This window comes from Canis aureus, chromosome 37 (assembly GCF_053574225.1).
Source record: "Canis aureus isolate CA01 chromosome 37, VMU_Caureus_v.1.0, whole genome shotgun sequence".
NCBI classification, from domain to species: Eukaryota; Metazoa; Chordata; class Mammalia; order Carnivora; family Canidae; genus Canis; species Canis aureus.
In genome coordinates, this window is record NC_135647.1 from 13,276,328 (window position 1) to 13,398,223 (window position 121,896).

General features: G+C 40.1%; 1 protein-coding gene, 1 long non-coding RNA gene and 2 pseudogenes across 10 annotated transcripts; 2 read left to right on the top strand and 2 right to left on the bottom strand.

Moving 5' to 3' along the window:
• Nucleotides 1-19,600: 19,600 nt before the first annotated feature.
• RNF182 (ring finger protein 182) lies at nucleotides 19,601-82,865 on the bottom strand. 6 transcript variants are annotated; one of them, XM_077886480.1, is made up of 3 exons: nucleotides 82,708-82,865; nucleotides 81,875-81,973; nucleotides 19,601-22,176 (listed from the first exon to the last, which is right to left on the bottom strand). In XM_077886480.1, exon 3 carries the CDS (start codon nucleotides 21,965-21,967, stop codon nucleotides 21,224-21,226), a length of 744 nt encoding a protein of 247 aa, XP_077742606.1. In that variant the 5' UTR covers nucleotides 21,968-22,176; nucleotides 81,875-81,973; nucleotides 82,708-82,865; the 3' UTR covers nucleotides 19,601-21,223. The 6 variants fall into 6 exon arrangements, with proteins under 6 accessions (XP_077742606.1, XP_077742603.1, XP_077742604.1 ...); XM_077886477.1 differs by having other exon boundaries at nucleotides 81,783-81,973; XM_077886478.1 differs by having other exon boundaries at nucleotides 81,783-81,973; nucleotides 82,748-82,852.
• On the top strand, nucleotides 39,074-39,688 carry LOC144306475 (rRNA-processing protein FCF1 homolog pseudogene; annotated as a pseudogene).
• Nucleotides 47,206-47,743, bottom strand: LOC144306402 (large ribosomal subunit protein eL21 pseudogene; annotated as a pseudogene).
• On the top strand, nucleotides 82,500-112,477 carry LOC144306854 (uncharacterized). Of its 4 annotated transcripts, XR_013373915.1 has the most exons (5): nucleotides 82,654-82,796; nucleotides 83,695-83,943; nucleotides 86,525-86,639; nucleotides 99,602-99,840; nucleotides 110,508-112,477. It is a non-coding gene; the product is annotated as an uncharacterized LOC144306854 (long non-coding RNA). The 4 variants fall into 4 exon arrangements; XR_013373916.1 differs by lacking the exons at nucleotides 99,602-99,840; nucleotides 110,508-112,477 and adding an exon at nucleotides 94,634-95,214 and having other exon boundaries at nucleotides 82,500-82,796; XR_013373917.1 differs by lacking the exons at nucleotides 86,525-86,639; nucleotides 99,602-99,840; nucleotides 110,508-112,477 and adding an exon at nucleotides 94,634-95,214 and having other exon boundaries at nucleotides 82,504-82,796.
• The last annotated feature ends 9,419 nt before the right edge of the window (nucleotides 112,478-121,896 follow it).

Here is a 121,896-nt window from a genome sequence, read left to right on the forward strand (position 1 = left end):
TACGGAATATTTATTTTTCATGCTTCCCAAGAACTCCTATGAGCAAATGACAAGATAAACCTCAGAGCACTGTTTTATTCACCATCCCACACTCATGTTAATATACTTAAAATGAATAAACCCTAATTCTAACATTTCTGTACCTCTTTTGAATAAGCCAGCCTCTATACATGCTACACATGGCAATCTCTGGGGTCCCTGGGTCCCCACCCCAGAGGTTTTGATCACAGGCATACCTTGGAGATATTGCAGATTTGGTTCCAGATCACCACCCCCACCACCAATAAAACTAATTTCACAATAAAGTGATTCAAATGACTCATTTGCTTTCCCAGTGCATATTAAAGTTGTTTACACTCCACTGTAGACTATTAAGTGTTCAATAACAATATGCTAAATGTGGAGGCCGAGAAAAATTAAGGCCATTCCACCTCAAGTTTAGCATTAGCACAAGTACAGCCATCTTAGGCCCCTGTGAATAAGAGCTGAACTTTACAGGAAAAATTGCAGAATGTCCTCAGCAGGGAATCCCATATCAGAAAGACAACAGAGCTCAGAATTGCCCTTAGCAGAGAATCCCACATCAGAAAGACAACAGAGCTCACACCCGTGGCAGAAAGTCCCATATTAGAATGAGAACAGAGCTCAATGCCCTTGAAAACCCCATATCAGAATGTAAACAGAACTTGAGAAATTCCTCCACCCCTTCTGAAAATCCCCTAGACCAGCCCATAAAAAACCCAGCTGTAACCCACTTCAGGGTCCAAGTCCCTGCTCCGCTGTGTCGGGTATACTTGGACCCAAGCTCGAGCTTCTAATAAACCCTCGTGTGCTTGCATCGGTGTCTGCTCCTTGGTGGTTTCTCGGATTCGCAGTCTTGGGCACAACACTAAAAAATGCTAACCATCATCTGAGCTTTCAGTGAGGTGCAACCTTTCTGCAGGTGGAGGGTCTTGCCTCTATGTTGCTGGCTGCTGACTGTGGTCAGGGTGTGGTTGCTGAAGGTGGGGATTACTGCTCTGTAATCCTGGGTAATTTCACTATCAACTTCTCCATCACAACAATGTGGATAATAATACTTATTTGGGGGGATTGTTAGAAGAATTAAAAATGAATGATGTGAATAAATTACTGAGCACAGTACCCGATTTATGGCAGTAATAAGTAGTTTTTCTCCTTAAGATTAACAAATAAAATTGTGATGCATTTTATGGCAGTGAAAATTAGTTACTGTCCTGGATGATCTTACAAATGAACACCAAGCAGATTGCTCAGATCCCGGGAGTGGGCTGAGCGTCTTAACACCATCCTCCGCCCTGTGCCCTAGTCTTCCCTCTCCTCCTCCTCCATCCCACTGACTACCCTGTGAAACAGCCTAAAATCCTGCTGCTTTCTCCCAAGCATGCTTGGAATTTTGAAAAGCCACAATTGCATGTTTATACCCAAAATATAGCCCTTCAGCCAACAACTTGGTATGCTGGACTCTCAATATTTCTTTTTAACCGATATCATTATCTCAATGTGTCAGATAACATCATCAAAGTGATGAATGAAAATGGTTTTTTTTCTTTCTTCTTTTTTTAAAGTATTTTGCAGGGACATCTGGGTGGCTTAGTGGTTGAGCGTCTGCCTTCAGCTCAGGGCATGATTCTGGAGTCCCAGGATTGAGTCCCACATCAGGCTCCCTGCATGGAGCCTGCTTCTCCCTCTGCCTGTGTCTCTGCCTCTCTTTCCATGTCTCTCATGAATAAATAAATAAAATCTTTTTTAAAAAAGGTATTTTAAAATAGAGGGAAAGATGCCATATTACAAAGCCACAATCTTTTAAACTACCTTGCTCATGGATGAATCTTCTCTTGACTTCAGAAGATAGGACTCTATTCTCAAGGTCTATTGTTACTTGTTCTGCATATCATGGATTACAAAAACAACATTATATGATCACCATTTTCAAAACTACTTATTTTCTCAAATCCTTTCTTTTATGTATGTCAGGAGAGAGAAATGCAGAGTCTACATATACAAGCAAGAAGGAACTACATTCATGTAGGCTATCAGGTGGTTTTGCTGAACAGACCACATTTTGTGCCTCAAGTAAATGTTTAGTGTGCCTACCAAATACTAGACGTGCTGAAGATAAAGCAGTGGATAAGACATACTCTCTATTCACAAGACACTTGTAAAATATTTTTGAAGAATAAAGACATAAAAAGATAATTCATGGGGCATCTGGGTGGCACAGTCAGTTGAACCTCCAACTCTTGGTTTCAGCTCAGGTTGTGATCTGAGTGTCATGGGATTGAGCCCCACAGGGGTGGTGTGGGGGTTGCTGAAATTGAAATTCTCTTTCCCTTTTTCTCTGTACTTTCTGTTTATGCTATCTCAAATAAATAAATCTTTTTTAAAAAGATAATTTATAATACAAGATGGTAAACAATTTAATCACCTGGAGAGATAATACCTATAAGAATTCCAGGTGAGGGCAGCCTCGATGGCTCAGCGGTTCAGCGCCGCCTTCAGCCTAGGGCGTGGTCCTAGAGACCCGGGATTGAGTCCCACATCGGGCTCTGCATGGAGCCTGGTTCTCCCTCTGCCTGTGTCTCTGCCTCCCTCTCTCTCTCTCTCTCTCTCTCTCTCTCTCTCCCTCTCTTGAATAAATAAATAAAATCTTTTAAAAAAGAGAGAGAGAGAAAAGAATTCCATGTGAAAGAGAGATCAAGCTGTTTGGTATAGTAAGGAGATCATCAGGGCAGGGAACAGTGCTTGATCTGGACATTAAAGGATGGATGGTCTGGCAACCCACAGGTTGGCTCCAATGTCATTCACCTGTTCCTCATTGCTTTTAGATCTCTGATTGTGTTTGTATAGAAATGTGCCCATTCTGAAAAATAAGTCATGTCTTATGGTAATCCTGCTGTCTTTGCAGTTGATGGATCTAGGGATGGGTTTAGGGTACAGTTTCACTCAAATTCTTGGAAATACTGTTTTGCTGTTTGCCCCACTTACTTATTTGCTTGTATCCCTGTCCTACAAAGATATGAGTCTGAAAGCTGAATCAGCCTTCTAGTGAACATTATAGAGGGCATCACCAAGACAATGAAGGTAGTAGAATACAAGGATGATCAAGTCTGGGTCACTGGTGATGTTGCAGAGCTATTCTGTCAACCCTGGGACTGCTCACCTCCAAATTTTCTGTTATGTGAAATAACTATGCCTTTATTACTTAAAATACTTTAGTTGGCTATTCCATTACTGATACAGGTGGCTCAGGAATTCCAAGAAGAACAGCAAGAGTTATTAGCATGTTTGGGGATGATGAATGGATGAATTTGACTAGGTAAACTAGAGGGCTTGATAAAAGCAATAAACACTGAAATCGAGTGAGAAAAAGCATGAAATTTAGAACCAGATAGATCTGCGATCCAATCCTGGTTTGGTCATTGAAGATCTATGTGACCATACCAAGTTCTCCCACTTTGCATCTGTAAAATGGACATACTTAAGTATACCTTGTAGTAAGTGTTACTGTGTTAAATACATAAATAACAGGTACTCTATAAATGATAACATCATTATTATTAGAAAAAAAATCGAAAAGTTAGATTGAAGCCAAAATATGGAGGGCTTTGACTAAAGGAAACCCTTTACTAATAATGGGGAGTTCTGGAAAGTTTGCATCTTGCAGATGTTATACATAAATACATAAAAGTATATATTTATTTTAAGTATTAATTTTAGCCAGATAAATATGTTTTCACACTGATGGCCTATTTACCTCAGTTCCCAATATGCAATACAAGATGTCCAGCTTTCAATAGAACTGCCAAAATTCACATGCAGAGAAAGAGATATTTGAATAACTATCTATTAAATAAATTTAATCAATAATGAATAACCTTCCAAACAACAGAAAGCACCAGGCTTATATGGTTTTCTGGATATTTTACCAAACATTTTAAAAAGAAATTATACCAAATATCCACAACCCCTTCCAGAAAATATAAGCAGAAGGCATTTTTATTCCCTTATTTCTATGAGGTTGGCATTGTTCTAATACCCAATCCAGATGAAAGGCATTACAAGAAAGAAAAACTATAGACCAATATCTCTCATCAACATAGATACAAAAATCCTCAACAAAATATTAGTAAACCAAATCCAATGATGTATAAAAATTATATACCACAACCAAGTGGCATTTATTGCAAGTATACAAGGTTGGTTCAACAACCTTGAAAAATCAATCAATGTAATCCACCACATCAACAAGCTAAAGAAGAAAAAACATATGATCATATCAATTGATTTTGAAAACGCATTTGACAAAATCCAATACCCATTCATGACAAAAACTCAGCAAAGTAGGAAAAAGAAGAATTACCTCAAGTTGATGGGGAACATCTACAAAACTCTCCATACTTAATGTTGAAAGACTGAATGCCTTCTCCCAGAATTGGAGAACCATAAATATAGTCAACTCATCTTTGACAAAGGAGCAAAGGCAATTCAATAGAGAAAGTCTCAAAAAATAGTTCTGGAATAATTAGATGACCATCTACAAAAAAAAAAAAAAAAAAAAAAAAAGATCCTACCTAGAGACCTTAAACTGTTCACAAAAGTTAACTCAAAATGGATCACAGGCCTTAATGTAAAACACTAAATTATAACATTTCTTGAAGAAAACAAAGAAGAAAAATATGGGTGATCTTGGATTTGGTGGTGAATTTTTAGATATGACACCACAATCCATGAAAGAAATCATTGATAAACTGTACTTTGTTAAAGTTAAAAACTCCTCTAAAAAAGACACTGTTAAGAAAATAAAGAGACAACCCATAATCTGGGAGAAAATATTTGCAAAACACATGTCTGATAAAGGGCATGTATACAAAATATACAAAGCAGTTCAAACCTGTGCAGTTCAAGTCTGTATTATTCAAGGGCAACTGTGATATTATTGTATTATAAATACCTGAAACAGCCTCCCTGAAGGAGGTGGTGGAGAGAAAGGTGGTGACATAAGACACTTAGGAAACAGAATCAGTAAGAATAAAGCAAAAGGGGGCACCTGGGTGGTTTAGTTGGTTAAGCTGCCGACTCTTGATTTCTGTTCAGGTCATGATCTTAGAGTCTAAATTCTTAGACAGAGCCCCACGTCAGACTCCCTCTGCTTGAGGATTTCCCCCCTCTCTCTCTGCCCCTCTCCCTGCTTTGCTCACTCATTCTCTCTCTCTCTCTCTCAAATAAATAAATAAATGTTTTAGAAAAGGAAAGAATAAAGCAAAAGGTACTGTGTAAAAGCAAGGTACGTGGTTAATTGATAAAGTTGTATCCCATGGGGATATGGATTAACAATTCTGATACTGATATACATGTCTCTCCATGGTCTTCCACACAAATGCCCGTAACCCCAAGTCTAATCATGAGGAAAAGGTCAGACAAATCCCAGTTGAAGGACATTGTACAAAATAGCTAAAACTCTTAGAACTCTCAAGGTCTCCTTAACACTACAAATGACCCACACACACCAATCCCCTCCACCAACTAAAATCTGCATATAGCTTTTGACTTCCCCAAAACTTAACTACTAACAGCCTACTGGTGTCCATAAGTCCTACCAATAATATAAACAGCCAATTAACACATATTTTGAAGATTTTATTTACCTCTTTATTTAAGAAAGAGAGAGCATGAGCTGGTGGAGGGGCAGAGGGAGAGGGAGAGGGAAAGAGAATCTCAAGCAGATTCCCTGCTGAGTGCAGAGACTGACTTGGGGCTTGAACTCACCACCCTGAAATCATGACATGAGCCGAAATCCAAAAGTCATACCCTTAACTGACTGACCTACCCAGGTGCCGCAACACATATTTTTACACTGTATTCTTACAATAAAGTAAGCTGGAGGAAAAAAATGTTAAGAAAACGGTAAGGAGGAGGGAAGCTTGCATGGCTTAGGCAGTAGAGTGTGCAACTCTTGATTTTCTTCACTTAATGCTGTTTGGAAGCACAGCAATAGGCCTCTCTCAGAGTCTCCATCCCAAATCAACAAAAAGCTAGGGTCTAAGAACCGGAAGTCAGCCAGTCATAGAGAAATAAGGTTGGGAGTTGAAATGCACAATTTAAAGTATTAACATAATCAACAGAAATATCACAAAAAGCATAACCAAGAAAACTGGAGAGAGATTAAATGAAACATAATGTGAGTTAACTACTTGCCCTCTCAGAGAAGGCAATCAAGCACTATGTAAGGTAGTGCTTACCTTATACTTAAAAGGGAATACTTCTAGAGAGTAGACCTGAGTTTGGAAAGAGAGAACTTTTATTTTTCACATAGTAGCTGCCTGCAGTTAGCTGCTAGATGGGGATAATGGAGTTGCTGTGACAACTGGCTGAAATAATGTGCTGAAGGCAGTTCACCCAGAGTGTGGCATGTGGTGCGTGCTCAGTAAATCCCAGACATGACTGTCATTGTAGGGTTTCCAGAAATGTATGCTACAGGAGGAGGTAATGGGGCCCCAGATTCCATAGGGCCCTTAATTCACAAGCACAAAGTAACTTAAAAAGTGCAGGAAACAACTTTATGGCTCAACAGAGTACATCACTTCACTTTTAGTACTCTATATAAGGTAGAGCACGTTATAATTCTACAACCCAATGTGAAGCAAGAGTTGGCTGGGGTCAGCATCAATGTCAGATACTTTTACAGACAACAGACTCCAGTCTCACATTTACCTGCATGATTGAAAACAAATGATGCCTGACAAATGCTTAATTATGTCTGGATTTTATATTAGAACAATGTCAGCATCATGCAAAATAGATTTTGATGAATAACTTGGCCACGGTGAACCTTTTAAAAGAAAAATACTGGCTTTGATGATCTGAGATTTTCAGATTATGAGGTCATTAATCATGGCAAGTGTTATGTCTCATTTCTGCCAGAGAGTTATTTTATACCCTTAGGGCTTAGGGCTATAGCATGTTTATTAGACTGAAGTTAAAAAAGAAAATGATTTCTGCTCAGAGCTATTCAAATTTTATTAAAAATAATTTCTAAACCAGCAATCATTTTTCCTTCTCTTTATTAAATACAAGAAAGAGTAGGCTTAAAAAAAACCCTGCCAGGCTGTCCTGCACATTTTCCGTGTTCTAATATAGAGACAGCAACACCCACTGATAAAGAATCTTTCTCTTTGGTGAGATTGCTAGCGAAGATGTGTGTGTCTTTTGTGATTCTGAACTCCAAGTGAACCCACACAAGCTTCAGGTGGAATCATTCCATGGCACTGCGTGTGTTTTTGAACTGTTTTAACCCTCATGGTGTTGCGTATACACTTCGACCACATTGTAAGAGAAAGTTCTAAAGTTTCTAGAACCCATGGGAGCTCATTTGGAATCACCCCAGCTAATAAATACAGTTGGTGGGGGAACACAGGGCTAGCTGAGGACAAAGCACTAGCTTGGGGCAGCACATTGACAAGTCCTTGAAACAGGCAGAGGGACATTCCTCTCTGGATTCAACTGCCTCAATGTTCATACTCTGCTAAGGGCAGAAGGCAATCTTAGCTCAACCCCCAGGATCCTGTAAGTCTACTTTAGCATATAAAAATTCCTTTAGAAATGTCCTTTATCTCTAAACCCCCAAGATACATGCTGACAATCATCCTCCAAGCACATGGCCCACCAATATACATTTGAAGGGTCTCATGACTCAGGTTTTATTAGATGGTAATAAGTGACCTTTTCCCAACAATAGCCACCAGCCTCAAGGTCCCTGAAAACTTGCTTCCAAAATTCCTTATAGAGTGCGCTATCCTCAAACCCCTCCCAACTCGCAGGGATATAATCAACCACCCCTCACAGCTCTGGGGCAGCAGCTCTTCCAGCCCATGGGTCCTGTCCCTGGGCTTTAATAAAACCACCATTTTGCACCAAAGACATCTCAAGAATTCTTTCTTGGTCGTAGTCTCTGGACCTCACCTATATTCCAAAACTTCATCACAATGAGCATACATTTTACCGGAAGTTGCCCTTAATCCTGCAATAGGACCAAGTGGCAGAGGCAACAGGGAGAAGAATGAATGTCAGAAAGAAGCAAGTTTAACAGAAGCTTGGAATGGCTCAAGAATTAGAGGTACCAGCTACCTCTAGGATGGGGGTACAGCATGGTTGAGCATTGGCAAAGAGGAAATTACCCTCCTGGATCCTCTTGTCTCTTCCTGTGGCCCACTAAAAGCCAGAAGAAGCTCACTTTTTCGAAGGATTGCATCAGAGAGGGCCTGTCCTGAGGCCTCCCCACTGAGGGCAGCAGTGGGGAGTCCTACTGAAAACAGAAGTATTAAATGACAGGTTCTATATTGAAAAGGGAGTCTGACACCCTCCTCCCCTAGCTTAGCTTCCAAATCACCGGCAGCCAGGATGGTTCTCTGAGGAGAAAACTCATTAACGTAAAAGACCCTCAGGGAGTAACAACTGAATGTCAGCCAGTAAAACAAGAGGACCTTCCCCTGAGGCCTGTCAGTTGACAAAAGCCCAGCCATGCAGACAGATTTCCAACTGCCTTATGGAGCTCCTCCACTAAACCGAAAAGACAGACAAGGATCAGATAGTTGAGAGGTGGTTCTCCATGAAAGACAGAGCCCAGAATAAACTGACGAAATCAACTTGAAAGAAACAGACAATGCAGGGAGTAAAGGAATACATAGAAACTCTAGAATTAAGATTCTCACTAAAGTAAGAGAAGATCCTGTGCTCATGAAGTGAGAAGAGAATATTATTTAAAAAAAAAAAAAACATTCGGAGAACAAGAAAGCACTCTACGAAATTTAAAATGATGGCAGATACTATAAAATTAAGCAGAAAAGTTGATAGATAAAATTGAGGACAATTCTCAGAAACCGGATCAAAAAGGGAAAGAGATGAGAAACAGGAGAGAAAGAATAAGAAAATCAGAAGATCTGCCAAGATCCCACAGGAGTTCTAGAAACCAGAAGACATAAAATGCAGGGGATGATATTATATTAAAAACCATTCAAAAAATAAATAAAAAAAATAAAAAATAAAAACCATTCAAGAGCATTTCTAGAACCAAAGAAATGAATTTCCATATGGAAAGGGCCTACTGAACACCCAGCATAATATACGGAAAGAAGCTGTGTAACAGTCGTTCACTGTGAAATTTCAGAACAATGTGGACTAAAAGAAGATCCTAACAGTTTCCACAACAGAAATAAAGATCACAAAGACTCAAAGATTAGAATGCTATAGAACTTCTCCACAGCAAACTGGGGATTGCAAAGAGCAGAAGCAATGAGGGAGAATGGGTTGTTTCTTTCTTTCTTTCTTTTTTTTAACTTAAATTCAAGTTAGTTAACATATAGTGTAGTATTGGTTTCAAGAGTAGAATTCAATGATTCATCACTTATATAACACCCAGCGCTCATCCCAACAGGTGTTGTCCTTCATGCCCATCCCCCAACTAGTCCATCCTCCATTCACCTCCCCTCCAGCAACCCTCTTAACTATAGAGTTTGTTCTCTTAACTATAGTCTCTTGTGGTTTGCCTCTCTCTTTCTGTTTTTATCTTACTTTATTTTGAGAGAAAAATGATTTCCAAACAAGTTGTGAATTAAGCCTATGGCTAGAATAAAGATATTTTCAAACACACAAGGTCTTGAGATTTTTACCTCTTAAGCCTCTTTTTTTCCTCCTGCAAGCTGCTGGAGAATGTGCTCCCCCACCCCCCAAAATAAATAAACCAAGAAAAAGATGGCATGCAATTCAGAAAGAGAGAATTCCCTGGATGAAAGAAAGTCCCTGTAGGCCAGCTGGGCAGAAAACAACCCATCCAGATTGCATGGAAACAATGAAGGGCTCCAGGAGGGCAAATTGGCAGATTACCCGCCATGTTTGATGGGAAGGAAAGGTCTTTCCTGAGTCAGAGACTCTCCGGATGATTCAGTTGTAAGTTCAGAGAAATTGACGTAAATTTTTAAATGAAGCAACTAACTCAAGGAAAATTGAAATAAGAAAATTAAAATAAGAAAGAAAATGGTGGTGGTTGACAGGGTCTGAGGGGTGGAGGAAACAGGGAGTTGGTGTTCAATGGGCATAAAGTTCCTCTCTTATGAGGATGAATTCATACAGGATGAATAAGTGCTAGACATGGGGCCCATAGCTTACAGTTCAGTATCGTTATGAATAGATTCACCTCCATTCAAGTATGGAGGTGACTGACATGCTGGTTACCTGGAGTGTGGGGATGGTTTTCACAGGTATAGCCACATCTCCAACCTCATCAAATTGCATACATTAAATATGTCCCAGGGTTTTTGTATATCATTTATACTGCAAGAAAAGCTGTTTAAAAAATGTATTCACAATACTAGAACTTCAGCTATAATACTACAGTCATTCACAATCTAAGCACTGAATATTTATTTTACCAAGACTTGTGATAGAACTACACTGAGATGTAAAGAGTGAAAGAGTGTGTGTGTGTGTGTTTAGTGTGTGGTGGAAGGCAGACAATAAAAATGGAAATCCTCACTTTCCACAACAGAAAATAATGAGTAAAATTGAAAAAAATAAGGGATTATTATATAAGCACAATTTTCAGAAATATGCAAGTAAAGATTTAAGACAGATTTTAGAGATTGCACATTGAGGACCAGGACAGATAGGTCAGGGGCACCTGTTTCTCATTATATGACCTTATACATTTAGCTTTTGATAGCATGAACATGTTTACCTTCAATAAAAATGTTACTTTTTAAAAAAGTTATCAGTCCTTTCGAGATAACAGTTTCATTACAGTTATAGTGGTAAAAGCCAATTGTGCACAATTTGATGTGAGCTACAGGATGATGGGTGGTGAGGACGTTGGGGATAGGGCAGGGGGAAGAGAACCAATCATGGGAGTTGAGGCCCAGGCACTGCAGGACCGGGGCACCAGAAGAGCATCTCCCTGGATGTGAGAATGAGTCCAGATACTGAGGATGTCAGACTATAGAGCATCCTTCTACACCATACCTCAAAAACTATTGGAACTTCCAGGTAAGGGTGGAAATGAGGGTGGTGCATATTTACAAAGACTGTCTCCATGGCCTATCTTCTTCTTTTTTTTTTTTTCAGAATTTATTTGAGAGAGAGAGTGCATAAGCAGGGAAAGGGGCAGGGGAAGAGGGAGAAGCAGGCTTCCCACTGAGCAGAGATCCTGATGCAGGGCTCGATCCCAGGACCCTGGGATCATGACCTGAGCTGAATGAAGGCAGACACCTAACCGACTGAGCCACCCACGCACCCCTCCATGGCCTATCTTTAATCAGGCTCCTCTGAGCCATCTGTTCAATTCTGCCTCACTTGGGATTTCCTCTCATCCCAATGAGGAATGGAGTCTTTGTAGAATCCATTTTGAGCAAGAGAAATCACCTACCCTTGGTGTCTTTTTTTTTTTTTTTTAAGATTTTACTCATTTATTAATGAGAGACATAGAGAGAGAGAGGCAGAGACACAGGCAGAGGGAGAAGCAGGCTCCACACAGGGAGCCCAACGTGGGACTCGATCCTGGGTCTCCAGGATCACGCCCTGGGCTCAAGGCGGCGCTAAACCAGTGAGCCACCGGGGCTGCCCTACCCTTGGTGTCTGACCAGCCTTAATATCTTATTACTCTGGTCTACCTTCAGCAAGAATTATTTTGAGTGGGCCCAACAAGAATCCCCCTTACCCCTGAAGTCTCCTCTTAGTAATTTTCTATCGTCTGACCACCATCCTACTCCTTGGATATAAATCCCCTCTTGTCTTCGTGTAGCCAGGGTTGAGTCCAATGTCTTCCCCCCAGTACAAGACCCCATTCAGTGGGTCCTTCACCCACCTCGTGGCTTCCCTTGCTTTACCATGCTTGAATACATGTCATTTTTTTTCCTTAACAGAAAAATATTTTTTCCTAAAGAATAAGGAAAGAAAAGATCAATGTGAGAGCTTGCAGATCCTGATGATTTATCACACATAAAGAGGTATGGACCTCTTACCTTAATACCCTCTTCCTTTTCCTAAGAATCACAGCTACCTGCTTCTGTGTGATAAAGCTCTCAGTATTTGTTTTATGGATAAGTTGGCCATACTCACTCCACTGGTTTGATCTTTCTTCTCCAGAACAAAGAAGGATGTTGAATGATTCTGATGATCATCTCATATCTTCATTACAAATTTTTGCAGCGAGATATAACTTCTAGGAACAAAATAATCTCTGTCCAGCTACATATTTTGTTGTCCATATGGAAAAAATAAGTTGACCAGTATTGACTATTGGAAAGTGGAGGATAAAAAGCAAACTCGGGGGGATCCCTGGGTGGCTCAGCAGTTTGGTGCCTGCCTTTGGCCCAGGGTGCAATCCTGGAGTCCCGGGATTGGGTCCCACGTTGGGCTCCCGGCATGGAGCCTGCTTCTCCCTCTGCCTGTGTCTCTGCTTCTCTCTCTCTATCATGAATGAATAAATAAATAAATATTTAAAAAAATCTATATAAAAAAAAAAAGCAAACTCGGATCTCAAACATCTTGCTTGGAACTTGGCTCCAGCACTTGTCATGTGACTCCTTCAATCGCTTTTCAGGGTGTAGGCTTTACTGTCTGTAAAATAAGGCGGTTGGACTATGATGTCTAAAATCTTCCCAGCCCTAACATTCAACGATCAAAAATTTAAATCTGGTACATGTCTTTCAAAATTTGGAACATTGGGTTCCATTCTTTGAGAATTAACTGTGGAAGTTTCATAGACTCAAAAAATAGCCAGTGGTTCATAATTCTGCTGGAGACTTCCTTCTGCACATATTTAGATATTTTCCCAGTGTAATGTAAAGACTGATGCTGACACAGGGCATAGAGCCATAGTTTCAATGTGTCATCCCATAAAACTCTGATAAGAATATAAATTGCTTAATTTGGAAACAAGTGGTATTATCAACATTTTACTGTCTCTGCTACTGGAAGCCTGTTCCTTTCCTCCTTTGCATTTTGGCATTCTACTTGGATGTACTGCCAAATTGTGACTTTCTTCTCGACTGTCTTTTTAATTCACACACTGGTTCAGTGATTTACATCTGCAGTCAGATTCCATATGACTGTTTTATCAATTCTCTAGTGAAAATTTCATAAAATGTGCCCCCACAGAACACTAATTCCATGAAATATTAATAGATGTTTGAGAAAAAGTTTGATGGTTTCTTAAGTTAGAGAAAACATTGGACTAAACCACTAAATAGGTTTCTTTAACTATCTTACAGGCCTTCAGTGAGGATCTTTGAGAGGAAGCCAGAGTTTGCACAGTTACTGAAACATACTCAGCCATGAAGCCCTCTCTTCTTGAGCCATCTACTTGGACATGTTCCATGTCATGTATTTTGGAATGACCTGCTTTAATATGATACTCCTTCCAGATACTGTGATTGTCTTTATATTTTTTTCACTGAAGCATGACATGCATGGACTCTGTCAAAGAGTCAAGGAATATTTGTATTCTATGCATAATAGGTAGTCAATGCTATGGGTTAAATAATGAATCTAGGGGATCCCTGGGTGGCGCAGCGGTTTGGCGCCTGCCTTTGGCCCAGGGCGCGATCCTGGAGACCCGGGATCGAATCCCACGTCGGGCTCCCGGTGCATGGAGCCTGCTTCTCCCTCTGCCTGTGTCTCTGCCTCTCTCTCTCTCTCTCTGTGGCTATCATAAATAAATAAAAATTAAAAAAAAAATAATGAATCTAAGTGTTTGATCAAAAAACCTGACAAAGTTCAAGTTCCCACTTGGAACAGAAAGGTATAGGTAAGGAAGAGGACTAAGTAATGGCAGTGTGGTCCTCCTCCTTGGCTCCAAGAACAGAAGTTAGTATTTTTGGCCTTCTGGTGCCATTTTACTCTACCCTCCACTCCAACACCAGAAAAACCCACAAAATTACAGTACATTTTGCTCCTTTTCAACTGGTGGTTAGAGTTTCTCAAATTATAGGCTGGAAATAGTTCTATAATATTAAAAGCTGTAACCAAAGATAAAACTTGTAATAACAACAAATTTAACCATAGAAATACATCATTCTAGCTGGAACATCTTGAAAAAAACCACACTAAATGGAAGCAGTGTCAACAACCTGTCCATCGTGTAGCTTGGGATGTTCTCAGTTGCTTATTAATGGTGAATGCTATAAAGGAGGAAATAATTACCCCCAAGACAAGCAGCTGAATCCATTATTCTAGTAGTCAGATACGTAGTTTGTTAGAGGTCACAAAAATATTTTGAAATGGTTCCTAAATGGATAATTACCAATAGGCAAAAGACTAATGTGGTACTCCTTTACAAATCTGTTTCGTAAAATGTGAAGACTTGGGATGTGTAGTGTGTGTGTCCACAAGCACATGCGCACATGAGGAGGTGTGAAGGAGGGGGACAATGAGGAGCACTAGGTTCTTCCATAAGTGGCATTAAAGAAATCAAAGAAAATAAGAAAGAAGGAAGAGTGCAGGAGGTTTTGGCTCAGGACATAACAAAAACAGATGTTCATTTGTTGACTCGAGATGTTAATTTAGCATAAAAATAACATTTCATAGCTAAAGTGTCCTCTTAATCCAATTAAAATTCCATGTTAGGAGAGAAGTTTTCTTATCTATAGATATGGAACAATAAAAAGCTTAATTTATTCTAAAGTATAGAGAAGGAATTTGAGATGAAGCCAGCTCTCAGAATTACCTTACTGTATAGTCCAGTACACATTTATTAGCCAGGGTAATTTATGACTGGCTCAAGCAAATTGGAATTGTATTGGCAAGGATTAAGGGGAGATGTTAAGTTTAGAATCATGCAGCATACATTTTAAGAATAATGCTTATTAAAAACTTTACAAATATATCTAAAGACTACAGAATTTATTATGTGAGCTGACATAATAAAGAAGCTCTGCACACATCCCACTTACTACTCAAGGGACTGGAAAATCTAAAAATGGGAGGGTGCATACAGAAAAGTTCTAGACTATTATCACAACTAGGAAAATACAGTGAGCTTTATGGAGAATCCACTGCCTGGAAAGGATTTTAAGAAGGGTGAAGATGGTCAGATAATAAACAAGTGGTTATTGTGGTGAAACAGGAGGACTCTGAAGATAAACTGAGGAGTGCACTAATTGCTAGAAAAACAAGAGAATAGAGCTATCTGAAGTGAAGTGCTCAAGAAGATCTGACAAAGACTGAGGCAAAGGAATTTGGAGGCTTGAGGGAAATGATAAATAGTCCCAACATGACTAGAAATAACGAGAGTTGATTAAGTAACTTAAGCCAGAGAGTCATAATGTGTTTCTGGTGGATAAATATCCAAGTAGTATTTCAAAGGTTTGAGGCTCATCAAGTACATTATTTACAAGTTTCACAAAATGTTACTTCACAGAAGATTTGGGTTTCTTTTTTCTCCGAGATTATAGAAAGTATCTCAGGAGAGGGGCACCTGGGTGGCTCAGTCAGTTAAGCATCCAAATCTTCGTCTTGGCTCAGTTCATGATCTCAGAGTTGTGAGAGCCAACCCCAACTTTGGGCTCTGCACTCAGAGAGGAGTCTGCTTGAGACTCTTTCTCCCTCCCTCACCCTCTCACTCTACTCCTCCCCTTGCTCATGCTCTCTTTCTCAAGTACACAAAATCTTCAAAAATTTTTTAAATGAAAGTATCTCAAGACTGATTAAAGATTGTTATCCATTTCAGTTTATTCATTCAATAACTGAATGACTCTAATGATGCATTACAACCCTAAGATTCACTGAAGCTTTAGACAGGTATAGGCTCCTATGAGTCTATGTCCTCCACAGCATTCCTGCCAACACGTAACTGGACCACCCTCTCTTGAAATCCTCCAGGGAAAGAGAAGTTAGTTCTCACAGAATAACACATTCCAAATCTTTGGGAAATGAAATAACCAATTCAAGCAAGGATCATCACTGGATGCTAAGGACCTGCTAAGGACCATCAGGTAGAAATTATCAAGGAAGATGACATTTGCATGGTGCCCAAATATCCCCCCACAGATGACTGGGGAAATGAGATGCCTGGGTGTCACCACCTTAATTGAGTGATGAAACAGCACTTCGTATTGTGGAGCGGACTTTCAATCATGCCCCCCATGTGATGCAATACCAAGTATGCAGCACCATTTAGAAAAATTCTTGCCCCAAATCTGAATGCAATCAAAATCGTCTAATTTTGGGATACTTGGGTGGCTCAGTGGTTGAGAGTCTGCTTCAGCTCAGGTCATGATCCTGGAGTCCTGGGATCAAGTCTCATATCAGGCTACCAGTGGGGAGCCTGCTTCCCCCTCTGCCTATGTCTCTGTCTCACTGTTTCTCATGAGTAAATAAAATCTTCAAAAAAAAAAAATCCTCTAACTTCCAGTTTACAGGAAATACAAGTGATAGAAGAAGAAATTCTATTTCCTCACCACCATGAGGAAAAAAAACATCCAGAATGTGAGATATTGTTCAAGATAACAGGCCTTCTTTCTTCAAGCAGTCAATGTCACAGGGAAAACAGAGCAGGGGAACTGTTCCAGAATAAAAGAGAACAAAATACATAATAACCAAATGCAACACATGAATCTTGATTAGCACCTGCCTTGTGTTTTGTGCTTCAAGCTATAAAAGATATTTGGGAATAGAAAAATTTATTGAGACTGCATATTAAATAATTAGAAAGTTTTTCAATTGTCTTAGATATAATAATGATATTTTAGTCAAATTAGAGGAAGTCTCTTATTTTTGGGGGGAGAGAAAAAACAAATATGGCAAAAGGTTAAGTGCTGACTCTAAGTGGTGAGCGTACCAGTGACAATTACACAATTCTCTGAACTATTTCTTCACGAGAAAAGCTTGATAAGCCTTTTTTTCAATAAAGTAATCTTCATCTGCTTCCACTTGTATTCATCTAATCATCCTAATTCCACCTGCTTCCTCTTGGCCTTTGTGAGCACACATCCTCCAGTGTTTGTTGTTCTCTTTCCTGGGGCTCTGGCTATACCAATGCAGTCCCTTTGCTGGCTCCTCTACTGATCAAAGTTAGAACTTCACAGAGCTCAACCTTGACCCTCTCCTCTCTCCTGCTCTTCACTTCTCTACTTCCTTGGCTTCTGTTTGCTGCTAGAACACCAAAGACTCTCAAATGTATGTCTTCTGGCTAGACTGCTGATCTGAGGTAAATGGATCTGAATGCTGGTGGGAAAAAGAAAAACAATAACAAGAAAAAAAAAAGCTTTCTTACCTAAAGCACTGAATTTCATGGGAAAACGAAGATCTGAAATGACCTACTAAGTCAGAGCATGTTCTCCTCTTATAAAATCCCCACAGTCTCAGTTTGAAGGGAAAATGTTAATGTGGTGCAAATCTAATAAACTCCTGCCCAATTAAAAATGCTTGTAGAAAAAAGATGCTTGTAGAGTGATTGTTCCAAGTAATTGAAGGTTTTTGTTAAATCAAGTTTCGACCACTTCTAAAAATACATTACCACATAGCTCTACATCGTATACACAATGTGCAGGGCATAATTTATGATTTTTTTTTATTCCTAAATTTAAAGCACCTTCATGTCAAAAACCATAAATATCTGTATACTGAGTGTACTTGAGATTTGGGTTATACCAAAAATTTACATGACATAAGCAACTGAGTTGAATCTGTATTGCCTCCAGACTCACTTGGAATTTACAAATTTAACATCCGACTATCCACCTATTTCTTTTAAAAAAAAATCTCTTTCACACAAAAGTAAACCTGTCAGGGTAGACCCAATACTAAGCATCTAGTTCCCTACAGAAGAGTGAGACTTCATAAATCATTTGAGGCCGAGAAGTAAACATCTAATGGGCAGAGATGTGGAAAATACATCCAACTCAAGCTTCAAGAGCCAATGCTGCAACTTTTTAAGAGATCTTACCTGTCACCAAGCCTCCTATTGGTTTTAAAGAAAGCTCTGGAATAATATGTGGTTTTCTGTGGTGTTTCTAAGGAATTAAGGCAAGTATCTGCTTTTTGCCAAGAAGAGTGAAAAACAGAACAAGCCTCAAAAAAAAGTAGAAACACAGAGAACTGTAGTTGGCCCTCATTACACTCAGGTTAACTCTTTTTCACACCTGAACTCCAGAACTCACAGAGGTGGCTCTTATACTGTGGTATCAGTTTCTCTATCAATACAGGGTTCCTTTGGCATCTGTGTCTACCTGGATGACATATTAGAGCATTTCTTCTAAGCCAGGGTGTCTGTTTACAACCAGGCACATGCTCATCACTTGTGGGTCTCTCGGCAGGGAAGCATGACTCCTCTAAGTTATGACTAGTGCAGGTAATGCCTTTCCTTAACCAGATTCTTTGCTCATTTATGTGAAGATTTCAGAAGTGAATGAAAACCATTACTCTTGATTAATGTGTGGTACCAATTCACTAATTATCATCAATATGTAACCAGTACATACTTCTAAGTGATTTCTGCTTTGCCTCACAACGGTCATATTTAAAGATCAGGTAATTATAAAAATTTGCCCAGATCACAGAAGGTTAGTGATTCCCCAACTAAGATGGACACTGTTTTGCTGAATGGCTAGGCAGATTCTAGAAAATAAATCAAACAAATTTAAACCAAAAAAAAATGTATTTATCAAGATAAAGACAATGGTTTTTTTTCATCTTCCCAAATTCCCTCCCCTGTTTTGTTTTTTTAAGTGTAAAGCCTTTCAGAGGTGGCACCAGTTAGATCAGAAAGTTCTGAAATCTTCATCCATGTGAAAGAGGTACTTCATTGGTGTTTCTGAAAGCTCAGGTTTCCAATTAGCTAATATTAACAGAAGTCCAAAGAAATAACTGAATCTTAACCAATGAGTCAGAGAAATCAAACTTCTGGTATCGAAACAATAACAATTTAATGGACAAAATATTATCACAGTGAATAAAATAGTGAATGAAGCATTGTCCTGTTTTCATTCAACAGCATTAAGAGTTTTTTGTTGTCTTACATTTAAAACTCTTTAAAAACAAATTAATTTACTGGCAACTAAAAAAAAAAAAATCACAATTTACAAAGAAACACAAATTTAGCACTGCAGACATTATACAAATAAGCAAAATACACAGTACCCACACCCAGAGCTTTCTAGAAACCTCATCATATAACTCACCAATTTATTTGATGTTACATGTCAGACAAAATGAACATTTTGTAAAAACCTTATAAATATATAAATCCAAATCACAAAACACCTCCTAAACATTTTGTTTACTCTAAGTACAATGGATTTTTGGAAACTGCATTCACAATGCTATCTAACCTAGATTTTATGAAATTATAAATGTCTTTATCTATAACTTGGGGCTTAAATTCATTGGACCACACCCCACATATGCTTTCTCATCATACTCACCATGGGTGTATATATTCTCAAAGTCAGTAGTTACGCGATTAAAATCAAACTACTAATCTAAAAATAAGTGTCAATTCTTCCTGAATAAGGAAATCCAACTGGTCCACTGCAACCATGTCACACAACAAATGTTTCATCACAAACAAGTGGAAGTCATCTTAGTATTGCCCTTTCCTAAGAGTAATAAATATTTTAATGTTAATCGTCAGTAATGGGTCTTAGAAACTGAAACGCTTTTTTTTTTTTGGCCCAGTTTCTGTGGACATTCTATTCCCTCAAACCTAAAATCTGCTAAACAATTTCTTCTCATAAATATATACATTCAACTTCCCCTGCATCACGAAAAGAAGTTCATTAACTCAAGTCACATAGTTTATGCTTTTATTTGAAATAAATTATGTAAGAACATGAATCCATTCTAAAATGGACTTTAAAGCAAGAGGCACAGCAACACATCACGTTGCTCTCTGCACCTGCATTTTACTGCCCTGGAGGGTCCTCTCCAGCAGGCATTGGCGCTGTGTGTCTCTTGCCCATCTCTCTCTCTGGCTTACTGCAACCTCGTTTTGCACATAAGCCTAAACCATTGTGTTTTGGTCCAACTCAGTACAGTACAGCAAAAATACTTCAAACGGCGAGCCAGAACATCCCAATAATTGTTTCTGGGTTTCCACGGCCACAATTCACCCCAAACTGTTATAGGATTAGGTTAAACAAGTCCATCATAGAATCTGAAATACAGTGGGGGAAAGAATCCTCGTGTGCTTCCAACAACTAACTGAAGTGGAACCGCATTCAGGGTAAGGCGTGGGACTCGTTGAACAATGTGGTTAACAAAACTCAGTTGAAATGTTTCAGGGCAAGACTCAAGATTTATTTCCGTGAACAGTAACTGCTCTGTGAGAATTTCAGAGAAGATGGAGGAGAGAGGAAAATAAATATGGAGAAGATGGCTTCAAAGACAGGTGGCCATATTCTATCATGACATTTGCTTCCATGCAAATTCCACTCTCTAGTAATGTGGCAAAATGGGTATTTAATGGAAACCACACAAGGGCAGGAGGCGGTTTCCTCTTGGTGAAGGAGTATGTGCAGAGGGAAGAAGCACCTCACTGGAGCAGCAGACCACAGACAGTGGCATTAACTTGAGAACACATGAAGAGGACTCCAGGAAATATCAACAATGGAGGGGTGTGGGAGGGCTGTGAGGGGGTTGTGGAAGGGGGATGCGGGAGGGGTGGGAGGAGGATATGGGAGGAGTGTGAAGAAGAATTGTGTGGGAGGGGGATGCGGGAGGGGTGTTGGAAGGGGATATAGGAGGGGGCGTGGGGTGGGGGAAGTCACACTTTTCAAGTGGATGTGTCTTGGAACAGCTTTCCTCTCGTGTCCACCATCCATCATAGATTCCCGAGGATTAAGAGAGGAGTTAGTTCATCCCTGACGTTCCACAAAGCCCCAACTACTGCCTAACACACTGCACCTCTGGTGCTTGTCTAGCAGGGCTGAGTGAAATCCCACCCTTTCTGTGGGAAGACTCACAAGAAGATCTTTATGAAGGCTTACCTTAAACATTTTTGTGTCTCTAACACCTAAGTAGAAATGAACATTTTGATGTCCAGCACACAGGAAAACCAACTGAGTCAAAATTTTTATAGAAAACAGACCACAAACATTTGGCCAGTGGCTTGTTAACATCACAGACACTAATCAGAGAGAATATAAAATAAATAAACGATAAATTACCTAACTTTAAAGATGGCAATGTGTGTCAAATTTCTTAGTCTGCATATTGATTAAGAAGAAGGTGCCATACAGTCTAGAAATTCATGACAAACGCACTGGCAAAAACCATACACCATGAGAATAACAAGGCTCGAAGGGACGAGGCTGACAAAGACAACCCCAAGGGTGACCTTCTTAGACACCAGTAAGTAGATGCCTAAAGGTAAGGAGCTGAAGTAGAGCAAACCTAGCAGCCAAACCAACACGCGGATAGACGTCTGAAAGAGCAGGGATGTGCAATTCCACACAGTCCAGTTGTGTGACACAGTGGTAACAGAGTCGAAGCTTGCGGGCCTGTAAAATTCTACCACAGGAGTGGAGCTCAGAGATGGGGAGCTCTCTCGCTGTACCTCCATGATGGTTATGACCAGGCAGTTGGAGGAAGCATGTGAAGGACTTACGAGAGATGCCAGCCTCTTGGGAGTCAACAGCAGCTCAGTAGGGTTCTCTGGCAGGCACTTCTTGCCTCTGCCTCCACAAGTCAAGTTTACCAGGATGTTGTTGTCGTCCGGCAGGCTGCTGACTTCATCATCTGGCAGGCATGTCTCGAACCTGCAGAAAGGACAGACGATGACGCCTTGTGGGGAGTCCCCAAAGTCTATGATCTTGTAGAGGCATTTGGCACAAACCCGATGACAACACTCCAGCACTTTGGGTTTCCTCTGCTTCAGGTTGTACCGATTATAACAGATCTTACACTCGAGCTCGTCAGAGACCTGAGCCTCTGCTGTGTCTTCTGGAGGCTGACTGGCCATCTTGAACCGTGCGTACTACCTCCAGCTAGAGGCCACTCGCTGACAACAGTGTCGATTAAGGCGTCCCTCTGAACATCACCTCATCCGAATCAGGCGGTGATGCAAAAAGGCAGGGCATGTAGCAACAGAAACCAGGAATCTTCCAGGCATTTTCAGCTTCTACATTCACTCTGTCGCAAACACACATTTACAAAGGCCACATGAGAGGTCTGCAAAGGAAAAAAGAGATTCTAATATAGTGAACAGTTCACTGCAGAGCACTTCATGGAATGTTCTGAGCTTCAGTGGGTAGAAGCAATAGGTTTCAAGGTTAGAGCCCCAAAACAGGAAAGTGCTTAGCTTTCTCAGGCTATACATACAATAGTACAGGAGGAATGAAGACTCCTATCGGTGTAAACACATTCTCACACACCATCAAGGAGTATGATGAGATAAGGAGATTTTTCTCTATGAAACCTGTAGAAGTTCTGGCCTCTTTGAAAACAGAACGGGACACGTATTGGAAGTAGATAAATTTGTAATCAAATTCTACTCAATATAGGCTGATTATTTCAGATTATCAATAGTGTAAATGCCAGTTATCTAAATACCCTTACTAGTGCCTAGGGATACACAAAAGAAGGAAAATCTCAAGGATAAATTCCCTCAAGGAAGAATGAAGCCAATGATACCTGACAGCAAGTCTCTCAATGAAGAGAAGTAAACACACACAACACGTGCATAGTAACATTCCCAAGCATGAAGAATTGTGTGCAGGTGGCTATCAGGAAGAAGTACTCCATGTTCACCCACTCGCCAACTTCACATCATGTAAACTCTTTCTGTAGTGAACAGAAAGCATAAGACAGCCCACAGGACTTCCTGCTGGCCCTCAGGTGCTTGTCACTGGCTTTAGCCAAAAAGGTCAGGGTTGATTCCATGTGTATGGTCAGTTCCCAATTATTAGCACCAATGAAGGGGGCAGCAGTATGGGATATCTTCATAACATCTGTATATGGCTTTGACATAGGTGACTTTTTTAGTAATAGATTTGTCTTAAATGATGTTTTGCTTGGGGAAATGTCAACATGTATTTGAGTTTCTTTTTTTTTTTTTAAGATTGTATTTATTTATTCATGAGAGATACAGAGAGAGAAGCAGAGACACAGGCAGAGGGAGAAGCAGGCTTCCTGTAGGGAGCCCGTTGTGGGACTCAATCCCAGGACCCCAGGATCATGCCCTGAGCTGAAGGTAGATGCTCAACCACTGAGCCACTCAGGTGTCCCTGTATTTGAATTTCTGAGCACCCCCACACACACTGTAGTAAGGCTGCCACAATAGTTCTAAGAGGTAGAGAACAGCTATGCTGGAATTAACTTTGCTATGGGTCATCCTGCTTAACAGGAAAGAGGTGGTGGGTGGCTCAACTTGAATTTATTTGAAATTATGAGTAGTTGGCTGTGAATACATAATACCTTCCTTTTTGTCACTTCAGCTAATTTTTTAATTGACTTCATGTAATATAAGAATGCATAATAGGTATCAACTGCAAGACATTCTTGATGGGAAAAGGAGGTCAATCAATAAATAGAATCTCTCTTGTCAACAAAAACACGTAGATAGGATTTAAAAAAAAAGTTTATTGTATTTGAATGTATGTATTTCAGAACTACTATCATAAGCCGATTTCTGTATATTCACTCTTACACACATACAGACACAGACACCAACTCTTCTATGCCTTTCCCTTCTATGTGCCCTTAATTTTTCTTTACTCCTGAACCTGTTCATGAAACATGTGCCCATATGGTCACAAGATGTAACTGTATCTTGCCCACAATTCTACAAAGCTGGCTTCTTATTCTCCTGGTGGATGAACATCTATCCAGGAGGGGAGTCACCATTCCCAGTCCTTGCCATCCTTAGACAATGGGCTCTGGCCCTGGGCAGGTTATTGCAGGTCCACTTCTTGGACAGCTCCCACTCATCAGGCCTCCTGGCTGCCACATGCAGACCAAAAAGACCCATCTAAATGGAACATGTTCTGTACTCTTTGCAGCTACCCTCCCACTCAGTCTTAATTTCTTCAGGTGTACTGAAACTGACAGGAAGAGAAGAATTGACAGCAGTGATTCCCTCTACTGCCATCGAGAGGACTGATGTATATGAAGGTGTTTGGAAAAGGAAGAGACGGTATGTAAACAGACAGACATAAAGACACCCGGAAAAGAGAGTAAAATATTCAGTGAAGATAAAGAAGCAAAATTATATCTGAAGGCATAGAAAGCTAGAATATGCATCTAAAAACACCAACAAATGGCTTATGTGTATGTGAAAATTCAACATCTGATGATCAGCTCATCATATTAGTACTTTCTGTACCCGATTTCCAGCCATCAGAAGAGGAGCGGGAATATTCTACACTGGGCCAGCCACAATTTCTAGTTTATAGTTCTTTGAACAAAAAATCACTTGTTTGACAATATTGAGCTATTACTTGAAACAAAGCTTTCCTTTTTCTCAGAAACACACTTTCAGACTTTTGAATATGTTAAGATAATGTATAATACATTATAATAAGGTCCATATTCGTAAAACTTCACATAACATGCAAAGAAAATACTGGATGTTCACATATCCAATCAAAAAGACACCTACTTTGGGGTGTCAGGGTGGCTCAGTTAGTTAAGCATCTGAGTCTATTTCTGCTCAGGTTATGATCTCGGGGTCATGGGATGGAGTTCTGAGTCGGGCTACAGGCCCAGCAGGCAGCCTGCTGGAAATTCTCTCTTCCTCTCCATGCCCTTTCCCCCCCACGCTCTCTTCATGCCCCCCTCCATGCTCTCTTTCTCTCTCTCTAAAATAAGTAAATAAGTCTTAAAAAAAAAAAAAAAAGATACCTACTTTAATTCTAAGACTAACTCTAAAAAACCAGCTCCACTAGCTTGAAATACTTCAAGTCCTGCCACTGAGAAAGGCACTTCGGGGCAGGACTGGCTGACAGCCTTGAGCTCTGGTGCATCCCTGGAAATGCAGCCAGCACAAGTGTTTCTTCCTAGAAATGTCATAAAGCAGCATGGTGATTGTTCCTCTTGGGAAGGCGGGGTACCAACTGCTCGAGTTCTTAAAAAATAAATACTTCATCTGTCTGTCACTCAAAGGTCCCTCAAAGGACTTGATTAATAACCTAAAATATATAACTTCATAGGGTTGCCACGAGTCAGAGTTATTCGGTTCTCTGAAAGCTAGGCGTTCCCATCCTGCCTTTGCTCTGGACAAAAGCGCTGGACAATGATTCTGATGCAGAGTAAGGAAGCAAGACCCAAAAGAGGACATACTCTATGATTCAATTTCTGGAAAATTCAAAAAACAGGCAAAACTAAGGTGTGTGGATACAAGTTTAGGTGGTGAAACTATGATGAAAAGCTAAGGAGTTATTCACATATAAGCTGGGATCGCTGCTGCCTTTGATGGGGTGGAGCAAGCAGTCTGGGGAAGACACATGCTGATGGGCTGGGGCTGATGGGCTGGGGCTGATGGGCTGGGGCTGATGGGCTGAAGGGCTGACAGCGCTCTGCTTCCTGACCTGGATGGTACTCAGGAGTGTTTGGTGTGTGATACACCATTGGGCAATACGGTTTTCTGTGTTACCTATCACAGTAAAAAATTTTAAACGTGTTATCTATCACAGTTAAAAACAAAAAGAGAAGGGAAAGTGAGGGTTGAGGAGAGAAGGGGAGGGGAGGGAAAGGAAAAGACATCTCTGGCTAAATATTTTAGGCATTTTTTATAGCACAGATTTTTCTGTCAATAGGTATTTTGGATCAGCTTATCATCTTTTCCTCTATGGTCTGTAATTGCATTTATTTTTTTCACAAAATAGAAATGTCAATTATTTATCACCTAAATATCCAAGCACTACTGTAAGTCAATATTAAGATGGATAAAATCTCTAAGATGAGTGCATCTGGTGCATTCATTGATGAGAGCAACCGTCTCAGCAGGCACAGGGGAAAGAATCTGGCACATTCAAATTGCCTCAAAAATAAATGCATGGGATTACCTGAGATGACGGATGTGCTTACTAATGTTACTGTGGTAAACATTTTGCAATATATATGGGTATCATATAATGTTGTCCACCTTCAACTTACACAGTGTTGTGAGTCAATAATGTTTCAGTAAAGCTGAGGAAAAATACAAAAGGGTTTCTTTTCTTAGAAAAATACATATTCACATATATGAAGTAGATATTCCTTATTAATCTTAATAGACATCAATCCTTCTGTAAATCATCCGGGGGAAGGCTACGTGCATAAATAATCACCTATTATAAATCTTGATGATATTGGACAAATGTTTACTTTCCCTGCATGGGACTTACTGTTCGATTCAAAGCCACTTGCTCTACTACTTAATTCCTTTGATATTAAAGATGCAAACATGGTCCTATATTTGAAGCAAAGCCCATCATTGGACATCTGTTGTTTCTAGGATCTTTTTTCCTCCTTTAGACTGAATTGGTCTGCCTTCTGCCACCACTTCTCTGGGGAAGCGCTCCCCACTCACTCAAGTCCTGTGATCATGCTTGCACTGTCACCCGCAGTACCTCCCTTCTCTCCAAAGGTGTGACTTTGTGACCCAGGTCTGGCCCATCGTGCTACTCCACTATTGCCCTGCTCACAGGGGGTAGCCAGGGTGGGCAAGGGACCCGGACCAGAGTCAGTGCTCTTCCCTAGGACTTTTTTAGGTGAAGCCAGGGGGAGAAGGAACACAGCAGGGGCCAAGGGAGGGAGCAATGACCAGAAAAAAGATGTTTCAAGGAAGTGTCTTGCCCTCAAGAGGGAGAACACAAGAGAATAAAGCTAAAAATAAAAAGAGAAACACAGGAAAGCAGAAAGCAGAGATACAGACAGAGGCAAAAGACAGACACCTGATGACAACTCCACTGACCTGAATGATGGCTCCCATGAGCCAATAAATTCCTTTTTTCACTTATGTTAATTTTTTCGTTGGATTTCTGCTTCTTACTTACAGCCGAAAGAGCCCTGAACACAATTACCATGCTGTATTTGATTTGAGAATTTATGTTTTCAGATCTAGGTGCCTCCTTAGTTATACAGAAATTGTAAATAATAAGATTAAATAAACATACTTATAAAATTCATTTACATGTGTATGTACATGCACATATACATGTTTAAATTTAATAAATATGCAAACATCATAAATATCATTGTTTATTACTAGCATGTGTGTGTTCTTTTTTATTTTGTTAATTTCCCCTCTTCACCTCCCCATAACCAGCCTCAGTGCTGCCCTCTTCCCCCCAGTAACACATATTAACTACCTGGTATGTTTCTTCCCTATATATTTCCATGTACACATATTTCTCCACTTACATATAATTACACAGATATAAGCACAATTTTTCCATTGTGTTCTGACTCCTATGTAATACCCACTTTTCTGCATCTTGCTTTTCCCATCCAATAATGGCTCAAGAAAAGCTCTCAATTCAACTAGTAAGAGCCTTAAACTCAATTTAATAAATACATATTTCACCATTTGGATATACTGTAAGACAGCCAACCATTCCTCTCCTAGCAAACACTCATTTACCCCCATTCCTCCCAAAACAAACATTACGGCACGACACAACCTTGCGATACACACCCTTACATATGGGTGTTTTTATTTCTGTAGGAGACAAGGAGTGGAACTCCTGAGTCAGATCCTACCCCTGACATATGCTGCCAGAGTGCTCTCCAACAGGAGTGTAACACAGACTTTGACCAGGAGTTACAGAAGGACTTTTTTCCCCCAACAGCAATAGATGTTCACGGACTATATATTTGCCCATCTGAGGAATGTCAGACCATGATTTGGGTTTGACTACCTTTTATGTGTCAGCCTTCTGCATCTGCTCCTCTCTGAACTCCACCTTCTTCTTTTTTTGCTTATTTTTCTACTGGATTGCTGGGCTTTTCTGGTCAATTTGTAAACGTTCATTGTTACAAGACATATCAAACTCTGTCCTCCGTATTGCACACACTCCCTCAAATTTTAGCATTTACTGGCTTTGCTTAGTATCTTTTGAAAAGCAGAATGTCTTACTCTTTGGACAGTCATAGGCTTATCCTTTCTCTTGTAGCTTCTAGATCGCCAATCTGAATTAATACTGTTCCTAATATTATGTGTGCGGTTATTTTCTTATAAAGTTTGTCTTGCTTTATTTTTAACTTGTTTTCAGTTTTACATACAGTATAAGATACAATCCTAATTTTATTTTCTTCCAAATTTGGACATTTATCTTTGGCAAGGAAATAACCCATTTCTTCTAGTTTTTCAAGTTCGTTGCCATAGCGTTGAATACAGTTATCTCTGTTGTCTGTTTTTTTTTTTTTTTTTTTTTTTTTTTTTTTTTTTTAATTTTTATTTATTTATGATAGGCACACAGTGAGAGAGAGGCAGAGACACAGGCAGAGGGAGAAGCAGGCTCCATGCACCGGAAGCCTGACGTGGGATTTGATCCTGGGTCTCCAGGACCACGCCCTGGGCCAAAGGCAGGCGCTAAACCGCTGCGCCACCCAGGGATCCCTCTGTTGTCTGTTTTGATTCATTCCTGCCTCTCTGATTACATGTTTGCTCTCATAATTTTTTTTTTACTATTTCTTAATCAAATACATAAATCTTTGTATCTATTTTGTTGTTTCAAAGAACTATTGTATGTATTTGTCCTTTACATTATTATTAACTTCGGCTTTTATCTTTATTATTTCTTCTTTCTAATTTATGTTAGTTTTGTCATTCTCTTTTTCTCACTTCATAATAAGAGTACACTTTGTCTTTATTCTTAAATAATGAAAACATCTAAAGGCTGTAAAATTTCCACTAGCTACAGCTTTCACTGTATTCCACGGCTTTTGCAATAAATTGTGCTCCTTTGATTGATTTCTAGATTGACTTTTGTTTTTTCCTTTGATGCTAAGGTTGTAAAGAATGTTTTTAAGTTTCCAAATAGTAAAGGTTCTTTTTGCTATCTTCTATTATTTATTTCTAATATTACTGGGTTATGATCAGAGAACAGGATCTATAAAAATCCCTTCTCCTTTCAATTTGCTAAGGTCTCCTTTGTAGTCAAATATATGATCAAGTTTTGTAAGTGATCCAGAAAACAAACATTCTGTATTGAAGGAATGTAAGGAGTCACATATCCATTGAATCCAATTTTTTTTATTTATTCAATTTCTACATCTTAGGGTTCTATAGATTAACACAGGTTGAGACAAGCAAGAGATGTTTATTAAAGTATCTCATAACTATATTTGCATTTCTAATACTTTTGCTTTACAGATTTAGTGGCTATGTTATTCTGTATATACAAGTTTGTTTACCTCCCTCATTAACTACGCCTTTTAAAAGTATTATATAATGCCTTTCTTCTGACTCTGCCTTTGCCTGGGATCTTTGTCCATCTTTTTGCATTCACCTTCTATCACTGTTTCAAGTGTTTTTTTATAAACACCAGATAACTGGGTTTTGCTTATTAACTCAGTCTAGTATCAAATGTTTCATGGGGAAAAAAATTGGTTCATTTTTATTTAATGTTAAGACTGTTACATTTTAACTTATTCTTTCCTTCCCACTTGAGTTAACTGATTAATTTAGAAAAATTCCCTCTGCTATCATCTCCCCTCACCTTGTGGTGTTTATGATGAAGTTTTTGTTTAGGTGCTTTTTGTTTGATACTCTTTCTTGGGTATCAAGAAAGAGGTTAGAAAATGGGGGATGGAATCTCTGATTCTAACAGAGCAGCAAATTTCTTATACCCTGACAGGGAGATAACAGCTTGAGTATGTATGTGGCTTTTGGGCTGCTGATTTTTTTGTCTCCATGGTCTACAGAAGTTACTCTACCTGTGTCATTCATGAAAAATCTGGGGTTGGTCTGATACTTCGTAATGGCAGATAACTTGTTCTCTCTGCCTGGAAGCTTCTAAGATTTTGCTTTTTATTCTTAGGAGTAAAGCACTTTCCCAGTATCTACTGGGATGTCTTTTTTCATAAATCTTGGCTGGAGCTTGATGAGCCATTTGAATTTATAGACTCAAGTCCTGACTTTTAAGCTCAGAAAATTTGCTTCTGATATTTATCTAATTATTGCCTTTCCTCCATCAATTCCTTTTCTCTTTTTGGCTTTCCTGTTACTCACATGTTATGTTTCCTAGATCCCTTTTCTCTTGATTTCCATCCCTTTACATTTCTGGCTCTGTGCTTTTAGATTCTTCCACTTGACTGACCAGGCTACTAATCAAGTCTCAGGAATGATCATCACCTCCTTTAATTCATTTTACTGAAAACACTTGATTGGAAAATCATGCATTTCATCTCTAGGAAGTCATTTTATCTTGCATTTTTTTTTTTATTTATTTATGATAGTCACAGAGAGAGAAAGAGAGAGAGGCAGAGACACAGGCAGAGGGAGAAGCAGGCTCCATGCACTGGAAGCCCGATGTGGGATTTGATCCCGGGTCTCCAGGATCACGCCCTGGGCCAAAGGCAGGCGCCAAACCGCTGCGCCACCCAGGGATCCCTTATCTTGCATTTAAATCCCCTTGTGTGCTCTTAACTATTTTTTGTCAGGTTGTCATCTGTCTCCAGCTACTGCTGTATTGCATTAATCCTGTGTCCTATCTGTCCTCGTGAACTATCCTCTCTTTGGCTGTGATGGCATTATTTCTGTCACATCACTGGGGTTCAGGTCTGACTGTTGGAGGATGCATGTGGCATCCAGGGCCCTGCCAAGGCACCAGGAGGAAGGACTTTATGCTCCAGTCTCCTTATACTCTCCCAGCCTCCCAAACAGGGAAGACTCAGCTCAAGTGTTCATTTTCTCCTTGGTCTCTTATGGGAAACGCGCGCGCGCGCACACACACACACGCACACACACACAGAGAGAGTCACACACATACAATGGGGTGAGCGACATTTTCAATCTTCCTCCCAGGAGTCCCTCGACCCCTGTAGATCAAGCTCTATATAGTAACCCATGTATTCTGATCCTCTCCTATGACCCATCGATGCCCGCCTTTATTACCAGCCCAGCCCAGTCCAAGAAGAAAGCCCCCACCTGTTGTCTTTCACCCTTAACTTCCACACAGTTCAGGGTTTCACCTGCACTGAGTGCTCGGGCTGGCTCCAGGAATGGTCTGGGTCAGGAGAGGCAGGGTAGAATGGAAAATAGCATGAGAGTGAGCCATTTTACCTTGCGATCTCCCCAGAATCCTCACCAACTGTAATTCCTGGATTTCTTTTTCAAATACTTATCCAGATGGGAAATGTGGGAATTTGTGACAAAAGCTTAACTAGGGGGAGGAAGATGGCAGTCCTCATCATGTTTGGTGACTATTATGTAAAGATACTATCAAACTGATATTTATCTCTAAGTTCATAACTATTTTTGAAATTCACTTTTTAAAAAAATTCTCCTTTCTGCATATTCTTTTGTTTTCTTTCTTCTATACCTCTAGGAACACATGAACTGGACACCCAAGAGTGCCAGAATCATTTTACTTTTTTTCTTGGCTATCTTGCCTAAATAAGACCTGTCAAGTTCTACTTTTTATATCAGAGAGTTGTACTAGCTAGCACATATCAGTTATACCAAAAAGCCACTAGATAAGAATTCTTCATATTTTTCTATTTTTTAATATTTTTCTATTTCAAAAAAATTCATATATACTTTTAGAAACTTAGACGGTTCGTGGTCTTCACTATTTGGGTCTTAGGCTATTTTGGGTCTTCTTATCCAGTTTTTCATGATATAACTCTATTTAAATTTTAAATTTATTAGTAAACCATTTTACCTAACTATCCTTTGCCCTTCCTGCATCATGTGTAGTAGATTGTTTGCACACAAATAGGACTATAATAATTCTCCAAAGCCCTTTGCAGTGGGACTTTTCCTTTATCCCATCAACAGGTAGAAGAATCTGCTTCCCCACCCCTGAGATCTAGGCTGGCCTTGTGACTTGCTTTGACTAACAAAATAAGGTTGTCCCCTTGGAACCGTGGCATGGCTATGTGAAGAAGCCCAGGGTAGTCTCCCTGAAGCCGACAAACCCAGACAAAAGCCAGCACCAATATCAACATCACTCATGTGAATGAGACCATCACAGAATAACCAGTCTCTTGGGGATACCTGGGTAGCTCAGGGGTTGAGTGTCTGCCTTCAGCTCAGGTCATCATCCTGGGGTCCTGGTATTGAGTCCTGCATTGGGCTTCCCGCAGGGAGCCTGCTTCTCCCTCTGCCTCTGTCTCTGCCTCTCTGTGTTTCTCATGAATAAATAAATAAAATCTTAAAAAAAAAAAAAAGAACAACCAGTCTCTGTTGAACTACCAGTGATTATAGCCATTTGAATGAATGATACCAAGACAAATCAGCCAAAGAATCATCCCTACTTAACCCAGTAGAATATACTGAATCCTGAGCAAGTAAAATGGCTGTTATATTAGCCACCATGTTTTGAAGTAGTTTGCTTTACAATAGATAACCAACATACCATGCTAAACTAGCCCTTTCTCACCTAATCCAAAACTAATCTCGGTCCAAAGAAATTATTTTCTTCATTTATCATGGCCATCATTTCTACCTAGAAGACTTGGACTTTCTTACTTACTCTGAAGCTGCCTAACCCTACAGTTCTTGCAATTCTTGTTTGTGTTAAAAAATTCTTGGTCATAAAACAGTTCACATATTTTTTCTATATATAAACTCATAATTTTTATTATCATAGCTTCTGTTAATAGAATCTAAGAAGCTCAAAAATTTTTAGAAATATTACATAACCTTCATAACAGTGAAGGGCAATTATATATTCCCACTTAATAGATGGAAAAAAAGCTTATCTTCTATGGGCATTTACACAAGATGCCATAAGTCAGGACAAAGGGAACTCAAAAAACAAGCTTCACTGTGATCCTATTTTTTACCCATCCAAGGCTCTGTCCTATATATCACTCTGCTGTCTGTATGAGTTAATTTTCTACATCTCTGGGAGTTCAGGTTCTTCCAAAGTGTTTCTCACACAGGTTTCATTTAACCTGAATCATGCTCCCAGAGTCCATCAACCATTTTAATTTGGCACCAATAGGACAGGTTATATTTTTTCCCCCTTATGAAATAGCAACACCTGCCAAGTTTCAACTCCCATTTCCTGGATCCTCCTCCCACTCTGGAAAATAAACATTATTAACATTGCTTTCTACATGATGAGTCAAGATATTTTAAAGGGCTCTCTAAAAACAACAAAAAAAGATATAGACTAAAGGACCATTATTTCCATGATCCATGGTTTCTGTTTTTAGAACTGGTGCTAACAATTTGCTTCTGTCTTTAATTTTTTTTTTTATTTTTGCAAATGGACTGTCACTCTTCAAACACTGAAACGTTGTCATTTAATGAGCACTGCTTTTTATGACAGCCTACATTGTTTAATAATTCTATCCCCCAACATATAGGAGAGATTTGGGCACTAGAGCATCATACTTCTTTGTGAATGATCAAGGCAGAACATTGGTTTTGGAGCTTTATTTAAGATTTATTTATTTGTTTGAGAGAGAGCAGAGAGGGAGACAAACAGACTCCTCGCTGAGTACACGCCTGACATGTGGCTTGATCTCAGGACTCTGCGAGTCAAGAGTTGGATACTTAACCGACTGAGTCACTCAGGCACCTCAAGAACATTGGTTTTTAAACTTAGCTACTGATATATGATATACACTTGCCATCTCTCTAATGACAAGTCTCTCATTCACAAAAACCAAATCTTAGCGTCTGTAGTACTTGAATCTCAAATTAAGCTGAAACCATACATGTGGCATCTTACCCTCAAGAAAGTCCAGTTTTTTCATCTAGATATTTGTAATTTGGCTTCCAGTTAAAGTATGAGAAAGTCTCATTACCATCAATAATTACTAATCACCAATATTATGCTGGTCTCAGCCCCAGTTATAGTTCTCCCTTGGGAAACATTAGCAATATTTGAACTTTCTTTTATAGCACAATAGTCTCAGAGTTCAGGTTTTTGCCATTACGGCTTTTCTTTAAAAACAATCTTTCATATTATAATAGAAGGCTATAACTTAGAAAGTCCTAAAAGAATAGGCTCAACAGATGGCAAGCACTCATTTTCAAAGGATTGACAGCTGACTTTAAATGAATTTAAGCTGCAACATCAATAACCTTTAATGGTTGTTTGGCAGCATACTGAGAATTCCAGAAAGATTCAAAGACTCAAAGATTAAAACTCTTATTTTACCCCTTCTCCAAAGCCAAGCAAATTAATTTGATAGGGAATCATAATCTATTAGAATACAACCAAATTAATGATCTAGAATTCCAGGCCATTAATTTTGGAGAAGCCGCCATTTATACACATGGAGACATTAATGATGCATCCTTTGATGCTAACAATCTTACGATGCTACAATGAATGTCCAACAACAGGAGGAAAAGATAGGTACTCCTCACCCTATGCATGCTAGGAGCATGACCGTCACTTTCAGGCAGTCCAAAATGGAAACACAGGGATCTGGAATCAGGAGACCTAGATTTGTGGGCTGGCTCTATAAAGTGACTGGTTATGTGATCTTGAGCTAAGAGACCAAGAACACTGCCTCACAAGGTTGTCGTAAGGATTCAATGAAATCATACAGGCATAAATATTTTGCATAAACAAGCACTATATGGATGCTATTTGGAATGTAGAAGTAACATATCCATTGATATTTTTAAAGTACTTCAGCATTCTCAATTGGTAGTACATCTAAGATTCCACATTGAACACAGTACCAAAAGCTACCCAGGTTTTCTATCTATAGATAGAGCGCATTGCAAGTCAAGTATAACATACCAATTTTGCAATAACATAGTAACCTCTACTACCTGATGAGTTGAAAGAGAAATTTCTTTCTTTCTTTTTTTTTTTTTTTTAATTTATGATAGCCAGAGAGAGAGAGAGAGAGGCAGAGGGAGAAGCAGGCCCCATGCACCGGAAGCCCGATGTGGGATTCGATCCCGGGTCTCTAGGATCGCGCCCTGGGCCAAAGGCAGGCGCCAAACCGCTGCGCCACCCAGGGATCCCGAAAGAGAAATTTCATTATGTTTTTCTTATTTATCCTATCTATACGGGGTATTAACAAATAATGAATAAATCTTATAAATTCAAATTGTTTGCTTTGTACCTTCCTCTATACTTAGAAGTAGCAAAGCTATGATTTAAGATCAAGAGTTATTAGGAATACAGGCTGAAAATTACATTCTTAAAAGTGACTGAATCCTTTCCCATTATAACCAATCTCTTCGCTATTAATGCCTTCCTCCATAATTTCCCTTGACCAAGGCTTTATAAAATTCTCTAACCATGTCAAGAAAGAATAAAATGTCTAAAAAAATTAAAATAGGTGGCTTTGTATCATTTCTGTAATTTCAAACTTAGGTGGAAGTAGTTTAATTATTGTGCTGCCAATTTCACCAAATGAAACTAATATTACACACACATACATGCAAATATTCCCTTCTTCCAAACTAACATAGCCACTTTTCTTTTAGAACACAGAATATACCTACAGATAAAAAATTATGCAGTTATACTCTTGAAACCATTCTGAAAGTCAAAGACTTCCAATATATTTCTATCAGTATATTAGTAATTAATAGAAAAGTTGTATCGATTGCTATGGAAACTCACTCACAAGAGCAACAGTTGGATTTAATTTGGGATAGACTCCATGAAGTAGCTCTCTTTTGACTCTATCTCTTTCATTTAATCTTTGAACAAGTATTTTCCTAATGCCTATTTTGTGTCAGGCTAGATGGTAGATGCTAGGGATGCAAAGACAAATAAGGCAAGATTTCTTTTTTTTTTTTTTAAAGTTTATTTATTCATGAGAGACACACACAGAGAGAGAGAGAGAGAGACGCAGAGACACAGGCAGAGGGAGAAGCAGGCTCCATGCAAGGAGCCTGACGTGGGACTCGATCCCGGGACTCCAGGATCATGCCCTGGGCTGAAGGCAGGTGCTAAACCACTGAGCCATCCAGGGATCCCTGAAAGCAGAAGCTGATTACAAAGGTAAGTGGATCCTTTTCTGCCCTCATCTTGTTTCACCTCTCAATAGCTTTCTACCCAGAGACCAACCCCCCCTTTCTCCTGAAACCCTCTCTTCTCATTGCTTCAGCGCTGTAACACGGTTCCAGCTCTCTTCCTGACCACTCTTTCTCAGTGTTCTCTCCCAGCTCCCCTTCTATCAAATCTCTAAATGCTGGAGCATCCTAGTACTTGGCCTTGAGCCACACTGTTCCTTCTCTGTTTGCAATCTTTCCCTTGGATTGTCTCATCTACTCCAACAGCTTTAAATACCAACTGACACCTCCCCCAGTTTTGTATTTACAGCTTATACCTTTCTTCTGAGTTCCAGACTGTCTATTGAAAAGCACTATTTGTATTCTTATAAATATTTCAAATTTGGGACTCCTGGGAGGCTCAGTCAGTTAAGCATCCAACTCTCGATTTCAGCGTCGGTCCTGACCTCACTTGTGAGATTGAACCCCACATGGGGCTCCATGCTCAGCAGGGAATCTGCTTGGCTTTATAATTTTTCCTCTGCCTTTCCTACCCTTCCCCCCACTTTTACGCTCTTTCTTTCTTTCTAAAATAAATAAATAAATCTTTTAAAATATTTCAAACTTATTGTAAGTCTAAGACCAGTCTTAGTCTTCACCTCTAATTCTCACTCAACAGTTTCCCCATCATTACAAACAATACCACCATTCTCCCAATTTTTCAGGCTAACAGTGACTTCAGCTGAGAGTTATCTTTGATTCCACACTGTCTTATCTTCACACCCAATCCATTACCAAGTCAAGTCAATTCTGCTTCCAAAGTATGCCTCTAATCTACCTTCATCTGACCTTCATCCTTGTCCACTATAAAACTGCCTCCTAAGTAATCTTCCTGCTTCCAAGTGTTTCCTACTACCAACTGTTTTCTTTGCAATAGCCAAAAGTGAACTTTTAAAATATAAATTAGATTATATCTATTGCCTGCTCGATAGTTTTCTTTTAAGTACAGATTGAAATCCAAACGCCATATAGCAAGGCAGTATGGAGTTTAGAATACAGTCCCTCCTTGAACCCCAGTCCACACTGCCTTCTATCACATGCAGCTTTGTTAAATTCTATGAACACTCCAAGCTCTTTCCTGCTTAGGATGGGGAATGTCCTTGCCACACTCATTCTCTCTCACAGACCTCAACTTCAGGATAGTCTTCAAGGGGCACCTTCCTAATTACCTCATTTTTAAAATTCCTTTCCATTTATTTTCTATTATAACATCATTTTCTATCTTTGACAGTCTTCCACAAGCCCAATTTGACTAATTAATTAGTCAGCTCTCAACCTCCACTACTAGAATGTAATTTCTAAGAATAGAAGAGCCTTCGACACATTGTTTACCGCTGAAGCACAAGCACCTATCAGAAGCCAGCACAGAGTAACTACCTGCCTAATAGATAAATATATTAAATTGTCTCCAAGATTCCTCCTCTCTCCATCAATTTATGATAGTGCACTGTACCTGGCTAAGTGTGGTGCAGTCAGCACTTTGTCTTGATATTCTTAAATGCTATACATTTTTTATCTAAATTTTTAAATTTTAAATCTAATACCCCATAATTTCCATATAGAAATATAGAATCTGATCAGCTGAACTTCTCAAAAATCTATAACTATAAATAAAATATGTATGTCAAAATATTCATAAATCATAGCAACTAGGAAGCCTTAATATATGTTGAACAAATGAATGAATCTCTTTATCTTTACCACTGAAAATCAGTTTTCATACATATTTGTCTACCAGTTTCAGGTGTGGACTCATCAAAGACATGGATTCATAAAATCTGTAGGACACAATTCCTCTGGGATTGTTTCTCTGTAAATGTCCAGACATCAACCTGAGAAGGTATATGTTGTCTTTAATTTTCTCTTAACACACCCTTATATACTAAGCAAAACAGTCATCACTACTATATCTAAATACAGCTTTCTCAAAATTATTATAGACATAAGAAAAGCTAAAAATATTATTTTTAGCACAAAATTATTTTTGTACTATTACTCTAAAATAAAAACAAAGTGACAAAAATATTTTTCCTTTTCATCTCTCCCCGAAGTGTTTTGCTCACTTCCCATAATTCTAAAGAATATATCATCTCTTCTCCAGCATTAATAAAAATATTCACAGCACCTCCTGAAAGGGAATATATTTACAGTTACCAAAGTCCAACTGTGCTCTGACTCAGCAAAATGAGAACAATCTAATTCATGAAATGCTTCAGTTAATAATGAGCAAAAAGATTTATGAAGGGAAAAGAATCACTTTCCAAATCCTACCACATTTACTATATGTCTTAATCCAAGATTGGCAAGGAGAAACAGAACTATAGTTAGACTTTATTGTATTTATTTGCCCTAAAAGGCTTTTCTCAAAAGGCCTTTCAGATTCAATCTTAATGAATGTGTCACTCTGCAAAACAGCTACATAATGTAGCATTACTGATTGACATATACTCCATGGTGAAGATTAGGATAAAGTGAAAAGCTACAATGTTTTTCCGATGAGATAAAAGTGATATTTGTACAGGAAAAGAAGCACATTGTTAGGGAAGATAGTTTTATATTTATTACATATTAAGTTTAAGGGATTGTGTTGTGTGACAGACCCATTAAACACTCATGCCCTTAAAAAGCAAAGCCAGAAGAGCACTGCTTTCTTTCTTATCAGCTCAGAAAATAACTGGCTTACAGAAGCTTTTAAGTTATGAAAAAAAATTCCTCTTAATTTTATGGTTGAGAGAAAAATGTAGCTCAGCTGCTGGTCTCTTTAGATGGTCAGAATTAGTCTGGAAAATCTTCATGAAAAGGAGGGAAACATGCAGTGGGACAAGTATGTTAAATACAGAAGTCATAGATGTGTCTAAAGCAAAGGACAGCCAGCAGAGCCTGGGCCAACACAGACAGGATGTAGTGGAAGATTAAAACAGATAGCTATTAACAAAAGGAATGCAGTGTGAAGTGCAGAAGCAAAAGAAAGCAAGGATGTATGTAATCATGAAGTGAAGGCTTAATCTCAGGAGAGGCTTAAAAAGGAGGATAGATTAAAACCTCTAAAGAGAAAGAAAAGAAAGATCCCAGTGCACTCAAGGAAAGAGAAGTCTCCCAACATCCTTCCTGCTTCTTTTTCCAATATAACACACAGCTGGACCCGCCTTACCACATCCTGGTTGATACTAACTTTATCAACTTTTCCATTAAGGCCAAACTCAACTTAAGCACAAAGATGGACTGTCTGTATACCAAGTGTATCCCCTATATAACTGGTTTGTGATGGCTGAAACTGAGCAATTGGGGCAGAAATATCGAATGCCTCTAAGGATTGCCAAGGATCCAAGATTTGAATGATGACCATGTACACACAAAGAAAGCAGATGAGTGCTTAGTATAGAGAATAACTCAGCACAAGTGTTACACTGTAGCCACAGCTAACAGGGACCCTAAATGAAGGATGTGAAGATCCCTGGAGTTCCCATCATGAACATTTCTAACCACAGCTACAACACTGAGTGGATGCCAGAGGATCATGGAGGCCCCTGTTCTAATTCTTTTTTTTGCTTTTAATTTTTATTTATTTATGATAGTCACACAGAGAGAGAGAGAGAGAGAGGCAGAGACATAGGCAGAGGGAGAAGCAGGCTCCATGCACCAGGAGCCCGATGTGGGATTCGATCCCGGGTCTCCAGGATGGCGCCCTGGGCCAAAGGCAAGCGCTAAACTGCTGCGCCACCCAGGGATCCCCCCTGTTCTAATTCTTAATAGAGTTTCTCTGCCTTCCTTTACCAACTTTTTCTACTGCCAGATCATATAGCTATATGAGTTATAGAATGAATTATTATTCCACTTACTCATCTGCTCTGTTATGAGCTGAGTATGGTTAAATACACTCACTTTCTGATGTTGTTTTGAAATTGATATTTCACATCATCTTATAATTTGTTTCAGGGTGCCTGGGTGGTTCAGTGGTTGAGTGTCTGCCTTCGGCTCAGGTCACAATCCTGGGGTCCTAGGATCGAGTCCTGCAACAGGCTCCCCAGAGGGAGCCTGCTTCTCCCTCTGCCTATGTCTCTGCCTCTCTCTGTGTGTCTCTCGTCAAAAAATAATTAAAATCTTAAAAAAAAAAAATTAAAAATAAAATAAAAATTTTTAATCTTTTTATAAATCAAATGATTGCTCACAAATAAAATAAAATAAAATTAAAATAAATAGCATAAAGAGCTTATCAAATTCAACACCCAAAAAAACAAATAATCCAGTTAAGAAATGCAAAGACAGGAATAGACACTTTTCCAAAAAAGGCATCCGGATAGCTAATAGACGCATGAAAAGATGCTCAACATCACTCATTAGGGAAATACAAATCAAAACCATGATGAGATACCACTTCACACTTATCAGAATGGCCAAAATTAACAACACAAGAAACAACAGGTGTTGGCAAGGATACGGAGAAAGGCCCCCAAGAAAGGGAACCCTCTTACACCTGTGATGGAAATGCAAACTGGTACAGTCACTCTGGAGAACAGCATGGAGGTTCCTCAAAATGTGAAAATAGAACCCCCCATGATCCAGCAACTGCGCTACTAGGTATTTACCCAAAGGATACAAAAATACTAATTCAAAGGGGCACATGCACCCTAGTATTTGTAGCAGCATTATCAACAATAGCCAAACTATGGAAAGAGCCCAAATGTCCATCAAATCATGAATGGATGGACACACACACACACACACACACGGCCAACACAATGGAATATTACTCAGCCATCAAAAAGAAAGAAATCTTGCCATTTGCGGTAATGTAGATGGAGCTAGAGTGTATAATGCTAAGTGAAATAAGTCAGTCAGAGAGAGACAAATACTGTATGATCTCACTCACATGTAGAATTTAAGAAAGAAAACAGGAACATACAGGAAAGGGGGAAAAGGAGAGAGGGAAACAAATCATAAAAGATTCTTAGTTACAGAGAACAAATGGAGGGTTGATGGATGGAGGTGAGTGGGGGATGGGCTAGGTGGGTGATAGACATTAAGGAGGGCACCTGTTGTGATAAGCACTGGGTATTGTATGTAAATGATGAATCTACTTAATTCTACTCCAAAAACCAATACTGGGCTATATGTTAAAAAAAAAAAAAAAAAAAAAAAACTAAAATTTAAATTAAATAAAAATATAATAAGCTCATCTTCAAAATCTTTCACGGATTAGCCAGCACCCAGGCGGGCTCCATGATGACATGAATACATTTAAAAGGTACCTCTCTTCCCTTGGATTTTATTTTTATTTGCTAGAAAAAGTCAAAGTTGAAACATCTGATATTCCACAATAAATATGGAAATAGAAACATCAGAGCTCAGAATGAGACAGAGTTATACAAGTCATCCGCATACGAGGAGTAACTGAAATCCTGAAAATAAGACTGGCAAATCATGAGCTTCCCAGGGAAGTTAGAGCAACTTAGAGAGAGAAAAATGCTTAGGATACATAAAAAAGACCTGGGAACATTGTTAACATGCTGGGAAAACAGAAGAGAAAAAAAGAATCAAAAGGTGAGAAGGAAACAAAGGTTATCCATAAATCCAAGGAAAGAAAGGGTAAAGGGAAGTGTCAAAGTAGCCAGCAGACTGATGGGACAAACAAGAAGAGGAGATCACACATAACCATAAATGTCCCAGAAGACAGACTACAATGGGCCTGGGTAAAAGTTTGGCTGTAGCAGAGAGAAAATACAGACAATGAATTTGAAGAGCTAAAGTAACCAAGAAAAGAACTGAGGAAGGAAATTATCAGAACCAGTTGAGCTAAGTGAAATATACATGATAAATCAGGAGAGAGCTTTTTGGAATGTACCAAAATTTGAGCTCTTCAAATATGCCCGTTTTTCCCTACTTGGCACTAATGAAAAAACATATGGTATTAAATCAAATTTCACATTGTAGGCTAATGAAATAAAGTTGCATTTTGAACTTTCAAATGTCAATTTGGCTCAACAGTGACCCAGCCATGCTAAAAAATAAATACATAAACAAGTATATTAACCCAGATAAAAATATGTAAAATTACAAGAAAGAATCTAATTTTTTAGTTTAAGAAACATTAAATATTTTCCTTACCTAATAAAGCTGTAAAACTGTAGCATCATGGATTTTACAGCTGCAGAAAGAGACCTTTGCTTTACTTGATAATCACTACAAGTGAGGCACACACATGCACAGACAAGGCTCTTGCTGCATTGCCAAAGCCTGTGGGCACACGCAGACAAGATATTTTCCCACTGCCTTTCTGAAGCGAGCATGGCCCACCAAGTACACTCTCCAGCTGTCTTGCTCATGCCAGAAGTCATGGGCAATCCACAAAGGAGACATCTGGGCACCTGGCCCTGGTGACCAAGAAGGCTGGTGTTCCAGAGCTCCACAGGGATGTAATGATCAGAGAAATAGCTCTTGGCAGGCCACCATCTCTAGGGCACCACTACACAGACAACAGAGGGAAACACAACCCTAATCTTCCTGAGGTTTTTTTTTTTTTAAAAAAAAGGCCTATTTACTTAGCCTGTAGCTTCAGCCTGAAGGGCAGGCTAGGCCACACATCTAGTAGCTAAGCACACCCAGGGAACATAGCAGGGAGACACCACCCTTTGCACAACCCTTTGGCCTTGCTACAGCCATGATTATAGCCCCCACAAGACTATATATACTTGATACTTTAAGAGCTGCTGCCTGAGGGTCTGGCTTCCAAACAGCCTGTAACTAGGTGTTAAACAAGATTCTTCCCCTTGGATCACTGACAGGTCTTGGCACATCTGAAGCAATGAGGCCCATTAGGAAGTTTTGACAGTCACAAAGGCTTGAAAGACAACCAGGAGCTAAGGCAGGTTTGAACAAGAAGGATCACACCTACAGAAGGCCATGCCTTCAAGACTGAGAGAGGTAGATGTTCCACCTAATACACAGAAACAATACACTCTCTCAAGACTGAGAGAGGTAGATGTTCCACCTAATACACAGAAACAAACAAACACAGAGAGTCAAGCAAAATAAAGAAATAGAAAAACATGTTCCAAACTAAAGAACAAGACAAAACCTCAGAAAAATCCCTTAATGATACAAAGACAAGAATTTTATCTGATAATTCAAAATGATGGTTAGAAAGATGCTCACTGAACTTGGGAGGAGAATGGATGAACACAATAAGAACTTCAACAAGAAGACAGAAAACAAAAAAAGTACCAAACAGAAGTCATAGAGATGAAGAATACAGTAACTGAATGGAGAAATACACTAGAGGGGTTCAACAGCAGTCTGGATGAAGCAGAAAGATGTATCCATAAGCTGGAGAATAAAGCAATGGAACTCATCCAGATAGAGCATCAAAAAGAAAAAAGAATTTCTAAAAATGAAGATAACTTGGGACACTTGTGTGGCTCAGTGGTTGAATGTCTGCTTTCAGCCCAGGGCATGATCCTGGGCACCTGGGATCAAGTCCTGCATCAGGCTCTAGGCAGAGAGCCTGCTTCTCCCTCTGCCTAAGTCTCTGCCTCTTTCTCTGTGTCTCTCATGAATAAATAAATAAAATCTTTTTTTAAAAAAATTAAGATAACTTAAGAGATATCTGCAACAACAGGTGGAATAAGTCATATATTGGGGTCCCAGAAAAAAAGAACTGAAAAAGGAGCACTTATTTCAAGAAATAATGACTGAAAATTTCCCTAACCTAGGGAAGGAAACAGACCTCCAGATCCAAGAAGCCCAAAGAGTTCCAAATAAGGCGAATCCAAAGACAGCCATACCAAGACACAGGAGAATTAAAATGTCAGAAGTTAAAGACAGTATCTTAAAAGCCTCAAAAGAAAAAAAAAGTTGTTATGTACAAGGAAAACCCCATAAGGCTATCAGATTTCTCCACAGAAACTATGCAGGCCAGAAGAGGGTGGCATGACATATTCAAAGTGCTGAAATACATTTCCAACCATGAAAACACTACACAGCGAGGCTCTCATTCAAATCTGAAGGAGAGATGAAGAATTTTCCAGACAATCAAGAACTAGAGGAGTTCATCACTACTAACCCAGCTTTACAAGAAATATCAAAGGGATTTCTTCATGCTGAAAAGAAATGACACTGATAACAAGGGAACATACAAAGGTAAAAGTCTCACCACAAAAAGTAAATATATAATAAAGGTAGCATATTAATCCCTTATAAAGTTACCATACAAGTTAAAAGACAAAAGTAGTATAATTAACCAAAACTACAATAATTAGCTAAGGTGTAAAAAATGACATCAAAAGCACCAAACATGGTGCAGGGAGTAAAAATATAGAGTTTGAGAATGTGTTCAAATTTCAGTTGTTATCAACTCAAAACAGACTGTTATATACATAGGAAGTTATAAGTGAACTTTCTTATAAACCACAAAGCAAAAACTTATAGTAAATACACAAAAGGAAAAAATAGGAAAGAAAATGAAACATAAAACTAAAGGAAGTCATCAAACCACAAGGGAAGAAGAACAGAGAGAAACTACAAAACAGCCGGAAAACAGTGAACAAAATGGAAGTATTATTTTAAATGAAAACAGATTAAATTCTCCAACCAAAAAACATGGAATGGTTAAATGAGTAATAAAACTAGATCCATCTATATTCTGCCTACAAGAGACTCACTTCAGAAGTAAGGACACAGACTGAAAGTGATGGCATAAAAAAAAAAAAAAAATACCCCATGCAAAGGGAAATGAAATGAAACCTGGTATACACACACTCATAAAGACAAAATAAACTTTAAAACAAAGACTATAATAAAATGCAAAGAAGGGCACTACATTATGATAAAAGAGTCAATCCAGCAAGAAGACATAACATTTATAAATATATATGCACCCAACTTAGGAGCACAAAATATAAAATATATAAAGCAAATATTATTTTTTTATAAAGCAAATATTAAAAGGTAATACAGTAACATTAGAAAATTTAAACACCATACGAACTCACATCAGTGGATAGATCATCCAGACATAAAATCAATAAGGAAACCATGGTTTTAAATGACATTAGGCCAGATGGACTTAATAGATATATACAGCACATTCATCCAAAAGCAGAAGAATACATATTCTTCTCAAGTGTACATGGAATATTCTCTGGGATAGATCACATGGTTGGCCACATAACAAGTCTCAATAAATTCAAGAAGACTGAAATCAGATCAAGTATCATTTCTGATCACAATGGTATGAACCTAGAAATCAATTACAAGAAGAAAACTGGAAAAACTATAAATATGTGGAGATTAAACAACTGGTCATAGAACAACTACTAGGTCATAGAAGAAATCAAAGAAGAAATAAAAAAATATCTAGAGACTAACATAAAAGAAATACAATACACCAAAATAGATAAGATGCAGCAAAAGTGGTTATCAGAGGGGAAGTTCATAGCAATACGGCCCACCTCAAGAAATAACAGAAATCTCAAACAATTTACTTTTACACCTTAAAAATACCTTTAAAAAGAAGAAATAAAGCCCAAAGTTAGTAAAAAGAAGAAAAAAATATAAAGAAATAGATCAGAACAGAAATAAATTAAGACAAAGAAATAAAAAAGATCAATGAAGCTAGGAGCTGATTCTTTGAAAAGATTAACAAAATTAACAAGCCTTTAGCTACACTCACCAAGAAGAGGGTTCATATAAATAAAATGAGAAATGAAAAAGATGTTACAACTGATACCACAGAAATACAAAGGATTTGTGAACAATTACATACCAGCAAATTGAACAATCTAGAAGAAATAGATAAATCCCTAGATTTTACAATCTTCCAAGACTAACTCATAAAGAAATAGAAAATCTGAATAGACAGATTACTAGTAAGGAGATTGAATCAGTAATCAAAAAACTCCAAAGATAAAAGTCCAAGGCCAGATGGCTTCACTAGTGAATTCCACCAAATACTCAAAGATTTAATACCTATCTGTCTCAAACTCTCCCAAAAAAAATTATGAGAGAAACCTTCCAAACTCATTTTATGAAGTCAGCATACCAAAACCACACAAGGACATCACACATGCACACAAACACAACACACACAAAATTATAGCCCAATATCCCTAATGAACATACGTGCAAAAATCCTCAACAAAATACTAGCAAACTGAACTCAGTAATACATTAATAGGACCATACACCATACTCAAGTGGGATTTACTCCAGCAATGCCAGGATAGTTCAACATCTGCAAATCAATTAATGTGATAGACCGCATTAACAAAATTAAAGATAAATATCACATAATCATCTCAATAGATAGAAAAAGCACTTGACAAAACTGAACATCAATTTACCATAAAAACTCTCAACAAAGCGGGCATAGAAGGAATATACCTAAGGCCATATATGACCAAATCAGAGCTAATATCACATTCAACAGTGAAAACCTGAAGGCTTTTCCTCTAAGATTATGAACAAGACAAACATACCCACTATCCCCACTGTTACTCACCATGGTGTTAGAAATCCTAGCCACACCAATTAGGCAAGAAAAAGAAATTAAAGGCATGAAAATTGTAAAGAAAGGAGTAAAACTGTTACTATTTGTAGATGACATACTATATATAGAAAACTCTACAGACTCCATCAAAAAAACTGTTTGGATAAATGAATTCAGTAAACTTCCAAGATACAAAATTGTTATACAAATATGTGTTGTATTGTTTGTATGCACTAATAATAAGCTATCAGAAAAAGAAATTTAAAAATCCCATTTACAATCATATCAAAAAGAATTAAGAGCCCATAAATAAAATATGCTTATATGGACAATTTATGACAAAGACAAGAATATACAAATATATAAAGGACAGTTTCCAATAAATGATGTTGGGAAAACCAGACAGCTACATGCAAAATAATGAAACTGGGCCATTACGTTATACCATATATACAAAAAAAAAAAAAAAATCAACTCAAAATGGACTAAAGACTTGAAGGAAAGACCTGAAACCATAAAATTCCTAGAATAAAACCTAGGCAGCAAGCTCCTTGACATTGGTCTTATGATGCTTTTTTGTTTGTTTTTTGTTTTTTAAGAGAAACACTTTTACAATCCTGAGGTCTTTTATTTTCTTTCCAGTTATCATGCCATGAATTCATAGGGAATGGGTTCCAGCAGTTCAGGCTCCTTTCCATTGGTTCTCACAAAGTGTGCTTCTCTGGGTGGGGCAGGCTGGCACTTCAGTTGGACCCAAGTACCTTTCTCTTTGGCTTCCTCTTTTTCTGATCATTTTCCTTCACATGCTTCAGTAAGCTATCTCGGCTCTTTGAGTGTTTAATATCCTCAATGCGGACATTAATTCTCTTGGCAAGAATCTTCCCCTTAACTTGTTTGTTTACAACAATGCCAACAGCATGCTGAGTAACATGGTAGACTCTTCCAGTTTTGCCATGGTAACATTTGTGGGGCATTCCTTTTTGAATAGTGCCCATTCCCTTGATGTCCACAATATCACCTTTCTTATAGATTCGCATGTATGTGGCCAAAGGAACAACTCCATGTTTTCTAAAAGGCCTAGAGAACATATAGCGGGTACCTCACCTCTTTCCCTTTGTGTTGGTCATTTTGGCGAATTACTGGAAGATGGAGGTTCCCTTATGATGTTTTTTTGAAGATCTGACTCCAAAGGCAAGCAGGGTGCCTGGGTGGCTCAGTCAGTTGGACATCTGCCTTTGGCTCAGGTCACGATCCCAGGGTCCTGGGATTGAGCCCCACATCGGGCTCCCTGCTCGGCAGGGGACCCTGCTTCTCCCTCTCCCACTGCCTGCCATTCCCCCTGCTTGTGCTCTCTCTGTTAAATAAATAAATAAAATCTTTTACAAAAGAAGAGAAAAAGGCAAGCAAACATAAGACTATATCAAACTAAAAAGATCTGATAGTGAAGGAAACCATCAATAAGATGAAAGAAAGGACCACCTACTGAATGAGGGAAGATATTTGCAAATCATGTATCTAATAAGGGGTAAATATCCAAAGTACATTTAAAAAAACTCATATGACCCTATTACAAAAACAAAACAAAAAAGCCCAAAGAATCCAATTTAAAAATGGGCAGAAGATCTGGATACACATTTTTCCAAAAAAAGACATAGATGGATAACAAGCACATGAAAAGATGCACAATATCACCAATCATGGAAATGCAATGAGATACCACCTCACACCAGACAAAATGGCAAGTATCATAAAGACAAGAAATACCAATTGTTGGTGAGGATGTAGAGAAAATGTAATCCTTGTTCACTGTTGGTGGGAACGTAAATTGGTGCAGCCACTATGGAAAACAGTATGGAGGCTCTTCAAAAAATTAAAAACAGAGCTACCATATGATCCAGCAATTCCACTATCTACTTGCATCTATATGAAAAAAATGAAAACACTAATTCAAAAAGATACATGCAGCCCTATGTTCCCTGTAGCATTATATACAATAGCCAAGATGTGGAAACAATCTCTGTGCCTATCTGTGGATGAATGAATAAAGATGTCACACACACACACACACACACACACACACACACACACTGGAATACTACTGAGCCATAAAAAAGAATGAAATGTGACAACATGGATGTACCTCGAGGTACACAACTACACTAAGTGAAATAAGACAAATGCCACATGATTTCACTTATGTTGAACTCTATAAAATAAATAAAACAAAACCCAGACTCAGAGATACAGAGATAGGTGGCTGCCTGAGAGGAAAGCTGTTGAGGATGGGGATGAAATGGCTAAAGGGGATTAAGCAGTACAAACCTTCAGTTATAAAATCAACAAGTCATGGGGATGTAATGTGCATCCTGGGAATACAGTCGATAACACTGTATTAACTTTGTAAGGTGACAGGTGGTAAGAGGACTCATCATAGTAACCATTTTTGCAATGTACACAAATGTCAAATCACTATGTTGTACACCTGAAACTAACATACTACTTACTGTATGTTAATTATACCTTAATTAAAAAAAAAAAACTACAACAGACATTCTGCTATGGAGCTAACGGTGCCTCTGAAGTTTCACATGGCTGCAGTGTGACACTAACAGCCACACGGCCTATGTCTAGGAAGACTGAAATATCAAATACGTTTAATATCCATAATTTCATGATGATTCTTAAACCAAACTGATTAGCTTTGGAGGATGCTAAGAAACCAACTCCTTATTCTGAAAGTAGATAATAAACAAAGGGAAAGACTCGAGCATTTATCCTGCCTTTCCTCTACAAATAGTTCCTTAGAGTAAATCAATAATGGATGAAGTAAAATTCTTCACTACAGAAGCACTTCAATTAATAAACAAAGAATGACAGAATTACTATATTATTTTGCAACCCCGAATGAAACAACCGGTGTAGGTCAGGAGTTGGCAAACAACGGCTAGCGAGCCAAATCTACGATGGCAAATACAGTTTTACAGGAACACAACCATGCCCATCACTTACGTATTCCCCAAAGCTGCTGGCCCACCACGATGACAGAGACCACATGGTCTGCAAAAGCTGAAAACATGCACTACCCAGCCCCTTACGGAGAAAGTCTGCTAATCCGTGATCTTGACAATAATTATCAACAGTTGCTAAAACCATTAGGCAAGAAGCAGATGACAATGTTTATAATGCAGGCATCAGGCTGACAACAGCTGTGCTCACTGTTCAAACTTCACCTCACAAAGGTGGGGGACAAGGTATTATGTGCCCCTGATGCCATGCATTAGAAAGCACATACACCACCTCTGAAGTCCTGCCAAAAAATTAAAAATATGATCAAGCCTCTGTTTCTAATTACCAGTTTACAGGAAATATAGCAAATAGAAAAACAAATTAAACGACACCATGGGGAAACAATTAGTAAAAATTCACACTGTGAGAAATTCTACAGGCAAAGGATCTGGTTTCTTCAATAAATAAACTGTAAGGAAAAGTAAAAGGTGAACCTATAGATTAAAAAGTCCTAAGGGAGGGCACCTGGGTGGCTCAGTCGGTTAAGCGTCTACCTTCAGCTCAGGTCATGACCCCCAAGGTTCTGGGATTGAGTCCTGCTAAACAAGGGGTCTGCTTCCCCCTCTATCCCCACCCCCTGCTTGTGTTTTCTCTCTCTCCCTCCCTCTCTCTTTCTCTCAAATAAATAATATCTTTAAAAAAATTTTTTTAATAAAAAACATGTCCTAAGAGATTTGAACCCACAACTATACGGTTAATCAATCTCTAAAAAAGCCGGAAAGACTATCCAATGGAAAAAAAGACGGTCTCTTCAAAAATCAGTGTTGGGAAAACTGGACAGCAACATGCAAAAGAATGAAACTGGAACATTTTCTTACACCATACCAAAAATAAATTCAAAATGGGTTAAAGACCCTAACTGTGAGACATGGAACCATAAAAATCCTAAAGGAAAACATAGGCAGTAACCTCTTTGACATTAGCTGTAACAAATTTCTACATATGTGTCCTGAGGGAAGGGAAACAAAAGCAAAAATTAACTACTAGGACTTCAAGATAAAAAGCCTCTGCACAGCAAAGGAAACAACAAAATGACAAGGCAACCTATGGAATGGGAGAAGATATTACCAAATGACATATGGATATGTTAGTATCCAAAACATATAAAGAACTTAATAAAATTCAACACCCCAAAAAACAAGTAGTCCAACTAAAAAATGAGAAGAATGAATGGATATTTTTCCAAAGGAGACATATAAGTGACCAACAGACTCATGAAAAGATGTTCAATATCACTCATCATCGGGAAAATGCAATCAGAACCACAATGAAGGGACACCTGGGTGGCTCAGTAGTTAAGCACTTGCCTTCAGCTCAGGGTGTGATCCTGGGGTCCTGGGATCGAGTCCCACATCGGGCCCCCTGTATGGAGTCTGCTTCTCCCTCTGCCTGTGTGTCTCTGCCTCTCTTTCTCTATGTCTCTCATGAATAAATAGATAAAATCTTTAAAAAAAAAAAAAAAGAACCACAATGAAATATCACCTTATGACCGTCAGAATGACTAAAATCAACAATGCAAGAAACAGCAGGTGTTGGTAAGGCTGTGGAGAAAGGGGAACCCTCTTGCACTGGTGGTGGGAATGCAAACTGGTGCAGCCATTCTGGAAAACAGTACGGAAGTTCCTCCAAAAGTTAAAAATAAAACTACCCTAGTATCCTGCAATTGTAATAGTTAGGAAATTTACCAAAGAATACAAAAATACTAATTCAAAGGGCTACACACACCCTGAGGTTTACAGCAGCATTATCTGCAATAGCCAAACTCTGGAAATAGTCCAAGTGTCCATCAACTTATGAATGGATAGGATCCCTGGGTGGCACAGCGGTTTGGCGCCTGCCTTTGGCCCAGGGCGCGATCCTGGAGACCTGGGATCGAATCCCACGTTGGGCTCCCGGTGCATGGAGCCTGCTTCTCCCTCTGCCTATGTCTCTGCCTCTCTTTCTCTCTCTCTCTCTCTCTATCATAAATAAATAAAAAAAATTTTTAAAAAACTTATGAATGGATAAAGGAGATGTGATGTATAAATACAATGGAATATTAATCAGCCATGAAAAAGAATGAAATCTTGCCATTTGCAATGACATGGATGGAGCTTAGCATAATGCTAAGTAAAATAAGTCCATCAGAGAAAGACAAATACTATATGATTTCACTTGTATGTAAATTTAAGAAGGAAAACAAACAAGCAAAGGGGAAAAAAAGAGAGAGGCAAACCAAGAAACAGATTCTGAACTATAGAGAACAAACTGATGGTCACCAGAGGGAAGGCAGATGGGGATGGGGGAAACGGGTGATAGGGATTAAGGAGGGCACTGGTCGTGATGGGGATTAAGGAGGGCATGGTGTTGTATGGAACTGCTGAATCACTATATTGTACACCTGAGACTAATATTACATTATATGTTAACCAACTAGAATTTAAATAAAAACTTTTTAAAAAGTCCTAAGAGATTTATCAACTAAATCATGTATAGTCCTTATTTGGATTCTGATTCTATCATAACCAACCGGACAACAAATTTATGAGACAATGGAAAATCTGAGTACTAATCCAATATTTGATAGCAGTAAGGAATTACTGTGCTATTTCCTGGTGTGTTAATAGTGTTGTGATTGGACTTTTTAAACAGCCCAGTCTCTTTACTGTTTTAAAGACACATACTGAATGTATCCACAGATGAAATAATATGACATCTGGGCTTTGTGTAGAACAATCCAGTGGGGAGGGGGGAGAGATAAATGAAGCAAGATTGGCCATATGTTGATCATTGTTAAGGCTGAGTAATTAGTAAAAAGGGATTAATTCTGCCATTTTTTCTACTTTTGAATATGTTTAAACTTTTTCATAATAAAAAGATAAGAATTAATACAACTAAGAAAGCTTTCTGTCTTTACTTCCAACATACGCATTCATGGATATTTTGTTTCTTGCCCTGTCCATCCACCATGTCTATCTGTTCACCCCAAATATTTATTGAATACTTACTACATATGGTCCCTATGCTAGGCGCTGGCAATGACCTTCCCTTCCAGTGATCTACAATGTAGAGGTGGAGCCCAATGAGTAACTCAGCTATTATACAACTGAGGATAAATGCTGCAAGAGAAGGACCCAAAGTATGCGAAGGGAACAATGCAAAGGAAGTAGAGCTACACGTTTCTGCATTCCTCATTCCTACCCCCTTAATGTTATCTTGTGGTGGTAGTCTATCCTGATTTTCTACTTTCCTCTTCTAAGGACTAGTTTACCTTTCTCTGAGTGGTCCTGACTTACCCCATCTTAAAACCCAGGGTTTCCCATTGCCTATTCCATTACTCCATGAAAGTGAAAGACTGGATTCCACCTCCGTCCTGTCTCCCATAAGCCCCTTACATCTGTAGGGATGGACTCTCATAAGCCCACACTCCCATCTCTGCTCTCTGCTGTCCTAATTCCGTCATGCTCACTGGTCATTAACAACCACACACACTCACACTCAGTGCAGTGCTAACCTCTCTCTTCACATCTTCACTAGTAACTCACCTGCCCACTGTGTGACTCAAAGGCATCAAGAGTCCCCCAAGGTTTCCATGTCCAGGGATCCCCTCACCAGAATAAAAGGGACGCCAGAAAGGCAGAGGAAAAGTGGGACCAAATCAAACTGAGAAGCTTCCGCAAAGCAGAGGAAACAATTAACAGAGTGAAAGACAACCTGCAATATGGGAGACAATGTTGGTAAACCATGTGTCTGATGAGGAGTTAATACACAAAATGTATTAGGAACTCCTACTACTCAATAGCAAAAAACTTACAAGCTGACTAAAATATAGGCTAAGGATTTAGATAAGCACATTCCCAAAGAAGACATACAAACAGCCAACAGGTATATGAAAAAGTGTTCAGTTTTGCCCATTAAGGAAAAAGGCAAATCAAAACCATAATGAGATACCACTTCACACCTGTCATGTTAACTAGTATCAAAAATCCGAAAATACTAATAAGGCAAATGGCAATAAGGATGTGAAGAAATTGGAATCCCTGCACACTGTGGGTAGGAATGCAAAATGGTGTGGCCATAATGAAAAACATGCAGGCTCCTCAGAAAATTAAAATTAGAACTACCTGGGTGGCATCATCAGTTAAGTGTCTGACTCTTGGTTTCAGCTCAGGTCATCATCTCAGGGTTGTGAAATCGAGCCCTGCTTGGGGGTCCACACTCACTGCAGTCTACTTGGGATTCTCTCTCCCTTTCCCTCTGCCCCTCCTGCTCCTGCGTGCTCTCTCTCTCTCTCTCTCTCTCTCTAAAAGAAATAAATAAATCTTAAAAAAAAAAAAAACAGAACTACCATATTATCCAGCAATCCTATTTCTGGGAATTCATCCAGAATTGAAATCGAGATCTTGAAGAGATATGAGCACCCTATGTTCACTGCAATACCACTCACAGTAGCCAAGATGTGGAAACAGCCTAAATGTCTATTGACAGATGAATGGATAAAGAAGTGGCAGAGAGAGAGAGAGAGAGAGAGAGAGAGGAATACTACTCAGCCACCCCCAAAAAAGGAAATTCTACCATTTTCAACAACATAGATGAATCTTCGGGACATTATACTGAGTAAAGTAAACCACGTTATATTAAGTGAAACAAACTAATCACAGAAAGGCAAGTGCTACAGGATTCCACTTAAATGAATGTCTAAAGTAGACAAATTCATAGAATCAGAGTGGAATAGCAGGGAGAGGGAAATGAAGACTTACTAATCAACAGGCATATGTTAGAAAGCAAGACGAGTGAGCTTCGGAGATCGGCTGTACAACACTGAACCTTTAGCCAACAAAATGGCATTGAACACTTAAAAATTTGTAAGGGAGGTACAAGTCCTGTTTAGTGTTCTTACTACAATCCTTATAGTGGGTTATTTTAGCCCAAAAATAGCAGTGGGAAAACTGTTAAAATGAAATTCACCCACAGCAATGATAGAGGTTAAACAACACGGGAGGAAAAAAAACCCAACTTATTGTTTAATACCCCAAACAGCATAAATTAAAATGTTTGGACACAAGGAAGAGGAGTGGTCTTAGTTCAATCTTTGAAATTTTTAAAACATTGTAATGGACGTATTTAGGCAAAAAAAAAAAAAAAAGTTTAAAAGTTTGGTTTTTTAGATCTGTGTTAGCTGTTTTGTTGTCATATCGCTGTTTATTTTTGCTGAAAGTGTAATGGAGGTGGGGCGGGTCACTGGAAAGAGACTTAGCAGATTCAGGCAGGAGTGTCTGACACAGAGAGCTCTGCTAAATCACCTGATGGGGCTGCGGAGACACTGCTGAGTCACTGTCACCTCCACCTACAGGCAATTTCACCTCTTTTGGTTATTTTCTAAGAGAATGCAGTAGTGACACTGTGGCAGTTTGACACTGGATAAAGACATTCTGTGATGATGATATCTTAGGGTAAATCCCCAAATTGGGCCACAGTAATTTTCGGTTAAGCCAATCCCAGCTTTCCCTAATGAGCAAGCTCTGGGATCTTGAGTCAATCACTTGGGGAGATCACCTAACCTTTCTGGGTCATAGCTTTTTCATGGGAGAAATTAAGATTCTGGGCTTGATGGCTACAGACCTTCCTGTTTCGGCACTACTGAGATCTGTGATCAGGAGCAGCTTTTCCATGTGTATTGGGATGTTAGCAGTAATTCCAATGACAACTGAGAGCATTTATATCCTCCAAAAGCAAAGGACTAGTAACACTCTTACTTTCTCACTCAATGTTTATCAAGACTTGCTAAATTTTCTTCTTAGGATTTGGTACAGACAGTAAACAGCTTATCAATGCTAACTGTTACTAATGTAAGTTATTCCTAAGAAAAGCAAGTTGCTATATAAGAACACTAAAATACACATTGGTAAGCATATATGACAATGTGTTGGCAACTTGAAGTCAAATGACTCTGGGTCTGAATACCAACTCCAGCAATCATGAACTTAGATGACCTTGATCATGTTACTTAAAACATCTGAGTCTGTGACTCATGATTCAATATGAAGATAGTATCGACCTCACAGGGTTATTAGAAGGATAAAGTAAAAATAACAGATGTCATGTGCCTGGCTAAACAAACATTAGTTCCTTCTCCCCTAGCTAGTCCTGGACATTAAATTCTAGATATTCTTGATTTCTACCTCTTTTTTTGGTTTCACTTTACATGTCCACACATAAAATACCCTCGTTTTCTGTGTTATTGACAAAGACTCTTTTTTTTCACCAAGCTTTGTCCAGGCTCCTCTGAACCTTCTCCTCAATCAGGCTTCAACCTTGGTCTATGAAAACTGTAACTTTGAGCACAAATTATTTCATTCCCCACCCTAAGAGACTTCCACAATCACGAGCATAGTTTCTATCAGCCCAAAGCCATGTTCCTAGTAGGAGGAACTCAGGTCTCCCAATCATCTATCCAAGAAAGTTCACTGCTGCTGATGAATTTACTGTTTGTTCTAGTCCTAAGGCTGATGACAGGCCACTAAGGATAGGCTCCCTTCTCTTAGAGCACTTACCTTAAAAAGCTTGCAATTGTAAATCCCTGTACTGCCCCGTTGGGTTGTTAATCTTCTACCATCTGAAACATCTCCTTAAGGACCTGGAAGCCACCTCTTTGAAATGCAAACATCTGGGGAGGTGGCTCTCCGGTTCCCCTGGTTTCTACAGGAGGGTAAGAGCCTAACTGGGTTGGGTGCCTTGCTCAAATTTGCAAAACTACTTCCTGTCCTAAAGATAGGAGAAATCTGTTTCTCCTCCAGATAATTGCCAGATTGCCTAACCATACAACCTCTCTTAAAGACTTTTTGGTACCTTTCCTTTTGTGCACCCCAAGATGGAAAAGGCCTCTCCCCTTTTGTTTCAGTGGTGTCGAGCTCAGTTTACACTGAAGTCTCTCTCTCCTACTGCAGCAGTACTAAAAGCTGTCCTTGCCATTTTTAACAGGTGTCTGGTACAAAATTTTTCTTTGATGGGGTTTACTTAGCCAGTGTTTATGGAATACTTCTCATGTACCAGGTACCGTATATCCAACAATGAGCACAAGGCTGTCACCTTTCTCAGAGAGCTCACAACCTACCAGCTGGGACAGAAATATATGCCAAATATAGCAGTTTCCGGGCAGCAGGAGAAGCAGTGCACACTTCTACTGCCACCTTCATATTCATTTATCTCATAATTTAGTTCCTACAGAACGTTCTGCTTCTGTGTCTCCATCAAAGAAGCATGAACTTGTTTTTTGAAGGAAAGTTAGAATAACTCTAAGAATTTCAGAAAAAAAGAGAACAAGATTTTCATATATTCTGGAAAGTCACTGATTTATCTCTTTTTTAGTCTCCAGTGTACTATACACATCCATAAACTTAACATCTTGAACAACAAAAACAAAATTTATTTTAAAATGTTATCACCTCAACTTTTGAGCTTCTATTAATTCAAAATCAATGGCTACCAAAAACACATCCTTAAGATCATTATAGTTCATCATTATATTGGTTATTTACTACAGGAGTATAAGGAAAAACAGCACCTAACATATTTAGGTTATTAATTTAGAGTTAATAATTAAAGCTTATCCAGCATATATCAGAGTAACACTGGTATATCAGAGTATGTAAATGCAATTTCTGTGGATCTAGTAAGTTTTTTGAAAACTTTAATGTTTTTAGAGCAACTTAAGGTTCAGAGTGAAATTGAGAGGAGGGTACAGAGATTTCCCATATACATAGACCCCACATTATCAACATCCCCCACCAGAGTGGTATATTTGACACAATTAATGAATCTTATCTAATAATTTTTGAAAGCTATTATCAAGACTGATTTTTACTTTGATAATGTAAAGTATTGAATCCCAAAGAAACCAGCATTACAAATTAAGCATTCTAGGTCATTTCACTAAAAAACTAAAAAATAATAATTTGACAATGAGTTAAGCTAGATGTTTGTGTTTTTCTAACAATAAATTCAAATAAAGTTGGTCTTAATATTCCATAAATTACAAATAAAGATCAACACTAAAAGCCATCATCAAAATTTTATAAAATTGCCTTATATATTTGATTTTACTCTAATAATGAAGAAATTCACCAGTTCAAGAGAAAGTATTCCAAAGACCAATAGTATAATAACACTGCAAGTCAGTTTATCCTTTTATGCAAAAACAGTTTAGTCTCTTAGCTATTGATCAATATTGAATAGAGGTTCCATAGCTCAAATTTTGCAAGATAGTTTAAAAAATTTTTCTGCCTGGTCTTAGTATCTTGAAGAGACAGCCTTGGATGATTCTAAGAAAAGACCCTCATCTAGAGAAAAACAATTGCAATGATCATGTTTTTGTCAACTTAGGTTAAATAAAGTAATGATGCTAAAGAGTGCTTTTGGAGATCCACTTCCATAAAGAAGGAAGTCATTTATATCAGACCAACCCTCCATGAAGAAAAGCTAAGCAAAATTCACAAAAGCAAAAAAAGTTCAAGTTTTCTGACAGCAACCAAAGCAACCAGGGCTTGATAGAGACCCTGGAGGGAAGAGAAATGAACTGAGCTGACATTCTCTGCCATTTTTGATCAAGGCATTTGCCAATTTCTTTGCGCACTTGGGGGGCCAGGAGGCCAGAAAGAAAGCAACACCTCAAAAAGTCTGGCTTACTGAGTTATGCTCAGAAATAAAAGTTCAGGTTTACCAAAGCAGGTGGGACTGGAGGAGCCAAGATTCCCCAAAAAGGGGAAGTGCAAAGAACCAAGACCAATATTCTATACAACATTTCCCTTCAAGTTTCCAAAACCATATAATATGAGAAGCCAGAAAACCAAAGAGAAAGTGGCACACATAAAGTTAAAATACCAGCAGAGTTACTGGCAGATTTGTAGGGCACAGGAAAAAAGAAGTAGAGCTCAGGGTCACTAAAGAGGAAGGCCCCAGTAACACCTCAGGCTTGTAGCTGGGATCTCTAAAATGCCAGGAATAAAGGAAAGCCAAGAGGAAGATATCTCTCAAAGGGAACAAACCCCAATGAGATTTTTTCAAACTCTGACTAAATAAAAATAGGCTACCCCTACCCTGTCTTCCAGGAGAAAAATAACACCATCCAGGGCTTCCACAATCTTTTCAGATACACTGTCTCACTTTCTAAAACCTGGGCTCAGAGGGAATAAGAGAAAGTGGTAATTCAAATACTGAAGGTATCAGATATGGACATTAACAGAACTATGATTGATATGTTCAAGAAAATAGATGACAAGTGAAGAATTTCACTAGAGAATTATAATCCCTTTTAAACGGGAAAAAGAAAGGATCAAATAAAGATTATAAATCTCAAAGATACAATAACTAGAACAGACTCACTTCAGCATGATGGAGTGAGGAGGCTGATAAAGCCTCTCCCCACAAGGCAACTACAAAACTGCTCAAAACTGTCAAAAATGATAGTTTCAACACTTCAGAAATTCCAGCATACAACAAACTGAGAAGCATTCATCCATGAAAACAAGTGACTTTAGGTGAAATTCCCATACATACTGTAGTATTCTTGCCTGGGGCTGCTCCCCTCACCCTGTATCCTTCAGCATGGTAGTCCAACCAGGGCATACCCACCTATGAGAAACAGCTTCACTGCTACTGTCAAGGAGGTTCACTTGATACGAAAGTGCTGTTTAAAGTGTCATCTCAGGGGCACCTGGGTGGGTCAGTGGATTAAGCATCTGTCTTCTGCTCAGGTTATGATCCTGGAGTCCCAGGATTGAGCCCCACATCAGGCTCCCTGCTCAGTTGGGAGTCTGCTTCTCCCTCTACCTTCCCCCACCCACTTCCTGTTCTCTCACCCACTCTCTCTCTTTCTCTCAAATAAATAAATAAATAAATAAAATCTTTTTTAAAAAATGAAGTGGGGGCAGCCCCAATGGCCCAGCGGTTTGGCGTCGCCTTCAGCCCGGGGTATGATCCTGGAGACCTGGGATTGAGTCCCATGTCAGGCTCCCTGCATGGAGCCTGCTTCTCTCTCTGCCTGTGTCTCTGCCTCTCTCTCTGTGTGTCTGTCATGAATAAAAAAAATAAAATCTTTTTTTAAAAAATGAAGTGGTCATTTTAGTCACAAGGTAGCAGGGAGACAACAGCTTCACAGCCTAAGATAACAATTCTGTTTGGAGCCAGTCATAAACTGACAGATGAGCCAGATACGGTATTCAAGAAGTTAAGACAGCCAAAGAAGACTTGAAAAACTCTCCACATGGCCTCAGTTGACCAGAGGCTGAGCACACCCATAGTAGAGACTAGAGCTTAACACACAAACATATTAATGACAAAAGAGCCTGAATACACGCACAGAGTGCCCAGTGAAAATAGAAACTAAGGCAAACTTGAAAGCAGTCTGAACTTTGAATGGACTCCCCAACCCACATCCAGATTTATCTGTAGAGAGTGGAAGCCATGCTGACTTGAGATATTTGACCATAACCTCTGACTAATCTTTAGCTGTAACTTCAGCTATGCAGACACAGGAAAGATCCCTAGGAAGCCAGGTTTAAAAAAAAATAAAAGATGAGGGGCACCTGAGTGGCTCAGTCAGTTGAGCATCTGCCTTCAGCTTAGGTCATGATCTCAGGGTCCTGGGATCAAGCCCTGAGTCAGGCTCTGTACACAATGGGGAATCTGCTTCTCCCTCTCCCTCTGCCTCTTCCCCAACCTCCGTTTGTGCTCTCTTGCTTACTTACTCTCTTCTCTCAAATAAAATCTTTAAAAATAAATGAATGCATAAATAAATAATAAATAATAAAAGATGAGAAAAAGAACTGAACAGAGACATCAGCTGCATGTTATGGGGAGACAGATGTCACAATTTAGGCCAGTTACATTACTAAACACAAACAAAATAAAACAACCACCATCACCACCACCCTCACCACAACTGCTATAATGTTTTTCAAAATATCTGAAATTCAACAAAAAAAGTTAAGATATGCAAAGAAACAAGAGAGTGTGACCTATAGTCAGAAAAAAAAAGCAATAAAAACTATCTCTGAGTGACCCCAAGTGTTACATATAGCAGAGACCTCATGCTGCTATTATGATTATATTTATACAACTTTTTCTTAAAAGCTCAAAGAATTAAAGAAAAGTCTGACAACAGTGGTAAACAAATAGAGGTTATCAAAAAGAGATATTATTTTAGGGGAGCCAGAGTGGCTCAGTTGGTTAAGCATCCTGGGATGAAGTCCCACATCAGGATCCCTGTTCATCAGGAAGCCTGCTTCTCCCTCTCCTGCTCCCCCTGCTTGTGCTCTCTCTCTCTCTGAATCTCTCTGTCAAATAAATAAATGAAATATTTTTTAAAAAGAGAGAAAGATTATTTCAAAAGAATTAAATAGAAACTAGGAGTTCAAAATTGCAGTAACTGAAATGAAAAATTCAGCAGAGTGACTCAATAGTACATTTGAGGTGGTAAAAACAAAATCAGTAATATTAAGATAAAGAGATAATATCCAACCTGAAGAACAGAGAAAAATGTTCAACAACAAATAGAGCCTGAGAGACATGTGGGACAACATAAATATATCAATATATGTATAATGGGGGAATCAAATGGTAAAGAACAGAAAAAAATGTTGGAAGCTACACTGGCCCAAATATTTTCCAAATTTGATGTAAAAAACTAGACCACAAATCTAAAAGCTCAGTGAATTCTAACAAAGGTAAGTACAGAAATCCACACGAGGACACATCTCAAACTGTTGAAGACCAACAGAATGATAAAATCTTGAAAGCAACAAGAGAAAAAACATTCATCATATACAAAGGAACAATGAGATTAACAATTAACTTCTCAAAAGAGATAATAGAGGCCAGAAGTCAGTGGATGACATATTCAAAGTCTTGAAAAGAAAAAAACTCTCAACCAACTGAACAAAACAAAAAATGAAGATGAAAGGGACACTTAGGTGACTCTGTCAGAGGAACATGCTTCTCTTGATCTTGGGGTCATGAGTTTGAGTGCAGAGATTATTTAAGGAAATAAATAAAACCTGTATATCTTTTTAAATGAAAATGAACATATTCCCAGAAAAAGATTGAAAGAATTTGTTCCTAGCAGAGACCTGTCTTATAAGAAATACTAAAGGAAATCCTTCAAGCTGGAAGAGAATGACATCAGACGTGGGCTTGAAATGGCAAGAAAAAATGAAAAGTGTTCCAAATTCTAAGCATGTAGGTAAATACAAATGTATCATAAATATATTTTTCTCAGGCACCCAGGTGATACAGTTGGTTAAGCATCTGACTCTTGGTTTCAGCTCAGGTCATGATCTCAGGATTGTGAGACTGAGCCCTGCATCTAGCTCCATGCTCTGCAGAGAGTCTGGTTAAGGCTCTCTCTCCCTCTGCCCCTCCCCCTACACTCATGCACTCTTTCTTGCTCTCTCTCTGAAATATCTTTTAAAAATCTTTTTCTCATTTTTTCTCTTATCTTCTTTAAAATACACAAAATTTATAAAGTAATAATTATAAAATTTCTAGATTTGAAATATTTAGAGGTACAGTTGTTTAGTTCTTAATATATGCAGACATAACACTTATGGCAATAAGAACTCTAAGGAAGGGAGAAGAAAAGGAGAACCATTAGGAACAAAGTTTCTATATTATACTGGAATTAAGTTACTATTAATCTGAAGTATACTGCTATAAATTAAGACATGTTTGCAATCCCACTAAAATAATAACAACAGAAAAAAAAGCAAGCATAATTTAAAAGTCCACAGAAAAAACAGCTGACTAAAAAGTAGTTAATGCAAAAGGAAGTCAAAGAGAAAGAGATATGAAATAGGAGATATATCAAACACCAATAGCAGAATGGCAGGCATAAAACCATATTAATAATTACATTAAAGGGATACCTGGGTGGCTGAGTGGTTGAGTGTCTCCCTTTGCCTCAGGTCCTGATCCTGGAGTCCCAGGACTGAGTCTCGCATCGGGCTCCCCATGGGGAGCCTGCTTCTTCCTCTGCCTGTGTGTCTGCCTCTCTCTTTGCATCTCTCACAAATACATTTTTTAAAATTAACAATTACATTAAATATAAATGGACTAAATATCTCAATCAAAAAGTAGAGACTGACCAAATGGAAAAGCACAACTGAATTAGGTGCTATCTACAAGAAACACACCTAACATACAAATAGACTGGAAGTCAAAGTAGAGAAAGATATATCATGTTAACAGCAAACATAAGTAGGCTAAAATGGATATAATATCAAATAAAACAAACGTTAATGCAAGAAATATTGCTAGAGTCAAAGAGACACATTTCATAATAATAAACCTATTAATACATCAGGAAGACATAACAATTATAATTTATATACAACTAATAATAGAACCCCAAAACTCAGAAAGCGCAATCTGACCGTCATTACAGGAAAAACAGACAATTCAACAATAACAATTGGAGATTTCAAAAACACACCATCACTAATTGATGGAACATCTGGTCCTAAAATCAACAATGATAGCCAACACGTAAATAAAACTATCAACTAACTTAAGCTAACTGATATTAGTAGAAAACTCTATTCAATGACTACAGAATACACATTCTTTTCAAGCACACATGGAACATTCTCCAGGATAAAACACATGCTAGGAAAAAACAAGTCTCAAGAAATTAAAAATTATAATCAACAAAATATAGGTATCACAATGGAACTTTGAGATCCACGACAAAAATAAATAAGGAAAAATCCCAAATATTTGGAAATTAAATAATACACCTAGATCAAAAAATGAAAAGAGAACTATAATAATATTTTGAGGGGCATCTGTGTGGCTCAGTCGATTAAGCATCTGTCTTTGGCTCAGGTCATGATCTCAGGGTCCTGGGATTGAGCCCCATGTCCGGCTCCCTGCTCAGCAGGGAGTCTGCTTCTCCCTCTCCCTCTAACCCCTCTCGTGCTCTGTCAAATAAATAAATAAAATCTTTAAAAAATAGATATAAATAAAAATATGTTGAGCTAAATGAAAATGAAAGCACAACATACCAAACTGGATGGGATGTACTGAAAGCAAAGCTTAGACTTATAGCTACAAATGTCTATATCACATTAGAAGAAAGGTCTTATTAACCTAAGCTTCCACTTCAAGAAACTTGATAAAAATAAACTGCCCAAAGCAAATGGAAGGAAGGAAATAATAAAGATTAGAAAGAAAATTAATGAACCAGAAAACAATAGTGAAAACCATTGAAACTAAATGTTGGTTGTAAAGAAGAAATAAACAAAATTGATAAACCAACTAAGATAGTCAAACTATTTCTAGCAAAACAGAAGACATAAATTACCAAATTATCAAAATAAATAGAGGAAATTACTACTGATGCTACAGAAATTAAAAGGCTTATAAGGAATATTACAAACAACTACATATTCATAGACCTATACAAGGAAAAAAAAATTGAATTGGTAAATTAAAATCCTCCCACAAAGAAAAGCCCAAGCCCAAATGCCTTCACTGGTGAACTCTATCAAAAATTTAAAAACAAAACAAAGTCTACTCTTCACAAACTCATTCAGAAAATAAAGAAGAGAATACTTTCTAACTGTGAGGCCAGTATTGCCTTGATTCCAAGGCCAAATAAGGATATCACAAGAAAACTATAGTTCAATATACCTTATTAATACAGACACAAAAATCCTCTTAAAAAGTTCTAGTGGGCTAAATTCAACAATACAGCAAAATACAGCTAAGACAAATGAGATTTAATCTTGAAAGCAAAGTTCACTTAAAATTCAAATCTGGGGTGCCTAAATGGCTCAGTCACCTTTGGCTTAAGTCATGATCCCAGGGTCCTGGGATGGAGGTTCCGTGTTGGGCTTCCTTCTCAGTGGGGAACCTGCTTCTCCCTCTCCCTGCTTGTGCACATGCTCTCTCTCAAATTACTAAAATCTTTAAATAAATAAGTAAATAATAAAATTCAAAATCCAATAATGTAATGAACTATATTTGTAAACACAATATTAATAAGAAGGAAATTAATAAATATTAATAAAGGGGAAAACATGATTACCTCACTACATGCAGAAAATTATTTAATAAAAATCAAATGTTCATTTATATTTTTTTAAAACTCTAAGTATAGAAAAGGTCTTCCTCTATCTAACAAAAGGGCATCTATTAAAAAACTACAGTTAACACCATACATAATGTTGAAAGACTGAATGCTTTCACCCCTAAGTTCAAGAACAAAGCAAGGATGTCTGTTTTTGCCACGAAAGAGGCAAGATTGTCCCATTTTACTACAATATTGTAGTAGAAGTTCTGGGCACTGTAATAAGGAGAAAGAAAGAAGTGAAAGTAAAAAAAAAAAAGAGGAAAGAAAGGCATTCTGATTTGAAAGGAAAAAAAACAGAACTTTTTAATTTGTTGATTATATGGTCCTATATGTAGAAACAATTCCTGGAACTAATAAATGAATTTGGCAAGACTGCAACACACAAGAACAAACACAAGAGTCAATTATATTTCTTCCTATCAACTATAAACCAGCTAATATGCTACACACTAGCAACAAACAATCCAAAAATGAAATAAAACAACTTCATTCATAAGAGCATTAAAAGGAATAAAACACTTAGGAAGAATATTAACAAAAGGAGTGCAAGACATACACACTGAAAACCACACAACAGTACCAAAGAAAATTAAAGATCTAAGTAAATGGAGACATTCCATATTCACTAATTGAAAGACTCATTGTTGTTAAGATGGAATTTCACCCCAAATTGAGCTATAGATTCAAAAACAATCTCTAACAACAATAGTGTTGTTGAAATTGGCAAAGTTAAAATGTATGTGGGAGTGCAGAGGACTTCAAATAAGCAAAACAATTTTGTTAAAAAAGAAAAAGGAAGTTGGAAGATGACTTATTTTACTTTAAAATTTGATGTAACTCCACAGCATGATACAGGGTGAGGACGGATGATAGACAGCACAGAATTAAAAGTGCAGAAAGAAACCCTTCCATCTACTATCAGTTGACCTTTGACAAGGATGCTAATTCAATGGGGCAATTATAGTCTTTTCAGAAAATGGTGCTGGTAAAAGATTTGACATCTACATGCAAAAAAAGACAGATAAACAGACCTTTACCTCACACCAAATGCAAAGAATTAATTCAAAATGGATCATAGGGATGCCTGGGTGGCTCAGTGGTTGAGCCTCTGTCTTTGGCTCAGGTTTTGATCCCAGAGTCCCGGGATCAGGTCCCACATCAGGCTCCCTGCATGGAGCCTGCTTCTCCCTCTGCCTGTGTCTCTGCCTCTCTTTCTGTGTCTCTCATGAATAAATAAATAAAATCGTTTTAAACAAAAAAAAAAGGATCATAAGCCTAACTGTAATAAGAATGCAAATCTTCTGGAAGAAAATAGAGAAAATCACTGTATCTCATAAAAACCTAGTAAACCTCAGATTAGGCAAAATTTCGTTGGTACAAACAAAAGCATGCCATACAGGGCAATGCTACTAAACTGAACTTCATCAAAATTAAAATGTTTTTTGTACTTCAAAAGAATGCGTCATAAAGAAAATGACAACACTAGTCATAGAGTTGGGGGAAATATTTGCAAATCACAGATCTGATAAAAGGCCTGTATCTAGAATATACAAAATACTCTTACAAATCAATAAGAAGACAACCCATTTTTTAAAATGGGCAAGAGAACTGAATAGACATTTTACCAAACAAAACTTACAAGTGGCTAATAAGCCCATAAAAAGGTGCTCAACATCATTAATCATTAGGAAGATGCAAATTAAATCACAAATTAAACTCAACACATCCACTATAATGACCGTAATCAATAACTATTGACAATGATATGAAGAAACTGAAGCCATCATACACTGCTGGTGGGAATATAAAATGTTAGAGCCTCTTTGGAAAACAGTTCAGTAGTTTCCTAAAAAGTTAAACATACACAAATACCATGTGACCCAGGAATTCCACACTACCTCTTTTACCCAAGAGAAATTAAGGCATAGGTTTCCACAAAGACTTAAATGAATTGTCATAGCAGCATTATTCAGAGTAACCAATAACTGGAAACAACCCAAGTTTTCATTAACTGATGAATGGATAAACAGAACAAAGTATATCCATACAATATAAATCTACTCAGTAATAAGAAGGAATAAAATACCAATCAATGCATATTTCAATATAGACAAGACTTGTACGTTTCAAAAACATGCTAAGTGAAAGAAGATACAAAGACTACATTTGTATGATTCAATTTATATTAAATGCATAGAAAAGGCAAAGTTATAGAATAGTGGTTACCCCACAGCAAAGAAAACACTCACCAAAGCTTAAAGGGAGCCTACAGAATGGAAGAAGATACTTGCAAATGACATATCAGCTAAAGGGTTAGTATTCACTACCTGCAAAGAATTTATCAAACTCAACACCCAAAAAACAAATAACCTAGTTAAGAAATGGGCAGAAAACATGAAGACACTCTTTCCAAAAAAAGATATTGATATGGCTAACGGACACATGAAACAATGCTCAACATCACTCATCACTAGGAAATGCAAATCAAAACCAGGATGAGATACCATCTTAGACCTGTCAGGATAGCTAAAATTGACAACCTAAGAAACAAAAAGTGTTGGCAAGGATAGGAGAAAGGAGAACCCTCTTACACGGGTGGTGGCAATGCAAACTGGTGCACCACTCTGGAAAACAGTATGGAAGTTCCTCAAAATGTAAAAATAGAACTACCCTATGATCCAGCAATTGCACTATCAGGTATTTACCTAAAGGATACAAAAATACTAATTCAAAGGGGCACATGCACCCTAATATTTGTAGCAGCATTATCAACAATAGCCACACTATGGAAAGAGCCCAAATGTCCACCAATTGATGAATGGATAAAGAAGATGTGGGGTGTGTGTGTGTATATATATTTAAATATATAGGAATATTGTGTATATATATAAATATATATAGGAATATATATATATAGAAATATTACTCAGCCATCAAAAAGAATGTAACTTTGCCATTTACAATGACGTGGATCGAGCTAGAGGGTATATAATACTAAGTGAAATAAGTCAGTCAGAGAAAGACAAATATATGATCTCACTTGTGTGTGGAATTTAAGAAGGAAAACAGAGGAACATATGGGAAGGGGGAAAAGAAAAACACAGGAAACAAACCATAAACTCTTAACAGAGAACAAACTGAGTTGATGGAGGGAGATAGGTAGGGGGATGGACTAGATAGGGTGATGGGCATTAAGGAGGACACTTGTTATGATGAGCACTGCATGTTGTATGAAAGTGAAAAAAAAGAAATAGTAAACAAATAGATATCAACTGCCCAAAACAATGTATTGTGTGGTGTACTTATGTGTGAAATTAAAAGAAATGACAGTAACAGTAGAGTAGCGGCTTTTACAGAGTTAAAGTGTTCTTAGAATCCTGTATGGTGAAGGAAGTTAAGTGATGAGTAAATTACTAAGTGAGGATGGATGATTCTATAGACAAACTATTAAGACTAACAAGTCAATGTAGCAAAATCCTTGGAACCTGGGTCAATACACCAAGATCTACTGTATTTTGCAAACACAGGCAACATGAAATTAAGATTTAAAACTTTAAAGACATCATTTGCAACAACAACAAAAAGAATCCTGATGAAAGATGTGCAAGAATGGTACAGAGAGAACTTGAAAACACTACTTGAAAACTTTGAGGAATTAAAGACAACCTAATCATACAGAGAGCTATACTGTGTTCATGGATTGGAAGACCCAACTCTGTTAAAATGTCAACTCTCTCAAATTGATCTACAGATTCAAATGCAATTCCAATCAAAATCTCAGCCAGTGTTTTTGTGAATATTGATCAGGTGATTCTAGAAACTATATGTAAATGCTAAACACCAAGAAAAGGCCAAAACAAAATTGAGAAAGAAAATCGAAAGACTTAACATTATCTGGTATTAGGACTACAACAATTTAAGATATTTTAGGGGAACCTGGATGGCTCAGTCTGCCTTTGGCTCAGGTCATGATCCCAGGGTCCTGGGATCAAGTCTGGAGTCGGGCTCCCTGCTCAATGGGGAGCCTGCTTCTCCTTCTCCTCCCCGCTTATGTTCTATCTCTGCCTCTCTCTCAAATAAATAAAATCTTAAAAAAAATTTAAGGTACTTTATTAGACAAGTAGCCCAATAGGACGGAATACAGAAAGTCTCCAGAAACAGATTCACAAGTTTTAAAATAGGCAAAACTGATCAATAGTGATAGAATTCAGACTAGTGATCACCTTGTGGGTGAGAGTTAACAGCTGAAAGCATGAAACAAATGGATTCTAGGATAATGATAATATTTTATGTTTTAATGTGAGCAGTGGTTACAAAGGTGGATTACTTTCAGAAAATGCAAAGAGCTACCATCCTGCAACTTGTGCACTTTTCTGGATGCACATTAATCTTCAATGACAAAGTTTAATTAAAAATAAAAATGGGGCAGCCCTGGTGGCCTAGCGATTTAGCGCCGCCTTCAGCCCGGGGTGTAATCCTGGAGACCCGGGATCCAGTCCCACATCTGGCTCCCTGCATGGAGCCTGCTTCTCCCTCTGCTTGTGTCTCTGCCTCTCTCTCTCTCTCTGTCTCTCATGAATAAATAAATAAAATCTTAAAAAAAAATTTTTTTTAAATAATAAATAAATAAATAAATAAATAAATAAATAAATAAATAAATAAATAAAAATAAAAATAAAAATAAAAATGATCCTGGGGTGCCTGGTGGCTCAGTAGGTTAAGCATCCAATGCCTGATATCACCTCAGGTATCACTCTCAGGGTGGTGAGTTCAAGTGCCACACTGGGCTTCCAACATGAACCCTACTTGCGTACTTACTGACTAATCCACCGACCGACCGACCGACCAACCAACCAAATAAATAAACAAATAAATAAGTAAAAATGCTGCTGCCTTGTATCTTTACACAATACAGGTAAAGAATGCTGTGATTTTGAAAAAGTCTATATAGTTGGGACACCTGAGTGGGTCAGCAGTTGAGCATCTGTCTTTGGCTCAGGGCATGATCCTGGGGTTCGGGAATCAAGTCCTGCATTGGGCTGCCTGTGAGGAGGCTGCTTGTCCCTCTGCCTATGTCTCTGCCTCTCTGTCTCTCATGAATAAATAAATTTAAAAATCTTAAAAAAAATAAAATAAAAGTTTACAGGCAGCCCCCAGAGAGATTTTCTAGAACTCAAATCTGATGATTCACTCCCCTCTGGAAAGAGATTAAGGTCTTCCTAATCTGGCCTTGCTGGGGCCATCCTTCATTCAGCATTGATAATAATTATTCCCAAATCTTGTTCGGATGCCTCCGCTATGTGCTTCCATGGGCATCACACGCCCTTCACATCACAGTCTAGTGGAACGACTGGTCATTACCCTATCAGCAAAGTGTTTGCTTCGGGGTCATGAGTGCCTGGCACAGTGCCTTGTACATGCTGGATATTCATTAAGTGCTACAGAAAAACTTAAGTAGTAAAGTCAACAGAATCCTTGATGCATTTACCTAAGAAATTTGTCCTTTCTACAACACAAGAGTTTTACATGGGCTGTCTAAATTTTCTCCTTTTTTAAGCTGATTTAGTCTGGCAGAAAAACCTATCATCTATAGACCAATCGACCATGACCTAGAGGTTAATAATCAAACCATTTAAATTTACTGCAGAACAAAGAATAATTGAATCTCAGGCCAGATATAAATTAGACCTCTAAAATGCTTTAAGCTCTTCCTAATTATGTGTCCCACTGTCTGAATAAAATTGTTTAAAGGTTTCAGACTCTTCCATCATTGTCTATAAAGACAGGAGGAGAGAAAACATGTAATCCGTTATGTTGCTAGTTGCATACCAACACTACATAAATCAGTATCATGGTTCATTTCGAATGCCCCATTAGAGTAAGTGAGGTCGGTCTTAAATAAATCACGGTTATAGGTCTGATTTTTTCTAATTAAATGCTCTAAGACATCTTTTATGTATACTCAGATGTAAATACACAGAGTAACTTTCCTACTCATAAATTACCATGGTTTAGAGATCATAACAATCTCAATGGTTTCAGTGACAACATATGGTTATAACTAACATGGCATCATTTTTGACTGCCAAACGTTCCCAGATTCCTTGTGAAAATACTTCCACTCACTAATATGTAGCTTGTCGCATTTCCACTATCAGAGTAAGAGGAAGGACTAGCAATTCTAATCTGAATATCTGAATAAAGCCCTTGCTATTAACGACTTCACACATCTTTTTCCTGTTAACTGTAATAATTTCCTAGGCCATGATGCATTCCTCGATCTTCTAGGCATAATATCAGAAAAACACTGAATGGACAGTTACACCAACATATATGGACTACATCTTATTCATTGTTTCTCATAAACCTTATCTAGCTACTCAAGTACCATGTCAACTGAGTGCCCATATGCTGCCAGTCTCTCGAATAAACACTGAGAATACAACTTTAAGGAGGGGAAAAAAAATTGCCTCTTCCCTCATGTTGCTTACAGTTCACGGAGGGCAGTATCAACCGAATGAGCACATAAATAAATGTAAAATTACAACTGTAATAAGTACACCACATTTCACCCTGGATTACTGCAATAGGTTCCTAATAATTCTTCCTGCCACCATTCTTGCTCACCCATGACCCAACCTCTATGTACAAGAATATTTCTGAAATGTAAACCAAATTATTCCCATTTCCCCAACTGCCACCTCCACAAAAAGCTCTACAACTGCTTCCCATGGCACAAAGAAGAAAACCCACCCAGTCCTTGCCACGAATTATAAAACCTTGAGCAATCTGGCCACTCCTTCCCTCTGTGACATCGTCTCATACCATTCTCCTGCCTTCTCTCTGCCTCAGGGCCTTTGCACTTGTTCCTTCTGCCTGAAATTGCTCTGCTCCTGATAAAGGCTCCCCTTGTCACTCAAATCACAGCTTAAATGTTATCTCGCCTCCAAATCTAAGGTAGCATCCACTCACTTGCCTTACATATCTGTGTTGTATTTGTCCCTGCTAGTTTTCTTTTTTATTTGGATTTCTGTTTGTGTGTGTGTGTATGTGTGTGTGTGTGTGTGTGTGCACTCACACGTGCATGAGCAGAAGGGAACCTTGTCTGTTAATTTTCCCAGAGCTTAGAGCTCTGCTGGCCCACTGTGGCCGCTCAATAAATATTTGTTGAATGAGTACAAGTGTCTGATCTGGTCAAGAATGTAATGGAAATTTTCACTAAGCAAGTAACAACTGAATTGAGATCTGACAAATGAGCAGGAGTTACTAAGTGAAGACAGAAGGAAAGAACATCCACACAGAAGGAGTGGCCAATGCAAAGGCCCAGGGGCAGAAGAAAGCACTGCACAAATGAGGATTAAAAGAAGTCCTATGAGGCACCTAGCTGGCTTAGTCAGTGGAGCATGCAACTTGGTCTCTGGGTTGTTAGTTTGAGCCCCACACTGGGTGTAGAGATTGCTTAAAAATTAAATCTTAAAAAAAAAAAGAGAGAGAGAAGCCTCATAAGTTCAGAGTACAAAAAGATAAGGAAGATGTTAGAACTATTAGCTGTATAAAGAATACAAAGGCAAATATTACACAATGAAATTAATATGCCCATCAAGTTTGAGCAAAAACAAAAGCCAAATTTAAAAAAAAAAGAATTACTGAAGAATTATTCCATAATAATAAAATCAAATAAGGTATAAAAAAACAAGATAAAAATGTATCCAATTAGTAATAATTTTAGAAAAGGAGCTACTATAACATAGTTAACCTAAATCCCACAATTTAATCATATCTGTTCTTATTTCTCTGTCCTGATTTCACTAAATTGCTGTCTTAAAAAAAATCTACTACATGAAAAATGTCTTATAATGCACATCAACTGATGAAAATTTACTTGTAGATTTAGTTTAATAAGAAATCCTTATTTTATTAAGATATTACTGCCACTATATGTCTGACATCTTAATATGTTATACTATTAAATTTTTTTAAGTAGACTCACAATGTAGTTTTATAATTACATATTGGATTCACAACTTTATATTGGAACACAACTATAGAGGCCTTGAGAAAAGAAAAAGGTAAAATGCCAGAATTCTTTTTTTTAAAGAAATGATTTAAAGTGATCTTCAAGTAATTAGTCTTCATCTCTTAAGGGGAAAAGGCAGAAAGATGGGAGGTCATGTGATGGAGGGAAGAGATGCCAAAGAGCATCAGGCTACCTTTAAGTGCTTTTTATCCATCATCCATGTGGTGTACCTTAAGTGCATCTGTCTGTCCATCACGTGTCCTCTTACCACAACCCACCACACCCCCTGCCCAGTTCAGATCCCCCCAGCTCCTGGTACAGTTCCTGGCACCTGTGCCATTTCTCCAAATGAATACATTCTCTTCTAAAACCAAAAGTTCATGGGCTAAGTACAAGATTCCCAGCTTCAGAACTAGGCGTATAGGAGTTTTAACAGAAAGAGCTGATTATCTGGCTCCTTAAATTTAATTTCATACCACCACCATCGACCAGTAGGAAGAACTTCCTACCTTATTCCAACAAATGTATTTGTTCCCCAAATTCTCCAAATTATTCCATCTCGGCCCTCTCTTCAGAGGTAGAGTTAAATCTAAGCACTTCCCACCAATAGACTGGTACCAGTTGTAAGATACTAAATGCAAAGCCAGGATCCAGCACAGATCTGACTACTAGAAGTCCAGGTTCTTTATGTCCCTACAATGGAGGCACCATGAACTAGTGAGTCAGACCGCACATTTTTTAGCTCCTAAGAGCTGACTTAATGATCTTCGATACGTCTATCCTCTTTCTCAGAGACATGGATACAAGCTCAAAAAGAAAACGTTCATAAGTGACAAAGATGCATCAGATACAACAAATAGCAGAATTGTTTAAATCCCAGGGAATGCGGAAGTGTTTTGTAGTTTCTATAGTCCTGTCAACTTGTCACTGATTAAGAGACCATGAAAATCTTTGCTAAAGCACCACTTGGCAACCCCTCTCCCCCAAAATACACTTAGTTTAAAAAAAAAAAAACATAAATCAGAAAATGGTTAGACTGACTTGATTTTGCAGCCTCCAGCTGTTGGGATGCTTTATCATTATCATTAGTATTTGAATATCTACAAGCAAACTGTTAATTCAAGCTTATAGAGCAGGGGACTTCTCATGTTTTCCTTTTTATTTCTTCACCCTACAATTGCAATAAGAAATTCTAATTCATATTAACATTAGCAAGGGCTCAAAAATTATCTCCAAATAGTTTATATTCATTTTTACAAAGCCTTTGAGAAGAGAAGGGGACTATATAGTACATTTTTTTTTAAGACTTCAACAAAACAATTAAAATAGAAAGGTATTATTAACAGCTCTCTACCCATTTGAAAAAGTTTCTGCCATGGAAGTGTTGATGTTTCAGTGATTACAGAGGTCTCAAGTTTCACCAAGTCAGTAATTCTGATCTGTTCACTAGAATAGAGGATGGCATTTTCTGTGCTTTTCTCTGGGATCACTTAATAAGCTACAGAGACAACCACTTGACCACATTAAGCAGACAGAGACTTGACTATGAAAATCTAAAACTTTCCTATAATATTCCAGGGTTTTCCTAAGACGGGTCCCCTCTACCAGAAACTTGAATGAATAAGATTATTTTATTCATTTAAGAAGTGTTTATTGAGCATTTACTATGTTCCAGACATATTCTCAAGGTTAAAACTTCCGTAGCAAAAAATTAAAAAGTAAAAAAAAAATTTTTTTAATTAAAAAAAAAAAAAAAGAGCCACTGTCTTTATGGAATTTTACACAACGGAAGAGTAAGACAAACATATATACTTTTTTGTTTACATGATGTGCCAGGTGGTAATAGTAATATAGAAAAGAACAGATAAGGGGCGAGAAAGTCCTAGAAACAGATCACAATTTTGTATAGAGTGCTTAGGGAAGGCCACTCTGATAACATCAGCATACAGACCTGAAAGAAACAATAGGGTTAGTCACACTACTATTTGGAGAACAAGCAGTCCCAGCAAAACGGACATTTGTGCTAAGGTTTGGCAACCAGACCGGACTTGGTATGCTCAAAGAACAAGGCATCTAACTTCATCCAGACCTCCAGCATCCTAAGACAAGGACGTCTCCTTATGTGATGGAGAACATATTGCTCTGACCCTTGGAGGAGTCCACCCTGAGGTATGGGATGGGCACAGAGTTCTTTTTCATTTCATATAATAAAACAAAATAAATTCAGGAAATAGAATATAACTCCACTTAATTTTGTTTTAAACTCTAAAAGTTAATTTAGATTGAGAGAAAGTATTCACCTCTCCTTCTACCCCAAAACCCCACCTGGTGTCTGCAGCAGTAAGCATAAGCAAGGATATATTTTTCTTGGTTTTCTCCTGAAAACTCCCCCTTCCTCTAATGGACCACACCCACCATTCTGAACCTGCCCCACCTGGCCATCCTCAATGGCCTCCCTTCCCAAAGCACACATCAGCAAAAAGCATCTTTACGGCAGCAGGAAACAGTCTTTGCCCATAATTAGCAAAGCAATCCTGGTCAACTTCAGCTTGTGATTTAGTCACACAAATCATATATTTAAATTTACCACCTCTATGCAACCTAGATAAGCTATTTATTAGCATCTTATGGCTGCTGGGAAACAAGAGTGAGGAAACAAGAGTTACTCTGAAAATCAAGAGAGATTGCTTGTATAGTATATGTTATAGATTATTATAGATTACCTGGCACCAAGTAAGTGCTCAATAACTGGTAGCTATTACAATATTTATTAAAAGAACCTACAGAACTCTGCTTCATTACTTGCTTTTATGGACACTTGTCTCTTAATCTTTTCACGTAGCTTAAATAAGAAAAGATCAATGAGGGGGTGCCTGGGTGGCTCAGTCAGTTAAGCATCTGCCTTAAGCTCAGGTCATGATCCTGGGGTCCTGGGATCGAGTCCCACATCAGGTCCCCACTCAGTGATGCGTCTGCTTCTCCCTTTCCCTCTGCTCCCGCTTATGCTCACGCGATCGCTCACATGCACTCTCTGTCAAATAAATAAATATAATCTTAAAAATTAAAAAGAGAGAGAGAGAGAGAGAAAGAGAGAAGAAAAGACCACTGATGGGCACCTAGGTGGCTCAGTCAGTTAAGTGTCTGCCTTCAGCTCAGGTCATGATCCCAGGGTCCTGGTACCAAGAGCCCTCCATCAGGCTCTCTGCTCAGTGGGGAATCTGCTTCTCACTCTGCCCCTCCACCTGCTTATGCTCTCTCCCCCCCACCTCACTCTCAAATAAATAAATAAAACCTTTAAAAAGAAAGACCACTCAAGTTAAAATGCTTAATCACTCTTAATCATTTTACACGGAGTAGTGGAGGAGAAAAGGAGGTAAAACACTGAAATTATTGTAAGAACAAATGTAAACGATTTTCAGAGATCCATTTTTTTGCTCCTTGACTAGAATAATCAAAAGCTTATCATAATTGCTAGTATAAAATTAAGCTAGATACTATCTTTTAAGTTTTTAAATTCTAGTGAGTTAACATACAGTATAATATTAGTTCCAGGAGTATAATTTAGTGATTGAACACTTGACATACAACACCCAGTCCTCATACAATAAGCTAGCTACTATTTTTTATGCTTTTTATATATAACCTTTGAAACACGAATATCAGAAATCCATATTAGTTGAAACAGAATTGTGGTATATGATTTTTAATGTTGTATTTTAAATAACTAAAAGCTTAGATTAATTTTATAGGGCCCTAATGATACATTAAACTTGAATCAGTTTCCTAAGGCCCTAAAATTGATTTTTTAAAAGCCCTCACTACTGACTTTGGAATTAGAATAAACTGTAGTAATTTTATATCACATAAAAAATCTTTTAAGTATTCAATTAAGAAAAGCATACTTGTGGGACGTCTGGATGGCTCAGCAGTTGAGCATCTGCCTTTGGCTCAGGGCATGATCTCCAGATCCAGAATCGAGTCCCACATCAGGCTCCTTGCATGGAGCCTGCTTCTTCCTCTGCCTGTGTCTCTACTTCTCTCTCTCTCCGTGTCTCTCATGAATAAATAAAATCTTAAAAAAAAAAAAAAAAGCATACTTGTACCTACCTTATTTTTAGAAATGAGTTAAGACTTAACTCTTGTTATTCAGAAGCTTACAGTCTAGCACAAGAAAACAGATATGTTTTTTTTTCAACACAACATGCCAAATTGGTTTTTTTAAAAGCATACACAAAATTCTCTTGGAAGAGAGTTAAAAAAAAGGAGTATCATTTAGCCCTTAGGGCAAGAAGTTAGCTAAGGACAGGTGAGCCCAGATTAAGGATAGCCCACAAAAGGCAATGCAAAATAGACAAACATTCAAAAGACATATTTACATGTATATAGCAAGCTAACACCATCAAAAAGATGTATTCTTTTTAATATTGAATACAAATAATAAGTGAAAGGACAAATATCTTCAGAAAGTAGCTTTTTTTGTAAATCAATCTGTTCTAGTTCTTGTTTTTTTTTTTAAGATTTATTTTTAAGTCATCTCTCCACCCAATATGGGGCCAGAACTCACAACTCCGAGATCAAGAATCACATGCCCTACCAACTGAGCCAGTCAGGCACTCCCTAGTCTCTATATACAGAAAAGAACACTGGTGCATGTCACAATATGCTATGAAGAAATGCTTGTTTTATGATTTTGGGCTTTGTTTCTTATCATTAAAATGAGAAAAAAAAGCCCACATGCCATTAACAATGAGTGCCATTATTTCCACACTTTCAACAAACATACACACATACACATCAGTGACATGAAAAAAAGCAAAGCTTCCTGCATTCCTTCACATAAAAAACACTAGGATCCTGGTATGTTTTGTAGACCTTTAGGTCAATACAACAGAGAACGATCACACCAGTTTTCTCCATCTTCAATTGGAGCTCACCAAAGTACCCACCCCATACGGTTCCCGGGAGGTTTAAATAAGCTACTAGTTGTGCCATACATAGAACAAAACTGGCTCGTACGAAGCACTAGAGAGGGTTTGATTGATTGACAAAAAAAAAGATAAAACTGCAATCATACTACACAAGGTCTGAAGAAACCATATGTAACAAGAGGAAATGCCAGAGAAGAACACACACAAACCTTTTATTGTAGATTTACAATTCAAGAGTTTGAGTAAGCATCTGTTCTTCAATATAATTATGCCTGACATGTCACAGGGCGATGAAATTGTGTAAAATGCTACATCTCCATTCAATGACAATGGTTATAAGAAAGGGACGAAGGTTCGGGGCACCTGGGTGGCTCAGTGGTGGAGCACCTGCCTTTGGCTCAGGTCATGATCCCGGGGGCCTGGGGTTGAGTCCCACATGGGGCTCCCCGTGGGGTGCCTGCTTCTCCCTCTGCCTATGTCTCTGCCTCTCTCTGTGTGTCTCTCATGAAAAATAAAAGAAAGGGAAGGAGGACTGATCCTTAGAAACACAGTTTTTCATGTAAATACAACCAATATATTAGTTCCATTACTGTCTTGATTATCTAACTGGTCTACCCTGACCAATTAGATTACGTAATACACCCAGGCAGCAAGCAAACCTTTGCGCTCATACCTTAATTTGTGGTTTATAATATTCAGAGTGCACTTAGCCACAGTTCAAGGGAGTCATTTTTAGGTTAGTCAGGAGAAAAAGTGGGGGTAAGTGACCAGGAACAGCCCTCTGAAAAGCATGGAAACAGCCCTCTGGTGACCGCTTCCGGAGTTTGGACCATAAAGTGATTAAGACATTATTAAGGTCATCAGAGTCTTTTTCCTTCCTATCCTTGGGACCATGTAGCCCTACAGCCTTTCAGCATGTACTAAACTCCCTTTTTAACATCTTTTAACTCACTGAAGACTCCACCTCATGGTTCTTTGGTTTTCACTTCAACTTATTACAAGGTAGAGAAGCAGGGGATCTAATGTAAGACACTTGTACAATTCATCACCCTACAGGATCCGAAATTTTCCTAATCACCTTACAACTCTGTAAACGTCCAAAATGTGAGATTATAACATGCGCTATTTTTTTTTTAATGCACACCACTATAAACAAAGTTTCAGATATTCTTCTGGTTGAATAACAAATTAACCAAATCATATTTTTTTAAAGCCCTGGGGATATAAAATTATTTAAGAAGATTAAGGAATTAACTTTCCCCATAAGAAAAGAGAAGGCTAAAAACCAGGCCAATGGAGAATACTTGGATTTCACATATAACGATTTATAGATAAGAGAAATAATCCTGATAGTTGGAAACAAATAATTCCTCACCCTAAGATCTCAGATGAGACTTTGATCAAGCAATACAGAATATACAGAAGGAAACACCTGATACACATTTGTTGCCTGATATCCAAAACTGAATCGTTACCAATAACTGACAGGTAAGGAAATCAATCATTAACTTTGAATTGTATTTATAACACTCCCATCAAGTGCCAGACAGTATAAATGTACATATTTTCCCCAACCACTTGTGATTTATAAAATGGTGAAGACATCTTATCTTCATATTCACTGGGAGCACAAAAAATGAAACATATGCCCAAACATTTCTCAATCTCCATCAGTCATTATTAATAATCCATGTCACAAGAAAACCACTTCCTGTGACCAGTGCCATGCTCTCTCCTATGCCTTGTGTCAGTGCCATCATTATGATCAACAGCCACCCACCCTGCACAGCAGGTCACTTAACCTTCTATTTATGCCATTTTTCCTCGAGGTCTCAGGGGCCATATTACTCTCTCCCTAGCCACAAATTTGAGCCTACATGTTTTGAAAATGGAGAAATCATTAAAAAAAAAACTATCATCCTTCACAAATGTACTTTTATAAATGCCACAACACATTGTACTCGATGCCAAATTACCAACCAGGCAGCATGTTAGCACAGGGCAACTAGAAACTGCAAGAGAACGCTGACCCAGAAACCACCAATAAAGGCTTCAGTGGCCTTATGCTGCCAGGCAGGCTCAGATGGTTACAAAACAACCGACTTTCAATGGCACAAATATAAATGTTAATCCTAACTTAACCGAGAACCTTTCGTGGCTTGTTTCACAATCGTGGACCGGCTTGATTACGTGAAGTTGCAGAATTTTCCAGGGACAATAATGGCTGTGATTACAATTATCAGACCATTTTTTACAATTTATCCCCAAAACTAGGACCAGTGTTCCCTTATAAAATTAAGAGTTTTAAGCCTAGAATTGCAGAAGACTCACACTACTGTGAAAAATCGAGAGTGACAATTTAGGATTTTTTACACCTGAGGATGTGCTGTGCTGGTCTCTACTTCCACCAGGTGGCTAATCAAAATCAAGGCCATAAAGCACACTCTTCCTTTGCACTTCCTAAGATACTGGGGAAATGAGTTATTTTTTTTTCTTTTATTATCTTGGTATGCACATACCTCCAAAAGCCAGCAACATATATGAACATGCCAAATGATTGTTCTTTACTGCACTGATAAAAGCTCCATTTCATGCTTGAGAGCTTGTGTAAATAAATCACTACAAACCGATGCCTGCAGTCCATGACTGTGTATTCCTGATGTTTACTGACTTTATTTCTTGGCAGAAAAAGAGACAGCTTTAAAAATGCCACACTCTATTGAACGTTGTGCCTTTAGCAAAGGCAACACATGAGTCCTTATCGTGCTGAATTAACACTGGACAACTCCACTCTTCAGAAATACAAAATTCCACAATGTAAATGTTTGGGCTAGAACCCATAGGGAGGGTTCCATCTGGCTGAAGAGCAGGTCCAGAGTCCTTGCACCTAATACTGGATTTGCTAACAAATATTTGAATAAAGCTGTATTCTTGATACCTCCGAGCACAAAAATAATTATTTCTACTACAAGACATGAAACTACATTCTGTGCCTATTTAGTATGCCTAGGCTTCAATATTCTGATTGCCTTTCATGCTTAAATGAGAAAATATTTATTTTCTCTCCTGGTTACCTTCTCAAAGCAGATCTACTTCATTTTAATCAATGTACCATTCATTACCACCATCAAAGAGTATTTAACAGTGCATCTGTGAATGGCTGTACAGGTAAAATCAGTTTAGAAACAAACCCAATTGTGAAATAATCCGCAAAATGTTGTTGCAACTTAATTCTTTGGTTCTCAGTACAATCTTCTCATGAAGTAGCATTACTTAAAATTGCCGGCAAATACAAACTGACTTAGAAACCTAAAATCAGCCGGCTAACAGGTGTTGAAATCCCAAAAGAGAGAGGAGGTATATTAGATAATCACTTCATGCCTGGCACCTTAAGTAGCTTTAATAGCCATAATTCTAATCAACTTAACTCCAATTCAAAATGATCCGTGCCATTGGTTTTTTTTTTTTCCACGAACTACCTTTTAGCAAACATCATTTCTTGCATTCCATGTAATGTTGTCTGACTGACCTATTCCAACTTGCGTATTATTTTACTAAATCGAGAATACAATTAGTGGAATCATTTTCCAGTTACCAACCGACCTCTCTCCCCAATTAAAGTAACACTGATGTACTATTTCCTTCCGGATTGATAAACCTCTGCTTCTGAAAGTGAATACTGCCGTCTTTCACATTATCACACCCAAGATGGTATATCTAAGTAGTAAGAGAGTCTCGACAATCGCTATCTTTAATTCATTCTTTGTGTCTGCAACAAACTAAGTATCACGAAAGGAGAGCAAGGCGTGGGGCCCGTTGAGAAAAGGAGCGATGGACCCCAACTTGAGCACATCCCCACCCAGGGCCCACACGCCCTTGGCAACAGCATCCGAACACAGGTGCAAACACCGCCCGGCTACCTGCCTCCAGAGGGGCTCTGGACCACGTCCTCACACACAACAACGCCGGGCATGCTGCAGCTCCTTAAAGCACGAGCAAATACCTCCCAGAAGCAAGCGGCAGCAAGGACACCCGCGCCGAGCACCTACCCCCCACGGTCCTGCGGCTGCACCGACTCGGCTCGTTGCCTGGGTGGGAAACGCGGGCTCCCCTCCCCGTCCCCTTACAGGTGTAACTGCACCTTCCACAAAGGTGGCCGTGCTCGAAATCCAAGTGAACTTCGGGAGCACCCGAAGGCTTCGGGTCGTGGGCACCGAAGTATGGGCTCACTTTCCAGAAACTGCAAAAAAAAAAAAAAAAGAAAAAAGAAATGTGTGGCTTCTTGCCCCTGCGAGCCTCCCCCTGCCGCCCCGTCCTCAAACAGGACCAGCGGGGAGGCAGGCGCGTCCGAAGGGCGGCAAACGCCGCGGTCCCCGGGGGCACAGTCCCCGCGGCCGGCCGGGCGGAGGGAGCCCCGGGCCCCGCGCAGCGCCCGGGATGCTCGGCGGCCGTCGGGGAGCGGGAGGCGCGGGGAGGCCCCGGGGCGTCGGGGGCGCGGCCCCCAGCCCTCCCCGGCCGCAGGCGCGCTCGCCTTACCTGGCCCGCGGCGGCGGCGGCGGCGGCGGCGGGACCCGGAGGGACCGAGCGAGGGAGCGAGCGAGGGAGGGAGGCGCCGCGGAGGAGGAGCTCGGCCGGGAGCGGGCGGGCCGCTTTGTTTCCACTGCGCCGAGCCGCCGACCCTGCGTCACCATGGCAACCGCCGGGGGCCCGGCGGGCGGGGGGCGGGGACCCCCACTCCCGGGTGCGCAGGGGCCCGGGCGCGCGGGGCCGCCACGGCAGTCCCGGGCTCCGAGGGGACCAGCGCCCCCAGGAGCGGCCGCACACACGCCCCCTCGCCCGCTCCGCACCGCGCGTCGGGCTCGCCCCAGCAGGGGGCAGCGGCCGGGCCGCGAGCCGGGGCCAGTTCCTAGTTCCACCCCGGCCGGCACCCCCGCCCCGCCCTGGACCTTCCGGCACCCCCACCCCCCACCACACCTTTCCTCTACGGAGCTCTTCCCTCAAAATGGAAATTCACCGGAGAGAGAAGAAAGAGCAGTGCAAACTGATAAAGTGTTGAGCAACTGGTACCCCATGCTCCTGTGGCCACTGCCGCAGCGCGCACGGAGCTGCCAAGGGACACCATACCTCCCCCTCCTCCTGGCCCTCCTCCTCCTCCTGCTCCTCCTCCTCCTGGCCCTCCTCCTCCTCCTCCCCCTCTTCCTCCTGGCCCTCCTCCTCCTCCTGCTCCTCCTCCTCCTGGTCCTCCCCCTCCTGGCCCTCCTCCACCTCCTCCTCCTCCTCCTCCTCCTGGCCCTCCCCCTCCTCGTCCTCCTCCTGCTCCTCCTCCCCTCCTCCTCCTCCTCCTCTTCCTCCTGACCCTCCTCCTCCTCCTCCTCCTCCTCCCCTCCTCTTCTTCCTCTTCCTCCTGGCCCTCCTCCTCCTCCTGCTCCTCCTCCCCTCCTCCTCCTCCCCCTCCCCCTCCTCCTGGCCCTCCTCCTCCACCTGCTCCTCCTCCCCTCCACCTCCTCCTCCTCCTGGCCCTCCCCCTCCTCCTCCTCCCGGCCCTCCCCCTCCTCCTCCTCCTCCTCCCCCCTCCTCCTCCTCCTCTTCCTCCTGGCCCTCCTCCTCCTCCTCCTCTCCTCCTCTTCTTCCTCTTCCTCCTGTCCCTCCTCCTCCCCCTCCTCCTCCTCTTCCTCCTCTTCCTCCTGGCCCTCCTCCTCCTCTTCCTCCTGGCCCTCCTCCTCTCCTCCTCCTCCTCCCCTCCTCCTCCTCCTCCTCTTCCTCCTGCTCCTCCTCCTCCTCCTCCTCTCCCCAGCGTTGCTCCACCTGGGTCTGCTTTCCCTCCCGCCAAATCACACCCTGGTCCCACGTGGGGCACCAGTAGGAGAGACTTGGGGGGGGGGTGGAGGAGGGGGTCTTTGTGTTCTTATGATAAACAACAGGATGCACTTGCAACCCTACAAGGCAAAACTCAACTTGCAGGCTGCGTTGTGAATCCCAGCGGCTGCCGCTGCTGCGCATCTCCCGTGAGCCTACTCTGTGCCCGCAGCCTGCCAGGCGCTACAGACCCAGACCGTGCACGGCCCTTCCCAGAAGAGAGTGGCGAGGCTGACCTTGGCACATGGCTAGGCGTCCCTTCTTAAGGAAATTCTTGGAGAGGGAGGAAAAATACTAGCAGACCCACCGTCAAGCTGCCTCTAAAGGACAGAGCTACAGAACAGCTACCGTGGGGTGAGTGAGTCATCACCCCATCCTAGGTCTTCTTGAAAGATGAGCTACAGAATCCAGAACCCACAGTGTCTTCGTGTAGACCCTGGGGAGCATGGCATTTATTTTCTGGCATTTGTGAATCACCAAAGGAATGTCAATAACTTAAAAAAAAAAATCCACGGTAACTGACATTTTCTGGGTTCGCTACCTGTAAGCCATAAAGCAGAACACTGTTATTACCAACTGAAGCCGTACATATTAATCAAGGAAAATATAACATCCATTTTATGGTGGAGAATAGAAACAGCTTGCTCCTCAGGAAGGCTGGCCAGTTTCCTGTAACAGGAACATTGGTACTTCCAGATGAAGTCAAGAGACAAGGTCTTCCCGACAGACTGTTAAGCAGTTTGGCAGTATTTGTCAAAATTTAATGCACAGGGGCGCCAGGGTGGCTCAGTCGGTTGCACGTGGGACTCTAGGTTTCCACTCGGGTTGTGATCTTAGGGTCGTGATCTCAGGGTCGTAAGATCAAGCCCCAAGACAGGCTCTGAGCTCAATGTGGAGTCGGCTTGTCCCTCTCCACCCCACAGCCCTCCTCTCCCTCTCTCTCTCACTCAAAAATAAATTCCTTAAGAAAAAAAATTTTAAGATGTACATACCTTTCACCCTGCGATCTCAATTCTTAGAAATCTGTTGTGCACAAATACACAAGTGTGCAATTACAGATGGACAAGGATGTGCCATGCAGCAGTTTTGTAATAGAAATTTGAAGCAGCTATTGATATCCATCAATAGTCACATTGCTAAACAACTTTGGCACATTTATACCGTATAATACTACACAGCCATTACAAATAATAAAATATAGGGGCGCCTGGGTGGGTCAGTAGTTGAGCAACTGCCTTTGGCTCAGGTCGTGATCCCAGGGTCCTGGGATTGAGTCCCGCATCAAGGTCCCTGCAGGGAGCCTGCTTCTCCCTCTGCCTCTGGCTCTGGCTCTGTGTGTGTATGTGTGTGTGTCTCATGAATAAATAAACAAAATCTTTAGTGTATATATATATATATATATATATATATATGATACATAGAAAGATACTGGTTTCTTATTTTAAAAAGAGGGGCTGCAAAACAATGTATATGGGGTGATCCATTTCTGCACAAGAGATTTTCTAGATAGATAAATAGGTAGACACATAAACTTGGTCATATAGATAAAGATCTAGAAGAATACATACCTAATTATTAACAGTGGTTAGCCCTGAAACTGGGGTAAGAACTGAAGGAACTCTTACTTGTTACTACATACAGCTCAGAATTATTTGGTCTGTTTGGTTTTTATTCTTTTTTTTCTCAATGAACAGGTATTAGCAATTTTTCAATGAAGAATTAAAAAAAGAGCCCTACTAAATGCTTGTTGACGGAAACATTACTGCTTGGCTGGGAACAGAATACAGAACAGTGAAGGCCTACTAAGTTGGCCAGCCCTGCCCTCAGATGCCAAAAGCTTGAAAAAGCCCATATTGGGCCTCCAAAGTGTGAATTCCTTAGTGACCTGGTTATGCCTTATTCTATGAGTTATTCTTACAGACAGACATTCACTTTCCTCAAGGAGATTTAGTTTTATCTTAAGGTCTGCTCTATTCTAGCTTTTAGACAAAATGACAAAATTGTCAGGAAACCATCCTTCTAAAATTTGTCACCTTACCTGCCAGTGGATATATATCATTTGAACAGGTTATGTGGCAGCCATTAATCCAATGTAGTTAAGTCAGAAATGAAGGTACTCAAGCTGAAAAATGTTTCTGTGGATGCCTGACTAGCCTTTCTAATTCTCAGCCTTTCTGAAATCTGTTAAATGATAAACTTACTTTCCTAAAAAGATTTTCCAGAGCTGCATAATCCAATTCAGGGGCCACTAGAAGCCACATGAGGCTGTTGAGCACTTAAAATGGGGCAAGTCCAAGTTGACATATACAGTAGGCACAAAATACACACCAGATTTCACAGATTTGGAACAATAACCCCAAAATATCTCATTAAGAGTATTTATAGTATGTATTATAATGATTTTAATATGTTGGTTTAAATAAAATCTATTATTCAAATTATTACATTTCTTCTTTTCACTATAACATGGTTCCTAGAAGGTTAAAGATTAAGTATGTGGCATATTGGCTAGTTCTGTTTTAGAATGACTGTTTCTGCTAAAATAGCATCAAAAAGTCCAAAGTTGGGGCACCTGAGTGGCTCAGTGGTTGAGCGCCTGCCTTTGGCTCAGGTCGTGATCCCAGGGCCCTGGGTTTGAGTCCCACATCAGGCTCCCCGCAGGAAGCCTGCTTCTCCCTCTGCCTATGTCTCTGCCTCTCTCTCTGTGTCTCTCATAAATAAATAGATAAAATCTTAAAAAAAAAAAAGAGGCCAAAGTTAACTGTTCTTCTTAATTTTCAGTTAAAACAAAATATAATTACCTCACTAGTGCTTCCCAACCCATAGATATGACGTAATATAGCATTTTATGTTATATAATGTCAACTTATTAGAAAAAAAAATTATATACTGACATTAGCTCATTTGTTTATATTTTATAAAAACTTTACCGCAGACAGTAAAGCTAGATGACCCGGGCCTGAATCCTAGCTCTGCTGTTTATCAGCTACATGACATGAGCAAGCAGTTTGATACATCCAGTCTTCGGTTTCCATATCTGTAACATGGAGGTAATAATGGTACTTATCTCACTGAGTTGTTATAAGAATGCAATAAATAAGTGCATGAAAGACTTAAATTATAATGCCTGATCATATAAATGCTGAGTAAATTTTAGTTTTTTTCCTTATACTTTGCCTCTGCTGTTTTCTGATGCTATAGCTCTGATATACATAGTCTATTAACCTTCAATTCAGGTTAGTCTATATTTATAACAAATCTTTCATCTTCCTTTAAATAAGCTGATTGGAACTGTGGCTGAGCCATCAAAATTTAATTCTCCTCAACCCAGAACTGGTTATAAAATTACTATCAAAATCAAAGAGATATTTTAATCTATTTTAAGTTAGCAAAATAAGCAAGAAATTTCAATGACCAAATCAGCATTCCATGATCATTTAAATAAATATTAAAAATTCCAGGTTTAACAAAATATAACAAATATCCTCAAGTGGTTTATATTCTGTTTATGATCATCAAATTCCTGATGTGTAAAATAAATAAGATATCGCTCATGAAACATTTGTATAAAAATGTTCCTGTTCTAATAATTTGGCATCTGTCTTCCCAAGTCCTTCTTTCTCAGTTATAAGTCATAATAAGAGTAATATTCATTACACACTGGGTACAAGGTCATGTAGGTGTTTAGTAGGAGAATGACTAGACTCTTTAACCACACACTAAGAAATATCTTTAAATTATTTGAGAGCTTGAGCTCAAACATGTTTTATTACATTAAGCCATGGGTTTTGGAATAGGCAGAGAGAAAAAGCAAATTTCAATGTGTCCTCATTACAACCTCATTAAGCCACTACTCTTCAGCCCCTGCCTTCTGGGCCTGTTCTGACATTGTTTAATGAGGTGATATGAATGCATTCAAAACACGTAGAAAAAAATGCTTCTGCTGTCTATGCCTTAAAATTAGTCTTCTTCTTGAGTAGTTTTAAAATTTGATTGGCTCTAACCATTCAGAGAGTTTAAAAAAAAAAAAAAGAAAAGAAAAGAAAAGAAAAACAAACACCCTGTCAAGTCTATAGAAGCTGAAAAATCCAGAACTCACAAATTCCTTTCTTCCAATAGCCCTGCCAGGACACCAGACAAATCTGCTCTAAAAGGCAAATATTGACATATTTGCAATATCCCTGCAAGGAGGGAAAATGCACTCCTTTATACACTTCTCCTGAGCAGTATGAATATCCTTGCTCAAAGAAGGTGTATTGGTGCCTTGAATTAAAAAAACACCTGTGGCCATACAGGAGCCTTTAAGTCATATTTGTTTCAAAGGCTCCAGAAGATGCCCAATTTACATTGTCAATTCCTCCATCATAGTGAATCTCTTAGAGAAATAAAAGATGCAGCCAAATCGCAAGCATTTCACCTAACTTGAAATGAGGTCCCTGTACGTGTTGGTTGCCAAAGATTATAGACTACCCTAATGGCTTCAGAAAGTAAAGAAATAAAAAGACATCCAGCCTTCTTATCAGTGCCAAACATTTCCATAATTGCTTATAGAACTGAAGGAGACTAACTTCTCCCTGCAATTCATTCCACAGAGATAAGATGAATTTTGAAATTACATTGCTACTTAACCAGGTATTGTGAAAAATGTTGTCAATGTTGGTAGTGGCGATATATTTAACCACTGGGCTCACGGACGTAATACCAGCATGAGAAAGTTGTTGCTAATTAAAGAAACATCCTCTAAGAATTCCAAAGAACACAGCCAAAAGGAGATGGGATTGAGAAGCACTGTCTTAGACATCAATTATTATCCCCTTGCGTTTATTGTGCAAGTTCATTGAAAAATATATACAGATTATTTGCCAATGGGGAAAATGGCAGGTAAACAAAATTAGAGACACGAATACATCACAGTTCTTTGCCAAGAGCTCCCTATGGAGAGATCCAACATAATATCTCTGCCAGAAGTATAATTTGATATTGATCAAATCACATTAAAGTAAACTTTTGCTGTCCTTTTTGATCTGGTTTAAAGAAATTTTGTTTGAAATAAGTGAACTCCCAGCTTTGTTCAAAAATTCTGTATTCATGGAGATGGTGTAAAGATGTTGCTTCCTTTTCTTGAGTCCTGAAGTAGAGGCTCACATGTCTTTTCAGGAGTCTCTGGCATCAGACCTTCTCCACACTCAGCTTATCTTGTTTCGGTGCCAAAAAAAAAAAAAATGTGTCAGCATATCAATCAGATCCAATATTATCTGTTTTGAATTCATAGTTCATTTACTTATTGATCCCTGACACAGCTGCAAATTAGCTCTTAGCAAAATGGAAATGATTTGTTTCTAGTTTCCTCATCTATAAAATGAGGGTATTGAAGCCTGCCCTTGTCCCCAGTAATGGATTTCATAAGTTTGAATTAGATCATTTAGTAAAGCTCATTGATCAAAGGTTCTCTGTGACTCTAATGCCATAATACCATTGGAGCGAGAGCCTAGAAGAGGTATCAAAGGGAAACTATGCATCGTACACATCATTCTAATAGTAAAATTATTTTAAAGGCCCTCTTTGTGACTAGATCTTTTGAACATTATGAATGAGGAATTTGACCCCATCAAAGGCAAGCCAAGGGTGTTATGACCAGACAGACTCCTTGTGGCTGAGCTACGCAACATGTCAAAGAAAGGACGCATGGCGCCATTTCCACGGATGCCTCACCATCACTTTGAGAGCATACCTTGCTTTGCTAAATTGGCAGAGATAACCGAAAATAACCAGATGCAGGCTTGTTAACTGTAGCCAGATGTGGCAGAGAGATCTTGAACAAGCTCTTTAGCGGGGTAGGGTGGACTCTAGGCAAAGGGCAGGTTAGAGTTGCCAGATAAAATACAGATGAGCAATATTTGGGACATACGGATACTAAAATGTGTTCTTTGTGCATTTCTGAAATCCAAATTTAACTAGACACCCTGCGTTTTCATTGGCAAAGTCAGGCAACCTGAGGCAGAGCACAGGGAAGATTTCAACAGGGGCAGATGCAGCTCCTCTTCTAGGGGGCAGAACAACAGCTCTAGTCAACACGATCATAGTCATGGCTAATAATGGCAGTGCAGCTAAGTGCTTGGGCGAGGAAATGAGGATAGATGTTGGGAGGCTGGGGAGAGGAAGAGCACAGTTATTAGAACTGGGCACAAGATCAAGACCACACGAAGAGCAAAGCTGATGCTGACTCCCAAATCATTGGGCCACAGGTGTGGGTCTCAATGCTCCTGCCTCCAGACCATTCACAAAACCAAATCCTCCAACTGGGCATACTTCAGATTTCCCAGAGGTGTATCAAATTGCCCAACAAGGAGAGAGTCTGAAAAACCCACCCCAAAGCCTCACACAGGCACTGCCACCACAAATGAGCAATTAGCAATCAGCAGTTTTTGGAAGATGATTCTAGTTTAGGGAGAATGGATTTGCCATGACCAAGATGAAAGCAGGGAGGCCCACAATACACTAGAAGGGTAGACGAGGCGAGAGAGGCTTGTGAGTTGGAGTAGACAAGTGGTGGCAGCCGAAATGGAGAGAAGGAAAAAATCAAGAAGCATTCTGGAGGAAGAACAGAGAAGGGGGTCTCCTTTAAGGGGTCTCCTCTAGGGCATCAGGAAGAAGACAGTTCCAAGAACACATCCTAGGTATCTGGCCTGCCATGAAGGATTCCGTGTTGAGGGAGAAGTCCCCGGCAATTAGATGATCTCTTCTGGCAAAAAAAAAAAAAAAGCAGAAGCAGGTGGAAGTGGATACAGCTGAGATGTCATGCTGCACAACTAGCGTCAACTGTGCTGCCCATCCTGGGACAAAAGGAAGATAAGGAATGCAAAGAGAGAAGCAGAGACAAGAGTTCTGTGGCCCCCAAAAGGCCGATGAGGTTGTCTCACAAGTTCTCTTCTGTTCTTTGAACCCAACAAGTACATTCCCATCTGAGTCCCCAGCCCTGCTCTTCCCTAACTTGGAATGCTCTTCCCGGGGATCTACCTCCCTTGTGTCTTTCAGCTACTCATTCAATGTCACCCACTCAAAGAGAACTTTCCCAACCACCCAATCTAAAACAGCACCGACTTTCTCATTATCACATGGCCCTCTTTTATTGTTTTCCAAACGCCATCTTCTAAATTGTTACCGGTTAACGTTATGTACTGGCCACCACCCCACTCTCTAGAATGCAAGCTCCCACACCGCAGGACTTGCCTTCCACCTGATGGTGGGAACCCAGTAAACACCTGGTAAAGGGTTTCTCAGCAGATGGCTTCCTAGTTCCAAGTTCTGGTTGACAGGGAGCCGGCCATAGTTTGTTTCCTAGCCAGCTCCTTATAATAACCTTTTCTTTTCCTTCATCTTCTTCGACTGGCTTCTTTTCCTCACCAACAAAGGGGCTATACCAGGACACACGCAGAAATCTAAATCAGCAGAGGGGCTGGAGGAAGGCTGGGGAATGAGCCAGATATGTCAACCTCTAATAAGGAGAAAAGCCACAGATTTAAAAAAAATTAGAACAGATAGTCAAGAGAAAAAGAACCCACTAAGATATTAATGTACTACCTGTTGATGAACATCAGCCGATTCAAAGATTTTATTCTTTTGTGCTGCCTCCCTTCCATGTATAATCTCTGGGCTGGGCCAGAGACCTAGAGATAAAGCAGGGGGCAGCCTAGCCATCGGGAAGAGCAGTCTGAAGCGGGCAGAGAAGGGAGAGTGTGTCGGTGGCAGCACAGGTGGTAAGCACTCTGTGGCAATCCACAGATCATGCTTCAGGCCACCAAGGAGGCAATTTTCCCACTGGCTCTCAAAGCAACAAAGGAAGGGAGGTCATTCCAGGTAGAGGTAACAACAGATGCAAGGCTCTAAGGTGCTGAGCTAGCATATCAAGTTCGGAGACCTTGATTCGGTGTGGCCAGAATTCAGGGTGTTTATGGGCTCGTGGCAGGAAATGATATTGGGACAGTAGTAGCAAAGAGCAGATTGGATGGAATAGTGTAAGGAAAAGTCATTCTCTTTAGTAAAATTAAAACCCAGGATAGTAAAATCTATAAGCTCTGGAAAAATACTTTCCTGGTAAATAGGACCTCACAGAGCCTAACTCTGTCCCCTCCTGGATTTTCCTGCCCCCTGCAGTATTAACTCAATATTATTAACAGTCCTAGAGATCCCTTGTCCTTCCAGCCGAGAAGCTGAGACTTCATCCCCTAGGTGACCACAAACACACACACACCCTTCTTTAAATGCTCTCTTATGTCCTCTATGAGATTGCCTTCAAAGGACCTTACAGCTGACCAGGATTAATAATGAAGTGTATTGGAAGTTAAGAGGCCGGCTGGTCCCAGGCCAGGTTCCCATGGATGGATATCTAGTGTCGCCAAGACCAGCGCGATTGTTAGCCTCATCAATGACAGCTTGCCTGAGAGAGGCAGGGAGCCAGGAATCCTCCAAGGCGGCCTGTTGTGTAGGCTGCTGGAGACTGTGGAATCACAGGGGGCTTCAGTTAACTCATCTAACAGGAAAGACCTTCATGAGAACAGTTTGACTTTAATAAAAACAAAACCTGTGCGCTGGCAGGGTACTCGGTCCTTTCAGAAACTCACTTTACAGGAGAAAGCTTGGGTGAACTTTTTCATCTGCCGTTTGTACTGGCCATTTGCCACATTCTATCAACTCAATTTTTAAAATACTTAAGTTTCAAACCGCCCCCCCCCTCCTCACCTTCATTTCCATAACCCTAGTAAGGGCTTTACTATATTGTATGTGAAATGTCATGATAGCTTCTTAACGGGTCATGTGACCCCAGGCTCCCCAACCTTTACTCATTCTCCCGTTGTTGCTGGCTTGAGCTTCTTCAACACTCCGTAACTCCCCATTTCCCCATTGCCTATAGAATAACAGCCTTTCCAAGTCTTTTGCTCTCCATAAGCTGGCACTAACTTATTTTTCCCATGGTAATGCCTGCTACATTGCCTTCATTGCCACAGCTAAACTAAAATAGAGCTTCTTTTCTGGAATGGCAGGTTTATTCTGCCTGGATTGCCCTTTTCTCTGACTCTGCTCAGGTTCTAAGATTACCCACCTTTCAAAGTTCACTTGAAATGCCAGCCCCCATCTCCATGAAGCAATCTCCTACCTTTTTTTTTTTCTTTTTAAGATTTATTTATTTATTTATTTATTTGAGAGAGAGGGAGAGCACAGGAGTGAGGGGAGGGTCAGAGGGAGAGAATGAATCTTCAAGCAGACTCCCCTCCGAGCAGAGAGCCCAACATGGGAATCGATCCCAGGTCCCTGAGATCGTGACCTGAGCCAAAACCTGGAATTGGATGCTTAACTGACTGAGCCACCCAGGCACCCCAATCTCCCACCCTCTTGGTGGGATAGAATCTCTCCCACCTGGTACCTCCCATAGCACATGACCTAATATCTCTCTTGTAAAACTTACTACCTTACATTTTGTGCTAGAGTGGTATTTGCATATGTCAGGAATAAAAACTCCCAAGCCACATAAGCTGGGCGTCTTCTCTTTGTTTTTTTTTTTTTTTTTTTTTTAAATATTTTTATTTATTTATTTAGGATAGTCACAGAGAGAAAGAGAGAGAGAGGCAGAGACACAGGCAGAGGGAGAAGCAGGCTCCATGCACCGGGAGCTCGACGTGGGATTCGATCCCGGGTCTCCAGGATCGCGCCCTGGGCCAAAGGCAGGCGCCAAACCGCTGCGCCACCCAGGGATCCCTGGGCGTCTTCTCTTTGAATCTCATGCCATCCGTAGCATGGCATCTTTCCTCCGGACATGGTATCGTGCCCTCCACTGGGAGTTTGTTGAATTAATTAGTTAAGCATTTCATCCCAGGTAGAACTTGCATTTGGGTCATTGCCATGGCATTGTGCTTAGCCATCAAATGCCAGTGAAGAGTTTGTTTTGTCATTCTGCTCTGTACGTACGGGAGGTGGTGCTTGATTGTTCTGGGTTTTGGGTGAAGGCAACCTGAAGAGGTGCCAGTTTGTAAAATGTGGCCTGGAAATTAACTCATCCTGTTGCTCTGACAGCGCTCTCACTGGCACCAAAGCACAGCTTTGGAGTTGCAATCTGAGCTTCCTTTCCTGTGTCCCTAATTACTCACATGGGCTTCTTTTGTTGGAGGTTTTTTTCCTTTCTTGGACTTTTGCCCTGTTTAACAGCCCTGAACACCCTAGCGCTAGAAACACATTTGTTCCATCAGCTTTTACTCCGAAAGGACTTTATAGGATCAATTTGTTTAAGCAAACTTTTAATTTGGTTTTGTTTTCTCTTCAGGGACTTTATTTGTAAAACTGGGATGTGTGCGCACAGAATCAGATGATTAAAGAGATTGAAATGCCAGGGAGCAGAAAGATAGCTCAGCCTCAGGGGACACGGGTACAAAATAATGGCATATACCCCAGATGGTTGTCTTGACTGTTTTCACATTTGTGGCAGCAGACCGTTAAATTATTCAAATACCTGTGTCTTCATCCATTTGGGCTGCTATAACAAAAAGACCTTATACTGGGTGGTTCCAACAATAAACATCCCTTCCTCACAGTTCTAGAGGCTAGGAAGTCCAAGGTGGAGGGGTTGGCAAATGCATCTTGGTGAGGGCTCACTTGCTAGTGCACAGACAGTGGTCTTTTTGCTACAGCCTCAGATGGCAGACGGGGAAGGGATCTCTTCTTGGTCTCTTTCATAAGAGCATCAATCCCATTCATGAAGGTTCCACTGTCATGACCTCAGCACCTCCCAAAGACCCCGCCTCCTAATACCATCATCCTGGGGATGAGGCTCCAATATATGAATGTTAGGGGGACACATTCAGACCATAGCACCTTGTATCTGGTAGGATGCTTTCCATGGCAAGGAAGGAAATAACCAAGTAAAAGTAGTTCAGATAACAGGTGTTTATTTCCTAAAACAAGACATCTAGAGGAAGACAATTCCACAAGAAGAGAAGCCTCATAACACCAACAAAGGATGAGCTCTTGTCATCTCTCTGCTCTCCTCTCCTAGGAAGCTGGCAGCGGCAGCTCTTATAGTCACAGAATGGTCATCGTGGCTGCAAACTTCACATCTCCACTCAAGTGCCTCCAAACAGGAAGAAGTGGGATGGCTCAGAAGGACTTTCTCTTGCTCCCTTTGATCAAGGAAGAACACCTTTGCCAGAATTCCTCAGCAGCTTGAGTCTTAGTGGACTGATCGGGGTCACAGGTTCATGCCCGGGCCAATCACAGCTGGAGAGAAATTCTAAAGCCATGCTTGGTGTAGGCCAATGACATCATGCCCTGGAGGCGGGCACATGGCCAGATGAGACCAGCGAGCAGGTTGTTGGGCCGGCAACCTACTGCACCTGTCAAGGGCTGCGTCGTACTCTCCGACTGGTTCAATACGCATAAGGTGCTTTATAGGCAGGAAATCAGTACTGATAGGAGTGAATGAAGGACTTTCCACAGAGATCAACCCAAACACAATCAAATAATGGTAATAACTGTTATTGCTATTATTTCCATCATCATCATCATCATCATCATGAAAAGGATGATGAAGAAGAGCTGAATCTATAAAAGCTAGACAGTCAAAAAATAAAATAAAATAAAAGCAAGACAGTCTGCCTGATTTATTGTTTTATGGTCCTGAATATTTTCACATACTGTTACTGAAAGTGTTTATCTTATGTTTACTTCCATTAAGCTGAAAGGCTCTCGCTATTCATTCTTTTCGCGTGGATCGAGTAGTGGCTTATGTATAGTGGCTGGGCCTAGAGGCTTATCCTGCCTTCTGGGGAAATTCCTACCAATCTGTCCATAACCCAGAGCTGTCACTCAAACTGAGTCACCAACCTTTGTCACTTCCTGCTAGCCAGAGGACAGCTGTCATTCACCTTTTATCACTGCTTCACAAGGACACTTCTCTTGCATTCCTCCTTTGTATTGTTGTTCTTTCTCACCCCAAATTCACTCTATCTACTTTTTCAGGGGTTGTTCTTCCCCTCGCGTCTGGCATTCACACGTTTGCTGACAATGTCCTTGTGAATGTCATTGCCATCTACACTTGCCCACAGACATATGAATTCCCCTGAGGGGAACCTGCAAGATTACCAATCCAGTGCGAGACTACAAATATCAGAGTGCTCTTTGAAGCAGGGCTCTACTTGGAGCCATTCAAGAGACAGCAGTGGGAATGAACAGAGCAATTGAGCAATTTCCAAAGGATGACTGAAGTGCCAGGCTCAAGGAAAACTCTGAAGACCGTGGGCCAAACTGGCTGCCAACATCGTAAAGAGACAGGAGGAGCGCAGAAGCTGTCGGAAGTCTGTTCCAGAAGGCTGACTTAGGTAAACAAGGGGATGATGCCTGCGAGATGGCTCTGAGGAGGAGCAATGATGGGCAATTTGATCATCCGCTACTACCAAAGGCTTTCTTTGATACTCAATGACTTTAAGTCATTTTAATAGAATGGCAGTTTCCTTCTGGTTTCTCCTTATTCCCCACTGCCTGCCACCGTCCACCCACTGCCTCTCTAGATGTAACAGCGAAGCAGAAATGGAATATGGAGTACCTAATCGTTTCTCATATGAGAATCATTCTAACTTCAGGCAAAAGCTTTCTGCAAATTTAGTCCCCTTGAAATCTTCTTGTAATACATAATGAAAAATGAAACAGGCCCTATTTCGTGGGCACGGTTGCATATTATTTCACTTTACTTCTCACAAATTCCCAAATCCCCAACCAATTTCATTGCCTGCGCCTTCATTTTCTTCTCTGTAACATTCTTCCACCAGCTCTGCGTTCTGACCTACCTCTCCTTCCAGATTCAAAAATAATAAAGGTTAGAAAAAACTGTCTTCCCATGTACGGCGATGGCTTGGATTGTGTCCTTGCTAACCCTGCTGCACCTGGTTGATATGATGCAATGGAGAGTCCCAGATAGGGAGCAGTAGACAGAGCTTCTGTGCCAGTTCCCTGTAAGCGTGCCCTTTTTTCCTCTATATAAAATGAGGAAAAGATTAGCTAGGTGATCACACACACAGATTTCTCTCTCAGAAGCAGAATTCCTATGACTCAGAGTAGGTTTGGGACCCTCCTAGTTCTACCCAAGAGATTCTAATGCAGCCTCTCACAAGCTAGGCGACCTTGGCCAAGATCCTTCATCCCCTGTATGTCTACAGTTAAATCCCCCTAACTGTAAAATAGAAAAGATTAAAATACCTACTTCATGAGATTGTGGTGAAGATGACAAGAATTAACATATGCAAAGTGCTTAGAAGAGTACCTGGCAAATAAATTCTACAAAACTAACTGTAGCAGATTATGGATTCCTTTTTTTTTTTTTTTTAACGATTTTGTATTTATTCATTTGAGAGAGAGAGAGAGAGCATGAGCCAGGCATAAGCAAGGGAGAGGGGCAGATGGAGAGGGAGAAACAGGTTCCCCACTGAGCAGGGAGCCTAACTCCGAAGCTCTATCCCAGAACCCTGTGATCATGACCTGAGCCAAAGGCAGATGCTTAACCCACTGAGCCACCCAGGTGCCCTTGGATTCTTTTCTTTAACAGCTTTGTTGAGATATAATTCACCCATTTCAAACATATAATTCCATATATTTACAGAGTTGTGCAACCTTCACTAGAATCAGTTTTAGAACATTTTATAACCTCCAAAAGAAACCCATATTCTTTAACTATCAGCCTCCCAACCTCCCTCATTCCACCTCCAGCCCTAGGCAACCCCTAATCTACTTTCTGTGTCTATAGATTTGTCTGTTATAGACATCTCATATAAATGGAATCATAAAATAAGTGGTTTATTCGTGACTAGCTTCTCTCACTTGGTGTAGTGTTTTCAAGAGGTACCTATGTTGTGACACGTATCAGTACTTCACTCCTTATTATTGCTGAATATCACTCCATGGTATGAGTATATCTGTTCATCAGTTGATGGACATTTGGGTTGTTTCCACATTAGAGCTATTATGAACAATGCTGCTATAAACATCCATATACAAGTTGTTGTGTGAACAAACATTGGCATTTCCCTTGAGGATAAATCTAGGAGTAGGACTGCTAGGATCTATGGTGACTCTATGTTTAATTATTCAAGGAACCACCAAACTGTTTTCCAAAGCAGCTGCATATTTTTCATTCCCAGGTAGTAGGGAATTTCTACATATCCTCACCAATATTTGTGGTTTTCTGACTTTTTGATTCCAGCCATCCTTATGGGTATAAAGTAGTATCTCATTGTGGGTTTGATTTATATCTTCTTAATATCTAATGATGTTAAACATCTTTGCATGTGCTTAGCACCTATTTGTAAGCTATGGATTCTTATAAAATACCTTGTGTCGATGCCTCAGGAGACCTTATACCACCAGAGATACCTTGAGAGCAGATATAGATCCTAGGTTCCCATGAGAGTTTGAAAAGATCCTCTTCATACAACTTGGCCCTTGCAAGATGAGGGTACTGGCCATGTTCTTAATGTTATACCAATCAAGGAAAACTAGAAAAATATGATAGTACCTCTTAAGTTCACCAGGCTCCTGTTTAGCTTCTATTTTTCCACCCAGGCCTCTTTTATTTCTATGAAAAATTCTTATTTCAGTGTCTTCCAAAGGCTCCAATTACCATAATTATAAATTCTGCTCCCTTGACATCTTTTTCCTGTGTGTGAGCCCAACCATTAAAAAGTATGGAACATTTATATCTTTCATAATACACACGGAAGTAATCTATACATATTGACTAAGAAGGTCAAAGTCTTACCACTTCTCAAGAAGGAGCCTCCTTACACAAGCCAAAGAAAGCAGTTTAAACTGAATTTATAAATGTGAACAACTTAATTTCCTCACTGGTCAAATGAGATTCATAATCTCTAATTTATGGAGTACTTGTGAGTATTAAATGAGATGTATATAAAGCATTTGTGCTAGACACATAATAAATACAAAATAAAAGGAAAAGTATATGTATACCCGTCAATCAGTTTATGCCTATTTTAAATTATTCTGTCGAAAATCACCTGCAGGTTGACTCTCCAGCCTCGTGGGGTTGCTGGTATACATTGGGGGGGGGCGGGGGGGCACCCCAAAATACAATTTGCTGGGAGGTCGGGAAATAAGAAGGAGACAGAGACTGCAGACCCATAGAGACCAAAGGGACAAGACTGAATTTCCAGAAGAACTTCCATTTTACAACACTTGAGTTGAATGAGTTGAGTTGAATGAGACCACAGAAGACACTGAGCGATCCAGGAAGCCCCAGGCTACTTGCCCTCCCTGCCCGGCCTTGACTGTTCCTTCAATGTTGCTAGAGTTCTTTCAAGCCTCAGAAGAAGAATCTAAAGAGAGCAAAGTTCTCCAGCTCTGAAGAGAAGAGCCGTATCTCAGACAACTAAACGAAGCATCCTCCGAGGATGTGGTATGCTGTCTTCCACTTTCCTCCCTTTTACATGGTTTTACAACACAGGCTGACCCGGACTGGCTGGGCCAGGTGGGTTAGCAGAGTGATCACTTGCTGCCATCTATGGGTAGGACATGAAAAGTGACCAAAGGGAAAATGAAAATTTCTCCTATCCATTAGTGCACGTTCAAATGTAACTCTATGGAGAGTACCAAAGAATGTCGTTTGCTTTTACACTGATTTTCCTAAATGTGGAAATATGAGAAAAAAAAGATTTAGGATTTCTAGCAACCCTGCAACAAATACCTTCAAATCTGCCTGAGACGAGTGATTCACAGATAATGCTATTGACTTGAAAAACTAATCATTTCTGATTTGTCTGGCCCACCATAGCCTTTAAGTAGGAACAAGTTAAAAAATAGAGATCAAGTTAGGTTAGGGTATTTTTTAATAACCAAAATTGTCTTTGTTCTAACTAAAAATAAGCCCATCAAAACCTATTATAACAGAGGTCTATTTGTCATGGTTACCATGGAATTAGAATCTTTGCAATTATTTTAAAATAGTACTTTCTCTCCACAGCTAGAAACTTCTGCATACGGAGACAGGAGAACCAGTTTTAATGAGAAAAACTCAATTGTGTCCTGAAATATTTATACCAGCTTTGCAATTAGGTATAAAACATTTACCAGTTCTGCCTCCAAACACATCCTTGAAAAAGATGGAAACTGTTATCTCTGATTCACCAAAAAACAGAAGAAAAAAAAAACTTGTTTTGACTTATCTGGTCTGCTAATTTTAGACAAATTAAAAAATCCGAGGTAAGTGAATAGAACAGGAAAATAGGAAATGGCAACTTTTTTTGGAGAGATTGAGGCAGACAAACTGTGCACACAATTCTTAAAGCATTCATTATATTCCTGGTTGATAGTCTTCTCTCCTAACTAGATGTGAGGTCTTTGAAAGCAGCAGTGGTATTATATATTGTATATTGTCCTTGTATATTCTGAAGCTATTCCTAGTGCCTGAAGTTTTAACAATAAATATTTGTGAGTATTTAGTCAACAAAAATGTATTTTCTAGATACTTATTCCAGGTATCATCATAGGTAAAGGGAAAGAAAGATGGATGGATTTTAGTGTGTGTTAAAAACTGAGTGTTAACTTCAGCAATGCAGGCATAATATAAGGCAGGAGAAACAGTAGCTTGTTGAATGAATAAGTTCAGATAGGTCACTTAATGTGACTAATAAGTTGGCCATGGTGTAGCCTGCATTACTAAGATGTAATGCAGAAAAGCTAAATTTTGGTGGGATATGTCAACTATGTTGGAGTACAGCAGGTGATTACTTCCAGCTGAGGAAGGGTAACAACTTCACCTTTGGTGGTGGGGTGGGGGGGGGGGGTGGAATCAGTTCTCATCTATTTTGTTTACAGCTGTATCTTTAGCACTTGGAACAGTTCTCAGGACACAGGGCTCAATAAATATCTAAGAATGAACATTATTATTATACTTTCCCATTAGAGCTTTTGGTGGCACAGTTGTGAAAATGAGGCCTTCAGAGAGATGGAATGATCCTCCCACGGTTATTTAACAAGAAACTTTTGGAATTCCAACTGGTATCCAAATGCTTGATTTCTGAGATCCCAGGGTATGTCATCAGACCAAACCATGTCATATGCTCAGATCTCGGATTCCAGTCTTCTTGACACCAGCAAATAAATACACACAAAGCAGCAAATATAATGAATCCACAGCTTCTTCACCTGCCTTCCTTACTGTCCACCTTCTGTCTGAGACTATCTGAAGGGTTCCATGATCATCACTGAATTACATAACCATCCAAATGAGATTGTTCTTCCATCTGTTAAGGGCCATCAGAGCCCCCGTGCAATGAATTTCAATTTAAGGAGCTTTATGTCCCATCTGGAGCAAGAGGATTCATTCCTATATAAGAGAAAAAAGATCATTGTGATTTTAACCTGGTTTTAATGGAAATGACTCAATCCAAACCTTAAAATTTAAATGATGTTTAAATATTGCATGTCTCAGCGCACTGAGAGAATGATCTTGCCAGCAATTATTTTCAAAGTCCCATTTTCACAGCAGTAAATGCTCATTAAAAATAAACCATATATACAAGAGCGCTCACTGCAGCAGTATTTGTAAGAGGAGAAGACTTGAAACCAACCCAAATGTCTATCAAAGGAGATGACACAAAGAAATTGTGCTGTGTTCATACCGTGCAGCTATTAAAAAGAAAGAAGGAGGCCTACATGTGCCAGTGACAAGATATTTAACATCTATAAATAAGTGAAAAAAAATGCAAGATGCAAAACACTATGCATGTTTCTAATGTTGGTAGTTACAGCAATAAATGTCAGTATGTGCATATCAAAAAATCTGGAAGTGTATACAAAATAAAGACAGTAATTTCTCTGGGAAATAACATGAGGGGGCAATTTGATTTTCAACCTTATTCAAAATCATCACATATTGCTTCCTTAATTGAAAAAGACTTCTATCTCCTTTTAAATATGAGGTGTAATAAATACATTTCGCACTAATAAATTGAAAATTTCAAATGAAAGTTTACATGAAAATGGAATATGCTCCTTTCAAACAGTTACTGTGTGCTATAAACACTGCATTGTTTATATTCTTCAGTCCACTGATTGTTAACATAGAGAGCCTTTATTCATAATTCTATTGTGACAGCAGAAAACTAGAAACACCCAAGTGCTTGACAGAGGAATAGTTAAATAAACGGCCACTCCCAATAAACTGTTATGCAGCCATTTAATAAGAAGATTAAGAAGACTATGAAACACTATGAAATGCCCACGTTAAGGGTGACGGTAATGATAATGATCATAATGTGAAGAGTAAATGGCAAGACACAGAAGTGTCTATTCAAATGCGTGCAGTAGGATCTCTGAATGGAAAATATAACAAAAAGAAATTTTTCCAGAGCTAAGAATAACATTGTTTAGATGGTGGTCCCCTTGATTATTTTCCTTCCTTATACCTTTCCATGTTTTCCAATTTTCTAAGTAACCACTTACTACATTTATAATGGAAAATAATGCAATCACTCCTATCGATGGGATATTGTAAATAGCAACATTCTTCTTACTGGCATGCCATACAAATTTATTCACATTTTTCTTTCATTCTACCGTTGGGTTCATTTTTTCTAAAAAATGATTTCTAGTCCTACGGCTGCCCCTAACTTTCCCAGTGCTTTGGAGTGCACCACCAAATTCTCCACTCAAGTGCTCGCTTCGGCAGCACATATACAAATTCTCCACTCAATAGCTGTAAAATTAGACTATTTCATTAGGCTAAGTGAGAAATCAAACAATTTATGAAAAATGGAGTTCCCACAAAAGGAGCTCTATTTTTCTAATGGCTAAGCACCCAGGGCTTATCACAGAGATCCATAGGCCAACAGCCTAAGAGCTGGGTTCATCACAATTCAGACATCACAATTTAGACATTGTGAATTCACTATGTTGAGCTAGAATCTAAATTTTAGTCTTAGAATTTTCCTAAAATAAAGGGAATAGAAATAGGCTAATAGGCTGTGTGCCTATTAGATAGCTATTGTTACCTTGTTTGACATACAAAGAAACGAACATACAAAGGGGCTGAGAGAATTGCCCAAGATCATGACTAAGCTGGGGTTCAGTCCAGGGTGTGTGAATCCCACTAAGATTTTGTAGGGCTGAGAGGTGAGGTTTCAGAGGGATGAATGATTTGTCCAAGGTACACTGCCAGTTAGCAGGAGGCCGACCCAGATCTGTTGACACCACTCATACATTCACTTCACATTTTCCTCTTTCTATATTTTTACAAGTTCATTATCATCAATTATCAGTATTTTCCCTTCTCATTTTATTTTAGGTTTCCCTTTCATTTCCTCTCTTCACTAATTTGCCTCCTGGGAGTGTTTGTGGACCTGATATTTCAGTTCACTAATTAATGGTTCAACTACATGCTTTCTGCTCTGTACCCTATCTCTTGAGTTTGATATTGTAACCATATTTTAATCTATAATCAGTATATCCTTCTATGTACTGTCTTGTCCTTACATCATGTCACGGGCATTCTCTTATCTCTTTGAGGATCTTTATCTATTTGGAACTCTTGATCTATTCAATTATTTCCAATTCCTATAGTAATGCAATAGCCAAGACAGGATAGGATATACTGCAGTAACAAGTATTCCTGGAGAGTTCAGTGGCTAACTCAAAGCTTTGTTTCTCACTCACAGGCAACTACCCTCTCTCACCATGATCTTGTCCCTCAGGTATACTTTTAATTCTCTGCCCCAGGCATTGTTCTTCAAGGTGTTTTCCTGAGTGTACTCATCTACTATTCAAGGTCTGGAGGGAAAGAAAGAGGAAGGACCACTCAGTAGTGGACAGGTAGGCTGGCTCCACTGCCTTCCTGACATTGTCTCTGCCCCATGTCTGCGGCACAGCACAGAAGCTGATGTTTATCCACAGATAGGGGTTGGGGGGATCCACAGGGAAGGTGTGCTCAATTTGTCCCAAACTTTTGTCCTCTGCCCCTATTCCATTTCTTCCCCAGCAGCTCTCACAACCTCTTTCTCTCCCTAGGGGTTTCTTGCTCTTTGTTTCTCAGATTCACATACTGCTTTCATTTCTCTGGCACCTTCAGAGATAGGCTGGGTTCGGGGAAGGAGCAGAGGCCTGTCCTAGGTCCCTGTTTTATCAGGCTCCAGAGTCCAAGGCATTTCTACTGCAGCATTTCTAATGCCTCCTGAAATTGATAAGATCTCTAAGATAGTGAGCTTTTCCAGAGAACTCTGGACTTCCTTTTTTTCCCATCTTGCAATAAGGGTACATAGTACTGGCACAGAGTGAGCATTAAAAATATGATAACTTGACTTAAGTATTTTCCTATGTACCGTCTTGTCCTTGCATCATGTCATAGGCATTCTCTTATCTCTTTGAGCCTCTTTATCTATTTGGAATTGTTGATCTATTCAATTATTTCCAATTCCTATAGTAATGCAATGTGAAGAGGGAACCACTTCTCCTAAAATGTGCAGCTCCAATGAATGTAGCCACACCTAAGTGGATTTTAACATTCTTAGAGGAAGCCTAAACTCAGTGCCCCTCCCCCCCAACCTTTTCTCAAGCTGTTGTTCAAATTTGAACAGTTTAGGAGAATGGGACAGGAGGTCAGACACAATAATCATGAGGTGAGTTGATTTCCTAGTTTGCACCCTGCCTGGGAAGTTGAGTTTTATGAATATAATTAGACACCGGGAAGCAAACAAATGACGTATTGCTGTCAGCAATTTTTGTTATCAGGGAAGGTACGTATGATTTGCTTATGACATATGCCTAAAATAAAATCAATATAAGCACTACAGTCCCAAAAGTATCACCTAAACTACAGTTAAAAAGAAAGTCTGGTTTCTCCAACCATGTAATTGAATCACAACACGTAATTGTAAAAATGGAAAGGTCAAATTACTTTTTTCTTTTTTCTGCCCAAATCCCCACTGTAACAGATGCTACTGGTTACCTAGTTCAAATTCACCCCCTGCTTATTGGTCCCTTACGTATTTCAAACGATAGGGAATGAAAACCTCAGAAATTTGCTTTGCCAATCTACCTTGCAGCCAGTGTGGCTTAACAAGCCAGTTTTGGCCAAAGGTTTGTAAGAGAGATCTCCCTGGGGGAGCAGGGATTATAAACCTGATAACTGGCCACTCCTAAGACTGCCCTCCCCATTCTTCCACTTCTTTCCTGCCTTCAGATGCAGTCACCACATCTGGACCTGTTGTATTACCTGGCAAGCAGTGCAGCTTAGCAAGAAAAAGCAACATGATAGGGAAGGCAGAGCAGAATGATAGTAAGAAGTCTTTTTTTTTTTTTTTAAGATTTTTTATTTATTTATTCAAGAGCGACACAGAGAAAGAAGCAGAGACATAAGCAGAGGGAGAAGCAGGCTCCTCACAGGGAGCCCAATGTGGGACTTGATCCGAGGACCCCTGGATCATGACCTGAGCTGAATGCAGATGCTCAACCACTGAGCCACCCAGGCATCCCTATTAGGAAGTCTTCTTAAAGTGTCCTTAAAGGCACCGTTGAGGTGCTTCACCAAATTTGGAAATGCTTGCCCTCCAAACTTCTTGTGAAGTAAGATAATTAGATGCATCATAGCTTGAGCAACTATTCATCAGTATTATTTTACTTGTGGCCAAAACTATGCCTAACATATGCCCCCTAAAAGGGAGCTGTCATTATCAAAAGGAATAATTCTGAATCTCTGTAAACTGATAAAAGGAGTTCAATAGGCATGAACTGTACTTCAATCCTTTTGTCTTCAAAATATAAAGAGATTCATGATCAGGGTTTTTAGATGGTCAACAAGCCAGGCACTGTGCCAGGCCCTTCATGTGCATTACCTACCTACAATTTCTTTTGGTGGCTTGCCTCACAACACGGAAGAGCATCTGACTCAGAGAACTACAAAAGCTTAGTGAGAAGAAAGTTGCTCTGGGAAGCAATATATTTTAATAGTGACTCTGATAAAATATGATGTGAGGAGAGGAAAATAGCCAAGAGTCTATGAAGGATAGTGACTAAGAGTGCAACAGAGTGTTCAGGTCTTTTCCCTGTTGACCCTACATTGACAATCAGGATCCAAAGGTAGGACAAGCAAGAGTTAAGACTTTCACTTTTTTTTAAAAATTTAAATTCAATTTGCCAACATATAGTATAACACCCAGAAGACCTCCACTTTCTAAGAGACCTGCCAACAATTAGATGTCTTTCTAGTCTACTAAGGATGCAGAACTGGGCCCCACCACTCTCCACTACGCCCCAAGAGGACAGGGAGAAGGAATCTTTAGAGTACTGGCGAAAGTAGTGTCAGGGGAAAAAAGCTTTCTTCTTCGCCATCGCCCTGAAGCAAAGTGGGAGGTTCCTCAAGAGACTCTCTCACTGGGATTGAGGGTGCCTGCTAGAAAGGATAGGAAAGACTATCTCACTGGAGAGCCCAACATCTGCATAGAGAACAAATTCATTGGTTAAAAAAATAACTGGAGGGGTGCTTGGGTGGCTAGGTCAGTGAAGCGTCTGCCTTCAGCTCAGGTCATGATCCCGGGGTCCTGGGATCAAGTCCCACATCAGGCTCCCTGCTCAGTGGGAAGCCTGCTTCTCTCTCTCCCCCTGCCTCTCCCCACCACTTGTGCTCCCACACACACTCTCTCTCTCAAATAAATAAATAAAATCTTAAAGAAAAATAATAATTGGAACCCATAGTGACAACAGAAAGATTTTTTAACACCAAACCTTTTTAAGACAGTTGTTCAGTGAGAATAACTGTACACTGTAGAATGAGAACTGTATTCAGTTTACTATAATTTAATCACTATTATATATCACAGGTGTAAATAACAGAGCAGTGCCCGATCTTAACCACGGATCCCTCCTTTTAGCATTTGATAAAATGCATAGGAAGACAATTATTTGCTCATCCTCATCCCTTTTTATTGGCACACTGATTTCTCACTATCTCCAATGGGAAAGTCTCTTAGATCATGGCCCTTATTATAAGTGGCAGAAAATTATCCACCTCATGATAAAATTGCTAAAAACTCAGACAGGATTAAAAATTTTTCCCTTGCTTAGGGGCCCCCGGGTGGCTCAGTTGGTTGGCCACCTTCCTTCAGTTCGGATCAGTTATGGGATCAAGCACTGTGTCGGGCTCCCTGCTCAGCTTCTCCCTCTCCCTCTGCTGCTCCCCTGTTTGTGCTCTCTCTCTGTCAAATAAATAAATAAAATCTTTAAAAAAATTTTTTTCCCTTGTGTATAAAAGTATATATAAAAAAATAAATAAAAGTATATATATTGATTACAGAAAATTGAAGGAAAGAAAAACAAATAAGAAGCTGTAATAAATTATATTACATCACTTAAATCCCACCAGGTGAAACCATTATTAACATTGTCTTATTTTGGGATCCCTGGGTGGCGGAGCGGTTTGGCGCCTGTCTTTGGCCCAGGGCGCGAGCCTGGAGACCCGGGATCGAATCCCACATCGGGCTCCCGGTGCATGGAGCCTGCTTCTCCCTCTGCCTATGTCTCTGCCTCTCTCTCTCTCTCACTGTGTGCTTATCATAAATAAATAAAATAAAAATTAAAAAAAAAAAACATTGTCTTATTTTTCCTATAGGATTTTTTTTTTCTTATAGGATTTTTTAGTGTGAGTGTTGGTGTGTGTGTATATGCAGGCACATGTGTGTATTAAGTAAAATTGGGATTTACTATAAACTGTTAACTATTTTTTCCTTTTATTATTATATTGTGAACATTTTCCCATGCACATAACTATTCCTTAAAAACATGACTCTTGTATTTAATGATTGTAAAGTATTTCACTCTAAAATTGAATTGCATTTCATTTAACCTTTTCCTTATCATTGAAATTTGATCCATTTCCAATTCTTGAGTATTCTAAATAAAGCTCCAATTGCATATTGTTAAAATAACTATAATAATGACAAGAGTGAGAAGGGAAAGCAGAAAGAGCAGCTGAGGGCCAGCCTGTCTCCCATCATTTGGCACAAGAACACAGGAATGCCCTTCTCTGCAAGGAAGTCATCTGTGTACCATTTTCTATTATGATCCACTAAAGCAAAGAATCCCAACAGCAAAAGCCTGGGTGTTCAGGTAGTGGCAAGAGCTAAACAGGGGTACAGTCAATCAAACTGGAGCTAACTCTCCAGCATCAGAGAATTGTTCACTGGAGAGATCTCCAAGCTCTCAAAAACAAACAAAAAATATTTAAGAATTCACGTAACCTAAACGAAGCCAGCATTTGGATGCTGCCACTCGGCTGGCCTCAAAGGCCAGACTGTGGCAGTCAGAAAAACAGAGACCACAGTTTTTTGTTGGAATCTTTTGGATATTCTATCTATAAAATCATGTCATCTTCAAACAGAGACAATTTTACTTCTTCCTTCCTGATTTGGATAACTTTTATTCTTTCTTGCTGATTGCCCTGGCTAGGACTTTCCAGGACTATGTTGAGTAGGAGGTAAGAGTGGGCATCCTTGTCCTATTCTTTGAGTAAGAGTTCTCAACCTTTCATCATTAAGCATAATGTTAGCTATGAGCTTGTCATATGTGAACTTTATTATGTTGAGGTATATTTCTTCTACACCCAATCTGTTGAGTTTTTTATTTGTGAAAGAATATTGAATTTTGTCAAAGGCTTTTTCTATAGCTATTGAGATAATTATATGTTGTGTATCATTTGTACTCTTAATTTAATGAATCATATCTATTGATTTGCATATTTTAAGCCATCCTTGAATTGCAGGGATGAGTCCCACTTGATAATGGTACATGATCCTTTCCTACTAGAGTTAGTTTGCTAGTTGGACTTCGTTGAGAATCTATATTCTTCAGGGATATATGGCCTCTAGTTTTTGTTTCCTATAGTATCCTTATCTGGCTTTATTATCAGCATAATGCTGGCCCCATAAAATGAGTTTGAGAGTATTTCCTCCTCTTCAATATTTTGGAAGAGTTTGAGAAGGATTGAGGTTAATTTTTCCTTAAATGTTTGGTAGAATTCACCAATGAAACCAGCTGGTCCTAGGCTATTTTTCACTGGGAGAAGGACAGCTCTATTATTTAGATGCTAGGTGATTATATGATTCAGACTACTTTAGCAATTCCTACGTTTCGCAGTTTTTACTTCCATAAGTATAGTTTGGCCAAAGTCCTATTTAGCACGGTTTGTCAATCCAAAACTGAATTCATAATTTAAATGTCTACAGGGCTACACAAATTCCTGGCACAATGCATATAGGACCAGCTGTGAATAGCTAACACTTCGTCACAAGATAGCTAACAGCCCTCCAAAAACCAAATAATCACCTGGAAAGAAAGCAGGAGGGCAGGTGCTACAGATGCTAGGGGCTATCCAAACAAACACTGGATCCATAGACCCCCTGGGAACATAGTAAGAATTTTAATGTTTTCAAACTTACTTATTGCTACATTATTCCAGGAATATTTTTCAGGAAAATCCTCAAAGAGAGGCAAAAATGTGGGTTTTGAATCCATTAAATCACTTCCTAGGTACTCTGAGCTATTCTATCATCTACAATGCAAGTGCTAGTCAGACATAATCCCTCTTTTCGTGAAAGCATTACCAAATAACCTGAGATTTCAAAATCTGAGATATAAAAACATACCAACAGAACCTACATGCACAATGTAAGTATTTGTGTTTTCATTGGGTGAATGGTCTGTAGTCAGAGTCAACATGTTGGAAAGGAAGCTCAAAAGTTAAAATGGCTCCCACATGTTGTTAGCAATGTCATAACTCCAAAATGAACCTAAAGAAATAGAAAATGGGTTTATAAAATAGGTCACCGTGGTTGACCGTGGTTGAAACTCTGTCTGATACTCTTTGTTCTGCAGTTTTTCAACTACTAAGAATTATACAAATATTATTCTTCAGATTGGTAATATTACCACCTCTTTCTTTATCAGCGGTGCTTATCATCGGAGGATGAACTCTGCCATCACACTTAGTTTGAGCAATGCCAAAGCAGAGGCATGAATTTGCAGTACATGCGGATGAAATAAATAGGTACATGCCCTGTAATTTGAGGGTCTGAGGAAGGCTCTCCGGAAACAGACTCTCAAGCAGAGGGGCATGAAGTGGGTTCATTTGCAGATACTCTCAGGGGATACAGATGGGGAAGACAGGCAATGAAGGGAGGGAGAAGCTACTTTGCGATGCAATGCAATTGTAACAGAGGCCTCAGCCCACCCTTCGAGGAGCTCTGGAGTTTGGGTTACCCTTCAGATTGCCTAGATTGAGGCAAGACAGTGTTATAGACTAACCTGTGCTCCCCACCCCCCACGTCCACATGTTAAAGTCCTAACCCTCAGTACCTTAGATTGTGACTGTAATTGAAGCTAGGAGCTTTAAAGAGGTAATTACTGTTAAATGAGGTCATATGAGTGGATCTTAATCCAGTTCGACTGGTGTCCTTATCAGAAGAGGGAGAGATATCAGAGTTATACACACAAAAGAAAGGCCATATGAGGATACAGTGAGAAGGCAGGCAGTCATCTGCAAGCCCAGAAGAGATACCTCACAAAAAACCAAACCTTCTAACACCTTGATCTTGGACTTTGAGCTTTCAGAACTGTGAAAAAACAAAATTCTGTCGTTTGAGACACCAGTCTATGGTATTTTGTTATGGCAGCCTGAGCTAACTAATACAGAGAGCCAGGCTTCTTTCTATCAAACAGAATCATTCTGCCTGAAATTCCATCATCATAATTCCTTTATATCACCAGCAACTATCACTTTTCGGCCTTTTGGCTAAGATCAAGTGTATCACTAGCAACTTATTTCATTCATTCACCGAAAATAGTAATAATAATAATACTATTAATCACCTTGTCTCTGTCAGGCACAATGCTATACACTAGCAATACAATGAGAAGCATGCTACCCAGTTCCTGCCCTCTTGAAGGATATAGACCAAAAGATAAGTATAATAACGTGGTAGGTGCAATGATATAGGATGAACATGATCATGGAAGTGCAGCTGGGGGGTGCTTAATTAGACCTGGGTGGTCAAAAGGGCTTTGGAAGAAGAGATTTTAGGCTGAGTGGGGGATGGAATAATCCAGGAATAAAGGCCAGGAAGTGAGAATTGATGATGTATAATGCAACAGAAGGGTGGGAAGGGACACAGTGGTAAGAGAGGAAGCTGAGGAGTAGCGTGACTGGACCATCCAAGGAGTTTTGACCTTATACAAAGAGTGATGGGGAGGCATTTGCAAGATCTAAAGTGAAAGGATGAAATAAAAATGGTTTTGCAGAGAACTGCCGGGCTGTAGAGTGGATTTGATGGAAGATGGGCCGCAGATGAGCATCGATTAGGGATAGTATGAGGAAGTGAGACCAATCTCTGGGCACTTTTGGGAAATCAGGTGAGAAAGCATGGTAGCTTCTCAGAGGGAAACTGCTGTGAGGACATAGCAAGCCCTCCCAATCTGAGCCATACCTGAGTAGAAATCAAGAAGGCTTTGTGATTGACTGGCAGCCAGTGGTGAAGTCAAAGGAAGAGTCATTTGAGAAACCAGGTGAGGGGGGCACCCGCCCCAGAGAGAAAGGAGGAAAGCACAGAGTGGCTGGATTCAGAGCGAGATGAGGACGCAGTGATGAAGCAAGTTAGCGGAGCTCCAAGCTAGGGGAAGAAATACGACCGTGCTTTTGGCACCATTTAATTGGAGATAAATGTTAACATTTTGGAGAAGATTCAAAGAGCAATTAAGAAGAGAAAAGAGCTAGCAAAATTATAAAATCAGTAAGTATTATTTCCAAAAGCTGAACATACTCTACTCCATAATGATAGGGAGAAAAATGAAATGTCCAAAGGGGGAGTTATAAAAGCCAAAAAGAAATGTTCTGGGGGAGAAAAGTGTTTCCATCACCAAGTATAAGCTTCTTCTTGTTTTAATTAGCTTAAGTTTGAAGTCACAAAAGAGGGAAATATTTATGTCAGTCACGAAAATATAATCCGTAAAATGGAAGTATAACTATTGTGTTAAGGAGACTACTTGTATATTATTCTGTGGATTAGATGTGTTTTTGGAAAGATGTGATTATATCAAACTCCAAAATAGAGAGGAGGAGACCAGTAGCAAGGGCACAGAACATCTTTCTCAAGAGGCAAAAACTAAAGGGAACGACAGAAGGAGGAGGAGGCGGAAGGTGGGCAACCCAAAGTTAGGGAAACACAGTGCTTCCTGCCTCTGATCAGCAAGCAGACCTTCCAGAGCAGTGTTGTGTGACACTTGGCAGCCCTGGCTACAGAGGGGGTGCAGAGCAGAGACAGTCTGGGGCCAGGAGGGGATGGGAAGGAGAGGCATCATAAGGCATCCCAAAGTCTCTCCCCACACGCACACCACATACACACACACACACCCTCCACACAAACTCATACAAACACCCCATATGTGCACACAGACACCTGCCATGCACACACACCCACTCACATCTTCCATGCACATACAGACATGCTTATACATACACACTCATACAGACATGCTCATACATACATACATGTACTCTCACATACACACTTATCCAGAAGGAGGACTTTCAAGGGGTTGTTAGCCAGAAGAAGTAGCTGGACTGCTCAGAGCCTCAAAATCATTGTTTGTCACTATTTTCTGTACCTACCATGATTATGAAAGTAGGAAGCTAAGGAAACACCTGTTACTATATAAACTATAGTGAGGGAAGGAGGGAAAAATTAGTGACCCAATCAGAATGCATCATCTCAATTTTCATCTCCAACTTGCAAAGGTCCTGAACCTTTGTCTTTAAAAGTCTCTCCCACAACAAGCCAAACCAAAGACAGAGAGTATATGGCAGGGCTATTTGTCCCGGGGTGGTGTTGGGGGGGGGGGGTCCTTCTGGGGCTGTGGTTAAAGGAGCAGTGTGCCAGGACAGGAATTGCCCTGGGAATCCGACATGGTCTGCCCATTAGGGAGCTGATCCTATAGTAACTTTGGATAATAAGAAAAGCTTTTAAAACAATGTATTTTTATCACTATAAATTCTTCTTTGTAGTTAAAATCCTTTTTATGATGTAAATAACACTGTCACCCCCAGAAATATTATCGAGGGACTCTATGTATTACTGCCTGGGACTCTCTACCATTCTTTTTTGTTTTGTTTTGTTTTTTAATTTTTATTTATTTATGACAGTCACACACACAGAGAGAGAGAGAGAGGCAGAGACACAGGCAGAGGGAGAAGCAGGCTCCACGCACCGGGAGCCCGACGTGGGATTCGATCCCAGGTCTCCAGGATCACACCCTGGGCCAAAGGCAGGCGCCAAACCGCTGCGCCATCCAGGGATCCCCTCTCTACCATTCTTGAGCTTATATTCCTTTGGAGCAGGAGGGAGACAAAAACCAAATGAACATGAAAAATATACAATTTGTCAGATGGTGGTTAAGGATGATAACTAAGTTAGAAGAAAGGATACAGATAAGCATCTCAGCTCTTTCTTCTAAGGTATTTTTCCATTTTCTTGAGGTATATCTTTTAGAAATTCCTTTAGTGGGGCACCTGGGTGGCTCCATCAGGTAAATGTCTGCCTTTGGCTCAGGTCATGATCTCAGGGTTCCTGGGAAGGAGCCCACAGTGGGCTCCCCTCTCAGTGAAGAGCCTGCTTCTCCCTCTCCTCCCTACACCTGCTCTCTTCTATTTTTTTTTTTAAATAGAAATTCCTTTAGTGAGGATCTGTTGTTGATAAACTCCTAGTGTTTATCAGAATTGTTTCGGCCTTCCTATTAAAGAATAGTTTTGCTGAATATTTACCTCTAGGTTGGTAATTATTTTTCTTCAGTACTTTATACAGTTTCCTTCTCTTCTAGCTTCTGTTTTGCTCTTGGTGCCTCCTCTACCAGTCTAAATGGACTCTTTGTTGTGTAATCTGGGTTTCCCCACTGCTTTAAGAATTTTGTGTTGTCTTTGATGTTTTGTGATTACATTACTATATGACTAATTGCAGACTTCTTAAAAGTACCATTCCCAGAAACTTGTCTTTTTTTTTCAAAGATTTTATTTATTTATTTGACAGAGAGAGAGAGGGAGCACAAGCAGGGAGAGTGGGAGAGGGAAAAATAGGCTCCCCACTGAGCAGAGATCCTGATGTGGGGCTTAATCCCAGAACCCTGGGGATCACAACCTGAGTTGAAGGCAGATACTTAACCAACTGAGCCATCCAAGTGCCTTATTTATCTATTGTAAAGAGAGAGAGAGGAGGGGAGGAGGAGGAGCAGAAGGAGTGGGAGAGAGAATCTCAAGCAGACTCAGACTTGAGCATGGAACCCAACTCACCACCCAAGATCATGACTGAAGTCAAAATCAAGAGTCAAGCACTTAACTGAGCCAGATAGGTGCCCAAAAATTTGTCTTTTCAATGAAACACTTTTCAACTTGGTTAATATATTCTTTTATTGCTTCTTCATTTTTAAAAAAGATTTCATGTATTTATTCATGAAAGACACAGAGAGCTAGGCTGAGACAGAGGCAGAGGGAGAAGCAGGCTCCCTATGGGGAGCCTGATGCGGGACTCCATCCCAGGACCCCAGGATCGCAACCTGAGCCAAAGGTAGATGCTCAACCACTGAACCACCCAGGTGCCCCTTTCTAGTTGATTTCTAACTTAATTTCACAATACTCAGAAAATGTGACCTCTGAAAATTGTCAAGATGACCTTTATAATCCATTCATTCATAGTCAATTTCTTTTTTGTTTTTGTTTTTGTTTTTAAATTTCTATACATGTGTTCTTATAAAAAATATGTCCTCCAGTTTGTGGATGCAGGAGTTTATAACATATCATAATGTTGTTAGTAGTATTGTTTTTTAATCTTCCATGTCCTTATTGTTTTTTGTTTTTTGTTTTTCATGTCCTTATTGTTTAAATATCTTTTGGTCTTCAAGAAGTGAAAAGTGTGAGGGCAGCCCTGGTGGCTCAGTGGTTTAGCACCGCCCTCAGCCCAGGGCCTGATCCTGGAGACCCGGGATCAAGTCCCATGTCAGCCTCCCTGCATGGGGCCTGCTTCTCTCTCTGCCTGTGTCTCTGCCTCTCTCTCTCTCTCATAAATAAATAAAATCTTAAAAAAAAAAAAAAAGTGAAAAGTGTATGTGAACATATCTCATCATGAAGGTGAGTGTGTCTACTTGTCCTAACGGTTGCTTCCTTTGTGTCCTAAAGGAAACTAGATGCACACAAGCATTGTTATTTCTTTCTGGTAAATCTAAGGTTGTGTCATGACAGAGAGATCTTCATTACGCCTAGTAATTCTTTCTACCTTAAGGTCTGGTTTTCCTGGTGTCCGTGTAGCTACAGTCGCTCTCCTGGTGTCAGTGCTGGGGTCCAGCCTCCGGACGCGGCCACACAACAGGCACTGTCCAACCGCGGGCCTGGAAGCATCTCTTCGAGGGACTCGGGATCCAGCGCTCTCAGCTCACTGCACCAAGGTGGAGGCGGTTTTATTCTCCTCTGTAACTGATGATGACTTTGCTCGGAGGAGCCCACCGGCTGTCCCCCTCGGTGCCCTGGGGGCGGGAGGGAAAGACAACGGAAAGGTCGCTGACAGTGTTTCGGACTCTTCAGGGGATTCCAATAAATCGTTGTTCCAGCCAGCCCTGAACAGGTGCCACTTGGGCCTCAGGGGCCTGCTTGGTCCCTCCGGCCCCGCCTGCGCTGCACCTGCCCTGCACCTGCGCTGCACCTGGGCGGCACCTGCGCGGCACCTGCGCCTGTCCTCACCCGGCCCCACGGTCCCCATCCCTGCAGGTCCCCGTCCTGGGAGCCGTGGGAGGCCTGCAGGTGCCCGGGGGCAGGTGCTCCGCCGACGACAAGCGGTGGGCCCCACAGGACGGTGCGGGGACCTCGGCGCCGCGGTCCCACAGAGCTCCTGCTCCACGCGCGGTGCGGGAATCCTCCCCCCCCCCCCCCCCCGCCGGCTGTGGGGTGACCGCTTCTCCACCACAGTCCTCGGTCCGCCGGGCCTCGAGCTCCGCGGCGGGTGTCCAAGTCCCTCCCCACCCCGGGGCCGGGCTTCCCGCCGGGGCAGCTGGGCGCACAGCTTCCCTCGGGGTCTCCTGGGGCCCCGGAGCCCGAGGGGGGCGATCAGGAACGCTTGCAGGAGATGGGGAGACAGGCGACCGCTCCCCTCTTCACTGGAAGGGCAGGGGAGGGAACTGTCACCACCCCGTCAATCGACTCTGTCTCCAAAAGAAAAGGCACCTGCTCTCTCCCCCACCTCTCCCTCTCTCCTCCCTCCCTTCCTTCTTTTCTCTCTCCCCCACCCGTCTCTCTCTCTCTCTTTAATTTTTTTTAAAGATTTATTTATTTATTCATGAGAGACAGAGAGAGGCAGAGACACAGGCAGAGGGAGAAGCAGGCTCCATGCAGGGAGCCCGACGTGGGACTCGATCCCAGGACTCCAGGATCAGGCCCTGGGCTGAAGGCAGGAGCTAAACCGCTGGGCCACCCAGGCTGCCCCCGTCTCTTTATCTCTCTCTCTCTCTCTCTCTCTCTCACACACACACACACACACACAGGAGAAAGAAGACAAACCAGTTTTCCTCCTTTTCTCGACTTTGTCCCATCAGGACAAAATCTCTAGAGGCGGGCTCTGGCTTCCCAGCACAGCGCACAGACCCAGGAGATGTACACGCCAACAACGCATGTCCCCGCTGTTCTGGAGGCTGCAAGTCCCAGATCAAGGTGTCAGCAGGTTTCGTTCCTTTGAGGCCTCTCTCCTTGGCCCACAGATGGCTGCCTTCTCCTTGGGTTCTCTCAAGGTCCAACCCCTTAGGCTGTTGTCGCACTAAACACCTCGCCGGCCCGTGTGGCCCATATCTAAGCGCCCTCATTCACAAATATTAGTGTGAAGCTCCTTCTCAGCCACTTCAGATGGGATCCATAAACTCATTTCCAGTGATCCAGCACCGGTAAAACCAAATGTGGGAGTTTGGGGGTGGGGGAGCCAAACCCTTCTCCGACATCAGGATAACTCCTCTGGTGCAAAGAGAGTGAGCGACAAGTATAGACAGGAAACTTAAAGTCCCTGGAATCATCGTCAGGGGAAGTGAAGGGGAAAAAATGAAAGCAGAAGCCGAGGTGCTGGAGCTGGCTGGGCCCCAAAAACCTCACCTTGGACTACACCAGCTCACTGCACATTTTTCCTTCACTGTCCAAGTCTCCCTGATAAACATTAATGAGAGCTAGAGGTGGATTTGTTTCAGGAAGCATTTCACCAAAATAAAACTACATTTTGCTTCTTGCTGAACTTCTGGAGCAAAACAAAGCTATCAACTTCTCTTCACACCCATCACAACACCATAGCTGAATAGGGTTTTTTTTCCCCTTTATCTTAATTGAGTCTCTTAAAGCACAAAAATGGCCTCGATGCTAGTTTACTTCTGCATGGTGACGCATTTTCAAGCTCCATCTATTTTGTGCTCTGTTTCTTTAACCACTGCCAAGAGCCACTGGCTTCTTTTACCCAGGAGCTCTCCCAGGCAACAGATCCCAGGTTATTGGAATCCTCACATCTCTGTGCCAGTGAAAAGGGAAGGGATGCTTCACACCTATTAGGATGGCTACTCCAAAAACACAGGAAAGAAGCGGTGTTGGTAAGGATGTGGAGAAAGTGGAACTCACGTACATTGTTGGTGGGAATGCAAAATGGCACAACCACAATGGAAAACAATATGGCAGCTCCTCAAAAAATTTAAAAAATGGTAAAAAATAAAATAAAATAAAATAAAATAAATAAAAAATATATATAAAAATAAAAATAAATTAAAAAAATTAAAAAATGGAATTACAAGATGATCCAGCAATTCAACTTCTAGGTATATACCCAAAAGAACTGAAAGCAGGGTCTCAGAGAGACAGTTGTGTGCCCATGTTCATAGCAGTGTTATTCACTATAACCAAGATGAAAGAAAACCAATTGTCCAGCAACAGAATTGATTAGCAAAATGTGATATATATCTATAATGGAATATTAGCATGTCACAAATTGTCATCGTCAAAGTGGTTTTATCAAGAGGCACCTGGCTGGCTCAGTCAGTAGAACATGCAACTCTTAATCTCAAGGTTGTGAATGCAACCCCCACATTGGGGATGGAGCCTACTTAAAATAAAATTTTAAAAATACATTTTTTAAAAATGGGAATATCAAAATATCAATTGACCCTTTCATAGGACTAGGGCAAGAACATCCATCACCCAAATTTGCCCCTCCTCATATCTTTGCCTTTTTAGAATACCCATTAGCATAAATCTTACCTTATCCAAATCCACTTACATTCCAGTTCTTATTCACCCTGCTAGATGGGAGGTGCATACACTGTGGATCAGAACAGGCCATTGTGACATAGTGAGGGGAAAATGTTTGGCCATTTGTCAATTGGGTCAAAACATTTCCCAAAAACATGATTTTCATTACTTAGTAAATCTGTCAACCGACCCTGAGCCTCACCCGTCTCTGAGTCTTTCTCATTCCCTTACCCACACACCTCAATAATTGCATCCAAATTGTTTGTTCTGTCTGTGTTTTAAGCCACGCGGCCCAAGTTATTTTCTGCAGGGCAGCATCACTGTGATCTGAAAAAAGAGGCCATACAATTTCAAGGTAGCTCTAAGCTACTTTAGCAAAAGTCATAAAAAGAGACAAATAATATTTGTATTGAAAGAGCACTGAAGGGGCACCTCAGTGGTTCAATCCGTTAATGGTCATCCTAGAACTCAGGTCATGATCCCAGGGTCCTGGGATCCAGCCCCATTCGGCAGGGAGTCTGCTTCTTCCTCTCCCTCTGCCCCTATCCCTGCTGGTACACTCTCAAATTAATAAATAAAATCTAAAAAAAATAAAAGCACTTAGATGTCATCTTATCCCATTGTATAGGTGAAGAAGCTCAGTCTCAGAAAGGTTCAGCATCTTATGCAGGGCCTCCCGAAGGAATCATGGTAAACTGGGATCAAAACCCACTGATTCTGAATCTAAGTCCAACGATCCTTCATTTGTTCCCCATAATAAAACATATCAAACATTACAAAAAGGAGCCCGTTTTATAAACAACAACGACAGTAATAGCATTTACTGTATGCTTACTGTTCACTTTACATGCTTTACCTACACAATTTCATTTGGTTTGTACAGCCTGAGATATGAACTGTTGTCTTCCCCAGTTTGCAGATGGGAAAACCAAGACACAGAAGGATTAGGGCAACCTACCTAAGGTTAGTAAGTGATAGAAACAGGCCTCAAACTCAGGCAGCCTGGCTCTAGAATTCGGACTTTTAACCCTTAAGCTCAAGTGAAAACTCATCATATCTTTCTTCACCCTGATTTCAGTTTTTAGAATGTTCATTTTTTTGTATAGAATCAAAGTCATCGCCTTGGAGAAAGCAGAAAGGAGTTTTGTTTTGTTTTGTTTTTTAGACTTTATTTATTTGACGGAGAGAAAAAGAGAACACAAGTAGGTAGAGTGGCAGACAGAGGGAGGGGGGAAGCAGGGAGCCCGATGCGGGGCTTGATCCCAGGACCCTGGAGTCACCGACTGAGCCACCCAGGCACCCCCAGAAAGGAGGGTTTTTTTTGCTTTTGTTTTTGTTTTAGAAAGGAGTTTTAAAGTCTAATTATCTTTTCTGGCTGCACAGGGGACCATGGTACCAATGCCACTTTCTTGGGGAAAGGCCAGAGCTGAACTGCCAGGACAGATGGTGCCTTTTCTTACCGCCAGCCCGGTGATTCTGCCCAAAGTCGCACCCTCCATCTGGGGATAGGGCTGGTGCTCTTTCTTCCTTCTTCTTCCCACAAACTCCAAAATTCCTCAAATTCACTAGAAGAGATGCTTCATTCAATACAGACTGTCTGATGCCCGCAACGGCTGTTTCACAGAGGTCTCCTCTGATGAGCCACTGCCAAAAACGACATTTTTATCAGGACAAAACATAGTCACATTTGACAGTGAGGGTGAGATCCTAGCCATCCCTTGAGAGCGTCAGTCCATCATTTCTCCCATCTCACTCCTGCACCTGCAACATGCTAGAACATTCAAACCTACTGTGATTATTCACATTTTTAATTTTAATTTTTTTAAGATTTTACTTATTTATTCATGAGAAATACAGACACATACAGAGAGAGAGAGAGAGAGAGGCAGAGACATAGGCAGTGGGAGAAGCAGGTTCCATGTGAGGAGCCTGATGTGGGACTTGATCCCAGGACTCCAGGATCACACTCTGAGCCAAAGGCAGATGCTCAACCGCTGAGCCACCCAGGTGTCCCTATTCACATTAAATAAAAAAAAAATTTTTTTAAGCCTCTCTTGATCTCACTTACCCTTCAGCTTCCATCTCATTTCTCCATGCTCTTTAGAGTAAGACTCAGAAAGTGTTACTATAATTGCTGTCTCCAATTTCTCTTCTCCCATTCTGCTGAAACCTGTGCCAATCTGGCTTTCGTCTGCCACTCTGCCAGGAAGAGTTCTTGTCAATCCCACTAGTGACATTCATGCCGCTGAAGTCAATATTATGCTCAGTCTTCATCCTGGCCAATGGGCCAGAATCATTTGACCCAGCTAACCTCTCCCTCCTTGGCACTGTGTGCGTCACTCCCGCTGGGCTCTCTGTGTGCTCAGGGGCTGCTCCTTCTTAGTGTCCTTTGCTCACTGGAGTGTTTCAAAGCTCAGACCTCAAAATTCTTCTTCTTCGTTTTTTGGGGTTTTTTTTTAAGATTTTTCATGTATTCATTCATGAGAGACACAGTGAGAGAGACAGAGACACAGGCAGAGGGAGAAGCAGGCTTCCTGTGGGGAGCCCGATGCAGGACTCCACCCTGGGATCACGACATAAGCCAAAGGCAGACGCTCAACCACTGAGTCACCCGGGTGCCCCTTGAACCTCTTCTACTCTCTGTCTGCATTCACTCCCTCCCCCTACAGTTCACAGCTGTGATAGACAGAGGCCAACAGTCCAGGACTTTCCCTTGAAAACCAGAATCCCATCCACCTGGTTACTCAGCATCCCCACTGAATTCATCACCAACCCAGCATATTCAGAAACAGGCTGCTACCCCTACCCTCCTCCAAACCTGCTCCTCTCACCATCAGCCCTGCCTCGATAAAAAGTAACTCCATCCTGGTTTGTCTAACTTCAGACGCAGCCTCAAGCTGCTCTCCCCGCTTCTTGCTTCAGTCTACCACACACCAGATAAGAAGCTACTCTTATTTTTTCTTAAGATTTTATTTATTTATTCATGAGAGACACAGAGAGACAGAGAGGCAGAGACACTGGCAGAGGGAGAAGCAGGCTCCATGCAGGGAGCCCGACGTGGGACTTGATCCTGGATCCCGGGATCACGCCCTGGGCCAAAGGTAGGTGCTCAACCACTAAGCCACCCAGGTATCCCAAGAAGCTACTTTTAAAGGTGAGTCAGGGGATGCCTGGGTGGCTCTGCAGTTGAGCGCCTGCCTTTGGCTCAGGGCATGATCCTGGAGTTCAGAGATCAAGTCCCACTTTGGGCTCCCTGCATGGAGCCTGCTTCTCCCTCTGCCTGTGTCTCTGCCTCTCACTCTCTGTGTCTCTCATTAATAAATAAATAAAATCTTTTAAAAATAAATAAATAAAGGTGAGTCAGATCATGGCATTCTGCTCAAAGCCATCCAGAGATGTCCCCTCTCACTCAGATGTGGGATTAAGATCCCACATAGGCCTCTCTAAATCTCATCTTCTGCTAACTCTCTCCCTTACTCTATTCCATTCACACTGGCCTCCTTATTGTTCCTCACATAAACCAAGCACACTCCTACTTCAGGGCCTTTGCACTTGCTGCTCTTACAATTTGAAATTCTCTTCAGATATTTGCTAGATTCTGGAGTCCTGCTTAAAAGTTACCTCGTCCAGGGGTGCGTGGATGGCTCAGTCAGTTAAATGTCCGCTTTCAGCTCAGGTCCTGATCCCAAGGTCCTGGGATCCAGTTCTGTGTTGGGCTCCCTGCTCAGCAGGGAATCTACTTCTCTCTCTCTGCCCTTCCCCCCACTCGTGCATGTGTACTCTCTCTCTCTCTCTTAAGTAAATAAATAATATGTTGTAAAAAAATTACCTTATCCACGTGGCCTTCTTTGATTGCTTTATATAAAACAGGAAACCTCCTCTATACCTCCTGGCATTGACTGTTCCTTTTGTTCTTCGTTATTTTTCTGCACATCAGTCATTGCCTTTCGTATTTATTTGTCTATTGCCTC

Coding starts and splice junctions, on each gene's coding strand:
- RNF182 (XM_077886480.1), bottom strand. CDS start 21,967: ATGGCCAGTCAGCCTCCAGAAGACACAGCAGAGGCTCAGGTCTCTGAC.